At 42.3% G+C, this 144,179-nt stretch overlaps 1 protein-coding gene and 1 pseudogene across 2 annotated transcripts; both read left to right on the top strand.

Moving 5' to 3' along the window:
• The first annotated feature begins 1,381 nt into the window (after positions 1-1,381).
• On the top strand, positions 1,382-119,244 carry Uggt1 (UDP-glucose glycoprotein glucosyltransferase 1). Of its 2 annotated transcripts, XM_041655245.1 has the most exons (41): positions 1,382-1,599; positions 9,665-9,800; positions 12,984-13,066; positions 16,146-16,276; positions 25,501-25,613; positions 28,260-28,434; positions 31,669-31,765; positions 33,357-33,435; positions 34,617-34,717; positions 36,659-36,758; positions 38,201-38,261; positions 40,008-40,099; positions 42,835-42,985; positions 46,695-46,814; positions 50,575-50,660; positions 58,700-58,835; positions 60,049-60,180; positions 62,811-62,975; positions 65,283-65,403; positions 72,032-72,130; positions 72,879-72,902; positions 73,386-73,480; positions 75,669-75,875; positions 76,767-76,898; positions 77,465-77,595; positions 80,520-80,615; positions 83,277-83,379; positions 84,691-84,770; positions 85,555-85,744; positions 87,133-87,291; positions 87,914-87,999; positions 93,145-93,229; positions 95,003-95,091; positions 95,589-95,690; positions 96,977-97,061; positions 98,024-98,206; positions 104,168-104,328; positions 105,962-106,076; positions 112,260-112,376; positions 112,737-112,890; positions 115,055-119,244. In XM_041655245.1, the coding sequence occupies exons 1-41, from the start codon at positions 1,527-1,529 to the stop codon at positions 115,078-115,080; spliced, it is 4,671 nt and encodes a 1,556-aa protein (XP_041511179.1). In that variant the 5' UTR covers positions 1,382-1,526; the 3' UTR covers positions 115,081-119,244. The 2 variants fall into 2 exon arrangements, with proteins under 2 accessions (XP_041511179.1, XP_041511180.1); XM_041655246.1 differs by lacking the exon at positions 72,879-72,902.
• On the top strand, positions 65,762-67,795 carry LOC121450626 (annotated as a pseudogene).
• Positions 119,245-144,179: the final 24,935 nt, after the last annotated feature.

Below are 144,179 nucleotides of genomic sequence, written 5' to 3' on the forward strand. Positions count from 1 at the left end.
CACCTTAAGTGTGGTGAGTCTTAGACTTCCAGTTTCTGTTCTACCTACAAGAGGCTCAAATGTCTCCCCTGTCCTCACAGCAAGAAACAGACAAATAAATAAAATGAAATAAAAACCTATGAGAACTGATTTCAGGACAGAGCACTGCTCCCAAAACCAGAGCGGAAAGCGCAGTGCTGTGTGCATGCTCTCTCTCTCTCTCTCTCTCTCTCTTTCTTTCTCTCTCTCTGTATTGGTGTGCACATGTGTGCACCTGGGTGTGGAAGCCAGAGGTCAACCTCAGGTATCAGTTCTCAGGACACTATTCATTTTAGTTTACTGAGAGTGTCTCACAGTCTGGAACTCACCCGTTCAGCAGCCAGCCTGGCTGGCCAGCAAGCCCCAGGGATCTGCTTGTCTCTAAGTCCATAGCATATCTGGCTTATTTTGTGAGTGTGTGTGTGTGTGTGTGTGTGTGTGTGTGAGTGTGAGTATGTGCGTGTACACGCACACATTCATGTGCATGCTCAATAGACACTTAGTAACTGATTATTCTCCCCAGCCACTCCCTATTTATTGAGACTGAATTCTTGAGAATTTGGAGCTGAATAATTCTGGCTAGTTTAGATAGCCACCTTGCCAGGGCAATTGGAACTCCAGTCTTTTTTTTTTTCTTTTCTTTTCTCTCCCCCTCCGTCCTCCTGCTTCCCCCACCTTCCCTGAACTCCTCTTCAGACTTGGCAGCAGCCACTTTATCCACTGAGCCTGGGTTTTTTGTGCATTCTGGGCACTGAGCTCGGGTCTTCCACCTTGGCAGCAAGAGCACGGACTTGTTTTTTCTGCTCTCTTCCCCGGGTGGTCTTTGGGTCTTGGGAGGAGGTGATACAGATTCTTTATTCAGGGCTGAGAGGTCAACAATCACTTATTCTCAGCACTTTGACTAATTATGTGTTTTTGCATTAACTAATATCACACACTACGAAACAAATTTATAACCTTTTTTTCCCCTGTGAGACAGGGTCTCTATAAGCAGTCCTGGCTGGCCTTGAACTCACAAAGATGCACTTGCCTTTGCGGCCTGAGTTTAACTGCACATTGATTTAACTTGAAGGTAATAAATGATAAAAATCTGAAAAACAAAGATTGAAATACCTATCTGCCTGCACCTTTGGGCGAAACCTTGGAGATCAGCCACATAGACTAGCCTCTTCCCGGGACTTGAGAAGGTAGAGGCTATCCGGACTGCTCGCCCGCTCGACCCCGAGAGAGGAGGGGCCGGAAAAGAGGGGCGAGGTTTCGACTGGCAATATGGCGGATGCGGGACGCTCTGGCAAACTCCAGCCCGCACTCTATAGCGGAAGTTGTCCTGCTTTCGCCTCAAGGAAGCGGAAGTGCAGGGGTGGCTGGCAACTGGGTTGCTGCTTTGAGAAACCGGCTTGTGAGCAGCGGCGGGAAAGGCGCGTGTCGGCTTCTCACTGGCGCAGCCTCCACCGAGGTCGCCGCTGTCCCGCCCTACCCGGGCGTCGTTGCTGACACCGGAGTGGACGATGTGCGGTCCGGGCATGGGCAGCGGGGGGGATGCGAACGCCTCGGCTGCCTCGGCTGCTCGGCGGGTGACAGGTACCTCGGGTGGCGTGGGGAGGCCTCGGAAACAGGAGAGGGGCCAGAGCGGGAGGCGACCGTGAGTTCGAGTCACCTTGGTCTACCCCGACTCGGTTTCTCCTCCAGTGTTCTCTCTGCGAAAGCCTCAAGTTGTCCCCAGCGGTCTTAGGTTCAGTGCGTGAGTCGGCGGGCTCTCTCCAGCCGTACTAACTCGGTTTGAGGTGTTAGGAGGAGGAAGTGCCCCCAGGAATTTAGACCAAGCCTGACCCTAAGTAGGTTGAGAACCAGCACTTTGGCATGTCTCTGGAGAACGAGTTGGTGTTTTTATAGGTTTCTGTTTTCCCTAAATGAAAACGGGTTAACCTCTTGGTTATCGTTTTCTGTAAGTGATAAGATCTCTTGGAATAAAATTGGACGATCCGCTTCACTAATAACTGTGACCTGCAGAAGATACGCTTGCATCTCCAATACGTTAAGGACGTGAGCTCTTCTCATTGCTTGTCGGAACTCTCTCGTTCTGCATTTGTTGCCAGGTTCGAGAAGGAGAATGTTTTGCTTGTTCTGAGACCTGGGATCTGATCCTTAACCGTGCCTTGGAAACATCCGTGCACGTGCAAGCCTATTTTAGTATAAAGTGCTTTCTTTCCTAGAAATATCTTGTACACAGGCAAACGCATGAAGACATATTTTTATTTGTTGCTCCCCTCTCCCCCTTTGGAGATAGAATCTCAGGTAACCCAGAGTAGCTTTGGGACTTGAGGCTAGGCGGCCATCACCGGGCTTGCTTGAAGACATTTTAAAGAGCTAGTTAAAACTACTGTACCAGATTGGAGCAGATTGGAGCCTTTTCACGTGGCTTGCTTCGCTTTTGGTAAACTTAGCTGAAACTTTTCTTTTTTAAATTAAAAATTTTATTTTATTTATGTAGTTTTTTGTCCCTGTGTGTGCAGGACAACTTTGTGGAGTTTGTTCTCACCACCCACCTCTGTTGTGGGTTTCAGGGATCAAACTCAGGTCACCAGGCTCGCTTGACAAGAGCCTTTACCCACTGAGCCATCTTGGTAGAACTTCCTTAGAGAGAGAGAGAGAGAGAGAGACAGAGAGAGAGAGACAGACAGAGAGAGAGACAGAGACAGAGAGACAGACAGAGTAAGAGAGTTTGTCATGGTGAGCGTGTGGACACTGAGTCTGGGGATTGAGCTCAGGTCATCAGGCTTGTGTAGCAAGTGCCTTTACCCATTGAGCCACCTCCCTGGCCTAAAACTTTATTAAAGGAAGTAAACAGCACTCTGTATTGTAGCAGGAAGGAGTCTTAGTGCACCTTTAACTAGGTGGGACTCAGTGGAGCTGTGGAGATTTTTCAGTTAGAGTGTCTTTGCAGGTATCTCCTCATTCTCATTCAGATGAATAGTAACTTTGGAGCTGAAACCAAGCTTATGCGAGCCGCAGCGGATGGTTATTAGGTGTAAATTTGTCAAGTTAATTTCTTTGCACTTGGATTGGATGCTTTCTTATTTTTCTTTGCTGCTATTGAACATGTTGAAATTCAGTTGGTAGACTTGCAGTTTGAAGATTTTTTTTTGCCTTTTTTTTTCTTTTTTTAAAGAGTTTGCTAACTCTTCTTCAGTTTAAAAATGCTGAAGCAAGTAGCTAGGTCTGTGGTGGTGCTTTCCCGTAATCCCAGCACTTGAGAGAGGCAGTAGGATTTGGAATTCAAGGTCATCCCCAGCTACATAGCAAGTTCTGTCTTGAAAGAGAAAGAAGGAATTTGGTAACATCTTAAGAATGAATCACCATCCTGCTCTGTACACCTGTTATACAGTTTTTTGCTTTGGTGCCGGTCCCGGAACTAGCTCTTGTAGACCAGGCTGGCCTCGAACTCACAGAGATCCGCCTGCCTCTGCCTCCCGAGTGCTGGGATTAAAGGCATGCGCCACCACTGCCCGGCTATCCAGTTTTTATATTGTACTGTGGATCATTAAGCAAACGTCGGTTTAAATGCTCCAGGAGCTCCCAGATGGTTGATAGTAGACTAGGGCCTATAACTTGTTAGACTGTTGCCTGTTTGTCCATCATGCTACCAGCATTGCTCCCTCTGTTGCCGTCTTCGGAATACTCATCATTGTAAGCAACATATAAGGACCATTAAGGTCAGAATGCTAGTGGAGCTTATAAAATGAAAGTATCTTCAAACAAATGAGTACTTACCTGTTTGTTTCTCCGGACACATCTCCCTCTGGTATCACTTGTGAGGTCAAGCGTGGGGTTAGGTTGGCAAAGCTACTCTTTAATGTATATCTTTCATCTTGTTATAAACAGTGGTGCCATACTTCATAAGGATGTATCATTTCTCTGTAAAAGAAGGGAGGGCAGGAGCGGTGATGGCAGCAATTAAGATCATTTACTTTTCTGGCAGGGGACCTGAGTTCTGCCCCCTGCACCCACAACAGACAGCTTACAACTCCCTGTAATGTAGTTCCGGGAGATCCGATGCTCTCTGGTACTTGGGCACCTGTGCACACATGGTGTATATAAATGAGCTCAGTCTCACATATATACGTGTAAGTAAAAATAAGAAATACATCTTTAAAATATTTAAAATAGTGCAAGAGTACCTTTGTGTATGTAGCCTCTCACTTTTATCCTTTATTTTATTTTTTTAAACAAAGAAAACTATCTTTTTTCATTTTACTTACCAATCCCAGTTCCCACTCCCTCCCCTCTTCCCATTCCCTCCAGCTTCCCTCCTCTTATCCTCCTTACAATCTTGTCAATTTCCCATTTTGCTTTTCTTGTGTGTTTGGGATGTGCATTCACCAGGGTGTGGAGCCCTGAGGTCACTTTTGAGATTCTTCCTCAGGGGACAGGAGAGATGGCTCAGTGGTTAAGAACACTGACTGCTCTTCCAGGAGACCCGTCTCTGATTTCCAGCACCCACATGGTGGCTCACAATCATCTATAACTTCAGTTCTGGGGGCTCTGACACCCTCTTTTGGCCTCCTCAGGCACCAGGCACAAATGGTAAACATACATGCAGGCAGGCAGGCAGGCAAAGTACCAATACACATAAAAAATTAAATCTTTAAAATAAAAAAAATATCTTGGAAATAAAAATGAACAGATATATAAAAGAATCTTCCTTAGTTGTGCTCTACTTTATTGAATTACCTTGTTTGTGTGTTTTTCGAAACAGGGTTTCACTATGTAACCCTGGCTGTCCTGAAACTCATTCTGGTGACCCGTGTGGCCTTGAACTCAGAGATCCTCCTGCCTCTGCTTCTGAGTACTGGGATTAAAGGTGATGCGTTCCAGCATCACCTGACTTTAATTACTTTTTTTTTTTTTTTTGATTTTTCGAGACAGGGTTTCTCCGTAGCTTTAGGTTCCTGTCCTGGTACTAGCTCTTGTAGACCAGGCTGGCCTTGAACTCACAGAGATCCGCCTGCCTCTGCTTTAATCCCAGCCTCTGAGTGCTGGGATTAAAGGCGTGCGCCACCATCGCCCGGCTTTAATTACTTTTAAAAAAATGTTTTTAAGGAGGATCCTAAGAGGGATGCAAGGATCCCCCTAGGAAGGGGAAATAGATAGGATCTCCTGGGTAACTGGGGGCAGGGAAGGGGTAGAAGGGAGGGAATGGGGATGATTGAGTTGGGGGAGGGACGGAGAGGAGGAGCAATGAAAGAGATACTTTGATTGAGGGAGCCATCATTAGGGAGAAACCTGGTGCTAGGGAAATTCCCAGGAACCCACAAGGATGGCCCCAGCAAAGATTCCTAGCAATAGTGGAGAGGGTACCTGAACTGGCCTTCTCTTGTAATCAGATTGGTGACTAGCCTAATTGTCATCATAAAACCTCCATCCAGTAACTGAGGGAAGCAGATGCAGAGATCCTTAGCCAAGCCCTGGACAGAGCTCTGGGACTCCAGTTGAAGAGAAGGAAGAGGGATTATATAAGCAAGGATGGGTCAAGATCATGCCGGGGAAACCCACAGAGACTGCTGACCTGTGGGAGCTCATGGACTCTGGACTGTGAGAGCTAGGGAGCCTGCAAGGGACGGACCTAGGCCCTCTGCATGCGGATGACAATTGTGTGGTTTGTTCTGCTTCTGGCAGTGGGACCAGGATCTATCCCTGGTGCATGAACTACCTTTTTGGAGCCCATTCCCTGTGGTGGGATGCCCTGCTCAGCCTTGATGCAGGAATGGAGGCTTGGTCCTGCCTCAATGTGATATACCAGACATTGTTGACTCCCCATGAGAGGTCTTACCCTTTCTGAAGAGTGAATGGAGGATGGGGTGAGGGGAAGTGGGATGAGGAGAGGGAGGGGGAACTGTGGTTGGTATGTAAAATTAATAAAAAATTTAAAAAAAGAAAATGGTAAAAAAATGTTTTTGAGATAGGGTCTTACTATGTATCTCGCTGGCCTCTAACTCACCATGTAGATCAGGCTATCTTTATATACTTACAGAGATCTGTCTGTTTCTGCCTCCTGAGTGTGTAACCAGGGTGACAGCTGATGTCAAAGGAAAAGTAGCCACTTTATTCTTTTGGGATGGGAGAGGCCTGAAGACTGGAAGCCTGCTCTGTTGATGCTGGCTTGGGTATTTTGTAGGTCCCCTGGGTCCTCTTCTTTCTCCTCTTGGTCCTCCTTAGATACCTGCTTCCATGCTTTACAACTGTTTCCCCTTGAAATGCCTTCCAGAAACAAGAAGCCACCATTTTAGGAGCTTCCCTTCGCTTTCCCTGTATATGTATATTACTATAACTCCCCTTCAAGTGCTGCTGTGAACTAGCCATTTGGCCCTGACCTCTGTAAATCATATTGAATCTTGGTGTCACACCCCTTTCTCTGTTGTTTCCTCTTTTCTTTTTCTTTTTCTTTTCCTCCCACGATAGGGTTTCTCTATAACTTTGGAGCCAGTCCTGGAACTCGCTCTGTAGATCAGGCTTGGCCTCGAACTCAACCTGTTACGTGTATGCCAGCACCAGCTTCTCTTTCTCAGTGTTGCTCCATAGTATACTTTGAGATTGGGCATTCTTTCCTTTTTTTGAAAAATATATTTGTTTTCTTTCTTTTTTTTTTTTTTTCTGAGACAGGGTTTCTCTTTAATAACCCTGGCTGTCCTAGAAAACTCTATGTAGACCAGGCTGGTCACTGCCTCCTGACTGTGGCAACACCACTTGGCTCTGTTTCTCTTTAAAAAACAAACAAGCGAAGCCCCTCCCCCCAAACAAGAAACTTTTACCCCAACATGCAAAACATTCAGAAAATAGAAACCAAAATGAACAAGCAAAAGACCCATAAGACAAAAAAATACTCAAATAAAGCAACTTGAGACAAAAATATTGAGGGTTTTTGTGTGTGTGTATGTGTGTATGTGTGTGTGTGTGTGTGTGTGTATGTGTGTGTGTGTGTGTGTGTGTGTGTTGACTTTACTGCTGGGCATGGGGCCTACCCTGAGGTTGTTAATGTACTCAGGCAGACTTAAGGCTCCATTTTTACTTTGCAAGTGGGTGTCTGTTGCAGGTAGCTTCTTGCTTGGGCATGGGAGCCCATGTCTACTTCCTCCTTTCAGTGCTGGAACACAGTCTGGCTGGAACCCATGCAGGCCGTGTGTGTGCTGCCGTTGTCTCTGAGTTCATATGTGCAGCAGTCCAGTTGAACCCATGCAGGCTGTGTGTGTGCTGTTGTCTCTGAGTTCATATGTGCAGCAGTCCAGTTGTGTCTGGAGGATACTGTTTTCCTGAAGTTAGTCACTACCTCTCACTCTTAGAATCTTTCTGCCTAACTCCCTGAGTTTTCTTAAGACGTGGATTCTGGAACAACACACATCCACCTGCCTCATTCTACTGGCCAACACAAGTTGCCTGGGCAAACTAAAGTGAAGGGCAGACAAGGATGCTCCCCACCCTGTGAGTGGGAGGGCAAGTTCTCAAGATGGAGGAAGGGGATAAGATGAGGTTGGAGCTAGTAAAGCCCCTGCTTCAGTTTTTCGTCCCTGGAGACTTGCTTGGTGGAGCCTACTTCCTCTGCTTTCCCCTGTGGATGGGGGAGACACAGAATCCTTCATTCTGAGCCCTGAAGAGACGATCTGATGAAGACATCCCATTTAGGACTTAGTCTTTTATTTACACATGGAATGTTCAAGTTTTTGTTGTTTTGTTTGTGTATTTGTAGAGAAGTTGGCAGTGCTTCTAAAAGATACTTTTCTATTTCTATATTTTGTTTCAATTATTTTTCAGTCTTTATGCATTGTGTAAAGTAGGCTCTTAGCATAAATGGTATCAGTAAAAATGTAGATCCTGATCGGCTCACTCAATATCTTTTGTGTCCATCTCATTAATAGATTTTATAACCAGTATCAAGGAATGGGTGTGACCAGGGTGAGCCTGCCAGAGCCTGACGTTTAGAAGCACAGAATATATAGTACTTCCCATCTTCTCATTCTCATGTGTCCCATCCAAAGTTAGATGCTGATTTTTGTTTTCTTCAATTTAGAAGAGATCTCATCTTGCCCATCTCACGTTGCTCAGGCTAACCTTAATTCTAATCCTAATTTCACCCCAGCTTCCTGTGTAGCTAAGGGTATATATAGACTTGAGTCACTTGGCCTGGCTTTTCCTTTTCTTCTGTGGCCCTGTGGTTTAATGGGCATCATGCTGTGCCAGGCAAGTTCTAGCCTGAAGGTGCTGACCTGTCTATAGCTCGGTGGAGAATGTGTGTCTGATTAAGGAAGTTCTGTTGGTAAGTTTTTAGCATGAGAACTGAGGTCAATCAAGACCTGAAGGGGATTTCTGCAGGGGTTGGGATGCTGTCTCTGAGAATGTCAGTTTGCTTGGAGAGGCTGCTGATGGGAGTAAGGCAGTTCTGTACTGCTTCCTGGGAACTTGGATTCCCTACTTTATAGATGGGAGCAGTTGGCGTGAAACGTTACTGATGTCTTTGCCCATTGTAGATCCAGTCTTTGAGTTCATTACTTTTGAAACTCACTACATTATATCCTAGAGCTAACAAGATGAAGAGCCGTAAACTGGGTGGCTTCCGGCCGTAGATTTCATTGTCTTCTAGTTTTTAGGCTACAAGTCCTCAGTTGAAGTGTGGCTGCAACAGATTTCCTCCAAATCTACAAGGAGGAGGGACTTTTGCTTGCCTGATCAGTCTCTAGTAGCATCAGACCCGCAGATACTGCTTGGTATAGTTGCAGTGTTTACTTCTCTCTTCACAGGTCCTTTTTCTGGGTCTGTTTATCTCTCTCCCTTCCTTAACTCTGGTCTCACTGGATTACTGTACTAATGACCAGAATTTTATCACCTTGTCTCCAAGTCAGTTCCCATTCTGAGGCAGAGGGATTACTATTGCAACATACCCCACCTCTTTTTTTGTAGATTAGGATTCAGTCTATAGCACCACTCATTCGTATTTCTTCTATCTTAGCTTTGTTTATCCTCATACTTTATGAATGGAACTGGCATCCTGTAGGAAAGATTGTCGCCAGCTTTCACTCCCTAGCTCTCCTTGTTCCAGGTACTCAGCATTGCCTTTTGGACCATCAAGGTGTTAAATGCTGTCTGTTTCAGAAGCATTTGATTTCTATACCTGTAGTGGCATTTCAATTGTATTTTAATAAATAAAGACTGCCTGAAGATCTAAGAGTAAAACAGTCCCACTAGCCAACTTTACAGGCCAGGTTATGGTAACATGAACCTTTAATCTCAGTAGCCACAATGACACACACCCTTAATCCCAGTAGCCACACTAGTTGCCATAGAAATCAGGTGGTGCACGCCTTTAATCCCAGCCCTAGAGAGGAATATAAGATGGGGGAAGACAGCTCTCAGACATAGTTCATTCTGAGATTCTGGGAGGCAGAATCGCCATTTCAGACTGAGGTCAAGGTAAGAGCCAGTGGCTGACTGTTTCGCTTTTCGGATTTTCAGGTTGAACCCCAATTTCTGACTCTTGAGTTTTTATTAATCATGCTTCATGTACCTTCATTCTTACTTTGTGTCCCTAAGTATTAGTGTTGTTTTGTGCTTCCTTTTGAAATTTTAACATTACTTTCTCTTCTTTTTCCCTTTGTAGAGCTTTGTTACAACATGGGACTTATAATTACACTGGCTTCCCTGTGCCTGTTTTCCTTAGCAGAGGCCAGTTCCAAAGCCATTACAACCTCTCTGACCACAAAGTGGTTTTCTCCTCCACTGCTATTGGAAGCCAGGTAAGGAGATATTCTCTTCTGTATACTGGAATATTATAAACTTGGGGTCTGGTAGTAAATGGATTATCAGTAGTGAGCTTGTACTTCTCATTTGCACATGTTAAGCTCTGTACCATGTAAGGGCTCTGAGGACACAGACTCTGTCTGCAGCTGCACAGGACTGAGCCATAGGCAGGTTTAGGAACACTGCTCATAAGAACAAGACTCTAGGGTAAGAGAATGGGGGGTGGAGGAGGAGAAAGGAGCTGCAGAAGCCACGGGTTTACTTGTTTTTTTTTTCTTTTTTCTTTTCTTTGAGACAGGGTTTCTCTGTAGCTTTGGAGCCTGTCCTGGAACTAGCTCTTGTAGACTAGGCTGGTTCAAACTACAGAGATCCTCCTGCCTCTGCTTCCCGAGTGCTGGGATTAAAGGTGTGCACCACCATCACCCAGCTTAAGATGGTCCTGTTCTACATTGGAGTCTCCCAAATCTGGGTACTTCCTTAAATTTGGAGGTTCTTCTTATTTTTACTTATTTTTGTAGTAAGTTAGATCTTACTAATTTGTACTAACATCTATACACATTAATTTTTTTTTTTTTTTGTACCACCTAGTATTCCCTTGTGTCACTGTATTGGTCCTTGGCACTACATAAACTGTTAGGGTGAGGAGCACATGTCTGTAATCTCAGCATTTGAGAGGCAGGAGGATCAGGAGTTCGGGTCATGCTTTGGTGTATAGAGAACTCAAAATCAGTCTTGGATACATGAGACAGTGATATAAAAGAGTTATCTTAGATCTAGGAATGGTGAGGTATCTGTAATACCAGCTGCCTGGGCAGAAGGATGGAAAGTTATCCAGATACTATCTGAAAACATCACTATTATCCAGCAACAAGAACAATAAAAGATGGGGAGTATAACTCAGTGTTAGAACGATCGCTCCCCAGGCGTGAACCTAGGTTCAGTCCTCAGTGCCGCCCCTGCCTCCTCCTCCAGAAATCATCATAGCCTAGCATGATAGTATTTACATGTAAATCCAGCACATGGAGGGGTTAAGGTAGGAGAACTGTGTATTTGAGGTCATACTGGGCTACATAATGATTCAGTATCATAAACAATCAGGCCATACTTGAATTATATAAAATAATTAAGTCTTAAAGTGATAAAATACACAATACATTATTTTTTTTAATAATCGTTTTTGTTGTTTTGTTTTAAAGACAGGGTCTTATGTATCCTGGACTTGCCTCACACTTACTATGTAGCTAAGGGTGACCTTGAACTTCTGGTCTTGCTTCTGTGTACTCAGTGTTGGATTATAGCCATGTGCTATTGTGTCTAGTTTGTATGATATTGGGGATAATGAACCCAGGATTTCATGCATGGTAGGCAAGCACTCTTAATACTGGAGTTGCATCTCCAATCCCTAGAAGATTTTTGTGGTACATATCCATGGAATTGAGAAAGTGTGTCTAATACTTCAGCTCTAATTCCTCAAATCTTTGTTCCCTTTCTTTGATCACAGTTGAGTGTATAGGCTATGATGTTTGCATCATTAACTTCCTCATCACAAACATCTTCCCGTTTCATGGTGTCTCTGACAATTTGCCACTTTGAGTTGTTAACTTTTAGTCTCTTCTCCAGTAGGTATTTGCAAACAGGTAGTCAAGGCAATAGGCCTTGTAGGCAACTCCAAAAGAAGCCTATTTATTTGTATTTGTATCACTCTGCAATTACCTCTAGGGCAGTGGTTCTCAACCTCATTCTCTTCAGGGGAGGGGATTGAATGACCCTTCCAGAGACCATTGGAAAACAGCTATTTATTACAATTCATAACAGTAACAAAACTAGCCGGGCGATGGTGGCGCACGCCTTTAATCCCAGCACTCGGGAGGCAGAGGCAGGCGGATCTCTGTGAGTTCGAGACCAGCCTGGTCTACAGAGCTAGTTCCAGGACAGGCTCCAAAGCCACAGAGAAACCCTGTCTCAAAAAACCAAAAAAGAAAATTGTTTATGCTTATGTGAAAAGTATATTTAGCCCTAGTGAGTCCTTGTTTTTTTCTCCCACTGGTGAGTATGTCATCTTCCCTTGAGTTCATGGATTTGTTCATTTGCATAGCATGCCATCCTAGCCCCTGTTTCTGTAGAGTGTAAGCTACTCTAAGGTGAGTCTGGTTAGTGTTTATATTAGTTGCTAGACAGCCTAGAAAAATAAGACTCATGAAGGCACTAAATCTACTACATTAATAATAGTGGATAATTTTTGAAACCTATTTTTAGAGAAGCTGCATTACCCGAAATTGTTTCTTATTTTCCCATATCTCTGTGTTTAGCTGTGGAGTAGAGTGAGAATTGTACACCCCAGTGTTGGCAAGTAATGGGCAAGTCTTCCTTTGGCTAGGTAAGCTGAGATCTAGCTCTGTAGTTTGCTTTAAGACAGTGAGAGATAACTACCACATTAGCACTTAGCTTCAAGTGATGATCACCAGTGTACATGAATCATTTATTCGGTCATTAAATGCATTTTGTTTCAGGAGCTTTAGACTTGAGTGAAGGAAATTCAGAAAGACCATTGTTTTAGGATAATAGTGTAAAGCTAAAAGGGATGTTAGTTCTTAGATTTGACTTGTTAGATGTGTACTAATTTTAAGCTAAGAAAATTGGTGATCTTGAAAATTTGTTTTTTTAGATGCCAAAAGATATACCTTTATTCAAGAAAATTTTTAGGATTCATGTTTACTGTGGGAGAACCTTAAGCTAAACATGTTTGCGCTTTGTAAGATCTTTCAGAAAGGATGTGGGCAGAACTATCACTAGAATGGCCATTTCCTAATTCTGCTTTCACTGCTGATGAGTTTTGCTAATGGGTTTCATAAGTCATTTATATATTAGGGCTTCCCTATTATTATAACATTTTTATTGTTCTAGGTTTTTAAAGAAATAACCAAGTGAACAAGTTATTAAGCTGTTATTAATAGCTAGTATGAAATAATAAAACTTACTTTTCATTAAGAAAATATACATTATACATAAAGATATATAATATATACATATGTTTATGTATATATGTATACATATAAATAAAATAAAAACCAAACTACAGGCATTTGGGAATGTAAATCCCCTTTTATTCTCCCTAGTAATATAGCTTGTAATGGAAGATTTTATTGTCTAATTGCTGATATCTCCCACTTTTCTCCCAGTGAGTTCTTAGCAGAAGACAGTCAAGAAAAATTTTGGAGTTTTGTAGAAGCCAGTCAAAATATTGGATCATCTGATCATCACGGTAAAATTGAAGCAAATATTTGTTTGACTTTGTGGTCTGGGAAAATGTTAGAAAAAAATGGTCTCCTTTGTATAGTATATGTAACATGGCAGTTAATGGAAAATATTATTTTCTTACTGACTAGAGTTGTCATGGTAGGAAGATTGAACCCAGTGCATGGGAAACTTACACTATGCCACTGAGCTAGTCCCAAACCCCTACTGACTTAGACCAATACATTTTTATTTCCCTTTGCAAGAAATGATGTCTGACAAAGGCTGATTTAGAATAGTCCTACTGGTTCAGCCTCTTGAATAATTGGGGCTGTTGGCAGACATCACTGTGTGTAACCACAAATCATTATTTTTGTGTGTATGCAGTTTGTAACTTTGACTGCAGATAATGCCTTTCTTCCCATTGCTTTTGCTCTGTTGTGCTCTTTTGTTAATGTGTTTTGGCACTACTTAGCAAAAGTGCATTTTATCTTAGATCATTTAGTATTAACTTGATCTGTCTGATTCATTCTCTCTTTTGTTATAGTTACACAAGTGATCTCTTTGTGTTACGTGTGTTATCATTAACTTAGTGCCACCTAGTATGTTTTCCATTGTGCCTGCTGACTGTGCCTGCTAACCACTGACTACTTGACTGTCAAGATGTCAAATTAAGATATATATATAAAGATATATCTTATCTATCTTTTTTTTAAAGATGTATCTTGTATCGCTCAGTTTTAGTTTATGGATGGTGTGCTTTCTTGAACATTTTCTAACATAAAAGATGTAATCTAGGTTGCAGGCATTGCTAGTCAAAGATGCTAATAGGGAAGTATAGTGATGTTCTGGTCAGGGATGAACTACATCCATGAGAGTGGTGTCATAGGATGTCACCCAGTGACCTTAGTTGTCTTATTTGTGTAAGTGTATTTTATTGATTTACATAGGGACAAAGTCACCCAATAGTGTATTGCTCTGAACATATTCTCCTTCAATGACATAAGACAGTCATTAAAATGTTGACCATTAAGCTTAGACAAGTGTCAGTTATTACTGGCATAGAAATGGTTGGAAATTGACTATTGTTAAGTTAAATGTATTCAGTTACTTTTAAACTTTTGTTAAAATAGCATTTTAATAGTCATCTGAATCTTGTGATGGAAATGCATGCAGATTTTGAACAAGCATCTATAAGTTTTAGTCATGTGAGTTAGAGTGAAGTAGAATTGTTTATAACAAATTATCTCACAGAGTTGGAGACATGGCTCAGTGGTTAAGAGTGTGGATGATTTTCAGATGACCCGAGTTTGATTCCCAGCTCCCATATCCAGCAGTTCACAACTGCCTGTAGCTCCAGCTCCAAGGGGACCTGATGCCTCTGGCTCTGAGGGCAGTCATGTGTATGTACCAACACACAGGCAAACAAATAATTAAAAATAATAAAATAAATCTTAAAGAATTTTATGATTTCATGTAATGAATTTATTAATAAGGATTTTAGCTAAAACTTCAAGTCTTAACATTTAAAATGAAATTTCAATAAAAATGATGCATATTCTTGGTTAATGTTACAGGGATGTGAATTCTTAGAAGTGATTATAAAAACATGCTAAATAATATTCATAGGTCTGCCATCTAAAGATTGACATTATTAATTTCTGGGACCATTTGAGGTATTTCTTTCTGTTTTTTTCCATGTAAGATAATGCTAATGTGATATGGAACCTTTTATATTCTGCTTTTAAAAATGTAAATATTGGGACTAGGGAAATAACTCAGTGGATAAAGCACTTAATGTGCAAGCAGGAGGATCAGCGTCAGATCCCAGAACCATACACAAGCTAAGCAGATGTGCTAGTCACCTGTCCTCTTAGCACTCAGGAGGCAGAGAAAGGGTGTACCTGAACCAAGCTGGCTGGTAGGTTAGCTGCAGTCGGCAAGCTCTGGGCTCAGTGAAAAAGATCAAGGAAGACGTTTGGTATAAATTTTGAGACTGCATATATATGTAGGCATGTTCATGTCCATTTGACACAAGTGTCTTCATACACATATATCTGTATACACCACACTCACACATGCCAAAGTTAATACTTTTTCTATTGAAGATTTTATTTTTTGAATAACTCCTGTAACTCATACTGTAGTCAAAGTTAAATAAAAATAAAAAGTTGGATACTCATTCTTTTCTCTGTTTCTTGTATTTTCTGCTTGCTTTTTTTTTTTTTTTTGGTTTTGATTTTTGGTTTTTCGAGACAGGGTTTCTCTGTGGTTTTGGAGCCTGTCCTGGAACTAGCTCTTGTAGACCAGGCTGGTCTCGAACTCACAGAGATCCGCCTGCCTCTGCCTCCCAAGTGCTGGGATTAAAGGTTCTGCTTGCTTTTAAAAGCCACTTAACATTTATTCTGGAGTGATTGTTTTGTTTTGTTTTTTGACAGTACACACACATATCACAGTCTGGCAAAAATGACTGCTTGCTATGTAACAAGTTTTGTACATTTGCTCTTCCTTTACTAGAGGGTTTATGATGGTAGCACACAGATGTCTTTTCCTTCTAAATAATTTTGCCTAGCTAGCTTTTTTGTTTAAATACTTATCATCAAATTTTATGATACTATCAATGTCCTTTAATATTTTGTTGCATTCCTTAGTGCTTTACTTAGTTATTTTAGTTGAGAGCACATCTAGTATCAGAGTACAATGACAGAAGCCATTGCCTCTGTCTGTGGGTGCCCAGAGTCAGTGAATAAGTACTTTAGTAAATGATGTGGTAGACAGATATTCTTGGACCTCAGCAGCGATGTAACTGGTCTCTAGAAGCGTAGTGTAAAGATGAAGTCTACTTTACTGAGTGAATGATTTCATAGCTGAATTCCTCAAGGAGCAAGCCATCCAAAGAGTAGGAAAGTAGCTGTCTAGGCAAGCAGAGTGGTTTAGAGGAAGGAGAGAAGTGTCCATTTGTATTGTGGACCTCTGGTGATTTTAGTCACTCGACAGAGTTCAGGTGGGAACAGCTTATCATCTGTGTTTGTCTTGTGCTTTGTGAACTGTCTTGTTTGGTTATTTACAGTCGTGCAATTGTTCTGGTTAATGTGCTTTTTTGACAGACACTGATCATTCCTATTACAATGCGATACTGGAAGCCGCGTTTCAATTTCTGTCACCTTTGCAGCAGAATTTGTTGAAATTTTGTCTCTCTCTTCGTTCCTACTCAGCCTCAATTCAAGCCGTCCAGCAGGTAACAAGACATCATTGTATCTAGAAAACAGCATTTTATAGGGGGCGTGATATGGTGATTCAGTTGATTGTAGTTCTCTTGGGATTGATAGATAGTTATCACTTTCTTTGCCTGATATTTTCTGGGATTTCTGGTTTACTTTTAAATAATGAACAAAGCTGATGTTTTTAAATCATTAGTCTTTAAATCACAGATATTTGCCTCTGTCCCTGGTTTGGGGATAGAACACAGGGCCTTGGGCATGCTGGGCAAATAAATAAATTCTACTACTGAGCCACATCTCTTTACTAATCACAGTGTATTCATTTTTATTTTTCTTGCATTGGGGGGTTGGACTTGGATATGAAAATTTTAAGAAATGATTTACACTGGTTTTCATGTTAGAAATGAAAAGAATATTGTCATAGGTAAGTGACAGCCAGATGCTCTTATCCTTCGCAGTGTGGAAGAGGTAAGTTTGCTAAACCAGTGAACCTGAATCTGATCACAACCTTCGGATCTAAAAACAGGAGACAAGAGGCAGGGAACATTGAGGGATTATAGTCTAAAACATCTAGGATTAGAGAAATATTTTAGTAAAGTGATCTGGGATCTTCTGTGGATAAAATAAAAACTAAAAGAGAATGAAGAACATAGCTTCAGAATGTCACTGCAGGAATCATATCTGCATTTTGAAAGGGGAGCATAAGAGAAAATCAGATGTGTTTATAGCAACTAGATATTTGTATGAAAGAAATGTTAATTGGAAAACCATCCTGTATTATAAAACAAAACAGATACAGAAAAGCACTTACAACAGACAAATCATACAACGGGTTACTGGCAAGTGAGCACCTTAGTGACTTTCACCCACGCTAAGAAGTGATTTTCACTTGCTACCTTGAAGTCTTCCATGTGCTGTCTCAGTCATAGCCACCTTTTGTCCCCCAAAAGAAGCCATGCTGCCACTTTTGTCAGAATCAGCTCCCGAAGTTTTGTTTTTCACTTGTTTTATTCCCTAAGAATGCATCTGTACCCAATAGAGTTTAATTTTGTCCTGTGTTAGAAAATTTTAAAACTTTGGGAGAGGTTCTCTTGATTGTTTTTGTTGTTGTTTGGTTTGTATTTTGAAACTGTTATTCTTTGTAGCATGGGCTACCTTTGAATTCTCCATCTTCTCAAGTGTCGGGATTGTAGGTGTGTATTGCTGTGCCTAGCTCTTCTTTTTCCTTTTCTGTTGTATCCCGTGGGCTGCATCGTACTTTTCCTGCACTCAGTTTTGTTGACCACATATTTATGGTGCAGTTTAGCTTACTCCTCTGTCTGCTGTTCTCTATAATCAGGAACTGCGTCTAGAGAGGCTCAATCAAAATTCCATTTCCTTCTTTAGTCAAGTCTATAGCAATGCTGTAGTCACTCGTTAGGGGACTCAAGTGTCTGTTTGCTTTCCTTTTCCTCTTTTCCTCCTTTCCTTAGACCTTCCTTCCCTTCTTCTTTTCTTCCTTCCCCTCTGTTTCTTTCCAATTCTTAAAATTTTATGTACTTTTTTCATATAATTCATCATATTCTTTCCACTTTCCCTGCTCCTCCCAGATCCCCCAAGTTCCCTGCCCACCCAGCTTCATCTTCTCTCTTTCAAAAGCAAACAACAAATGAAAACAACTGGAAAAACTCTAACCTGCCCACTGTACAAAAACTAGAAAATCAAAACAAACTATAAAAAAAGAAATCAGTTATGACAAAGTATCAAAACAAAGCAAAAAGCCAACCAAAAACCCATGGAGTTTGTTTTGTGTTGGCCAACTACTCCTGGGCATGAGGGCTACTCTGAGTATGGAAGTATACCCAGTTATACTGCACTGGAGAAATATGATTTTCCTTTCCTAGCAGGTATCAGTTGCAAATAGATTCTTGGTTAGGCTGGAACTTTGTGTTCACTTCCCCTTCTCAGTACTGGGATTTTGTGTAGTTGGAACCTGTGCAGGTCTTGTGTGTGTTGTTCAGTCTCTGAGTTCAGATGCTTATCAGTCTGGAAGACCCTGTTTCCTTGGTGTTATCCACCACCTCTGCCTCTTCTGCATGGATCCTTGAGCCTTGAGGGGAGGGGTTTGATAAAGACACCCCGTTTAGAGTTGAGTGCTCGGAAGCCTCTCATTCTGCACGTTATCCACTTGTGGATCTCGTTGTTACCTACTGCAAGAAGCAGCTTCTGGTGAGGACTGAGTGGGCGATGCTCTGCTCTAGGGTTATAGCATTTGTCATGAGAAGTAATTTTATCGCTATGTTCCTTTAGTAGAATAATAGTAATTAAAAAAACCTTAAGGCATGAGTATATTGAAACTCTTTGCAAAATCCTTGTGACCTCTACCATAAAGAGGTTTAGAGGACGGTGGTCTTGGTTGTACAGACCGTGCAGAGTACCAAACTAAAGTACATGTGACATCTCCCATAAGGGTGGGCTCTATTGACTGAGAAACTGAAAGACCCCCAGTGAGGGGAGACTCTCACTCAAGTCTCAGGATAACACGACCCCCCCAGTAACTCATTGGGGGACAGTCCTTGCTGCAATCACATGAGATTTATTGACAGGTACCAGTGCACTATGGCTGCACTATGGCCGAGACTCATAACCCATGCAGGGGAGGAGTTTGACCCCCGAGGAACTGGGATAAGGGTTTTTTTTTGTTGTTGTTTTTTTATGCATACAATAATAACCAGACCTCATTACAGATGGTTGTGAGCCACCATGTGGTTGAACTCAGGACCTTTGGAAGAGCAGGCAATGCACTTAACCACTGAGCCATCTCTCCAGCCCCATGGATAAGGGGTTTTTAAGGGAAGAAACCACAGCCCAGTAATCCAAAGGGTAGAGAGGGCATCATAGAAAATTCCAAAAATACCAATGATAATCACAAGGGGGCAACTCCATGTTTCTCAAGATTATTGTCAAGATTACAATCTAACTTTATCTTCAGCTAGTTCCTGAAACTGAACAGATTCGATTCTTCCCTCCCTGCTTAGATTTTTGGCTCTATTTTTTCCTGCTTGGGGGGGGGGCGGTCTGGATTTATCCAGGTCTTTCACCACCATGCCTTTACTCTGCTGTATGGGTTCCAACCCTCTGAAACCATAAGCCTAATTAAACACTTTTTTAAATAAATTACCTTGGTTGTGGTGTTTTGTTATAGAAATGCAAAACTAACTAATACACTGGCCTTGAACTTGGTTGGCTGTGGAGCTGCAACTGAGCTTGACCTCTCTCTGCCTGCCTCCTCTTCTCTAGTGGATTTACCTGTGTGCTCCGTCATGCTTGCACTTCAGAGCTTTTTTGTATGGTGAAGCTGGAACTCTATACAGAACTCTACAGAATGTTAATTCTCTTTATTTCCCCCTTTCCCTTACTACTCTTAGCAACCAGAATTCTGCTTTTTACCTCTGTGACTATACCCATTGTAGGTACCTCTCATTTGAGTGCAGTCTTACAATGTTTGCCCTTTCCTGTTTGTTTTATGAAGGACAATTATTAATATTGATCCAGGTGTAGCATGTACTAGGTTCTCACTTTTATGTTTTGCTAATATTCCATTGTATGTGTATATCACGTTCTGGTATTCATTCTTTCCTTAGCTGACATTTGGGTTGCTTCTACCTTTTGGCTTGTATCAGTAGCCCAGCTGTAGAGAACTGGCATCTGTATGTCTGGTTGAGTTTCTGTTTCAGTTCTTTTGCCTTTGTATGTAAGTGTGATTCATGAATCATATGATAATTCTGTGTTTAACCTTTTATTGTTGGGGATTGAACCCAGAACTTTGCACATGCTAAGCAGATTCTCTGGTTGAACTACATTTCTAGGCCCTGTATTCAATATCTTAGTGACGCATTGAGCTGTTTTATATAGTGACTGCCCCATTTTTACTTCTCACTCATAATGTACAAGAGTCCTAATTTCTCTATATCTTCAACAGTTTCTTATTTTTATATTGCACACTGATGGGTGATTTGTGTCATCACATTTTGATTCTTCTATTTCTTTCCCTTTTTTCTTTGTTTTCTTTTTTCTTTTGAAACATAGGTTCAGTTATGTAGCCAAACCATCTTGGAACTCTAGATGCCCTGCCTCAGCCACTCAAGTTATGGTATGACAGGCGTCCACCACCATATCTGGTTTCTAGTCTTTGTTGTTGTGGTTGTCTGTGTTTTCTGTTGTCAAACACAAGAAATCATTGCAAAATATGATGGATTTGCATTTTTTCCTTTAGTATATTAATTATAACCCATTTTCTTTCTCTTTTTCTTTTTTTGGTAAGGGAAATGGAACTGAAGTTGTGGTTCATTCTAGGAAGATGCTATAGCACTGAGATGTATCCCCAGCTTTTTAAATTTTTATTTCGAGACAGGGTTTTACTGAGTTGCTTAGGCTAGTCTTATACTCAGTATGTTGCCCAGGTTGGCCTTGAACTTGTTATCCTCTGCCCACAACCACTCAAAAAAAAAAAAAAAACCAACAAACTGGGATTATAGGTCTGGCTAATGGGTTGCATTAAGAAAAAAGAAATTTTAAAGATGCGTGTTGTAATGTGCATGTGTGTGCAAGTGGCTGTGGAATCTAGCAAAAGGTATCATATGTCCTTGAATTGGAGTTAAGTGGCTGTGGAATCTAGCAAAAGGTATCATATGTCCTTGAATTGGAGTTAGCGGCAGTTGTGAGCCACTTGGTATGGATGCTGGGATCCAAACCTGGGTCTTCTGCAAGAGCAGTAAGTTCTCTTAGCCAGTGAACCATCTTTCCAACTCATAGATTGCTTTTTTTGTTTGTTTGCTTGAGTCAGGTGTTTTTTTTTTGTTTGTTTGTTTGTTTGTTTTATGTGTAGACCAGGCTGGCCTTGAACTCAAGAGATCCATTTACCTCTGCCTCCTAAGTGCTGAGATTAAAGACATGCACCACCACCGCCAGGCTATAGATTGCATTTTTTATCTTTACCCTGGCTGTATATTTATGACGTGTTTTATTGAGTGGAGCAATACACTTTGCTGTTTATCTCTTGAAGAGGTGAGGCTATTTTGATATAAATAGAGTTAAAGACAAACTTTACTTCTTCAGTTTCACTAGTCACACTAGTTCAGAAGCCACATGTGGCATGTGACTGCAAATTTGGGCTGATGCAAATGTTATCTGTGCCTAAAATAATGTCTCCTTTATATGGAGCTGGCATATACAGATGCTGTTTCTGGTCCTTTGTATTTCTTTTAATAATTACTTAGCTTAGTATGGTCTTTGAAATAGAGACGTTTTGCTCCTGTATGTGTGAGTGGGTATGTTTCTGAGGTAGATGTCGGGAGTCTTCCTTAAATCACACTTCCTGAACTTGGAGCTGGCCATTTTGGTTCATCGGACTGGCTACTTGTTCTGGGGCTCTCCTGTCTCCCCGCTCCCACACGGGGCTCACTGTGTCCACATGCTGTTTAGGTGGGTTCTGGGCGTCTGAGCCCTAGCCCTCAGGCTTCACTCACTGAGCCAGCACTCAGCCCTGTAGAGATTTATATCCATTTTGATGTGTGATGAATTAGCTCCCTCTTCTCGGAGGAAGTACACTAGTATGTTACTGAGATTTTCTTCTTGTTCTTTTGTATCTAAAAACAAAATTACTTTTATTTTAAAATAATGTGTATGTGCCTGTCTGTGTATAAGTGTGCTGGGAGCCATCCTCAGAGCCTCTGCAAGAGTGCTTTTAGCCCAGAGCCATCTCTCTAGCTCCCTCTTCCTGCACTTTTTTAAAAAAATATAATTTATTTTTATTTTATTCGTATTGGTACTTTGTCTGCATGTATGTCTGTGTAAGGTCAGATCTTGGAGTTACAAACAGTTAGTTGTGAGCTGCCATGTGGGTGCTGGGAATCGAACCTGGGCCCTCTGTAAGAGAAAGTGCTCTTAACCTCTGAGACATCTCTCCAACCACAGTTTCATACATTTATAGTGAATTTTGTAGCGTGAATTCTAATTGGTCTTAATAATAAAACCTGGAGTCAGATGTTGGGGTGAAAGCTGAAAGATCAGAGACCACAGCAGACAGCCACCAGTTCTCAGCCTGAATGCAGTATCCTGACTCTGTGAGTCCTTAGACTGAATACTTTGAGCTTTGAGCTCCTATCTCTTTCCGCCTTACATTCCTCTCCACCCAGCCATATCCCTTTCTGCCTCTACCTCCCCAGTGTTAGGATTAAAGGCACGGCACTTTCAAATTCTGGGATTAAAAGGTGTGAGTCACCACTGCCTGGCTCTGTCTCTCTTTTAGACTGGATCAATCTTATGCAGCCTAGGCTACCCTGAACTCACAGAGATCCATCTGCTTCTGATGTGTGCCACAACTGCCTGGCCACTATGACTAACTAGTGGGTTAGCCCTACACTCTGATCCTCAGACAAGCAGTATTTGTTAGATCACAAACAAAACATCACCACAGAATCTATTTATTTATTTATTTTAAACCTCCATTCCCCCCCTTTTTTTATCTTCCTTCTCTATGTGTAACACTCCTCAACACATTTCCCTGCTAATTCCATATATTCTTTTTGCGTGTGGCCCGCTGAGTTTAGAGTTTCTTCCCAGAGCATAGGCAGGAGGTTCTTTACTGGAGCAGAGCAACTTCATGGTAGTTACATCATTAAAGAAAATGTCACCCCCTCTGCCAGCAACCTTTAACTGCCAATAGTCCTGGGAGTAGGGGGTTGGGGAGGCTCTTCCTCTGTCCATGATGCAGTGTGAAGGACCTGATCTTGTATAGACTATGCAGGTAACCACAGCCGCTGTATGTTCAGAAGATGTCTTTTCCCTGCATATCTCCCCGTGCTATGTAGTATTCTTTGGTCTTTGGAGGAAATGATAGTTGCTGTTCCATTTGGGGCTGATCCTCTGACATCACTTGTTCTTGGCACTTTGGCCAGATATGATTTCTTTCTTTTTCTTTTTTTTTTTAATTATTTATTTAATTATTTATTCATTTATTATATATACAGTGTTCTGTCTGCATGTGCACCTGCAGGCCAGACGAGGGCACCAGATCTCATTACAGATGGTTGTGAGCCACCATGTGGTTGCTGGGAATTGAACTCATGACCTCTGGAAGAGCAGCCGGTGCTCTTAACCACTGAGCCATCTCTCCAGCCCTTCAGATATGATTTCATAACTGTGAAAACTGCTGTTTCACTGGAGTTAGAAGCATCTCCAGAGAAGGCCACACCACTACTCTGTGGGTATAAACATGAACAAGTATTCAGAAAGCCGTCTGATGACACAATCAAAGGTAGTAGTAGTGGGTTGTTTCCTAGGATTTCCTCCTACCCCCCTCCCATATGCTCTTGATCAGGTTTACCTTAGCCTATGGAGCAGGTCTCAGAGCCAGGCAATCAAAAAGTGGTTGGCTACTCATGATATCCATGCTGTCAGCAGGCACATCTTGCCTTGCAGGTCATTATTGTAGCCCCAAAATTTTACATCTAAGTAAGACTGTTGATAACATTTTCTTGTTGACAGTCTGAATAGTATATTCCAGCAGTATGAAGGCTAACCTGTAGGGAGAAAGCTTCTAGCTTAGCTCCAGTTTGATTGTGTATGTCTGGTGATCAAACTATGTAGTACCTCTAGAAATAGGATTTTTTTTTAAAGATAATTTTAAATTATGTACCTGGTACACATGAATGTAGGTTTCCATGGTGGCCAGAGTTGTCAAATTGCCCTGGAGCTGGAGTTACAGGTGATTGTGAGCTGTTTGGTGTAGATGCTAGAAATTAAATTTTGTTCCTCTGCAAGAACAGTATGAATTCTTAGCTACTGAGCCATCTCTCCAGCCCCAGCAATAATAGAATGGTGCTATCAAGATTGGGTGGGGCTGGGGCTGGAGAGATGGCTCAGTGGTTAAGAACATTGCCTGTTCTTCCAAAGGTCCTGAGTTCAATTCCCGGCCACCACATGGTGGCTCACAACCATCTGTAATGAGGTCTGGTGCCCTCTTCTGGCCTGCAGACATATACACAGACAGAATATTGTATACATAATAAATAAATAAATAAATAAATAAATATTTAAAAAAAAGATTGGGTGGGGCCAAGAACAATGGTAATAGTCCATATTGTTTGGAGGGAAGGGCTCTTCTCTGGTCAGTAACTCATAGGGAGATAGCCCACACCTAGCACTGGAATTTTTGTTTAATAACTCAAGACTTCCAGTAGAAGCACTATCCATCCATGAAGGGCTACTCCATTCTGACTCTTTTAAAAAATTATAGTTTATAAATAAGCTTGTATGTTCGTAGGTTTCAGTATGGCTTATATATTTCCTTAGTTTTGATTACCCCTTTCTTCTTTCACCCTATTTTCCCTATTTTCTTACCCACTCACCAGCATAGACCTTTCTATTCCCAGTATTTCAACACCTCCCCTTCATCTCTGGTTTGTTATACTGTCTCACCTCCCTTCTCTTGGCCCCTTTCTATCTTCCTGGCATTTCTCAGCACTCAGTGTCAAGCACAACTCTCTTTTAACAATTGACATCTAAAATTTTTATTGCATTTTTGTTTATTTAGTGTGTATATGCATATGCCATGGTATACTGTGGTGTCAGAGGACAGCAGTAATCGTCTTCTTCCACTGTGTAGTTGTCCACCATGGAGATCCTTGAGCTGAAGAGATGACTTAGCAAAATGCCTTTACATCTGGGCATGGCAGTATACACTTGTAACCCCAAGGTTTGCAGTGGAGGAACAAATAGGGAGATCCCTGAAGTTCACCATCTGTTTATCCTAGCTGCATTGGTGAGCTTCAGGTTCAATTAAAGAACTTGTCTCAAGAAATAACCTTGAAGAGTAATCTAGAAAAGACTCTCCATGTTAACATCTGACCCCAACATGCGTGTGTACATGTATGTCTTTGCACTCACAAAGCCTCCTGCCATTTTGAGCTAAGGGTTTTTGAAGGTACACCCTAAATTCCTAGATATCTTTTGATAATCATCTGATGTAATTTATTTTGTGGATTTATAATACTTATACTGACCTGGACTGATAGGAGGAATTGAATATTATAACTAGCCAGAGTTCTGGCTTGGGTTGTTCGTGGCCCACAGTGGATGTTAGCAGATGGTAGTTTTTGCTTTTATTGATGGTGGATTATCATTTAGTGACATGTTCATTAAAACATAGATTTCTACCTGATCTTTTGAGTAGAAATATATATTTTGTCTTCCTTGACAGATAGCAGGTGATGAGCCTCCCCCGGAAGGATGTAAGTCATTCTTTTCAGTGCATGGGAAGCAGACCTGTGATTTTGATGCTCTGGATACCCTTCTACTAACTGCACCCGACAGGTAGATTTTATTTCTTCATTTCAATGTGGTTCATGTTCCAAGCCTTTTCTTTTATGTGTACCCTCTGAGTTGAGTTGAGTTTTGCTAGTTTTCTTCCTTGTTTGTTTTAGATAGAGCCTCAGTATATAGTACTACCTGACCTAGAACTTGAAATATAGACCAGGCTGGCCTCAAAACTCACAAAGATTGGCCTTCCTTTCCTCTGGGGTGCTGGGATTAAAGGCCTATGTCCTCACTCCTGGCTGATTTTTGTCTGTCTGTCTGTCTGTTTGTTTGTTTGTTGAGAAAAGGTATTGATTTATAGCCCAGTCTGGTTTTGAACTCACAAACTTCCTACCTTGGCCTCCCAAGTGTTAGGGTTATAAACATGACATATACCTGGTTCCTCTGATTTTCTTACCTAATCTATATATATATATATATATATATATATATTAGGATATGGCTACTAGCTAGAGACTGAGCATGAACATCAGCTCCATTACTTAAAATAGTTCTGTAAAGTGAGGCACATTACTTTGTATTCTCTTGTTTCAAAATTAGAAGTATTTGACACTCCTGTTTCTTGGGTGAAACATAATTGGTGACTTTGTAGTTTCTTCAAAACTTTGGTTTGTTTTAGCAATAATGCAGACCTGTGTAAAGAGTGGTGCCTCTTCTTCTGAGAGGTTGGAACTGTTTTTAGTAGTATTCTGGTAGACTTTTTTTTTATGGTTTTAAATTTGTACAAGTATGTAGGCTTATTTGTGTTGCGGCATCTTTCTTTTTTTTTTTTATATTTATTTATTTATTTATTTTAGAGATTTATTTATTTAGTATACAATATTCTGTCTGTGTGTATGCCTGCAGGCCAGAAGAGGGCCCCAGACCTCATTACAGATGGTTGTGAGCCACCATGTGGTTGCTGGGAATTGAACTCAGGACCTTTGGAAGAGCAGGCAATGCTCTTAACCGCTGAGCCATCTCTCCAGCCCTTGCGGCATCTTTCTATATGCACATCTAGTGCATGTGGGTACACTTCAGTATTTTTAGCATCTTCATATTGTCCTATGAAAAATATCTTACTGCTGGTTTTAAAAGTTATTTCCAATTTTTGGAACTTTTCTACTATAAAGAACATATTTTTTTTTATATGTGTTTGCCTTCAGTTGAATAATTATACTAGGGATTGGTAGGTGTGTTGGTTACTTTTTGTTGTAATACATACCACGATGAAAGGCAACTTAATGAAGCATTTATTTTAGCATAGGATTTCTGTCTTACTTTACTTTTTATTGCTGTGATAAAACACTGTGACCAAAAGCATTTTTGGGAAGGAAAGGTTTATTTAGCTTAAAATTTTATCATCAGGGGAAAGCAAGGCAGGGGGATCAGGAACTGGGACATAAACCATGCAAGAACGTTGTATACTAGATTGCTCAGCCTGCTTTCTTTTATAACTCAGACCGTCTACCCAAGGGTGGCACTGCTCATAGGAGGCTGGGCCCTCCTCCATCAATCATTAATGGAAAAAATGCTCTATAGACTTGCCTACAGACCAGTCTGATGGGGCATTTCTCAGTCGAGGTTCCCCTTTTTCAAATAACTCTAGCTTATGTCAAGTTGACAACAACAACAACAACAACAACAACAACTAAGCAGCACAATCTCAGGAGGCTAAGATGTTCATCATGATAGGATGACAAGCACGGTGGCAGGAACAGGAGCCGAGGGATTACATCTCATTCACACACAGGGAGCAGAGAAAAGAACTGGAGTGTGTCAAGACTGTAACTTTAAAGCCTATCCTCAGTGGTGGTGTCCTTTGTGTTCCAAACTCTCATAACTTCCCTTCAAACAGTACCAGCTGGGCCAAGTATTCAAATACATGAGCCTGTAAGAAACATTTTCCACTCAAACTGCCACAGTAGAGCAAAACTTTTAATGTCCTGATGTGGTGGGTTTGGCTTTTTTGTTTGTATTTTGCAAAGCTTAAAAAATTAAGAGGAGCCGGGCAGTGGTGGTGCACGCCTTTAATCCCAGCACTCGGGAGGCAGAGGCAGGCGGATCTCTGTGAGTTCGAGGCCAGTCTGGTCTACAAGAGCTAGTTCCAGGACAGGAACCAAAAGCTACTGAGAAACCTTGTCTCGAAAATCAAAAAAAAAAAAAAAAAAAGAGGAAAACTGAAAAGTTGAACTCATTAGTAGGAAGTTCACACTAGCAAAGATGGCAGAGAAGGGAGACTTGCTGTAGCTTACAAGTTACACTCAAAGTCATTTCTGCTGCTCATCTTATTTGCCCTTATGATTTCAGGTAAAATTACAGTCAGTACTCCATGGGAGGAAAGTGTCCTGTAGCTTTAGTTCTGTGAGATTTGATATGCATCCTGGCTCACCTTCCCTTCTTAGGAATCAATAATAACATTCAACCCAAGTCAGTATTTCATAGTTAGTATTCTTTTGATATACTTTTATTTTTCATGGTACTGAATGAATAAAATTCATACTTGACAGTATTTAAAGTGCAGATTGATCAAGACTGTGATACCCTTTATATTAAGATATTTCAAATCTTTGCTAAGTTTTTAAAGTTGTGGTCAAAAGTGTCCTGGTTTTTGTTTAAAAATTTTTTAATTGAAAATTTGAAGCTTTCAATGTTTATTTCCAGACCTAAACCTTTGTTGTTCAAAGGAGATCACAGATTCCCCTCATCGAATTCTGAAAGTCCTGTGGTGATTTTCTACTCTGAGATTGGCCATGAAGAATTTTATAATATTCACCACCAACTTATATCAAAAAGCAACGAAGGCAAAATTAATTATGTATTCAGACATTATATATCTGTAAGTATTGACTTATTTTACAAATTTTTTGAATATTAATTTCTTTAAAATGACCATAGAACATGAGTTGATATTTTTCCCCCTTTAAAAAAATAATTCCGTTTGAACTACTTTTTTATTAGCTCTCTCTCTCTCTCTCTGCACTCTCGCCCATCTTTCTCTCTCCCCTTCTGTGCCTCAGTCCTTCTCCCCTTCCTTCCCTTCCTCTCTAGTTTTTTGTTTGTTTGTTTGTTTGAAATAGGGTCTCACTCTGTGGCTCTGACTAGTCTAGAAACTCACTATTTAGACCAGGCTGGCCTCAAACTCACAGAGATCCACCTGTCTCTGCCTCCCAAGTGCTGAGATAAAGGTGTGTGCTACCACATGACACTTTTTAAATTAATTTTTTTTTACTTTCTCTTTTTAGGAATATGTTTATACAGTGTGTATACTTGTGTATGTGTATATGTGTGTTCACTAGTGTGTTTGAGAGCATCATGTGCATGTGGAGGTCTGAAGTTGATGTCGAATAACCGAATAACTGTTTGCTTTGTTGAACTCAGTTTCCTCCATTCACTGAGTCTATCATTTGAACTGATTGGATTAGCCAGTCAGCTTTGCTCCCGGGGTTTCCTTGGTTTTGCTTTCTGTAGATTAGAATTGCAGACAGGCTGTCACACCAGTCTGGGTGCTAGGGATCTGAACTTTGGTCTCATGCTTGGGTGGTGAGGGTTTTACCTGCTAAGTCATTTCCCTCATTAGAGCTTGTATTTGCATATAGACAGTGTGTTGCCTGTCTTTCTGAAAAAAATGTCAAACAGTTAAAAAGTGGTATACTGGTTTGCATTTTATTTTAAAATGGACTGCATAGAACTAGGTATGAAGGCTCATGTCTGTATTCTCAGCACCTGGAAGGCTAAAGCAGTATTGCTGTGAATCAAGGTCATCCTGAGCCTATCATTAAACATTTTAAATATGAAAGTCTTTAAAGCTCGTCTATCATAGTTCAGTAAATGAAAATTTGACCGAGTAGAGTCAGATGTATTTATCAACCCAGTGTTTTTTGTCCTTTGATGTTTTTGAGATCAGTGTAATATAGTCTAGGCTGATGTAGAACAATTCCTGATTCCTCTGTTAGAATTAAAGGTGTGTGCTACCGCACCCGGTCAAAGTCCAGTTTTGACTACTCCCCATTCCTGTTTCCTGGCCCTGTTGTGGGTATTAAGGATTAAAATAGCTAAAGGGCCAGGGTCAGTCAGCCTGGTAATGAGTGGAAGAAATGTTTTTTCTCTATCGAAGATAGTTAGCCTGCCAAGACCCCACATTCCCCAAGCGTCCTCCTTCCCCTTTTACTTTATGTTGTGAAGAAGAGGCTCCTACAAGGAGAAGAGACTCAGCTGTGTTAGGGATCACAGACAAGGCCATCTTGGCCCTTCATGGTCTTTAGCCATGGTTTGGGTTCTGGCACATCCTTTTTTACAAAAAAAGTAAAAAATAAAAAAGACCTTTGCTTTATTCCTGTGTATCTTTATGTGATACTGATATTGTTATTTTCCCACAGTGAGGATGTGGCATTTGGTAAGCTCAACCTCCTCACCTAAAGCATTTATTTTATTTACTTTTTGTTTTATGTGTATGAGTGTTTTGTCTAGCTGTATGTCTGCGCACCACTTTCATATCTGCTGCCTGTGGAGGCCAGAACATGGTATCAGAGCCCCTGGAATTACACATAATTGTAGATGCTATGTGGGTGCTGAGAATTGAACACAGGTCCCCTGGAAGACCATCAGCCCCTGATCATGACACAGATTTATTATTAATTATCAAAGCCTGGCCTATAACTTAGACTTGTCCCACTAGCTCTTATAATTTCAATTAACCCATTTAAATTAACCTATGTTGTGCCTCGTGCTTTTTACCTCTCTTCCATCTTGTACCTCCTATTTCTTCTCTGTGTTTTCTGGCATCTTCCTTGCACCTAGATTCATCTCCCCTCTCTGGCCTGACGTCCTGCCTAATCTCTTCCTGCCTAGCTATTGGTATTCAGCTCTTTATTAAATAAATCAGAAGGTGCCTTGGCAAAGACACACCTTCACAGTGTACAAAAGGATTATTCCACAACAGCCAGTGCTTTTTAACTGCTGAGCCATCTCTCCAGCCCCCACCAGGAACATTCAGATACAGTAAAGAAACACACACACATAATGTCTCAACATGGTTCTCGTTGTTGTATAGCTTTTGGAATGGATTTTTTTTTTAACTCTCTGAGAACTTCATTTATGTAAACAATGTATTTTGATCATAACCTCCATCTACTTCTCCAGCTCCCACCAAACACCTCCCTCCTATCCTTATGTCTTCCTCCTCCTTTTTGTTTTGTTTTTGTTTAAATAACCCACTAAGTCCAGTTAGTGTTCGCCACAGCCTGGGTTCAGGACCTGAGATGGGGAAGGGCTGTTGGCCTGAAGGAGTCTGACCATCAGATGAGTTTAACACAAGTGACTGGCTCTGAATATTTATACATCGAAAACAAGCATGTTTTTTCCATACAAGCAAACAAGTTTTCCCTATCCTCCAGTGTTAACCTCTGGCAAAAACAAATATGTCAAATATGTTTTTTCCCCTAACTTTTACATTAAAATATTTTTACACCAAAAACAACACTTATCATTTTCTTAGTTTAGCCAAATATCAAGCCAGGTACATTCTGTCTTTACAAAACTAATAGGCGATTGACATAGGCAAACATTTTCAAGAACAATAATCTTGTTCAAATTCTAGATTGATTTTATTCATAAATAGAATGAATGTTTTCATGATAGGCAAGTACTTCTATTACTGTTGATTTTTTACTGAACTCTCTGAATACATAGTTAATAACTATATATTGATTTATAATTTTTTTTAGTTTTTTTATTATAATACAGTTACATCATTCCCTCTCTTTTTTTCCCCAATCCCTTCATATGTACCCCACCTTGGTTTCATTCAAATCTACAAATGTATATAAGCACTCATATGCACATCTACAACCTGCTCAGTTCACGTAATGTCATTTGTACATGTATATTTCAAGGCTGGCCCTTTGGTATTAGATAACCAATTGGTGGGCTCTTCCATGAAGTCTCACCAGTGTGGCTACTTAAACATGACCTAAGCAGGTCATGCCACCAATAGGCATGCTAGCAAGGAAGGGGGCTGCTGTGTCTCATAATGAGCCAGGTGGTGATGGTGGAATTCTTGCTCTGTTTGCAGAATCCCAAGAAGGAGCCTGTTTACCTTTCCGGCTATGGTGTGGAATTGGCAATTAAGAGCACGGAGTACAAGGCCAAGGATGATACTCAGGTGAAAGGTGAATTTGTAAAATAAGACCAATGTGTTCTCTTGTCTTTAAATATGAATTAATGGGGAATTGCCTCCCCTTTTGAAAAAGAATAGGTTTAGGAGTGTGACGAGCCCATGTTTGCATCTTGATTCTGTTACATCTGAGTGGATGACCTTCAGCAGATTTTCTAGGTCCTAATTTTTGTGCTCTGTAATATATAGGCAATATAGCTTGTTTTTCAAGTATTCTGGAGAAGTAAGAAATATAATTCATTAATTTGGGCTGGAATTGTGCCTGCTTACAATCTTAGCGCCAAAGCAGGGGGATTATAGTTCAAGCCCTGCCTTGCCTGTGTAGCAAGTCCCTGACCCCAAACAATAAAAACAAGGATAAACAAAAAATAAAAAGCTCAAAAGTTTAGTGGAGTTTTTCTTTTGTATAAAATGATTTAGTAAACAGTATCAATGCTGTTGATGTTATATGCATCACAAATAGACGTTAATGTGTGATTCCAATATGGAAATTTGAATATTGTGGGCTTAATGGATAATTTTATGTTTTTATTATACCTTTTTCTTGGAACAGTTTACTCTGAGTTCTTCCTATATAATATTTTGTAGTTTTGAATTAAGTTTTTCTTTTCTTATTTACCCCACCCCCCTAGACAAGGTTTCTCTGTAGCTTTGGAGCCCATCCTGGACCTTGCTTTGTAAACCAGGCTGGCCTCCATCTCACAGAGATCCTGCCTATGCTTCCCAAGCGCTGTGACTAAAGGTGTGCACCATCACACCCAACCCTGAATTAAGTTTTTCAACCATGTTTTACCTGCTGATTTTTTTCTTTGAACTTCACCTTGATTATATCCTTTGCAGCATGTGGTATGAACTAGAGTCTTGTGTATATTACACAGGGACTCTACCACTGAGCTCCAGCCACAGTTCTTTTTAATGTTTTGTTCGCTTCTTATTGAGGCAGGTTTTCACTAAGTTATCCAAGCACAATAAATTAATTATTCAGGCAAGTCTTGAACGTGGTCCTCCAACTTCAGCCTTCCGAATTATGGTGTGTGCCAATTATATTTGCTAAGCTCATTTTAAACATTAAAAATGATTGATTTTAATAGTAGAACAAATGGAAAATGACTATATTTAGGATTTTCTAACTTTAAATTCTTCATAATTTAACTGTGAAAAATCTTTTGTAATATTTAAATCTATTTTGAAATTTTTATTGTAAAATTTTCTAAAGCGAGAAAACACATCCTTATTTTGTACAGGAACAGAAGAAATATTAAAACACTGTTGGCTTAAAAGCCTACAGCGAATTGTTAATTGAAGCATTTGACATTTCTTTTTAACATTCAGACTTTGTGAAGCTAACATTTTATTTCTTTTTTTTTTTTTTTTGGTTTTTTGGTTTTTCGAGACAGGGTTTCTCTGTGGTTTTGGAGCCTGTCCTGGAACTAGCTCTTGTAGACCAGGCTGGTCTCGAACTCACAGAGATCCGCCTGCCTCTGCCTCCCGAGTGCTGGGATTAAAGGCGTGCGCCACCACCGCCCGGCTCTAACATTTTATTTCTATGCCAAGCCACTAGACATGTCTTTACTGTGTCCTTATAGGAACTGAGGTGAATACCACAGTCATTGGTGAGAACGATCCTATTGATGAAGTTCAGGGGTTTCTTTTTGGAAAATTAAGGTATGTTAATTCTTGTTGGCAGATGCCTCCTTGCATTCCTGCTGTCTTTCTCATTACTATCTGAATTGTGGCTCTTTATATATGTGGTTTACAGTAGAGAAAACCCATTTCATTTATAGTAAAGTTGGTTATTTGAATTAGAGTGACCAGGGTTATTTTCTAATGCTAAGAGAAACCTTAGACTTTAAAAACACACAGCAGAAATAGATTCTGTCAGCGAACAGGAAATGCTCTGCAGTTACTGATTTTTTTTTGTGGAGGGTCTCACTGTGTAGCCCTGGTTGGCCTGGAGTTCTATATGTAGACTATGCTACTCTCAATCACACAGAGATCCGCCTGCCTCTGCCTACTGGGGGCAGATCAAAGGCATGTGCAGTCATGCCTTGCAGAAGATGACTTTAATATTGAAATTTGTTTCATAGTTTCACAGTTTTGTGAAAACATAATTTACAGCAGAAAATTATTCTTAACTGTGGTGACTTGATAAATTTTTCAGAACCTTGAATTCTGTTGTGTTTGGGGATTTCAGCTAGGACATCTGTGGTGGGCTGCCTTTAAAAGCAAGATAAAAACAGATGACATTATGTAACATATGCTTCAGCTATGACATTTGGTTGAATGAAATAGTCTAACCAGGTTCCAGTTTAGGCAGTAGTGGCTTCATTTCCAGTTAATTGCTTTGCTGGGTTGGTTCGTTGCCTGTGTACACTTGTCTGTTGTCACTTTGGATTATGGTCGTAGTCAGGTACCACTTTTATTTGATCAAGATTTCCAGAATCTTTCCATGCACTTTTAGACATTTTAATTGCATTGATTTATTTTGTGTATTATGGGGACAGTGCATGGGTCCCATGTGTGCTATAGACCTGGTTCTCTGATTCCACCCTCTGAGTCCTGGGTTGATGGCAGCCTTTGCAGGCTGAGCCATCTCACTGCTCCTTCTTTGTCGATCTTTGGGTGATGCTGTGATTTTATGTATTCACAGCACAGAAAGGTTCCTGTAGAATACACAGTGTTAACTTACCCTTAGAGGGCAGCTGTTGTGCCTTAAAAACTTTTGTCCAAATTGAAGAAATTTTCTTAGGTTTGGGAGGGGAAAATCATGAAGATTAAAATTGGAGTCCTTTGTTCAGTGTACTCTGAGAGAAAACAATGGAAATAACTGATTGTGCTTCTGCCAGAGAACTACACCCCTCTTTGGAAGAACAATTGAAAGAATTCCGAAAGTATCTTGTGGAGAGCACCAATGAGATGGCGCCCTTGAAAGTTTGGCAGCTGCAAGGTAATGGAAACTCAGAGCTCACTGTCAGTATATTTTGTGTTATTAAAAATTGCAGAACTTGCTCCAGGGATATAGCTCCGATGGTCAAGTGTTTGTCTAGCATGCACAGAACCCTGGGTTGATGCCTGGCACCACGCTAACCAGAATTTGTACTGTACCTGTAAACCCAGTTCCTATGTCTGAGGCAAGATGATTGTCATGAGTTCCAGGCCAACTTGTGCTATAGAATGAAACCTTGTCTGGGAGGGGAGACTTGCGGAGTTTGAATGAAATTTACAAGATTCTGAGAGTACCACAGATTGTATTTTTTTAATAATTTATTTTTATTTTATGTGCATTGGTGTTTTGCCTACATATATGTTTGTGTGAAGGTATCAGATCCCCTGGACCCAGAGATATAAACAGTTGTGAGCTGCCATGTGGTTGCTGGGAAGTGAACCTGGGTCCTCTGGAAGAGCAGCCTGTGCTCTTAACCTCTGAGTCATCTCTTCAGCCCCCAAATTGTAATTTTTTATATATACATACATACATACATACATACACACACAACAAATATATAACTGCATTGTTTGTTTCTTTCTTTTGGGGGGGGGGTTGGTTTTGCCTTGGAACTAGCTCTTGTAGACCAGTCTGGCCTCTAACTCACATAGATCTGCCCTTTTCTGGATCCTGAGTGCTGGGATTAAAGGCATATGCTACCACCGCCCAGCTATTTTCTTTATGCATACATTTTAAAAACCTAAGTGTCAGTTTTTAATTTTAGGTTTGTACTTTTTTTTTTTTTAAGTAATGCTGATGGTTTGATCTTGGGCCTTATTGGACATGCACTCCACCACTGAGCTATAACCTTAGTCTTCCAATGCATTTTAAAATTCATTTATTAACATTGTGTATATGTAGACTAGTGTGCCGTAGTGCCCATGTGGTGGTTAGAGGACAACTCTGTGGAATTTGGTTTCCTCACCTTTATTTGGGTTCTGAGAAATTGAATTCAACTAATCCTGCTTGCATTGTAGGCAGCAAGCACCTTTACTCACTGAGCCATCTAGTTGGTCTCCTATATTTATTTGTATGCATTTCTTAAACTGTATCTCTAGGCACATAAGAGTGGAATATATGTGCACTTTTCTGTTCTAAAGAATGTTCCAAACTATTCTTAAGATATTTTTCCCAAGGTAATTTGCTAAATAAATATCCTGTATTTTGTGACATATTGTAAATCTAGAAGGCACCAGGATTTGGGCTAAAGTTTGCTTCTGCTAAATGCGTTAGCATGCGCCCAAGGATTTTATGGATGTAGATTATGAATAGCTTAGTAAAAACTCCAGGGGTCCATGAAGTGAGTGAGATCTGAACTAAATCATAGGCACTCTCTGGAATGGTTGCATTCTAAGGCATTCTTCACTGTCAGGGAATTGTGGGTAGTATTGGGGTTTTGTTCTACTGTCTTTACTTTAGAGTCATGTTGAAATAAGAGCGGCGGGGCTGCGTTCCCAACACCCCGGCCGCCTGCTTGGCTAGCTTATGCCCGCAATAACAACACACAAACTGTATTCATTTAATCACTGCTTGGGCCATTTCTATCTAGCCTCTTCTAGGCTAATTCTCACATATTAATTTAGCCCATTTCTAATCATCTGTGTAGCGCCCCTAGGTGCGCTTACCGGGAAGATTCTAGCCTATGTCCATCCTGGGTCGGAGCTTCATCGTGTGCGTCTGCCTGGGAGCTGGGAGCATGGCGTCTCTCTGAGGCGTCTGCTCCCGAGAGGAGAGCTGTAGAGTCTGAGCTCACTTCCTCTTCCTCCCAGCGTTCTGTTCTGTTTACTCCTCCCACCTATCTTCTAACCAATGAGGGCCAAGCAGTTTCTTTTTATTTAACCACTGACCTTCCTCTATCAGAGTCATATGTTCTAACCTGATATCTGCCTGGCATTGTTGCAGATCTCAGTTTCCAGACTGCTGCCCGCATCCTGGCTGCTCCTGTGGAGTTAGCTTTGGTGGTGATGAAGGATATTAGTCAGAATTTTCCTACAAAAGCCAGGTAACATCTACTAAGGTTTTGGAACATCCCTCTCCTTAACATTCCCAATGACTTAGACTTAGATGTTTACATAGAATATGATGTAACTAAAAGGTACAAATGCTTTGAAACATTTTAATTTTTTACCCATTTATAACTCCTGTTGTGACTAGTGTCTTCTTTCTAAGAAGGTAACAAGACCATTGGTTGTGTGCTTGAAGAGAGAGAGATCTGGATGTTGTTGACATTGCCCCACTTATGCCAGATCAGCTAATCCAGAGTCTGGCCCAAACTGCCAGTTTTGAATCCTGATGAAGAAGGGCTTTGCCTGGGGTTCCGTGCTAGAACTCTTGTCTCACATGTATAAGGCCCCGGGTTTTATTCTCAGTACTGCCAAAAAAGAAGAAGAAGAGGGGGATGTGGATGATCAGGTTCCTTCTGTGGAAACTGAGGCTCAGAGAGACTGACCCTTCATAGTAACAATATTCTGAATTTTCTTACATACTGTTTATTCTGTATAAATGCAAGGCAAAATTATTTAAGAGACAAATTCTTAGGAACTTTTAACAAAAGCCATTCCTAATCTTTGTCTCCAATTACTAAAAACACTGGTTTAGTTCTGGGCTGAGAGTTTTATAAGTAAGTTCACTTTTCACTGTGTAGTGTGCCTGTATAAGATTTCTTTTCTTTTTTTTTTTTTTTTTGATTTTTCGAGATAGGGTTTCTCCGTAGCTTTTTGGTTCCTGTCCTGGCACTAGCTCTTCTAGACCAGGCTGGCCTCAAACTCACAGAGATCCGCCTGCCTCTGCCTCCCGAGTGCTGGGATTAAAGGCATGCGCCACCACCGCCCGGCTGTATAAGTTTTCTTAATCTAGGGGGCTGGAGAGATGGCTCAGCAGTTAAGACCATTGCCTGCTCTTCCAAAGGTCCTGAGTTCAATTCCCAGCAATCATATGATGGTTCACAACCATCTGTAATGAGGTCTAGTGCCCTCTTCTGGCCTGCAGGCATACACGCACACAGAATACTGTATACCTAATAAATAAATAAATATTAAAAAAAAAGATTTCTTAATCTATTATGCTTCTGAAAGATTCATGTGCAGTGTCCAACCTCCACCAGAAGGATTTAATAGGACCGACAGTGTGCTTCAGTGCAGTGAATTTAATGTCCACAGTTTATGTCACAAAAGAAGTAGGGCCACACAGTCAAGGGAGACCTTGGAAGCAACTGGACTTGCTGTCACGTACTGCCACTATGCAGCTTTCCTTTGTTGTTCTTTCTTACAGCAATGGAGATTTGTACGTCTGTGAAATTCACTTGCTAAGCTGTAGAGCTGTCACGTTTATTTAGTTCTTACCTTTTAGCTTATTGAACCACATGTTTCATATTTAAGAACAGGGAAATTAAAAGCCTTTGTATGGAATGCTGAGCTAAACACTGATTATATTTTTGTTTCTTAGAGCAATAACAAAAACAGCTGTGAGCTCACAACTTAGAACGGAAGTGGAAGAGAACCAGAAGGTATTAGTAACTGATTGAAAACGTTCTATCCTGTGTTGTATCTTTAAAAACAATAAAGAAACTTGAATTATGGGCAGGAGGGGTGGCTCAGGGGTTGAGAGCACTGACTGTTCTTCCAGAGGTCCTGAGTTCAATTCCCAGCAACCACATGGTGGCTCACAACCATCTGCAATGAGATCTGGTGCCCTCTACTGGCCTATAGGATATATGTAGGCAGAATACTACATACATAATAAATAAATCTTCAAAAAAAAAAAGAAACTTGAATTAAATTAGTGGCATTTAACAGTATTACTTTTAGTAATTTACTTATAAATACAGTAATTAGTATATATATATATATATATTTATTTTAGTCAAAGTTGGTGGCATTTTCTTTAAGGAGAACAGTCTCCTAACCAGGGTGGGGGTGAGTCTGGTCCTGTTTTAAGTATTCTTTCCTTAAACCTGTTTCATTCCTGCCTGTGATGCACTCCACAGGGTAGCTGGGTTCTTGTCCTTCATTCCCATCAGCCCCACATGCAGCTTCTGAAGCTGCCAAGACACTCACTACGGTGTCTTCTTCGTCACTATGGTCTCTTGGCCACTTGGTCACTATGGGGATGGTGTTCAGAAACCCTTCTTTCAGTCCTTTGTTTCATCAAGGGGGCCTTGTGTTGGTTGCCAGCCCAGACTTGATTGGCATCACAATCAGGGAAGGCAACAGAAGCATGAAAAAAGCAAAGCTTTGCACTTTAATCTGGCGCTTGCAAACAGAGGTAAGGAAAATTCCAGAACCTAGATGGGAGAATCCTCTTGTGACCCCAATTTTAGATAGCTTACTTTTTTCTGCCTTCAGTATTAAGGAGATAACTCAGTTTAGTTATAAAGGGCTTTGTTACTAAAGCAGTGAACAAATGTGTATATTCCTTTGATGTCCTACATAAGGCAGCACAATAAGCTTTAGTTCTTTGTAGTCAGTTCAGAGAATTATTAGAAAATGAACCAAAAAATTAAATATCTTACTGTATTGTGGGCCAGGAAGAAACATTTTATTTTAAAAATTATGTAGATACAATATTTGTTCAATTAGTCCTACTTACAGTCTATTGTGTGTGATGTGTGTATGTTCGTATATGTTTGCATGTGTGTGGAAGACATTTTTGTGTGTACACATGCATTTCAGTGTATATTTATGGAAGCCCGAGGGTGTTGTTGGGTGCCTTCCTGAATTGCTCTTCACTTTATTTACTGAGGCAGGGTGTTGACTGAACCTGGGACTCACACATTCAGCTAGTCTAGCTAGTTAGCCCATTCTTGGGAATCCCACCTCTTCCAAAGTGCTGTGGTTGCAGGTAGATCACCATGCCTGCCTGCTTGGCATTTTTGTGGGTGGGTTCTGGGCGTCTGTTCTCTAGTCCTCTCTCTTGCATGGCAAGCACTTTCTTTATCCCCTGAGCTGCCTTCTTGGCTATTCTGTTTTCATTTTTGATAAGTGACTCTTAGCACTTGGCATTCTTACATGCCCAACATTATAGAAATGGTTGTGTCATCATCAGAATGAAGGAAGGAGGAAGGGAAAAAGGTGGAGGCCCAGTAAGGCAGCATCTTAATTCTCTATAGGGGATGCACAGAGGAGTCCAAAGAAGAGTATGGAAGGGAATTCTGACCTGGCCCCAGAATGTCAGGATCTGTGTGGGTAATGTAGCTCGGGAACAACAAGCTTCGCTGAACGTACTCTCACTGCTTCTTTGTGTGTGTTTTCAGTATTTCAAGGGAACAATAGGACTGCAGCCTGGAGATTCAGCTCTCTTCATCAATGGACTTCATATTGATTTAGATACCCAGGATATATTCAGGTATGGCTAATATACACTTTTCCCCCTCTTTCTGTATGGTTTTATAACTGACACGTTCAGTTTTGTGTTTCTTCTTGGTATGGCATGAGGTAAAGCTCAAGCTTATGAGACTTACTGGAGGTGGGTCCATGCTGTGACTGGGGTAGGCAGAACGGTGTGTGGGCAAGTCTTGAGTGTTTAAAAGATATATATTTGAGGTTGTAGTTTTCCTGTTCATTGCAGAAGCATAGAAAAGAGCGCAGTTCTCTTGCTTCTGAGAATTGTGAAGTAGGTGTAAGCATAGTGCTGTCTCTCCTGTCTCGCAAGGCATTACTTTTAAAATTATTTTGAATATTCACTGTTTAAAAATTTTTGTTTTGCTTTTGAGACAGGGTTTTATTAGCTCAGGCTGGCCTCCCAGATTTGTGAGGATGGCCTTAAGTGAACCTTCTGCTTCTACCTGCCAACTGCTGGAATTATAGATGTGTACCATAACAAGTCACTTTGCATACTGTTTTGTGCTACTCTTCTTAAAATGTAATTGAAGGCTAATAGAGTCTAAATTGTTATCATACATTTTGGGGGCAGTGAACAAGTAGAATTCAGATTTTATCTATAGAATTATTAGCAGTACAGTTGTCACTGTGGCTTTAAAAAAAATTTTTTTTTTATATTTTTATTTTGTGTGCACTAGTGTTTTGCCTGTGTGTATGTCTTCATGAGGGTGTTGGAACCACTGGAACTGAAGTTACAGGCAGCCTTGAGCTGCTATGTGGATACTGGGAATTGAACCTGGGTCCTCTGGAAGAGAAGCGAGTGCTCTTAACTCCTAAGCCATCTCTTCCCATCATTATGGCTGTATAATAGTGAAAATAAAAGCAGTTGTTAATGCTTTAGGAGTAGTTTCACAATATTATTTTGTGAATTAATTGAATTAATCTTTATACCTGTTTGTTGTATTACAGACCTTGTGATAAGTTAATAAAGTGAATATGAATATTTTAGAATATTGCTCATGTGACTTCATTGAGTGATTTATTAAAAATAGTCTATCCTTCAGATTATTGCAAACAAAGAGACTCATCATTACAATTTTAAATAATATAGAGTATAGAAACTAAATAAAGTTCCTGCCCTCTCGTTAGTTTCTTTAGCTCTTAGTTCCCAGAAGACTTTTCCATTGCCATCAACGTGTGCGTATGTGTAAGTGTATGAGAACCAGTTTTAACTGACCCTGATATTAAAACACATTAAAGATTTAATGTGCTTTTTAATATGTGCTTTTAAGATAACTAAGATTCATTTGATGATACAAAAAAAAAATATAATACCGATTAACTCTTCTTTTAAAGCAAGGTGACTTAGTTGGTATGGTAAGTGCTTCAAATATGAGAACCTGAGTTCAGATCCGCAGCACCTACAAGCCAGACATGGTGCACACGTGTGTAGCTCTAGCACTGGTTTGGTGGAGGCAGCTGCTCTCTGAAGCTGTAAGTTGAATAAAGAGGCTCTATCACAAAGAAACCAGTCACCCAATGTGGACCTCTGGCCTCTACCACACTTGGGAACATTTGTAAGGATGTAAGCTACATATAGTGCTCACAATGAAAAAACGAAATGAATAAATTAAGGCCTGTGAGATACCTTAGAAGGCAGTCACTTGCCATCTGGCAATGCAAGCCTGACAGACTGAGTTCGATCCCTGGAACCTACATAAAGGTGGAAGGAGAGAACTGACACCACCAAGTTTTCTTCTGATCTCCACACGCATGCACACATACCTTACACACTGTATGCCCAATAATAGTAGATAAGTAAATTTATTTAAAAAATAAATAAACAAATAAAACATGTGGTATATGGCTGGGAGATGACTTAGTCTTGAAATGCTTGGACCCGAGTCTAGGTCTTACATAAAGTGCTAGGTTTTATGGCACACACCTGTAATCCTACTGCTGGGGAAATGGAGATGAGTATTCATGGAACATTCTGGTCAGTAGCCATGATGGGTCAGGAAGCTCTAGGATCAGTGCCTCAAAAAAGTAAGGTGGAGAGAGTGGAAGATGATCCTGACATTGAGCACTGTCTCCATGCTCACACACATGTAGACATATGAACACGTGAATACATACTCTCCCACTTACATGCACTATGAAGTGTAATTGAGGACTATTTAATTATGTATACAGAGATAATCTAAGTTTGTACTGAGAGATAATGTACATATCCACCAAGAATGTAAATAAACAGGATGACGAAAGCATATCCTGCCACTGTCCTGTGTCCTCTGACCAGATGAAACAAAACAAAAAGCTCCATTTTTGAATCTTCAGTCAGTTTCTTTTTTTTTTAAATCTTATTTATTTATTTATTTATTTATTTATTTATTTATTATGTATACAATATTCTGTCTGTATGCCTGAAGGCCAGAAGAGGGTGCCAGACCTCTTTACAGATGGTTGTGAGCCACCATGTGGTTGCTGGGAATTGAACTCAGGACCTTTGGAAGAGCAGGCAATGCTCTTAACCACTGAGCCATCTTTCCAGCCCCCTTCAGTCAGTTTCTTTTAGCACTGAATTTTGAACTGATAGAAAATTTTCAAGGCTTTCATAAGTTTTTTTCCCTACCAAATACCATCAGGCTGTGTGCATGTGTTGTATATTGTGAATTGAATCCAGGGTCTCATATGCTAGGCAAGTATTCTGCTCTGGCATAATAGCCAACCCTTAACTAGACACCTTGTTTTTTTCTGCAGTTTGTTTGATACGCTGAGGAATGAAGCCCGGGTAATGGAGGGCCTGCACAGACTAGGAATAGAAGGCCTTTCTCTACATAATATTTTGAAGCTCAACATCCAGCCTTCTGAGGCTGACTATGCAGTAGACATCAGGAGTCCTGCTATTTCAGTGAGTATTTATTTGAATGGTCCTGAGGCCTCCCACTGGTCAGGTCCCTTACCACTACCTAATTTGTGCCTTATCAAAGATTTATAGGTGCTTGTGTGAGACTGTGTTAAGGTAGGCTCTGTCTGTCTGTCTGGGATTAAAAGCATGTGCTACCACACTGGGCATAAGATAGGTTTTTACATGCTTTAAATTTTCTGACTCTCATGAGTAAGAAGCATTGTTTTTAGGACTGGAGAGATGGCTCAGCTTTAAGAGCATATACTGCCCTAGCAGAGAACCCAAGTTCAGTTCCCTACATTCACATCTGGTGTTTTACAATCACCTGTAACTTCATCTGTAGAGGAATCAGATATTTCTAAACTCTGTGGGTATCCCACAAATCAAATAATTAAAAAATTAAAAAAAAAAAACAAGCATTCTCTCCATTGTGTTGTATTCAGATGAACATCTTGGGAAAGAGGGTTTGTATTTTCCCAGTTGGGTCTAGGTTCTGTGGGTTTGTGACAGCATGCGTAATTTAAAACTATTATTAGAACATATTTCTAATAAGTAGCCTTATTTTCTGGGACCTTACTGTTGGCAGTGTGATCCGTGTCTCTGTCATCTATAAAAAGAATTTTGGGAATAGTGGTGCATTATCTTTTCCCCCCTTGGTTTCTGTCCTGCGTTTATTTCAGATGCATTTTATTGGAAGATAGATACTTACTCTGAACCAGGCATGCATATCCTGCAGCCTGTTGGCCACATGTATCCCAGGATAGCCACTAATGCAGCCCAGTGTACTTATGGATGCTAAAACTTGGACCTGCCTGTTTGTAGATTCTCATTACTTACATTCTCACTTGGTGGTGTAAACATTGCATATTTTGATACATACAGTTTGATTTCTGACAGCATGATTTTGTTTATAAAGAATAAAGAAAATAACATAATAGATTGATAATTATATGGCCCATTACCATTCTTTCTAAATAATCAATTTGTATAATAATTCCTCTTTTCTTGGAGTTAAAAATGTTTCAATTGAGGCTGTTTTTGTGTTCTTTCCTAGTTACACCTCTTTTCTCCTCACAGACAATTCTTTCCTGAAGTTGGCATGCATTCCTCTGTCTCTAATTGTATACCTTTATTTCCTTTTAAAGGTTTTCAATATTTTCACAATCTGGTGTGTCTCTTGGTCTCATATCTATTTCCTTTTTTTTTTTTTATTTTCGAGACAGGGTTTCTCCATGGCTTTTTGGTTCCTATCCTGGAACTAGCTCTAGACCAGGCTGGCCTAGAACTCACAGAGATCCGCCTGCCTCTGCCTCCCTAGTGCTGAGATTAAAGGCGTGCGCCACCACCGCCCAGCCTATCTATTTCCTTTTCATTCCATTGCCTCGATTTTATTTTGTGACCACCTTTTAGGCTTCCATTCTCCACATTCTTTTTAAAGATGACAAGGGCCCAAAGAACTCATACAGCAAATAATAAAGTCCTTTTAAATCATGTAATTAAGAACATATTAATAGTGGTTTTAAATTACTTGTATTGCTGGATATGATGGCACACGCCTTTAACCCTAGTACTAAGGAGGCAGTGACAGGAGGATCTCTGTGAGTTTGAGGCCAGCCTGGTCTATATAGTGAGTTCCAGGACAGCCAGGGCTACATAGTAAGACCTTATCTCAAAAAACAAACAAACAAATTCACACTGTTAGAAAATCCTTTTTCTTAACACGTTTCTCTTAAGACTTTTAGAGAGGATGGAACAGTTCATCGGAACTGGAGTACTTGGTGGTATTGGAAGGTCTTTAGCTTTAGTAGGTCCATTAGAGTAGAGTGAGATTTCTAGACAACAACATTGTATGAGAGTTCCTGTTGTTCCTTTTTTAAAAACATATTACTTACTTTTTAAAAAAGCCATACTTTTATAAATGAAAATTTCATATACTTAGGTGCTTTAGTTAGGGTTTCTATTGCTGCAATGAAATAGTGTGACCAAAAATCAAGGTGAGGAGGAAAATATTTATTTGGCTTACACTTCCACATCACTGTTCACCATCAAAGGAAGTAAGGACAGGAACTCAAACAGGGCAAGAACCTGAAAGTTCCTCTGATGCAAACACCATGGAGGGTTGTTGCTTATTGGCTTACTCCTCATGGTTTGCTCATCCCAGTTTCTTACAGAACCCAGGACCGGCAACCTAGGGATGGCACCACCTTACAGTGGGCAAGAGCCCTCCCCCATCAGTTACTGCTTAAGAAAATGCCTTTCAGCCAGATCTTATGGGGACATTTCCTCAATTGAGGTTCCCTCTTCTCAGATAGCTAGCTTGTGTCAAGTTGACACAATACTAGCCAGAGGCAGACGGATCTCTGTGAGTTCAAGGCCAGCCTGGTCTACAAAGCAAATTCCAGGATAGCCAGAGCTAGACAGTAAAGCCCTGTCTCAAAAGAGAAGAAAGAGCCGGGCGATGGTGGCGCACGCCTTTAATCCCAGCACTCGGGAGGCAGAGGCAGGCGGATCTCTGTGAGTTCGAGACCAGCCTGGTCTACAGAGCTAGTTCCAGGACAGGCTCCAAAGCCACAGAGAAACCCTGTCTCGAAAAACAAAAAAAAAAAAAAAAAAAAAAAAAGAGAGAAGAAAGAAAGAAAAAACTTTCCTCCTGGGTTTCTAGTATGAGCAGTTGCTTGTGTGCTCGTCCAGAGCATTCTACTCACACAAGCAGGAAAATATCTGTATATTTTAGCTGTGCTTCGTTATCCGGGCAGTAGGTGCTTACTGTTCATGTGCTGTTCTTCTGCCTCCCTCCTGTTGCAGATGCTGCCATGTTGGGTCTCTGTGTCCTTTTCTCCCACATACCTGTGAGAATTCAATTGGAATGGTTGCCTGCATACACTTAGTGGTTCTAGTCAGGTCCTCAGTGTGTTTTTATCTGTTTCTTTAAATGAGTATTGCAGACATCACTATTACCTGAGGGTTCCTATGTGCTCTGTGCTTTTGCCTAGTCTTAGGTCCTGACAAACTGTTAATGTTTTCCAACTTAATGAATGCGAAGTTTTCTTGTGAATTCATTTATGTTTCACAGATTGTGAATAAAGTTGTATCTACTGATCACTTATGATCCCTGTGTAGTTTTTTTAAATTTATATATATTTTTTGTTTTGTTTTTTCTAGACAGGGTTTCTCTGTTTAATAGCCCTGCCTATTCTGGAACTCACTTTGTAGACCAGGCTGGCCTCAAACTCATGGAGATCTTCCTGTCCCTGGGATTAAAGTTGTGTGCCACCACATCTAGCTTAGTTTTATTTTATTCTTATCTCATTTCCTGTGGGTTGCTTGATTTTTTTTTTTTAAATAATATTTGTTGCTGTTGGTCTTTAGTTGGTTGTGTTGATTGTAAATAATTTCACCTGTTTTATTGCTTTGTTGTAGTTATTCGTTTTTCTATTCAATCTTTGTATATTTGAGAATAGTCTATCTCTTATGCCTATGTGTTTGCTGGAGACAAGGTCTTGTATATCCCAGGCTGGCGCCAAACTCTATGTAGCTACGGACAATTTTAATACCTGATTCTCCTGTCTCTACCTCCTGAGTGCTGGGATTATAGGCATGTGCCACCATGCCTATCTCTACTATGTGATTCTTAAAGTCTCATTAACTATCTGTTTGTCCCCCATCAGTGACTAATGTGTATGTACCATGTTGTGTTTTTTGTTTTATTCAGTGGGTCAACAACCTAGAGATTGATAGCCGATATAATTCATGGCCTTCTAGTTTACAAGAGTTACTTCGACCTACCTTTCCTGGCGTTATACGGCAGATCAGGAAAAACTTGCATAACATGGTAAGTAAAACTTTCGCCTCCTCATATCTGTTTCTCCTTGCTGTGTCTCTTCTTTTCCGTCATTTGTAGAATGTTCAGTTTTCCCTGTATGTGTGCACAGTGTTCAAGTGGAAAGGACTATGTTTATGTTACAGCAGTGTGACACATGTACCTCATCCATACTGAAGGTTTACAATGGACCACACTATATTTTAAGTTGATATTTTAAAACTTTATATCCCTAGAGCAATTTTAAGTTTATAGAAATGTTGTATAAGTTTTAAGAGAGTGCTTGATGTGTATGTGTAGCTCAAAAGACACATGACTACTGCTTTTCTGTCATGTCTTTTGTGTATATGTCAGTAGGCTTCTTTTTATTTCAAGTTACAACTTAGTCATTGGCTCACTTGATTTTTTTTTTTTTTATCTTACTAAGTAAAAGAAAGTAGGGCAACATAAAAAAACTAGTGGGATACTTGACATTGCACTTGGGAAATGAACGCATCAATCTCTGTCCAGTGGAAGTAGTTGTGATTCTCAGTGAGTCTTAGGGTCATGAGATATTTGGTCCTGATGTTTGTACTCTTGGTGTGATACATTACTGCCCCCTCACCTGCTCTTTCTCATGAGCCACTGAGTTTAATTAGAGAGTCCTAGTTTGCTTCCTATTACTGTGATAAAGTACATGACCAAAAGCAAATGGGAAGGAGTTTATTTCACAGCTTATAGTTCACTGAGAATGGAACTCAAGGCAGGAACTGGAGCAGTGGTCACAGAAGAAAGCTGCTTACTTCCTTGCTCTCCATGACTTGCTCTGCCTGCCTTCTTATACAACCTGGGGCCACCTGCGCAGGGGCGACACCACCCACAGTGGGCTAGGCCCTTCCATATCAATCATAAATTAAGAAAATACCCTTAATAGATTTGCCTACAGGTCAGTCTGATGGAGGCATTTATTTCCATTGAGGGTTCCTCTTCCCAAATTACTCTAGCTTTTGTCAAGTTGACAAAATAGTAAACACAATTGGCCTGTCATTACCTTGACACACAAACAGATCACTATTAAACTGTAGCCTTTTCTTTCTTGTCTCTTCTCAAGATGTTATATTGATACTAATATCACAATATTGACACTATAATATTAAATATACCACAGTCTTTAAAAAAATGCAAACACTTTAAAAGTTCAAGTTCTCTTTAAAATATCCGCCATTTCTTTAAATGTCCGAAGTCTCTCCAACAGTAAGCTCCTGTAACAGTCACATCAAAGCTAACCCAAAGTTCAGCAGTGTAAACGTATAGTTCCTGGTGTCAGGGCTATTCATGATCCTCTGGGCTCCGAGAGGCCGGGGCAGCTCCTCTTCCCCAGCTGAGCATCTGTAGCACAAGCACCTTCTTTCTCCACAGCGACTACTTCTTGGTGGCTGTCTCCAGGGTACTGGTGCTCTCTCCAAAGCACCTGGGCTGCACCTTTACCAATAACTTCACCTGAGCTCTCTCCAGGGACTCTGACTTTGGCACGTGGTGACAAGCCTCGCCTTCTCTCTATGAACCCCTTGAGTACAGGGGTTACCACTGCAGCTGAGGCTGTAGCTTCACCAGTGGCTTCTCTTGGCCTCTCATATGGTGCCAGTCTGTGCCGCTCTTCATGACCTCTGTATCCCTTCAAAACCAGTACCTCAAACACTCACAAGTTTGGCTGCCAGCATGAAATTCAGCCTTACCCCCTCTGGACTATATACTTTTTGTGCGTTGGCCTGAGGAGAATTTCCACACTCCCGTCATGGCCCATTTAAGTTTGAGCACTAATGACTTTTCCAGCCCAAAGTTCCAAACGCTTCCACAGTTTTTCCTAAAACAACACGGTCAGATCTGTCACAGCAGTAGCCCAGTTTCTGTCCGAGTTAGCTTTCTGTAACTTTAATGAAGACTAACCAAAACCAGCGTAGGGGGAAAGGGTTTATTTCATCTTACAGCTTACAGTCCACCCTGGAAGGGACACAGGGCAGGCTCCTGGAGAAACAGAAACTGAAGCAGGGGCTCTGAGCAGCTGCCTACCAGCTTGCTCCCCATGGCTTGCCCAGTCCGCTTTGTTTCACAACCCGGCACTGCTTTCCCAGGGGGCACCAGCCACAGCATGCTGGGCCCACCTTTATCAGTCATTAATTAAGAAAACCCGCCAGAGGCTTGCCCACAGACCAGTCTGATGGAGGCCTTTCCCAGTTAAGGGTCCTTCTTCCCAGCGACTGTAGCTTGTGTCAAGTTGACAAAACTAGGGTTCCTTAGAGGCTATTTTAAAAAATGTCTCTCCCTTCCCTACCAGCCTTTAACTGTAACTAGCCCTCTGGAGGAGGGAGGGCCTCCTGAGCTCTAATATCTTAATCCCTCAAATTTAGTAATTCAGCTAACTTCTTAGCTTTCCACTGCCCTTCTCACCCCATCCCTCATTTCCCTGCTTTAGAGAGACAGAGAAGGAAGGTTCTTACCAGATCTCTCCCCTCATTTCTCTCTCTTCCTCTTCACAGCTGTTTCACAGAACAGAAGCAGGAGAGCATTGAGATGTATATGGGAAACAACCCTCTGAACTTCTTTTAATCTTAGCTTTTTATTTCATGTATTTAATTCTCAGAGTGTGCATGTGTGTAGGCCCGCACATGCCACAGTGTGTGCATCTAAGTCAGCACAACCTTTAGGAGTTGGTTCTCTCCCAATATGTGGGAACCAGAAATCCAATTTGTTTTCAGAATTGGCAACACATGACCCGCCAAGCCAGTGGTTCTCAACCTTCCTAATGCTGTGACCCTTTAACATGGTTCCTCTTGTTGTGGTGACCCCCAACTGTAAAATTATTTTATTGTTACTTCATAAACTGTAATTTTGCTGCTGTTATTGTACTGTAAGTATCTCTGTTTTCTGATGGTCTTGGGTGACCCTTGTGATAGGGTTGTTCGAACCCCACCCCATACACAAAGGGGGCGCTACCTGCAGGTTGAGAACCACTTCACTAAGTTCATCTTGCTAATCCTGTATTTTTCTCAGTCGTTCAAATTACCCTTTTCCTTTCACAATTCAGGTCTTTCCCTTTCTTACCATGAGCGAACTTTAATTTTTTACTTTTAAAAAGTTTTATTTTATGTACCTCAGGCTGACCTTTAACCTCATTATATAGTTGAGGGTGACTTTGGACTTAAGATCCCCTACTTCCACCTCCCATGTGCTAGGATTGCAGGTATGCATCACCAGGCCTGGTTTTCGGCTGGAGTTTGAATCCAGAGCCTTTTGCATGTTTGGTGAACACTCTACCAAATGAATCACAACCTCAGTCCGAGTAACTTCATCGTGTAGAGAATGTGTACAAGCTGGTTAGCACATGAGGACTTCGTACATCAGTGCTATTGTTATGGTTTAAAAGTTGAGTTCAAAATTAATTGTTAATTCAGGGAGCCTTAGAAACAAATATAACAAAAAGGCAGCTCTGTTTTCCAAAGTGTGAGAACTGATAAAACTGAGGTTTATCTGATATGGTAGAATAGGCAGGCATCAGCAGTCTGGATCACTGGTGGATGTCACCAGTGAAATCCATGGAAAAAAAAAATCTCTCTTCCCACTACCACATTCTGAATGTTGAGGGTGGCAGCTGCTGTTTTTATTCATAACTCTCTTTGTATGTGGTTCAGTAATATTTTGGGAAGGATTGACTTCATGTATGACAATTTGTGTCATTTCTCTTAGCCCATGCGTGATTGCCGTTTCATGGGTTCTTGTCTTTTTCCTCTGACAGGTGTTTATTGTTGATCCTGTGCATGAGACCACAGCCGAGTTGATTAGCATAGCTGAGCTGTTCCTCAGCAATCACGTACCATTAAGGTAACACTGGGGTCATTCAGCTGAGGCTTGGTTTGTTATTTGAATCACATGTCTGGTTTCATTGAATTGTAGTATAATTAATAGCCGGATTCACTAATGACAGTTTTATCTTCTGCTTGGTAAGACATCTGTGTCTTTAGGGACTAAGAGTTTAATTCTGAGCACACAGGCGCTTACCACCATTGAATTATTAACAAGTAGCTGTGTGAAAGTAGTTTGTGGTCTTCACTTGCTTTCTATTGGAAAGGACTTTCCTGGATGCATGTCCACATAGAAAAGCCCATTTCTAATTTCAGCAGAGAGCTTTGCTAGTGGCTTTTTTGACTTTTAAGGACTAAATGCTTTATAATGTTAAAATGTTAAGTAGCCTTCTGTAGATACAGACAGACACATCTATGTTAGTTGTGTTGCCAGGCCTACCAACTGAACACCAGGTAGCTGGGTTTCCCCTCTTCTTTTCATAGACAATTATATAAATATATATTTACATATATGTGTTACATATACATGTGTTACGATATTTTCCCTTACACTCTGTAATAATTCTGGTAATTTTACATGCTGATAAAATTTGAGCTCCTTTTCTTTTCTCTCCAAGAAAGGGTCTCACTGTGCATCTCTGATTGTCTGGAACTCTCTCTGTAGACCAGGCTGGTGTTGAACTCACAGAGATCCACCTGCTTCTGCCTCCCAAGTGCTGGCCTTAAAGGCATGCACCTCTATGTCTCCTGAAATCTGAGTTCTTAAAAATGAAGAAACTAAAGGACAAAAGAATTTCTAGTAAATAAACATTATGACATGTTTATTACCCCGTACTGAGTTGTGGTAAGCTTGTATGAATGATATCTGTCCTGTTTGCCTTTTGAATACCTTAGCTCTCTATAAGAATGTATTTGATTGGCTTGTCTGAATGATATCTCTACTTTGGCACTCTATAAGAATGTATTTGATCAAGTGCTTAGGATATATGGAGCTCTGCGGGGAGGACCCGGGTTTCCCAGGGGCTTTGAAGAAAAGGAGGACTATTAGGACCAGAAAAGCAGAGATCGTTGAGTGCAATAAAAATTTTCATTTAAATTTGAACACCACCTGGCAGATGGAGAAAATAAATTGCTAAATTACAGCCATGTTTATTTAAAGGCGGATCTGAGCACATGTAAATTGGTTCATGGTACACAGTGGGCCCTAACCAAACATTTGTACAGTTGTACTGAGGCACAGGAAGATTACAGATGTAGGGAACAAAGGCACTTGAGCCCTGGGCACAGGAAGGGTGTCTTGTGAGCATCAGAGGGGAGCTGGCAGATAGGTTGACTTTTTGCTCTTGGTGTAGGAATAATGTGGTCCTACCCTGTGGCATTGATACAAGCTGTGGACTCCCCGGGGCTATTCAGTAAGGGAGGTACCCAGGAGACACAAAAGCCTGAAGTTTTTGTCTTACCTGAAGAAAAACTGATACCCAATTAGAAACTAGAGATGGGAAGTGGACTTACTTATAAAGAGATAAGAAGATTCTGGAGATATAATTAGGTGTCAATTTGCCAACATAAGGATGTTTAGGACATTTTTTTCTAATTACAGGGTTTATATCATGAGTAAAAATTTAAAAATAAAGAGTTAACCTGAAAACAATCTGTTTGCCTACACACACACACACACACGCACACACACACACACACCTGATACTTTTTTTTTTTTGAGATAGGGTCTCATTATGTAGACCAGACTGACATAGAACTCAGTGAGATCCTCCTGCTTCTGCCCCTCAAGTTCTGAGATTACAGGTGTGTTCCACCACATCAGGTCCACTGTTAACAGTTCTTATTTGATAAATATGTTCATAGTTTTTACATTTCCAGGCTTAATATGTCACTACCCTTTAGGCTCATCTTCATCCCCATCACTCTGCTGTGTCCCTTGTCTCTTTCCCTGCGTCTGCTCGTACTTTTTTTGTGTATGTGTGTCTTCTTGTTTGTGTCACTGTTGCTGTGACCCAAAGTTACTTGTGGAAGAAAGGCTTTATTTCACTTTTACAGTCCATCATCACGGGAAGCTAAGGCAGGAACCCATAGCAGAAACTAAAGCAGAGACCATGTACAAGAATGCTTCTTGCTCAGCTGGCTGTTTTATATCATCAGCTAGCCCACTTGCCTAGTGAGTTATCACCCACAGTGGATGGACCCTCCCGTATCAATCAGCAATCAAGGAAAGTCATACAGACGTGACTACGGTGCTGTTCCTCAGTTGAGGTTCCCTCTTCCCAGTTGTGTCAAGTTGACAACTAAGATTATCCCTATCTTGCATATATGTTTCTTAAATGTGTCCGGGTTCTGTCTGTGCGTGTGTGCACCTATGTGCATATGCATGCATGTTTTTTTTTTTCTGAGTCTGGCTTACTTTGTTTAACATTATCTCCAGCTCCACCCATTTTGTACAAATTTTCTTTTTGTCTAAATAAAATTGTATTATAGTAGACTGCCTTTTAGAAGCACCGTTATCAAATTCAGCATTGTGGGACACATCATTAATCCCAGCACTTGGGAGGCAGAGGCAGGCAGGTTTCTGTGAGTCCAAGGACAGCCAGAACTACATAGTTGAGACCCTGTCTCAAAATCAACAACCACAAAAAAAGAAGGAAGCCCGGTTAGGAGGGTCTGCTGACACAGGCCTGTACTCCCAGGGCTTGGGAGACAGAACAGGGGAATCCTAATTTTGAGACTAGCCTAGGCTTTATATTGTGGTCAATATAGGTTACACATATTCTGTCTTAAAGAAACCTAAAAATAAATAAAAACTAAATCATGTTGATTAAATAGCTGGAGGATATATCTCAGTGTTAGAGTACTTGGCTAACATGGGTGAGACTCTAGGTTTAACTTCCAGAACCAAACAAACCTGTCTTGATTGATACATTATCATTAAATAAACTCTATCATATATATTATGGTTCATTGTTTGATATTGCTAATGTTATGGATTTTGACAGAGGTCGAGTATTAACTGTTTACATTATACATACTTACTAAAGTCACTGTTCTAAAAATTCCCATGCTATATGTTTGCCCTTCCCTCCAATAACTGGAATCTTTGGACAGCACTGACTTTTTAACTATCCTCATAGTTTTTTTTAAAATCTTTTTTAGAATATCATATACCTGCAGCTATATATAGTATGTAGCTCTTTAGTCTGACTTGTTTCATTTAGCAATGTGCAATTCAGGTTATTTAGTAATTGTGAGAGTTCATACAAAATTTCCATCCATCCACCCATCCATCCATCCATCCATCCATCCATCCATGTAATCCAGGCTGGCCCAGAACTCTTGATTTTTTTGAATCAGGACTTTCCATAGCATGTGCCCACAACCTCCTAATTTCTTTTAACCATGGAGTAATGTTTCATTTTGTGGTTTTGCTACATTTTGTTTATCCTTTCACCTTTGATGGGCATCATTTTAGTCTGCTTTCTGTTGGTGTGATAAACACTGTTCCAGAAGCAACTTGGGCTTATTTCATCTTACAGTTTACAGAGCATCATGAAAAGGGAGTTAGGGTGGAAACTCCACTCAGGTACCTGGAGGCAAGGGATGAACGAAAAGCCATGGAGGAATGATGCTTACTGGTTTGTTCCTGGAGCCTTGCTCAGTTTGCTTTCTTATACAACCCAGGGTGACTTACCAAGAGGGCACTGGCTGTAGTGGACTAGACCCTCCCACATCAATCATGAATCAGGGAAATGCCCCATAGACATGCTCAAGGATTATCTGACGGAAGTAATTCCTCAACTGATATTCCTTCTTCCCAGGTCTATCTAGGTTTCTTTCAAACTGAACAAAATTTACTAACACAACTGACAGTCAGCTTAATACACAATTACATCACTATTATTAAGTCATTTCTTTTCTTTTTTATCCTCAAAATCTCATGTTAATATTAATATCACATTATACAGCACAGTTCAACTTTTAAAAATCCTTAATTAAGTCTTTGAAAATTTCATTACTTAGCAGTTCAGTGTCAGGATCTAGAGAAATGTCTTAGCAGTTAATACCATATACTGCTCTTCCAAAGAATCCAAGTTAAATTGCCAGCACTCAACAGGGAGCTCACACCCACTTGTAACTCCAGCTCCAGCAAATCTAACATCTCTAGCCTCTGCAGGCACCTGCACTCTTGTCCACGTACCAACACACAGACACATACAGACACATAATTACAAATAAATGTTTTTAAAAACTCATTCACTTTAGGATACCTAGCTTCTTTTAAAACTCTCTCAACTGTAATCTTCTGTAAAGTAAAAAATAAGGTACATATTTCTTATTCCAAGAGGAAAGAACCAGGTTAAAGCAGAATCCGAAACCAACAGTGTAAATAGCTCAGTGTCTGACATCTAGAACTCACAGTTTTCAGGGCTCCAGAGGGTTTGGGTAGCCCCGCCTCTTCAGGTACACCATCCACAGTACACAACCTGTCTTACAGACTCTGGTGAACTTCATTTCACGCTGCTGTCCTTGGTGATCCTCCCATGGACCTGACATCTCCACTATGCTGGCGTCTCTGCTGCAGCTGAGGGTGCACCTTTCTCAGTGCCCTCTCCTAGGGACTCTGACCTCAGCTTCTCTATCCCTTTAGTTCTGAGGTCTTCATTGCAACTCAGGCTGCATCTTTGCCAGTGACCTCTTAGCTTCTCACAATGTCAAGCCTCAGCCTCTTCATGACCTCACTGCAACCGAGGCTGCCCCTTCACCAGTGGCCTTTCCTGGCCTCTCCCAGCATCAGGCCTCAGCTGTTCTCTAGAACCCATTCATACCTTCAAAATCACTTCCATGTATGAGACTCTTACACATCATTGTGTTTGGCTGCCAGTTTGAGATGCAGCCCTGGTCCCCTATAAACCATAGCTTCTATATGCTGACTTTTCAGAAACTTTAAAGATTTTACCCCGGTGATACTGGTCTCTTATTAATCACAACTGATCTTTCAGCCTCAGGTAATCAATATTAATTGTCCTTGGAAAGCCAAGGCTTCACTTCAGTGGTGCTGGTCTCTGCTAATCACAACTGATTCTCTAGTTGACCAGAAACTATGTATTCCTAATTCAGAATATTTGCATGCTATCCCTGACAGCATGCTTCTCTCTGAAACGTCACTAGTCAAGCATTTCTTCCAAGCTTTCACAGAATAGCCGACTAAACTTTGGGCACTCAATGGGTTTTCCAGCCAGAGGTCCACACACTTGTACATGCCTTCCAAACCCAACATGACCAGGTCTGTCACAGCAATGCCCAATGATCCTGGTACCAGTTTCTGTTTTAGTTTGCTTTCTGCTGCTGTGATAATCACCATGCCAAAAGCAATTCAGGGAGGAAAGGGCTGATTTCATCTTACAACTTACAGCCCAGCATGAAGAGCAGTCAAGGTAGAAGTTCCAGGCAGGAACTGGAGCAAAGAACATGGAGGAACAGCTGCTTATGGTCTTGTTCTTCATGGCCCAGGACCACTTGCATAGGGGTCACCACCCACAGTAGGCCAGGTCCTCCCACATAAATGACTCATGAAGATAAGACATACCCACGGGGGAGTATGATGGAGGCAGTTCCTCAGTGGGAATTTTCTTTTCCGAGATAGGGTTAGATTTGTATCAAGTGATGAAAACTAACCAGGGCCTGCATATTGCTTTCTTCCAAATTTGAGCAGGTACTACTAAAGTTTCTAAATAGCCATGTAGAGATTTTTATGTGGACAAAGTTCTGTTGGCAAGGTTGCTGGACTGTGTGATGAGTATATGCTTAGTTTTTTAAGAACCAGTCAAAGTGGCTTCCAAAGCATCTACACAATTTTACTTTTTCACTGGCAATGAATTGAGAATCCTGTTGCTTCTCACTAACATGTAGTTTTTGGGCATTTCAGAGGATATATAGCAATAGGTTGCTGTTCAATTATTACTCTGTAATGGCTTAGGATCTTAGTGTTTTATTTTGTGAGTATCTAGTCAGAAAACTTAATTTGTTTATTTCTGTGGACTTTTTGAGACAGGACTTTGCTGTGTAGTCTAGGCTGACCTGAAACTTGATTTGTAGTCTGGGTTAGCCTCAAACACACCGTCCTTCTGCCCCAGCATTCCACGTGCTAGGGTTACAACTGTGCTGCCATGCCCAGATTCTTTAGCCTGTGTAAAATTGTTTGTTTGATGCTGAGTGTCGAGTCATTTTACATTTGGGACTTCAGTCCTTTTCAGATGGCTGTTTTTCAAGGATTTTCTGCTAGTCTGTGGTTTTTCCTCTACTTTCCTTGGTAGGGTTTCCCCCCTCCCCCCCCCCCCCCCCGTTTCTCAAAGCAGGAACTTTTTGTTTTGGGGGGTTTGATTTTTTTTTTAAGACAGCGTCTCTCTATGTAGCTCTGCTTGTAGACCAGGTTGCCCTTGAATTTACAGAGATCCACCTGCCTCTGCCTCCCCAAGCACTAAGATTAAAGGCATGTGCTACTATTTGAGGTTTACAAAACAGAAGTTTTAAACTTCAATGACGTCTGCCTTCTCAGTCATTTTATGATTTTGTGTGTGTGTGTGAGTGTGCACGTGTGTGCACCAGAGTTGATGTTGGTGTTTCCCTAAGTTATTACCACTACAGTAACTGAACCTGGATCTCACAGACTGGCTAGGCTGCTAGCCAGAGAGCTCCGCCCACTGCCAAAATTCTTCTGTTTTCACCTCCATACTGAGGTTACAGACATATATACCCCCGTGCCCAGTTTATTGTACATGGTGTTAGGGATCTGAGTTGGGTTCTCATGCTTGTGTAGCAAGCACTTGCCTGTGAAGCCATCTCCCTAACTGGATCATGCTTTTTGATCTAACCTATCATTAGCCAAACCTGACACCACCAACCAATTCTTTCCAGGGCTATTTTCCAGGACTTTGTAGGTTTGGTTTTCCACTTACATCTGTTGTATGTTTTGTGTTAATTTTTGTGAAGGGTAAATTTATATCTAAATTTATTACTTTGCTTGTGCAGTTGTTTCAGTACCATTTGTTGGCATAACTGCAATGCTCTTAGTCTAGATGCCCAGACTGCCCATGAGTCTTCATACTTATCCGTCTCTGTATGATATACGACAGTTGATTCTCTTCCTTCCTTCGTTCCTTCCTTGTTTTGTTTTGTTTTTGTGATAGGGTTTCTCTGTGTAACAATTCTGGCTGCCCTGGAACTTGTTTTGTAGACCAGGCTAGCCTTGAACTCATAAGAGATCCTCCTGTTTCTGCCTTCTGAGTGCTGGGATTAAAGCTGTGATCCTGGCTTCCTTTTATATTGTTTTAGTTACATTTACATTTTCTTCAGCTCCAATTTCCGGATTTTTGAAATTAATGTATTTATTCTTTATGTGTATGTTCCTGCTTGTCTGTATGTGCACCACATATGCACAGTTCCCACAGAGGCTAGAATTGGGCATCAGATGCTCTGAAATTGGAGCTAGAGGCCCTTGTGAGCCATCTGATTTGGATGCTGGGAACAGAACCCAGGTACTCTCTCTGCAAGAGCGCCCAGTGCTCTTTTTTTGTTTGTTTGTTTATTTTATTTTTTTTAGTTGTTGCAAAAAAAAATTTCCGCCTCCTCCCCGTTTCCCATTTCCCTTCCCCTCCTCGCACACATCGTCCCCTTTCCCCACTCCCTACCCTCTCTCCCTCCCCCCCACTCCATTCCCCCTCCCTCTCGAGAATGAAGAGCAGTGCTCTTACTAGTTGAGCTGTTTCTCCAGTCCTCCCAACTGAAAAACAGAACGAATTTCTACCTATCACTGTAGCAAGCTCTTCATGACAGTAAAGAAATCTAGTCAAGACTCTTTAAGAGCCTTCACTGTGGAAAAGCCTAACCTGTTTTGTGACCCTACTCTTGTGTTTTTAAAATGATGTGTATGTAGCTTTGCCAGCCTTGTTTAGAGTGGGATGTTGACTGTGCTTCTCAGTTAGAAGTGAGCAGCGGGACCCCACTGCCTCTAGCTGATTGCCTTCTTTAAAATGCCCCTTTTCTTCTCTGCAGGATTGGTTTTATCTTTGTGGTCAATGACTCGGAAGATGTTGATGGGATGCAAGATGCTGGAGTTGCTGTTCTGAGAGCGTATAATTATGTTGTCCAAGAAGTGGATGGTTACCACGCCTTCCAAATTCTCACACATGTATGTTTTTGTTCAAAATGGCAAATACTTTTTAAGAAATTTAACTCACTCTAAAACAGTTTGTGTTAGGGGTATTTTGTACTTATGTAAAGAGAAAAGGGAAAGTATATTCTTATATAAACTCTAGTGTTTTATATTTCAGGGTTCCTTATACATTATTAATTCACTGATGTGAAAATAATAGATTGCTGGGGGAGGGGCACGTGTGTACTACTGTACATGTATGCAGGTCCAGAGGATGACCTTCTGAGTGGGTTCTCTCCTTCTCCCATGGGATATGGGGATCAGACTTGGTTGTCAGGCATATTAAGCCATAGTGCTGGTCATCAGTTGCGATTCCTGAAGAGAGAGAATAGCATACATGTTGCAGTCCTCTGCACTTTGATTCTGTGAAATCATCAGTTAATGCCTTTGGGCAATGTGGTGGTCTCTACTTTTTTTTAAATCAGTTTTTTTTCTTTTGAGACTTTCTTATGGTATCTTTTCATCTTTTCCTTTTCTTTCTTCTTGTCTCCCTCTTTCCTTCCTTTTTTCTTTTTCTTCTCCTTTTTGTTAAGACAGTCTCATATAGCTAGGGCTAGCCTTGGAAAAACTGTGTAGTTGAATATGACCTTGAGTTCTTGATTCTCCTGTCTCCTACAGTGCTGCGGTGTTAGCTGTGCAGCACCGTGCCTGGTTCTTTTTTTTTTTTTTGTCTTCTGAGATAAGGTCTTTCTGTATAGCCCAGGCTAGCCAAAAACTCTGGGTCTGCTTTCCTCATCTTCCCAGGGCTTGGCTATCTCAGGTATGATCCACCACACCTGGCTTCTGATACTTCCTAAAGCATTTTTTCTGCACCCCTCCTCCCCACGTTTGGGTTATAATGTATTTATGTACTGAGAAGATCATTTCAAGAAATCTTTAGTTCCATCACTCAGCTGCTGGGGCTTCTCTGAATTCAAGGCCGGTCTGATCTACATAGCAAGTTCCAAGCTAGCCAGGCCTTCATGATGATACTGTGATGATACTGTGTCTTAACAAAAGAAAGAAAGAAAAATCTTCGGTTCTTAATCAAAGATATCTTATAAGGAATATTGAAATGATAGTGTTGCTAAGAAGTTCCAGTTTGCTTCTTAATAAAAGTAGTCCTATTTTTCTAATGTGTTTAGAGACTTCCTCACATTTGAAATTTGAATTTAAAAGTGTAATTGGTTACTTATTTTTCTCTTTTTAGATCTATAACAAGGTGAGGACTGGAGAAAAAGTGAAAGTTGAACATGTGATCAGTGTCTTGGAGAAGAAATACCCGTATGTCGAAGTGAATAGCATTCTGGGGATTGATTCTGCTTATGATCAGAACCGGAAGGTAACACTTTCTTTAGAACTTAGTTCCTTGGTATTTTGACATGACTGCTGCCTTAGACTGGGTTGAATGGTGTCTGTAGTGGGGTGTTGATAAAAGTGCTCAGTACCTAGCATTTCAAAATGTAGACAGACCGCTTTTTAGTCCCCACCTTCCTCCCCTCTTCCTCTCCCCGCCAGGAGACAGGATCTGAATGTGCGGCCCTTGGCTAGCCTTGAGCTCACAGAGATCAGCTGTCTCTACCCTCTGAGTGCTGGGATTAAGGCATATTGCAACCACATCTAGCCTCACTTGTCAGTCTTTGAAAAGTGATTCTAGGTCAGAAAATAGTACTTATTTTTTTTAAAATATCTATTTATTATGTATACAATATTCTGTCTGTGTCTATGCCTGCAGGCCAGAAGAGGGCACCAGACCCCATTACAGATGGTTGTAAGCCACCATGTGGTTGCTGGGAATTGAACTCAGGACCTTTGGTAGAGCAGGCAATGCTCTTAACCTCTGAGCCATCTCTCCAGCCCAATAGTACTTATTTTTTAACTTGCATGTTAACTTTTAAATTGGAAAACAATTACTTTTTCAATATAGTAGTTGTACTTCTATGAAGTATGTTTTGGATAAAACCTATTGGAAGTATAGAACCAGAAGGTGGTGTATGGCACAATATGTACTGTTTGACTTTACATCATTGTTCAGGCACCCAGACGTGTCTGTTAACTAGCCAACTATGGAGGTGCACAGCTTTAATCCCAGAGCTCTGGGGGCAGAGGCAGGTAGATCTCTGAGTTTGAGACCTGCCTGATCTACAGAGCAAATTTCAGGAGAGCCAGAGTTGTTACACAGAGAAACCCTGTCTCAAAAAACAATAAAATAAAACAAAAAAGGAAAGAAATGTAATAACCAGAGTCAGTGAGATTGCTTACTGGTACAGGTGCTTACTATGTAAGCCTGGCAACCTGAATTTAAGCCTCCAAACTCATGTGAAGGTGAAAGAAGAGAAAACTTCAGCTTTTTGGGGGGTGACATAAAACCAAGTACTTTGTACATATTTACATACCTACAACCAAAACAATGTTGATTCTTACACTGTGAGAATATTAGAAAACACTTGCTGTACTTTGGTTTTTAGAAAGTGCTATAAAAGTTAATAGCCAAAACTTAGTAAGGCAAGGTAAGAATGCGAGAACCAGTTCCCTTTTACAGCCCAACCTCGTCTGGAAAGGTGTGGAAAGAATCCCTCTGTCTGCTGATTGGTGTGGAGTCCTTGAGGCAGGTTGGAGTGGGCTCCCAGCCTGGGACAGAAGCTGCAGTCACAGGGAGCCAACAGATCTGTCTCTGGCAATTCTTGAAAGCAGTTTTGCTTCTCTAGTGAGCAGCCTGGCTAGGAGCTGGTTGCTGAGCTCTTTAGTTTCTTCCACTGAAGAAGGCAGAAGCAGCTGGAGCTGGGCTCAGAAATCTGCCTTCCCTTCCTCAATTGTTGCCCAAATTTAAAGAAATGTGTGGCTGAATATCAGTGTGCATTAGGTGGAAAAAGTAGGACTAATCAGGGAAGAGCTGTAAATGTGGGTGAGTCGGGGGACAGAGCCCTGAGCCTGAGAAGTTGCTCAGAGTTCTCAGTCAGGCCCTGCAAGTCCCTTGTCTCTGCAGAAGTGAGGAAACTTGAAGCAAGTTTCTGTGTATTCCCAATTGCTACAGTGACCTTTGCAGCAACTTGCTGTTCTCTGCTTTATTCAGGCAGCCCATTTTGCTCAGCTCTTGTTTCTTTTGCAGCTACCACTGTGTTACCAGTTTCCAGGGGCTCTTTTATCCTCTGGACTTGAGCCTGCTGGCTGCCAGTAAGCACTGTATTGGGGTGGTGAAGAGTCTACTCCCAACAATTGCAGAAAGTTTGTTGTACAATGAGCATTGTACACATGATGCAGTTTTAGAAGCCTGGAGGACTGTTCACACACATAAACAGACATATACACATTCCCTAGTCTGTAAAGTTTTTGTTTCTTAAAGTTCAATAATTTAATTTCACATTTACTAAGTAAGATTTTTAACTATGATACCACGTTCTTTAAAATTAACTTAGGTAGTATCTGTTTTTCATACTGCTTAAAAAAGAAAAAAATATCTTTAGTCATTTCTTTGCTCTAGTCTGTTATTTTTTAAAAAAGATTTATTTATTTGTGTGTGTGTATTTGTGAATATATGTGCTCCATTTGTGTGCCAGAGACCACTGAGGCCAGTGGAGGGCGTCTGACTCATAGGAACTGCAGTTATAGGCAGTGAGCCACCATGTGGGTTCTGCGAACAGAGCCCAGGTGCTCTGCAAGGGGAGCAAGTGCTCTTAATGACCGAGTCATCTCTTTAGCCCTTCTTTTGTTCTTTTCAAAAAATTATTTTTATTTATTATTATTGTGTATACACATATGGAGGGACAACAACTTTGTAGAGTCTGTTACATGGGTTCTAGAGATCAAACTCAGGTCTTACAAAGCAAGTGTCTTTACCTACTAAGTCATCTTGTCTGCCCTGTTAACTTTTTTATTTTTTTTTTTAATTTAAGCAGGCATGTAAGAAACTGTTTTGTTCTGTGTGTATCATGAGGGGGAACATGTGCTTTCTTTTTGTCCTTTGTTTTCTAGGAAGCGAGAGGCTACTATGAGCAGATTGGTGTTGGTCCCCTGCCCGTTGTCTTGTTCAATGGCATGCCCTTTGAAAAGGAACATTTGGATCCTGATGAGTTGGAAACCATTACAATGCACAAGATCTTGGAGACCACGTCCTTCTTCCAAAGGGTGGTATATTTGGTGAGTGGTATTTTCAGGACAACTTTGAAAGCAAGTGGTTTATATTTTGTATATTCTTCTTTTTTAAAGATTTGTTTGTTATGTATACAGTGTTTTGCCTGCATGTATGCCTGCACACCAGAAGAGGGCACCAGATCTCATTACAGATGGTTGTAAGCACCATGTGATTTCTGGGAATTGAACTCAGGACCCTGGAAGAGCAGCCAATGCTCTTATGAGCCATCTCTCCAGGCCCACTTTGTAGCTTCTTTAGTCAGTAGTAAAATTCTGTGTTATGCCTTGCGTGGTGACACATGGCTTTAGTCTTAGTTCTCAGGAGGAGGCAGGTGGATCTGTGAGTTCTAAGCCAAAAAGAAAAAAAAAAATTCCAAGATAAAATTGGACCTAGAGAAGCTATTAGCTTTTATATCCTCTTTTATAACGTGAATCCATTACCTCTGTGGTGGTTTGAATGAGAATAACCCTAATAGGTGTGTACATTGAAAACTTGGTCATTAGTTGGTGAAACTATTGGGGAAGGATTAGGATATGTGGAACGGGTATTGGAAGAGGAGTGTCACTGGGAGGGTGGACTTTGAGAGTTCAGAAGCCCACTCCATTTTCCCAGTTATTTCTCCTTGCCTCCTGCTGCTCCAGTGGGCTTTTTGCCTGTTGCCATGCTCCAGCCCTGAAAATCATGAACTCTAATCCTCTGGAACCGTGAACCCTAAATTAAACATTTTCTTTTATAAGTTTGCCTTGGTAATGGTGTTTTGTCATAGAAATAAAAAAGTAGCTAAACACCTGACTTATAGTGAAAGATACAGAGCATGAAATCTTGCCACTTTCAGTGTTCAGTGAACTGGCATTTTCTTTAGTCACAGTTTTATGCAACCCTTGCCACTATCCTGTAGATCTTTTCCAACCGACTTTTACATTTTTTTACTTATTATCATTTTGTGTGTGCATTCATGTGTGTGTGTGTAAGTGTGTATGTGTGTGTTCACTTTTATCACTCACCTCTCAGCGGCTGTTTAGAGGGTTTCTGTCTATCCCTTGCTCTCTTGCCTAATCCTGCAGTGAATCCTGCAGTGCTGGGGACTGAAGCCAGAGCTTTGTGCATGCCAGCAAGCACTCTGCCATCGGACCTACGCCTCCAATCCTCTACGCTCTTGTTAATGCCTTTTGATGCGTGAAAGTTCCCATTCTGATGGACTTTATTCTTCCATTTTGTTTTTGTGCTCTTCATTGTTTTAGCCAAGAAAGCACTGCTAAGTCATTGTCCAGCTATTATTAAATTTTTCTTTAGTGTTTTCTTCTAAGACTTTTATGATTGCAAATCTTTAGGGTAAATCTTTGACCTATTTTGAGTTAATTTACAATTGTTCCAATTATTATTATTATTTGGATAAGTACATGCCACAACACATGTGTGGAAGTCAAAGGACAACTGTGGAGTTTAGATCTTTCCACCTTCACATGGGATATCAAACTCAGGCTGCCAGGTTGGCCCAGCAAGCTCCTGGTTCACTGAGCCATCTCACCAGCCCTGATAATTATTTTCGAGACAGAGTCTCACTGGCTGGCCTAGAACTTGCTAGATATCCCAGCTCGACCTTGAACTCACAGAGATCCGCCTTCCCCTGAGTGTCGGGGTTAACCGTGTATACCCAGTCTCTGAAGACTTTTGTGTGACTATATTGATATTTAGAACAAATCTATTTATTTTAAAATTTTATTTCTGGCTGAGCAGTGGTGGTGCACACCTTTAGTTCAAGTACTTATGAGGCCAGAGGCAGGCAGTAAGTTCTAGGCCAGCCTGGACTATAGAGCAAGTTTCAGAATAGCCAGGCCTACACAGAGAAATTCTGTTTTGAAAAGCCAAAAATAAATATTTTCTGACCTTTTAAACAAACTCTGTATCGACTTAACTGCAGAGCAAAAGTTGACCCTTACTTTATACTTCATATAAAAATGAATTCAAGGGCTGGCAAAATGGCTCAATGAGTCAGGAGCTTGCTGGGCCAGTCTAGCAATCTGGGTTTGATTCCCTAGGACCTTTGGAAAGGTAGAAAGAGAGAAGTGACTCCACGGAGTGGTTGTGGACCTCCTACCATGGGAAAGCTGACTTAACTTTCTTGTTCCTAAGCCCTGTCTTTCTATGAATGTCCCCATCACCCCTGTGTGGTGATGAAGTTCGAGATACTGTGTGTACGCAACCACACTATAGCAAACTGTTTCAAAGCTATGAATGCTTTATTTCTAGTGAATTATTATTGCTGATACTCCTATGACATTCCTGCCCCTGCTGTTTCTTTTTTCTTACAGGGTGAACTGCCACATGATCAAGATGTGGTAGAATATATCATGAATCAACCAAATGTTGTTCCACGAATCAATTCTCGGATTTTGACCGCTAAACGAGAGTATCTGGATCTAACAGCCAGCAGTAAGGATCATTTCAGTAACGACTCTTAGCTTTCGATTTGTGCTTCACCTGCTTCTGTTTGTTAGATTATAATGCTGAGATGGTAGACCACAATTATGATATATGCTTCCGAACTCATAGGAAATTCCTTATAAAAAAAGATAAATTCTGGGGCTGGGGAGAAGGCTCAGTGATTAAAAATGCTTGCTGCTTTTGCAGAAGACTGGGGTGTGAGATCCAGCTCCCTCTGCTGACCTCCAAAGGCACAGACACATACGTACATGCAGCCAAAACACTCTTACACATAAAATAAAAATAAATAAACCTTTATAAAGAGCTAGAGAGACAGAAAGAGAGGGGGTCTAGCCAGGAGCGGTATATGACATTACATCTGCAGCAGAAAGGCTGCAGTTGTGGAGGTGACTGTAGGAACTGGAGCCTGGGTGACACCTCCAGAAGTTTAAGGTGTGATGTGGGTCTTCGGGAAGAGCAGTACTTTATGGGCTGAGGTGGCAGGGGCAGGACAGTGATCTGGGCACTGGAGACTTGGCAGGGCCACAGAAATTGAATTCCTATTTGACCTTCAGTTCACTTTCAAGCACTCCAAGGTTGTTTCTGTCTTTTTAGCTTGTCAGAATTCCCAAAAACAGTCCCTCAGTGAAGTTCCTATCTCTTTGTGAAATGTGGGATAATAGCCCTAAGGGAAACTTTGATGGAACACTCTCCAGCCCTGAAGCTACCTAGCTCAACTGCTTCACATTTGTGCAGGATAAATTGCATGTGCAGGAAATGAGTCCTATGCAATTACATGGGAAAGAATGACGCAGGCAGGGGAGGAATCCCATTATCAAAGCATAAACATTACAAACTCTGTGGACTATATGTAGAAAAAGAGTGCAAATTTGAAAGTTCCTCAAGCCATCTCAGATGGGGTGGCTAAGAGAAAAATGTCAACGCTCATGAATCCTGCAAATATAGTTCAAAAGACACATACTTGGTGGCAGCAGTGTTTCTTCTCAGTGTGGTTTAGAGACCGGATCATTCACTTACGAGAGCTAAAGGCTTATGAGAAAAACTGCTTGATCAACTGCAGAAAGAAAGTGTCAATCAAAAAGCCAACTCCTTGGGACAGTTCTGCAGCAGGTGGCTACTCTGCATCCTAAGGACCTCTCTTGTGCTTAAAGGGTTATGTTTAAGAGCTTCCCTCAGACTGGCCAGGGTGTTGCTAGACAGACAGACAGTCATTAGAGTTAATGCTGTCTTGAAAACTAAACCCATCTCAGCGCCCTGGCACAAGCCGTTCAGAATGCCCTGTGTGTTCCAGCAGAGATGCAGCATCTTCTCCTCAGAAACAGTCTTTTGGCTCAGATTTCATTGATCCTTTAAAGAAGAAAAAACACTTGAATATCTCACCTGACCAGCTAGAGCCCGCCGGTGTTAAGTGGCTGTTCGAAGCCCACCAGTGAAAAATCTTTGCAGGCCTTTTGCTGCCTTCTGCAGCTGCTGCTGTTCCCATGTCCCTAACCCACCTGCCTTCCCCAAATATTCCTCAGATGATAAATTCCAATTCCTGTTCTCCAGGTGCTCCAGAAGGCTAGTGGACTCAAGACACAGTTTAGTCAAAGTGGTAGTGTCTTTGAGAACCAGCAAGACTTAGGACTTCTCTGAAAACTCTTCTAGATCTGCTAAAGTATCCACCAAAGCCTATGGAAGAAAACCATCTAGTTTCTTACAAAATGTCAAAAACAAAGTCTTAAGGTCTAAAACCCATAACGAAAAGGACCAAATAAAAAAGTGTGACACTGGAAAAAAACTATTGAAGAGAAGACACTGTCAAGCTGAGTAACTCCTCGTAATCCCAGTGAAGGAGGTGAAGAAGATTGCACTGCTTCCATGGAGCCTCTTCAACAGTTGAACTCCCTGGTTACTCAGTAACTGTATTGCAACACTGGAATTACAGGGATGATTCCAGTACTGACTATGCTGAATACAGGGCTGTGCATGTCAGGATGGAGACTGTCGCTAGATTTATCAAACTGCATGCACAATGAAAATGCCTTTCTCTGAGCTCAAAAGAGTACCAGAATGTTCTTGAAAAGGTCTCACAGGAGTTTAGGAAGATCAAGCAGTCCCAGTTACCATGAAGAATTATACAGATATGAGTATCTTCAGAATAAACTGGCTCACACCAAAAGATACTCAGGGAATTTAGCTAAAAGTAAGCATAGTCCTGGCACTAGAACTCTGCTTGAACCAAAATATGTGAAGTAACTTAAGCTTATTTATTTAAGATTGTAAAAGATGAAACTTAACTTGATGAAAGTTTCAGTATAGTGAACTTGAGTGATGGTTTCCCACTCCATTTTACTTTGCTTCCTTGCATTTTGAAGCTGATCCTTCCCCCCAACTTATTTGTTAATAGAAGCGGGTTTTTTGGTTTTTTTTTTCTTCCTGTTTGTCTGTCTGTTTTAGATATTGGGAAATTCAGTGTCTACTTCAAATCAACTTTTCATTGAAAACTTGTGTTTGTCATTAGAGATGAGGTTTAGCTTTCAGGTATGCAGTGTTCACACTTAAAAGAGTTGTGTGTGTTTGAAACAAAACAGTAATGTGCAAAGAAAAATGCTTTTGGATAAACAAAAGCCTATTTTCTGGCCTTTTTAAATGCAAACTCTTTGCCTTAAGTTGTAAGATATTTAGACATTTACACAGAATACAAAAAATCAAAACACTATTGTGGAGGGTTGAAAAGCAGAAGTGTGTGAGGGTATAGACTGCTCTGCACACTCATGCATATGGACTGACTTGCTGCAGTGCTACTGTGGAGTGAGCTGCGTGAGAGCTGCCGCTCTCAGTCTCAGGTTAAATAGCTGATGATGTTCCTCCAGGTTGTTGGTGTATTGTTTGTCTTTTTCTGTCCTATTGCTGCTTCTGTTATAGAAGACAAATGCATATATCAACAGTGTGTCAGCTTTATTAATGTTGAACAAAAATGGACATACTATAAAATAAAATATAGTTTGGGGCAAAATTATAAAATTAAATATGTAGATAACCTATTTATATACTACTGTATCTTTGCCTACTACTGTAAAGTATTTTTGAAGACATTTGCAGAGAAACTATTACCTATATGAGATGTATTTTTCATTCTGAATATCAGGAATATAAAAAAGTATACATATATTTAACCATAACATCCTATGATTCATAAAACAGCACAAACTTTTATTTCATGGAATTTATCTCTTGATGCTGATTTAAACTATCAGTTGTTTGATTATGTAGGAACATAAATTATGAGATCAAAAATAAAAGGATTTTGAGCTACTGTTGATTCAGGTTGTGTAGTCTTATGATAATTGTCATAAAATGCTTCTGGTTAAAAAGAGAAGCATTGTGTTTACAAATCTGTTGAAGTGTTTGCCAAAATATGGTACTATCTTTAATAAAGATGTTTGTCTCTAGAATCCCAACAGATAGATGAGTAAATAGGGATAATTTTTTTCTAGGTAAAACCTATGAACCATGAAAAAACCCACAAAACTTGTGCCATTTAAATGCCAAATATGTGATGCCATTGGATGATAAGAATGGACCTGTATTGGCCACCTTATAGCCATAGAGCACTAGATAGTTCTTTAGTCCTTGTCCTCATCTAGAGTCAATACTGAGTAAGAACCCAACAAGTACTTCAACTAGACTTACTCTGCAGCCCTAGGGGTACTTTTTAAAAAGTAGTAGTTTCTGCTGGGCAGGGTAAAACATGACTTCAGTGCTAGTCCTTGGGAAGCTGAGGAGGGGGATTACAAGTTTGGGTATATACTGGAACTCGCCATGTTAAAAGGGGTGGGGTGGGGCGGGAATTGTTGAGCTATAATGCATATGCCATGAAACCCAACCTGTGTTTTAGTCTTACTTCTTTTTTGTTGTACAAACGAGTTCCACACTAGTTCAGAATGGAGTATAACAAAGGTCTATTTATTAGGGGGTAAACCCACAGGAAGAGTAGTGATCCGCAGCCCTCTGTGTGCTCTGGTAATTGGAACCGAATCCAGCAGCCAAAGGGCCCTCACATACTTTACATCTGCATTTATAGTAATTGAGACCATGTCAAAATGGCCAGTATCTTAAGTGCTTTTGGCTGAAGTTCCCACAGCACTTTTTAATCATTCTAGAGTCTTATACATGCTAGAAAGTATAGTGCTTTACCACTTGGCTACAACTCCAGCCCTAATTTTATGTGTATGTGTATTTGCCTTCATGCATGTATGTGTACCATCTACATGTGGGTGCCTACAGAGGCCAGAAGATCCCCTGGAACTGGAGTTAGAAGTGATTGTGAACTACCATGTGGGTGGTGGGAATCAAACCCAGATCCTTTGGAAGAGCAGCCAGTGTTCTTAACCAACAATATCTCTCTAGCCCCATCAAATTCAGCTTTTTAAAATACATAATTTGTCCAGGCATGGTGGTGCACTCCTTTAGTCCCAGCACTTGGGAGGCAGAGGCAGGTGGATCTCTTGTGAGTTCAAAGCCAACCTGGTCTTCATAGTAAGTTCCAGGACAGGCAAAGATACACAGAGAAACCCTGTCTCGAAAAACAAAACAAAAATACATGGTTTGATGTCTTTTAGTTTATTCTCAAAAGTTTTGCTGTTCTAACCATTGTCTAATACTAAGATTATCATCACTCATGTATAAGCCCTTTTCTCCATGTCGTTGCTCCATTTCCCCCTCCCTCATTCCTTTCTATTTATCTATCTGCTTTCTGATTCTGTGGATTTGCCTATTCAGGATATTCCATGTGACTGGGAAGCCTTTGTGCATGACTTCTCTTTTATGTTTTAGCATGTTCCTAAGTTCATCCATCTTGTAGCGTGTCAGTATGTCATTTCTCTTAGATACTAAATATTCTGTTCTTTACTCTCAGTCGATGGGTAGTTGGGTGTTCTCCACAACTCTAGCCTTTAAGAGCTATGGTGAACCCGTGAGCAGTCTGTTCCAGACTCTCAGTGGCATTTCACCACATTTGGGAATGAGGTGGACTTCTCATCACTTGCCTGCTGTGAGTCTTTCATAGGGAAGAAAAGACATATGAAGCCTTTGTTGTTATAGATCAATATAATGAAAATATACAAGCTTGTAATCATAGCTGCTTGGGAAGCTGAGGCAGAAAGATTACAAGTTTGAGACCTGCTTGGGCTACTTAATGAGTTCAAGGCTAGCTTAGGCAATTTAGTTAGACTGTGATTCATAAAAAAAAAAAAAGTTGTGGAATAGCTTGTCTAGCATATGCTTGTCTAGCATATGCAAAGCCCAGAGTTCAGTTCCTAGTACTGGGCTGGGGAGAGAGGGAAGAAAAGATAAACAGAAGTAAGATGTAGATCTAAAAGGTTCCGGTGTAGCTGAGTTGATAAGAGTGCTAGCTTAGCACGCATAGAGCACTAAGTTCAGTTCCCTGATACCACAGAAATATGGGTGTGAAGAACCTGTTCAGAAAGTGAATGGAGCCGGGCGTGGTGGCGCACGCCTTTAATCCCAGCACTCGGGAGGCAGAGGCAGGCGGATCTCTGTGAGTTCGAGACCAGCCTGGTCTACAAGAGCTAGTTCCAGGACAGGCTCCAAAGCCACAGAGAAACTCTGTCTCGAAAAACCAAAAAAAAAAAAAAAAAAAAAACAGAAAGTGAATGGAGTAGTTCCTCCACAGGCTAGATGCTACCTTCAGAAGTCAGTGTAGAGTGAGCCAAGTAGTCTCACAATGTGTTGTCCCGAGTCTTTGTTCTCAGTCTCTGTGTGTGTGTGTGTGTGTGTGTGTGTGTGTGATTGCTTAAGACAAGGTCACATTATATAGCCCTGACTAGAATGGGACTTGCCACCTATAGACCAAGTTGGCCTTGAACTCACAGAGTTGTCCCTGCCTCTGCCTTCCTAGTGCTAGTATTAAAGGCGTGCACTACCACATAAGACTTCATTACTTTCAGTTAAGCTGGAATGGTAGGCTGGTTGGGTATGGCAGTACATTCTGTAATTCCAGCACTTAGGTAACAGAGACAAGAAGATTGAGAGTTAAGAAAAGGAAAAGAAAATCCAAAATAAATAAACTTAAAGTGTGAAAGGTTGTCTTTGGAGTAGCAGTGCTTAAAGAGCATGGCAGCAGTGCCATGGGTAAGGTATATTTCGTTCTGTGCTACAGTGGCAGGTCTCCTGTCTGTCACTCTGCCCGGACAGGGGTAGTGAAGAGCACTATTATCCTGACTATCCTTCTCTGGCCCTTGATGGCCTGGGACCTTTTTAAGAAGCCACTGTCCGATTTATACTGCTGTGACAAACTACCTGAGAGTATCGACTTTAAGAGAGGAATGTTTTCTTTGTCCCTGGCATTCAGAGATATGCTTCCATGACCACTTGGCTCTGTTGTTTCAGAGCCAGGAGCGTGCAGTGTGACAGCTCTGCTTTCCTGTGGTGGCTGGGAAGCACCCTTCCAAGAGCAACTTCCTCCTAGTGAGCAGCACCTAATGTCCTCTACTCATACATTTTCTGCATCTTCTATTATGCTCAAAGCCGATTATCAATTGAATACTAATGGTAAATTGCACTGAGGTTTATTAATTATACATCTGTTTAAATTTTTTCTTTTTTCCCCCAGATAACTTTTTTGTGGATGATTTTGCCAGATTTTCTGCCCTGGACTCTAGGGGCAAGACTGCTGCCATAGCCAACAGTATGAACTATCTGACAAAGAAAGGTAAGACATCTGGGCTTGTTTTGGATCCAACATATTTATTTATTTTTTATTTATATTTTACTTAGTTCTTGAAAATATAAATCCATCCTACTGGCCTGAGAAAAAAGATTTCATAGTTCCTTTTATTAATTTTCTGTTATAATGCAAGTATAGAAAATATATATTCAAGATATAATTTTGTGTATGTGTTTAAAAGTGCAAATTTTTTTGTTTTATGTTTATCATTAAAATTGATAGGAAAAGCCTTTTTATAGTTCAAAATGGAAAACATTATATGAAAAGATTTTGCCTGATTCTTCAATAACTTCATAGAGTTAATTTTATTGTTGGCACTTACAGGTATAATTCTCTGAAGTGATTTCCTGCAGTTACTGCAGCTACACTTGTCCAAAGTGACTGTTTTCAGTGCAGACAGGTCCCTTCCCTCTGGTGGAGCTGACATGGTTACCCTTCCAGAGTGGCTCTAGTAATAGGTGCTACTCTGAAAAGCACTGGTTGTCATTAGGACAGCTCCGTTTACCCTGCTGCGATGCTCTCTCTGATTCCCATGTCTGTATCCATTCACACAATTAGTCCACTAGGTTTCTCTGAGACTTTGTAGTGAGGGTTCCTAGAACAGAGCGTGGGCACGGTGGGAACTAGAGCAGAAAGCACAGCCTCGGGAGCTGTGTGTGATTTTTCTGATGGGCATCCAATTATACAAATGACATTCTCTTTTCTCTACTCTTTTTTCTTTGCCTTTGTCCAGGAATGTCCTCCAAGGAAATCTATGGTAACTCAAAACTCCAGAATGATCCCTTCATTTTCATAACTAACTTATATAGTTTCAGAACTATTGTTATTCAGAATTTATTGACATTTCATTGTGATGTTTCTGAAACCTGTGGGTAACAGTAGAGTGTAGATAAACTGCATAAATGCTTGCAGAGCTCTCAGAAAGTTGTCAGTTACCATGATTAAATACTACATTGCATTGCCTGCATGTTTCGTTGTGTATGCTAACAGATCCCCAGACCACAGGACAATTAATCAATGCATGGTCCTACTTTCTAATTGAGCTGCTTGGAAGATGGCGCTCCTTCACATTAGTAGAGAAGTTCCACTACCTTCTTGCTTTATATCTCTATCAAACCGGCCGTTTTCTTATTTTTCTTTTTGCATGTTTTTCAGAAATTATTTGGCCTAATTTTAATGTTGAAACAAAGATTATCTTTTTCCCGTTTCTAGTCAGTTTGTTGTTTTTGTTTTTCTGCAGACGATTCCTTTATTAGGCCAGTGACTTTTTGGATTGTTGGGGATTTTGATAGCCCTTCTGGACGGCAGTTATTATATGATGCCATTAAACATCAGGCAAGTTTCTCAGATTTAATTCTGGGAGGGGGATTATGGAGTATTTTGTTTGTTTGTTTGTTTCTGAGGCTCCAGTTGGCCTTGTGATCACCTCTGTGCTAATGTGGGTGTTCTAGTGATTCTGATGCTTCTGGGTGTGCTGAGGGAAATGAGCATAGTGTCTTCCAAGGTTGTCAGCTCCTTGCTACAGGGCCTAGCTTCACTCAAGGGATTCTTTAAGAGAAAACATAATGAGATTCTCAGTGTAGGATTTTCTCGCATTGACTGTACATGTCCTTGTTGCAGTGATCTTGCCATGTACTGCAACATCAGCAGGTTGGCGTGTGTTCCACATAAGTAGATGCAGGCTCCCAGAGGAGTGTTCACATAGTTACTCTAAATCAGCTTGTATATATACATTTGGAGTTGACGCATTGCAGTGCGGAGTGATTGAGAAGAAGTGGCTTCTTTTGGACAGTACTATTGTCAGGATCAGACGTCAGGGTCCTTCTTGCTGTTTCACTTTGCAGCTCATCTAGAAGTTGCATTTCTCTTTGTGTCCCTTTCTAACCTGAGCCTCAAGAAGTCTGACTGAAATAAGAAAATATCCAGGGATTTTAATTTTACTATGGTGCCAAGAGCTTTCATTGTTTGAGACACTGGGTGGGATACTATGGTCAGTTGAAGGTCGAGCCCAGGCAGTTCCTAGTGACGGCTGACAGATGTACACACAGGGCTCTCTACTGTGAGTGGAGAAATTCCTCACATGGTTGCCGACTGGGAACACCAGGAAGGAGAGTCTAGCTCTTAAATATTGATTTTCATTGAGGTGAAGTACATGTTCATATACTTAGTGTCATAAACAAGTATGCCCCTGCGTCCACCACCCAGATCAATAAATAATGATATCACTGATGGCCCCCAGCCTCTGTTCCCTCCCTCTTCTTGAATCATAAGATCTTAAAATGTACATTTGTATTTAGTTCTTTTACTCAACATTTTGTGAGCTGACTTTTTAAATTTAAGTAATTTTTTTAAAATTATTTTTTATGTATTAAATATATATGCCTATATGTGTACATACACACACACTACAAGCATGTCTAATGCCTAAGAAGGCCAAAGAGGGCATCAGAGCCCCCAGAACTGGAGTTATGGATAGTTGTGAGCTGTCATCGGGTTGCTGGGAATCAAATGGGGGCTCTCTAAAAGAGCTGCAAGTGCTCTTAATAGCTGGGTCCTCTCTCCAGTGCCTGATCCCTTTTTTGTTTGTTTGTTTGTGGGTTGATTTTTTTTTGCTACGTTTTAATTTATTTATTTATGGAAAGAGGCACATACATGGCATGGTGCATAAGTGGAGGTCAGAAGACAACTTATGGGAAAGTACTTTCTTTCCACCCTGAGTCATAGGGATTTATTGGTGGCAAGCACCTTTACTGGCTAAGCCATCTCACTGGCCAGCTTACATTCTTGATAAAAGCCCTCTTTGGTTTTATGGTCCTCCATCTTTTTCTGTGTAGATTGATGTTTTGATTTGATTAGATGGTTCCTTGCTGCTGGCATCTGAAAAGGCCATATGGATGAAGATGGCTGAGCAGGAACCTGAGGAAAGGTTTGAGTTTAGAAAAGATGGAGTGCAGTTAGAGTTCACAATGTTCTGGAAAAGCAGCACTCTTGATGTCTGCTGTGCTTATGGAAATGAAGTTGGGCCAGGCAGTGGTGGCACACGCCTTTAATCATAGCTCTTGGGATGCAGAGGCAGGAGGATCTCTGTGAGTTCGAGGCCAGTCTGGTCTACAAGCACTAGTTCCAGGATAACTATGACTGTTACACAGAAAAACCCTGTCTCGAAAACACAGCAACAACAACAAAAAGGAAGAAATGAAGTTGGAAAGAAAGTCTGTGGCCAGTTCATACAGGATTTAGCAGACCTGACCGTAAATATTGTCAGAATTTTGACTGCAGATAACTACGGAAGATGTGTGGAAGAGATATTGCTATTGTGGAGCATGACTACTGTTAGTGTTGTGTGCCCTGCACACCACCCCTGGAGACAGGGTCTCTCCATGCTGGCTTTCAGATGTCTGCTTGCCCCTGCCTTCGAGTGCTAAGATTAAAGGCACCCATGGACTACCATGCCTGGTCAGTGTTACTTTTTTAAAGCTAATAACATGTACTGAATAATTCTTATCTCCCTTTTTGTAAATAGAAAACCAGTAACAATGTTAGGATAAGTATGATCAATAATCCCAGCCAAGAGATCAGTTACTCGAGCACTCCAATCTCCAGAGCGATCTGGGCAGCTCTCCAAACACAGACCTCCAACTCTGCTAAGAACTTCATCACCAAAATGGCCAAAGAGGAGACAGCAGAGGCCCTGGCTGCAGGAGTGGACATGGGAGAATTCTCTGTTGGGGTAAGGCTCGCAGGTTCTGGGGCTAACCTAGCCATTCATGTTTCTTCCCGGGCTGATGTATACTATAAATAATTGAGTTTGTGATGATTGCTTCTGAGTCTCAGAATATTTTTTGTTGTTGTTGAGTTAGAATCTTAACAAGAAATAATTCTGTCATGTTACATTGTACTTTTAAACTTGCTTTAGTTTCAAGATGCACAGGATACAAGTTTGTGCCACTTTGTTTATATCATCTTTAAAAGACAATATTTGATTTTTTTTGTAAGTAAAAAACAGATTTAAGACGTTTATGAGTTAGAGATTCAGCTGTTTTTTATTTCTGATGAAAGGATTTTTTGTTGTTGTTGTTGTTTTTTTTTTTCTTTTTTTGACAGGGTTTCTCTGTAGCTTTGGAACCTGTCCTGGAACTAGCTCTTGTAGACCAGGTTGGCCTCGAACTCACAGAGATCCTCCTGCCTCTGTCTCCCAAGTGTTGGGATTAAAGGTGTACACAACCACCGCTTGGCAAAAGCCCATGTTTATTCTTTTGTCTAGTGTTACTTATTTTTGGCAGTGTTTTTATATTTTTAAAATTTCTTATAGAATTGTGAATATATTGAGTTTTGGTTAGAGGAACCGACTGTCACCTGAAGTAATCAATATTTAAAGATGCAAAGTAAAGTTACCGAGAATCGACTGCCAGGTAAACACATCAGTAGAAAACAAGAAAACGGAATGAGCCATTTATGAGGAGGGAAGAAAGAAGAGAAAATGGAGAATTAAGATGTTATAATTTTAATTAAGAAATTTGGTTATTTTCATAAAGGTACTTTATAGTTTACTCATTGTTATTATTCATTTATATGGCTTGCTTAATAATAGTGGCTTTTCTTAAAAATGATTACTTCCTAGGGCATGGATGTCAGTCTTTTTAAAGAGGCCTTTGAGTCTTCCAAAATGGATTTCATTTTGTCTCATGCCCTGTACTGCAGAGATGTTCTGAAGCTGAAGAAGGGGCAGAGAATGGTGATCAGCAACGGAAGGGTGAGGACTGTCTGGGCTGTGAAGCTTGCTTTTGATAGGTCTTTAGCTGTCTCTGTCCTTTGAAATGTCTATGGTCTGCACTAGAGCCGCCCTCCTGTTAACTGACAGGCTTCACTCGTACTGGTGCAGAGAGGTCTGTCCTGTCTTTCCAAGAAAGTGTGCGTCTGATGCAGCCCCCCACCCCCCATGGGCCCCTGATCTTTATTTGTGTCTTGACAGTGAGGAAAGCAGAGAGTGGGAGGCTCTCAGAACAGAAGTTAGTGCAGCTACCTGTAAAGTAGGCCTCGCTGCTGTTTGCTGAGAACCAGTGCAGATGACACTGCTGTTTCTTGTCAGTTTGCTCAGAAAATTAACGTGAACCACGCATTCCTACTGCCTGCGGATAAATAGTAAACGTTAACTGAGTTTTTTCAGGCTTTAGTTTTTATTTTTCATTCATTCAAAGACATGTTTCAGGCTTGGGATTGTAAAACGCTTGGGAATGTCATCTATCCCAGGGCTAGCAGAGGCTTCACAGTAGCTTGTGACCACCACTCTGCAGCTTGACCCTGCTCTCTACTTCACAGATCATCGGGCCGCTGGAGGAGAGTGAGCTCTTTAATCAAGATGATTTCCACCTCCTAGAAAATATCATCTTAAAAACATCAGGACAGAAAATAAAATCTCACATCCAACAGCTTCGCGTAGAAGAAGACGTGTAAGTTTTTATAATTAGTAACTAGTTAGATAATAATGATAAAACTGGTTTTCTAATTAAAGATAGAACATGTCATAGAGTTTTATTAATTTCTCCTCATTGGTCAAAGTGAGGACTATATATTGTCAAATATATTACCAAGACTGGATTTATTTCCAGTTTTACTGTAATAATGCTCAAGTTCTGACTTATGTTTCTGAATTATTTCTCTCCATTTTGAATCTGGAAAAGTTCAAACACATGAGGGCCGAGTCTACTTTCTATGGGGTGTGTGTGTAGAGACTTTCTGCTGGCTCTATGGTCTCCTTCAGCTTCATTGTGTTGGGGAGGAAATGCAAACCGAATGCTTCTTTTCCTCTGCATACCTGTGTGGGATCCAAAGCTGTTTTTCTTGCAGAGGAATGATAAATTAGATGTTGCTGGCTTGTGATTTAATTATTTTATTATTTTTATTAACTAATGTCTTGAAAGTCTGTTAACTTCCAAGATTTAAATTGTTTGAAGGGACCATATATTTGCCATGTAACAAAAGCCCATGGTTATTGTAGTCGTTTCTGCATTAGATGTCACAGCGATGTGCAGTTGGGGATTATTTGTTTCATGTTATAAGCACCTGTTACTCTGTTTTCCGCAGTAGTTGACCATTTTACATTCCTATCCACAGTGCTCCTGGTATCGGTTTCTCTGTATTCTCACCAACACTTTCTTTTGCCTTTCATTTGTTTGTTTTTAGGCAGTAGCCATCCTCCGGGTCTGGAGTGCTGTCCCCTTACAGTTTGACCGTGTCTCATGCACACCAGCCAGTGCAAATCTTCAGGGAACTATCTATTCTAGTCTTTTCATCACTTTAAATAGGGTTCTTTGGTTTTATTGTTTAATTGTGGACATTCCTTAAATTCTGGATGTCATTTCCCTATCAAATCTGTGATTTGAAAATATTTTCCCCATTCCCTTGGCTACCCTTTTACCCTTTGAATAATGCCATTTGATTCCTATTAGGAGGATATGAAGAAATTGAAGGTCTCTTTTTTTCCTTCATCTCTTTTATGTACAGTTACACTGCATCTTTTAGTGATACGTTGTCTTTGATAGCTACCAAAGTAGTCCCTTTGTCATGTAATATAGATTTTTGGTGTGTATGTGTGGGGCTGTGGATGGTGGAACCTAGACCCTCATATATACTAGGAACGTTTTATACCACTGGGCTACTTCCCCAGACTGAGAAAAAGTCCTGTTACAGCCATAGCTTTCTGAAGCTTGGCTGTGTACTCTTTGATCTTAGTGCTTGTCATATGTAGGAAGTTGCTTGTTATGTGTGCCAGAAGTGTTCACAATTGATAGTGGGCAGTTAAACAAGTGGCTTACGATGTGATTGTTTGGTTCACAGAGAAAATGCACAAAATTGGTCATAATTGAAGTCTATCCCAGCTGTTCTTTTGATGGTTTGACTGGGGTGTTGTGTTCGAGTCGAGCTCAAATCTTTGGTTATAAATCAGCTTTGAAGGGGTTAGCAGACCAGTGAGATGGCTCAGTGCTGACAACCTCAGCTTGATTTCTGGCACCCATATGGTGGGAAGAGGTAGCCACTAACCGACTCCTTGAGTTATTCTCTGACATCCACAGTGTGTGAGAGCACACACATATGTGCACAAATACATAAATGTAATTTAAACATTTTTTCAATAGAGGGGGAAGGTAAAACAGGGAGTATTTTGTTTTGTTTTATGTCTGTTTATACATTAAAGAACCTCAGAGGCACCAAAATGGATTGATGTGGCACTAAGGGATGAAAACAAAACACTTCTTGGATTAATTTGACCAAGGGTGAGCCCAACTTGAATCCTCCACTTCTTTTTCTGTCTCTTTCCCATCTCTCTGTAGTTTGTGGTTACTGGCCCATCTCTATTGTGATATGTGTGTGTGTGTGTGTGTGTGTGTGTGTGGTCTTTATCTGTCCATTTCGTTACCTCATGGGAAAGAATGAGAAATTCTTTATAGAAATTTAACAAGATTTTTACACGGGAAGAGGTAATTTGACCACGCTAGAAGAGAAAACTGTTTTCAACCTATATTTACATGTTACTTCCAACATTTATGTCAGATATTTATTTATAAGATTACTTTCAACCTGTTAGCTGTTCCAGCAAATGATTACCATAATACACACACACACACACACACACACACACACACACCCACCCACCCACCCATGGGTTAGGAGCATGGAAGAATAAATCTATATATTAGCTAACATTGTAAAAGCTGATTGCATGGGAAATCCATGACTAGTAAGGTTTCATTGTTCTCTCAAGGGCAGGTTAAACTTAAGGGCTGAGTGCGCAGTAAGACAGCAGGTTAAACACTTTAGAGGATCTCAAGGGGTATTTATAACTTTGCTGTGAGATTTGTCAAAAGTTCTGTCTTGGGGGGTCCTGAGATGTTTTCATAAAAACTTAGTACTACAGTTTTATTTTTTTTTTCCCACACTAGGAACAAACCCAGAAGTATTCGGCAACTCATAGATCTTTTTTTAATTGCATATTGTAATGCTGATTCTAATATTGAAGTCAGAAAACCAGCATAAATGTTGAATAACTGGTTAGGTTAATAGATTTTGGCGCAATAATCCTTAGAAGTAATAGCATTATTTAAACCAGGCCCTCAGCTAGGCCCTAAGATATGTAGCCAGCACAGTATCTACAACAACCTTGCAAAGCAGGTAGTACCTGTCCTTCATACGTGGAGAAAAGTTCCATTCCAGAGATGATGAAGCTGTTCACAGAATCATGCCTTTTGGTGCTAAGTCCATGCCTCTTTTAAACACCTTGTTGGCATTGATTCTGTATTTGGACTGATGGTGTTCAGCAGTAATTAGAAAATCTGCAGATAAAGTGATGCTAAGATTTCATAACTCCGTCTTTTAGGGCAAGTGACCTGGTAATGAAGGTGGATGCTCTCCTGTCAGCGCAACCCAAAGGCGAGGCAAGGATCGACTACCAGTTCTTTGAAGACAAACACAGGTATAGAAGTAATGTTGAATTTATGCACATTCCTGAATATTAAACTCTTAGGCTTTCCTTTGCCTCACATCCTTTGTTTTTCCATATAAGGTTTTAGAAACCTTGTATGTTATTGAGAAATGAGAGGTTTAATGTGCAGTTTTCTGTGTAACTCAGATTTACTAGTTATTGGCCATATTTAGTATTATCATTTTGTGTAGTGTGCATATGTGTATTACATATATTTGCCTATACTCACATCTTTTTTCCTAGCATTTGAAAATGCATTGCCCACATTATATAACATGTATTTGGTATGTGGAGACTTGATCCACAGTTCTGTGAACATACCTGAGAAATGTGATCTTCATCCCACAATGCTAATACAGAGTCTCTGTTGAGATTTCTCTGATGCTCCAGACCACACATTGAAGTTATTCATATCTCTTGTATACATATGAATATGTGCATATATGTGCAGGTGCTTATGGTGGTCTCAGGCTGTTGGATTCCCCCTGGGGCTCGAATTATAGGTGGTTGTAAAATGCACCATGTAGGGGCTGGGACCCAGACTCGGGTCCTTTTTTTCAAGAACAGTATGCACTCCTAACTGCTGAGCTCTCTCTCCAAGCCCGTGTCCCCTCATTTATTGATTGCTTGCTATCTCTATTTTTCCCCCTCCTACCCCTACCCTGCTGTCTGATCTAGGGCCTGTGCGAGCTAGCTAAACAGTCACTATCTGTCACTAAACTACGTCCTCAGCCTTTTTCTAATTTCTTAGGTCTCTAATAGGCTACGGCTCTGTGGCCCAGGATAACTCTCTGGTAGTTGCCACTGGCAGCGTTCTGTGCACCTGCTGCCCCTCTTCTCAACACTGCATCTGTAAGAAACAGCTAGGTAGCAGCACAAGCAAGAGCGACTGCTCTGCTGTCCCATCTGCCTTCCATAGCCAAGATAGTAGCTTCCTTAGTGAAGCCTGAGCCCTCTCTACAACATTCTTTCTCTATGAGCTCTGTGAGTTTTACATAATTAAAATTGCCCTATTTACAAATTCTTTTATGATACAACAGAAATCTTACTGTTGTTGTGTTAGCCAATATTTGATACATGTAAATCAAAATTAGTCATTCCTATTTTATCAAGAGGCTTTATCCATTCAGCTCATGGATGTCTTTGTTTCTAATTTTTCAATATGCTGAAACCTGTATTCAAATAAATGCCATTTAATTATTACATAAAAAATGGTTATTATTTCTCCTGCAAATAAAAATGAGTATGCAGCTGGATGGTGGAGATGCACGCCTTTAATCCCAGTACGCAGGAGGCAGAGGCAGGTATATCTCCGACTTTGAGGCCAGCCTGCTCTACAGAATGAGTTCCAGGATAGCCAGGGCTAAACAGTGAGAAAGAAACAGAAAAAGGAAGGAAAGAAAGAAGGAAAAAAATGCCTGTGTCATCAATTCTGTGTGCCCTTACTGTGAGCCTCAGACGATCAGCAACAGGGTGTTGTCTGGGAGCCTGCTGAATGAAGGATCTTTGGCCGTACAGCAGACCTAGAGTGTCAGTACCTGCCTCTTTGCAAGATTCCCCAGTGATTCCTGTGAACATAATTTGGGAGACACAATTTTCTTGAATATTTGCTCTATTCTCTGATGGGCATGTATGGTCTTCTGTCATTTTTATTCTAGAGTTTTCTTTCACTAGTACATCATGTGCATGGTGGTATTGGTTTATATTATATTATATTATAATCATTGTAACTGTTACTTTACTGAGGTGTATTTTGGGGGGCGTGGTTTGAGACAGGGTTTCTCTGTGTAACAGTCCTGGCTGTCCTGGAGCCCATTCTATAGAGCAGGTTGGCCTCAAACTCACTGAGATCCACCTACCCCTGTCTCCCAAATGCTGGGATTAATGGCGTGCACCACCACCACCCAGCCTCCCTTGAGTCTTCCTGTCCTCTTTCCTTGTTATAGAATTTTTTAAAAAATTATTTTTTTGTATATGGGCATTTTACCCATGTGTATACGTGTGCACCCGTGTGCATGCAGTATCCACGGAGAGTAGAAAAGGGCATTGCATCCCCTAGAGCTGGAGTTAGAAATGGCTGTGAGCACCCATGGGGTGATTTTTTTGAAAATAGCAGCAGAACTATCATGTACTGTAGTAGTGGCTGTTTCCAGAACATCTAACATTTGAAATAACCACCAACAGCAGCTAAACCATTGCTACGTGGTTTGCGGTTTGTATTCTGCTTTGTGTTGTACTGTTAGCACAGGGGCAAATGTTCTTGCACTGTCAAACTGTATCAGATCAAATAAGGCAATAAATGGTTTAGGACGACTAGGTGAAGTTTTAATCCTTTGAGAGTCACTGCTTCCCTTCTCTTTGCTCTTCATTTGTAAGAGCTTTTTCTGGTGCATACCTGCTACAACACCAGTGATAGTGAGCAGGAGAGAGCTCTTCAGACCAAAAGGCAGCAGAGTACACTTCTGTCTCCAGAGCGGGGATTTGGCATGTTTTTGCTCCATAGCGTCTGGTTTGACCAATCACAAGCCTCACTTAGGTATAGCTCCTTCTATAGCTTTATTCACAGGTGATTACCATTTTAACTTGTTTATTCTGATCTGCATATGTTTTCTCTATGCTAATGTTTTGCTCTTTTGATTTTTTTTTTTTTAGTGCAATTAAACTGAAGCCCAATGAAGGGGACACATACTATGATGTGGTAGCTGTCGTTGACCCTGTCACAAGAGAAGCACAGAGGCTTGCCCCCTTGCTCTTGGTAGGACTGCTATGGAGGTGGTTCTTATGTTTAATGAAGTAGTCAGAGAATGTATGGTTTTTCTGGGTACTTCCTTTGTCCCTGAGACATCTTCTAAAGGAGTTGGATAATATCATTTTCATAAGGACTAATAAAGGCTCATTTTCCTTATGGATTATATAATGTCTGTTAGATATGTATAAGATATACTTTGATGTATGATTAAAAATACTAACCAACACAACATCCTACCATTTCGTTTAAGTGTGTGTGCGTGTGTGCACATGCGTATTCTAGACCCTGAACATGGATGGAGCCTTACATATGCTATGTGGCCATTCTGCCAAATGAAGTATATCTCTAACCCTAGCAGGGATTGTTTTTGGATAGTGTGATCACCTACTCTTCTCTATGGGTGTTAATACATATGTCTTTTTCATGCTTTTTATTGTGAACTGAAGCAAAGAGCTGTTGTGTTTTCCTTTGTAGTTAAATATTCATCATTGCTGTTTCCTCACAACTGAGTTCTAAACTTTGAGAGAGGAACAGTGACCTGCAATAGCCTTTTTTAAATTAATTAATTAAGTTTTTGGTTTTTCGAGACAGGGTTTCTCTTTGGCTTTGGAGCCTGTCCTGGAATTAGCTCTGTAGACCAGGCTGGTCTCAAACTCACAGAGATCCGCCTGCCTCTGCCTCCCGAGTGCTGGGATTAAAGGTGTGCGCCACCACCGCCCGGCTCGCAATAGCCTTTTAAAAACTCATTCATTCATTCATTCTGTGTGTGTGTCTGTGTGCATGCATGTCATGGTACATGGGTAGAGATCAGAGGGCATCTTGCAAGCATCAGTTCTTGCCAGGCATGCTAATGCATTCCTTTAATCCTGCCACTCAGGAGGTGGAGGCAGGTAGATCTCTGAGTTTGAGGCCAGCCTGATCTACAAAGAGTTCCAGGAGAGCCAAGGCTGTTACACAGAGAAACCCTGTCTCAAAAAACAAACAAACAAACAAACAAACAGTCAGTTTTTGCCTTCTACCATTTGGGTTTCAGGGGTCAAACCTGGGCTGTGAGGCTTAGCAGCCAGCACCTTTACTTGTTGATCCATTTCCTTACCCTTCCCGGCCCCTTTGTGGAACTGTGCCTTACCTATGTGTGGTAGAATCCACAGTGCAGCTCTGCTTTTCAAAACCTCTCCAGTGAAGATGTGGTGACAGGTGTCATTTTCATAGCCCTTCTTGATAAACTAAAAATGTTTATTTCCTAACTAATTGTGAAATAATGTTTCTGAAGAGAAAACCTAAATATTTTGTCATCTGGTTTGATTCTTTTTTTAGGTTTTGACTCAGCTGGTAAACATGAATCTAAGAGTATTTATGAATTGCCAATCTAAACTTTCCGACATGCCTTTGAAAAGGTAAAATGCCACTTAAGGAACTTTTCTGTAAGTGGTACCAAATCTAAAAGTTAGCACTAAATGCTGACGAATCAGGTGGGCTGGTAGGTGGGCATTGTGTTTGAAAGGACGTCTGCTGACTGTTGACTTCTGTCACATGTTTGCTCTAGATAGACATCCTGAGAACATAATGTGGGCTGTAAGCATTCAGATGGCGCTAATCCAAGCTACTTGCACATTGCATCTCACTTAAAGGACTGTAGCCATTGGTTGCCATATGTAGGAAATTTACTATACTCATTCTCTTACATCCTAGGAAAATGGAGAGACTTGCTTGTGGGATGGCCATTTGTGGAAGATGTGTCCCAATGATAGTGGTAGCTTAGCAAACGCTCTGGCTGTGGGAAATGTCTTCCTTGATGAAGGAAAGAGTTCTGTAGTTAGATTCTAAATAGAGCCCAACAATTTTACAAAGGATGAAGAGCCGTAGCTTCCACTATTAGCTTTATATTAAGAAATGTTTAGTTATTACATATAATGTTTTCAGTGCTGGCATGAGAGCACAAGCACCATGTAGGGCTCAGATTTTAAGAGAAAATGGGTTCTTCCCAAAGAGGAGAACTGCATTGAAGGGGTGGTCTCCTGCATTCTTATATATGTAGCAGCCCTGGGAGGCATCGCTAGACCAAAAGATGATTTTGCCTATTCATGCCCTGATCTGGAAGATTCTAGTTTTTTGTTAACATGTATGGACCTCGTGAATGTGATAATGTTAAGAAAGCCTAACACCCTATCTCCATTTCAGCTTTTACCGTTATGTCTTAGAACCAGAGATTTCTTTCACCGCAGACAACAGCTTTGCTAAGGGACCGATAGCGAAGTTTCTGGATATGCCACAGTCTCCACTGTTCACTTTGAATCTGAACACACCTGAGAGTTGGATGGTGGAATCTGTCAGGACGCCATATGATCTTGATAACATTTATCTAGAAGAGGTAAGAGCGTCACTGTTTCTGAATACTGAGTCATGTGTACAATCTGTTTATAATTCAATCAGTGGTGACCCTGAACTGAGTATTGGGCTCACTGCTCACATCTAACGTGCTCTGTACAGCAGCAGCTTTTTTCAGATACCCGTCATGTTCGGTAAATTTGTCCTTTTGAAGTGTCGCATTAGGAGTTTTGGCGTGTGCAGATGTTGCCATCCTTGCTCTCTCAGTTTAGCTGGCATTTGTTGCCCTCAGAATCAGTTCCATGTCTGTATTATTTACTTTTCTTGTTGTTGCATCCAGACATGTGACAGAAAGCCATGTAAGAGAGGAGTGATTTATTTTGGCTCATAAGAACGGAGTCCCTTGTGGTAGGGAGATGTGGCAGTGGACAAGAAAGGAGAATTCCTTCAGATGGCTTTCTCCCTTTTTCTTTCTTATTAATTTCGGTATCCTAGCCCATGGAATGCTGCTGCGCATTCAGTGTGGGTCTTTCCTCCTGAATTGAGCCTCTCTGGAAAGGCCCTCACGCATGCCCAGAAGTATGCTTCCGCATCTAGTCAAGATGAAGACTTACCATCACAGTACTCATTAATACTCACCCCGTACTCCCCCGGCAGTCACGGACATTCTGTTTTTGTGAGCTTTCCAAATCTGTCTTTAGTGACTTGACTTTTTTCATTTGAAATTGTTTTCCAAGGTTCTTGCTTGTGATAGCACCTGTCAGTACTTTATTTTGATTGCCAGATAGAATTCCATTATTTGGATATAGCGTACTTTGTGTTCTTGTGCACAGATGAACACTGGATTGTTTCTATTGTTGGCTCTTATGGGGATGCTGCTGTGTACATGCTGTACCCATCCATTACCATAAGATGTAAATTCTCTTTATTTAGGGCTTTTCACAACAACATGGAGAATCTTATCCTCATCTATATTTTTGGAACAACTTTATTATCTTCTTTCTCTCTCCTCCAATCAAGTTTTTATAATTATAGTCATTAGCTACTATCTCAATTAAGATCCAGAACATTTTATCCCAAGAATCCCTTTGCTATCCCTTTGTAGATTACCTCCTACCCCCACCAAAATTAGCGGATGATCTATGTTCTGAAATTGTGTTTCTTTTTCTTGAATTTCTTAAAGTCACAAAAGGTGTATTTTTTAGCATTAATTTAATTAATTTTTGGTGGAACTGCGGCACGCCATGCTGTGCACATGGAGGTCAGGGCCAACGTGGGCATTCTTTATACCATGTGGAATCTGGGGATCGTGCTCGAGTCATCAGCCTCATTGACAAGCACTTTTATGCACTCCACTCTCCCCTGGCCCCTGCGGATTGCGTTTTGAGTATGCATGTATAATGTCCATGTGGTTTAATTTCGGCCTTTCAGGTGGACAGTATAGTGGCTGCTGAGTATGAGCTGGAGTACCTGTTATTAGAGGGCCATTGCTATGATGTCACCACGGGCCAGCCCCCTCGAGGACTGCAGTTTACGTTAGGGACTTCAGCCAGCCCAACAACTGTGGACACGATTGTGATGGCCAATCTGGTGAGTAATCAGTTGATCTGTCATGGTATTTAGATGCTATAATTTATGACAGAAGAGCTAACATTCTGAACTATGGAATGAAATAAAAATTAACAATGGAATAAATGTAGTCATTGAAAAGTCACTGGTTTGGTTAAGCTTGGAGATTCCATCTATATGCCAGTTAAACAACAAAACATACTGTAGAGCTCTGCTCGCTCTCTTTTCATTGAAAGTTCCAGCTTATATCCCTGTCACACCTTCTCCTTAGTGGAGCACGACTCCTCGGCTTCACTGGCTCTGTTCTGCTAGTGTGCTTCGGTTTTTAGCTTGTTTGATAGTTTTTTTGATTTGTTTTGGCTTACTTTTCCCTGATTTGCTAACTATCTTTTAAATTTTTTTTTAAAATTATCATAGCAGCAAGACTCTGAGCTCAATTCCTAGTACAATCCCCCAGACCCCCCCCCCCCAAAAAAAAAGAAAGAAAGATAGGTAGGTAGATAGGCATGCACACACTCATGATCTGATACTTCCAAAAAAAAAAAAAAAAAAAGAAATATCTGTCAGGAAAAAAAGTAAATTTCTATGAGAAACATTTTGAGGTTTTAAAGAGAACTGAAATTTGACTTTCATTGTGTCCTAGGGATATTTTCAGCTCAAAGCCAACCCAGGAGCCTGGATTCTCAGACTAAGGAAGGGGCGCTCTGATGATATTTATAGAATCTACAGGTAGGACTGAGTGGTGCAGCTGCATTTTTTTTTTTTTTTTAAAATTTATTTATTTATTAAGGATTTCTGCCTCGTCCCCACAACCGCTTCCCATTTCCCTCCCCCTCCCCCGATCAATTCCCCCTCCCTCATCTGCTCGAGACTGCTTTAATTGGGTGTTGTCTGGGCCTTCTTCTAGGCATCACGCATTAATGTATAGTCATGTAACAACCAAGCTTTCTTTCCAGTGCAGTAAATGGAGGTGGATTTTTACAAGTGAGCTGAGTGACAGGAGGTATAACTAATGGTTAGAGTGAGGTTTGTTCCTCTGGTTTCCCTTTCTCAACTATATCAGAATGAAATTACTCTTTCCCTGGGATGCAGACAGCAGGCAGCAGCTCTGTGGACCTGCTGATACCTGAGTTTTGGAAATGCAATGGGGTTGGATATGTTTGGTCCATTGATGGGCAGGTATATATCTTGACCTTGAGTGGTTTGCACGTGCACAGAACACACAAGCCTTGACCATGAAGTCTGACTCTCATCTTGGTCCTTGGACTGGAGTTGAGTAGATGTACTCCTATAGAGCATATTGTCAGCGACAGGAATTGGCTTAAACTTCACTGCATCCTCTAGTTACAGACACATTTAAAAAGTTGTGGTCTCTGTTCTGTGTCACACAGTTTAAGTTAGTCCTAAGTTCTGTGTCAGTTTAGTAGGGAATGGTTTGCATCTGTTTATGTGAACATGGAGAAATGGTATAGATTGGTGTCTTTGGTTTTGGTGCAGGTATTTGCTCTCTTGCCCAGTCTTGAACTGGGTTCAGGTAACCCTTCCTCTGCCTTAGTTTCCTGCACAGCTGAGACTGTTGTGCCGCCATCCCAGCTTAGTGCAGGTTCCTTACTCAGTACCCAGAGAGTTCTGTACTGTCGTCGTGCCCTTATTGAAATAGTGGGCTTTTCTCTGATTAAGTGATTTTCTAGGTAAGGTTACACAATTTTGTTTTGTTTTGTTTTTGTTTTTCGAGACAGGGTTTCTCTGCATAACCCTAGCTGTCCTGAAACTATTTTGTAGATCAGGCTGGCCTCGAACTCACAGAGATCTGCCTGCCTCTGCCTTCCGAGTGCTGAGATTACCACTGCCTTACTGGTTACACAAAATTGTAATATTTCTGAATTCTCTTTCTTCTGTGTGCCCTTGTTTATCTTCCTTCTTGCTGAGGGCTGTGGTGCCATCTTCTCTTCCTGCTGTCTGGGGTTCCTGTGCCTAAGTGGACAGTCCCTGTCTCTGGAATCTTCTGTACTTCAGCTTTCTCCTTTCCTTTTGCCTGAGAACCCTGCTGTCTGCTGAATAACAGCAGATGCAGCGACTTCCTGATACTTGGTGACTGGAGAATATGATTGTAGGAAAAGAGTGCTTAAACTCTTCTTCCTCTTCTCCTGTGCCTATAAATAGAGCTGGTGGTCCTGTGGACTTTCCACCAGAGACACAGAGTTGAGTCTGTGTGGTAATAGGGGCGGCAGGGCTGCGTTCTCAGCACCCCCGGCCGCCTGCCCGGCTAGCTTATGCCCAAAATAATTACACGGACACTGTATTCTTTTAATCACTGCTTGGCCCTTTAGCCCTAGCCCTTACTGGCTAATTCTCACATCCCGATCAACCCATCTCTAATAATCTGTGAGAACCGGTCTTACCGGGAAGATTCTAGCCTAGTCCATCCTGGGTCGGAGCTTCATCCCGGGAGCGGGGCATGGCGTCTCTCTCTGAGGCATCTGCTCCCGAGAGAGCAGAGCTGTGGAGTCTCTGAGCTCACTTCCTCTTCCTACCAGCATTTTGTTCTGTTTACTCCTCCCACCTATCCTCTAACCAATAAAATGGGCCAGGGCAGTGCCTTTATTAGCCAATGACCTTCCTCCATCATTTCCCCTTTTTCGGTTTAAACAAAAAAAAGGCTTTAACATAGCAAAATTACATATAACAAAACAGTTATCAAGTAAAAGTTACAATAATCTTTATCATAACTAAGGAAAACTATAACTATAACTAACTATTCTTAACTCCATCAAAGACTCCAGAAAGATATATTACCTAAGTAAACAAGAACTAAGAAACTTCAAACTCTAGAAATGACAGAGACATCTCGCTGCCTGGATAGTCACCCAAAGTTCCTCTGTACCGTTGGGGCATCCATCTTCAGCCTTCAGGCCCATGGTATCCAGCAGACATTTCCATAAAGCAGGAAAATTCAAAGTCAGTTCAGTCACTATCTGTTGTGTCCTGCAGAATGTCTCGCAGACTCTTTCATGAATCAGGAACCCCGAAAGATCATCTCACCTTAGGAAAGTTCAGTAGTCCTCTCTCTGCGGGTTCTCTGTGTCCAGTTTATGCAATAGTCCAGGCAAGAGGAGTTTCTTGCCCAAATGGCTATCAAACTCCATAAGGTGCCTCTTCGATGCCCATCTTCCTCTTGAAGTACATTGGTGCTGCCAGGAGCAGAGTGTCTCATTGTCATGAAAAGTCCTCAGTTATTAAAACATTAAATGTCCTATTCTGTAATCTTTGAAAGACATGAAGAATGTCTATCTAACTGAAATACATCTCTATATATCTAGAAAATCTAACTAACATAACTACAAGCTTTACTATTATCGATGATTATCCATTAACAACCTATATTTCTTAATTATACAGTACATATTTAAATGAACTACACAATCACAATACCTTAATCAAAATCAGAAACACTTATACATATAACAAAATTGACCTTAAATCTCTATCAATAAAGCAAAATCTATACTAATGCAAATTATTCATATCTATATCATATCCCCCTTTAAATGTAAAAGAACATTTATAAACATTTTTTGGGAATTTGGGCGCAGTTATTTCTCTCCAAACTGCTTCCTGCTGAATGGGGGCGTCGTTAATTAGGTCTTTCATGGTATAACCTGTGTGCTAGTTTCATCTCAGTTGGCAGTTGAGCGAAGCAATTTTTTGAAGGCCTTCACACCAACCCTTCAGGAGGGCGTGGTCCATCATACCAAATCGGAATAGAAGAAATGAACAGCGTCTCATCCTCTGTGAAAACAAAATAAGAAACTCCTTTCCAAAGTATCATGTCTTTAGATCCAAATTTCAAATTTAAGGCATTTTCAAAGTATCTATGTTGGATTAGTTCAGCAGCATTTATAAACAAATATCTTTTAGCAGTTGTTTGTCCTTCCTCAACATTCAAACAATTCAAAGAGAGCATAATAGCATACAGTATCAAAATTCTCTGTGTATTTTCCATCTTTGTGCAGCTTTGTTTTAACCTCTATTTTGTTTATTTTTACTTTTAACTCTTTGCTTTTTGAGACAGGTTCTCTGTATCTTTGACCTGAAGTAACTCTGTAGACCAGGCTGTCTTTGAACTCTCAGAGATCCGCCTGTCTCTGCCTCCCAGGCATTCGGGATTGAAGGTGTACACTACTACACCTTGAACTCACAGAGATCTGTTTGTCTCTGCCTTCTAGGCACTGGGATTAAAGGCGTGTGCTACCACACACAACAACTCTCTTCCTTTTTTTATGTTTTTTACTTTAAGAACTTCAACTTTTAGTCTGCATAAATTTTTAACACACAGTAAACCATTTAGAAATTTTCTTTGTCTTTGAATCTCTCTTTACTGTATATCTCTCTTTTTCTGACCACACGAGTCTTTAATTTACCAAGCAATATCAGTAGGAATAAAGGCGTGGCTTTGCCGGCTGGATCCAGCCCATTCCTTAGCTTTCCAGCCTCATGGCTGAGGTACTGGCTGTAGCCAGCAAGCGAGCTTCAGCAGCGTTTGCTTGCAAACCGCACAAACTGCCTGCGTAAAAGTCAGAGTTTGTCCTGGTAGGACAGCCCAGAAAGCCGGCATTTTTAAATGGCGCAGCTTTTTTCCTATTATGGCTGAAAACCGAAAAGCATGTGTTCAGCTTTTCGTCAACACCGTTTAAGTGTTTCGTGGCAGGACCTCTTAATGAGCTGCAGGCTTTGCAGCTAAAGCTGAGTCAGGAAGCCTCTCTTAGATGAGGCGCTTGCTTGCCTCTAGCAAGCAGAGTAGAACCGAGAAATTGCTGCTACCAAGAAACCAGGCACAATGCTTTCATTTTGTTCTAGAATTACTTCCCAAGCTGTCTCAGGCTTTATGTGGAAGCAGTTGTCCACGTGGGTGCCATATGTGGTAATAGGGGCGGCAGGGCTGCGTTCTCAGCACCCCCGGCCGCCTGCCCGGCTAGCTTATGCCCAAAATAATTACACGGACACTGTATTCTTTTAATCACTGCTTGGCCCTTTAGCCCTAGCCCTTACTGGCTAATTCTCACATCCCGATCAACCCATCTCTAATAATCTGTGAGAACCGGTCTTACCGGGAAGATTCTAGCCTAGTCCATCCTGGGTCGGAGCTTCATCCCGGGAGCGGGGCATGGCGTCTCTCTCTGAGGCATCTGCTCCCGAGAGAGCAGAGCTGTGGAGTCTCTGAGCTCACTTCCTCTTCCTACCAGCATTTTGTTCTGTTTACTCCTCCCACCTATCCTCTAACCAATAAAATGGGCCAGGGCAGTGCCTTTATTAGCCAATGACCTTCCTCCATCAAGTCTGTGCTCTAAACTTGTCTGGTTCTGTTGCCTCCCGACAGAGCAAGAATAGATGGACTTTCCTTGTTTCTTCATACTCTCACTGTGGCCTAGGCTGGATTTGAGTTCAGATTGATCTCCCTGCTGCTTCCTTTGTGGTTCTAGGTGTGAGTCACCACATTCAGTCCAGAGTAGATTTCTTTACATAACTGATCCAGTTAAAAGGTAGAAGTGTTTCCAGTGATGGGCCTGAGTGCTCAGAGCTATGAAAATACACACTTTTTCATGATCTTCTATGTGCGTACCCTGCCTGAGAACCTGTTGCTGTTTGCCTACTAATCTGAAGGAAGGTTCAAGAAGGAAGTCAGTTCACTTTAGTGAAGAGATGGAGATTTCTACGAACACTTCTTTGTCCTATAAAGGTGCTTCTTTTAGGAACTGTTGGTTTTAGAAAGCTTTTATATGATAAAGATGATGGGCAAAATAGCAGTCATTGTCTGTGCACTTACTCTATTTGGGGGATTGTGATTTGTATTCTCTGCCTTACTTTTGTCTCCAGCCATGATGGTACAGATTCTCCTCCTGATGCAAATGATGTTGTTGTCCTCCTCAATAACTTCAAAAGCAAGATCATCAAAGTGAAGGTAAGTTTGCTTTGCTTTGGCAGTGACTTATTTATAGTTGGTAAATAGTCCCATTCAGTCTCTGTCATAGCAGACCTTGCTGTGGCCAGGCGTTAGTGATCTTGGTCAGCCACTGTCTGAAAATACTGACTCCTGTGTGACTCTTTCAAGAAGAGCATATTCACATTAGTTTATTAAAATAATTAATGCTCCATTAACAATAACTTTTAGTTATTGTTGTGGATCTTATGTGGCCTAATTTACAGATTAAGCTTTCTCATAAATAGTGCGAGCAAAGCTATGGAATATGTTCTGGGTTCTCTACTATCTCAGATTTTATGTATCCACCAGGGGCTTGGAATGTTTCCCAGCAGATAAAGGGGGGCACCTGCATTTTGAAGTCAGTCTGCTATTCCATTGGGGGGGTGGTTGTTGTTACTAGGGATGCTGCTTAAGGAAAATGTCTTTGTGAAGACGAACTTCTAGTTTTCTTCAGCCAAAAGATTGTAATGTCAGAGAACAATGTTAGTCCCATTTCATACAAATGTCCTCAGAGGCTTTGTCCCTGCCACCCTATTCTTTTTAAGACAGGATCTCACTGTGTAGTCATGATCGGCCTGGGACTTGCTATGTATTCCAGGCTGGCCTTGAACTCAGAGATATGTCTGAACAGACTGGTTCCCAAATGCTAGGGTTAAAGACATCTACCACCTTGCCTGGACCAGCTTGGCCATTTTTAAAAACTTTTATTTGTTTGTGTATATGTACATGTGTTTGTGTGACTGTATGCCACACATGTGCAGGTACCTGTGGTCAGAAGAGAGAACATTGATATCCTTTGGAGCTGGAGGTACAGGTAGTTGTAAGCTACCCAGTATGGGTGCTGAAAACTGAACTCGGGTCCTCTGGAAGAGCAGTGTGTGCTCTGAACCACTGAGCCATCTCTCCAGCCCTGGCGTTGACATTTTTATACACACAATTCATAGTGTTACTAGTTATTTTATTCTGAGAAGACTGGGAAATCCCATTTACAACCCAACAGTAAGATTACAGTGTTTATAGGCATGGTTGATGTACACCTATAATCCTAGTACTTAAGGAGTTAGAGGCAGGAGCATCAGGAGTTCAGTGTCAGCCTGCACTGCATAGTGAATCTGAGGCCAGTTTGGGTGACATGAGACCCTGCCTCCAAAAACAAACACAAAATACAAACAGTAAGTGATTTTATTTACTGCCCTTTGTTGTTCTCTCTCCTCAGCGTTCTAAAGTTTTTTGACTTCAAGTAAAGTGACTAGAGGAAAAGTACCTGTTATACATGGTAAAACCTAGAGTCAGCCATCCTGTGGCTGAACAGAAAGGAGACTGCTGCAGAGAATCCTTTGCAGTAATAAGTCCTGAAAACAGGCAGTGGCCCAACATGCCTCTCCCAACAGCTCCTGAAGGCTGAATTCTTCCCCAGAAGTTGTCAGCTAGAAGAAATAATGCTATGAATTTTGTATATAAACAATGTGTATGTGTTTACTTGCTCTATGTTTCTGTGCAGCTAAGTTTGGTCTTTGGCTCATTGTACAAACTAAGCTTGGTTATCATTCAATTCAAAGAGATAGCTAGATCCTCCCTGAAGGCTTTGACGTGGGCATTCTGATAAACATACTTTTTTTCCTGGGTACTCAATCTGGATGGGGTTTTCCTATAGGAGACTTGGTTGATTGTTTCCTGTTGACAGTACTCCATGTGTATCCAGTGCCTATCAGGCCTACTGGGAGAAATAAGATCTGTCATATATGATTGCAGGTTCAGAAGAAAGCAGACATGGTTAATGAAGACTTGCTGAGTGATGGAACGAGTGAGAATGAATCTGGATTTTGGGACTCATTTAAATGGTAAATTGGCATCATAAAAATGGTTAACATTTTGGAGGGAAATCTGAGAGATGCATGCTATGCATCCTTTTGAGTATGATAAATTTTTTTGACTTCTGGCCTTCTGCTTCATGCAACTAGATTGTTTCCTTTCCATTGGAGTTGGGAAATGTTTCCCATTGATTAAGAAAGGGGAAATGTTCTTCCATGTACCTTGAGTGGGGTCCACTCCTGGGGGAGGTGATAGTCATTGTTCTGTTGACCTCCCCCTAGACAGATTGTATTCTCTGGAGCAGGTTATGTTCCATCTATTCCTAAATGATGTGGTGCCTTTTGATGAGCATCCTTATTGCCTTGCAAGATGGCTTTGTTCCTGTGCCCTTCCCGCATCTGTATGTGGCTTCCACAAGTCTTACCTCTCAAGCAGGAAGACACGGGTACTGTCTCTCTCTCCTCTCCTGAAAGGTTGTGTCTACCCAGCATCGTAAGTGGTTCTGTTTTAAATTCTGTTGTTACAGGGGCTTTTCAGGACAGAAGACTGAGGAAGTGAAACCTGAAAAAGATGACATAATCAATATTTTCTCTGTTGCATCTGGTCATCTCTATGAAAGATTTCTTCGGTTAGTCTTCATTATTTGTATGTAAATGAATTTGTTACAGTATGCTTTTTTTTTTTTTTTTTTTTTTTGATTTTTCGAGACAGGGTTTCTCCGTAGCTTTTGGTTCCTGTCCTGGAACTAGCTCTTGTAGACCAGGCTGGCCTCGAACTCACAGAGATCCGCCTGCCTCTGCCTCCCGAGTGCTGGGATTAAAGGCGTGCGCCACCACTGCCCGGCACAGTATGCTTATTTTGAGAAAAGTTTTGCTCACTGTACTATGTGTATCTATATGAAGTACTCAGAGCTATGGATAGCTTGCCACATACAGTTCTATTTGTTTTGATCTGGTTCACTCCATGAAGTAGAGCTACATGGTACCTCAGTGTGGCTATTACAAGGCCATAGACCATTAGTATCCTATGTGTATACCTTATAGAAATTGTTGTTCCTTGACCATAAATATTGCTTAAAGCAGAAACTAAGGAATTACAAACAATAGGCCATAACCATGTAACTCTTGGCCACCTTCTGCAGACCCACACAGCTTTAGAGCCAGATCTTAGTTCTAAGTGAGAACACCCTTGCTTGAACAACCGAGACTAAAATGGAAGGGGTTTGCCTAGGTCATACAGCTGAAAGCAGAACGGGCCATTGCTTGAAACTGTTGCTGTGGTTACCAGAGGGGAAGGGTCTCAGGGTCAGTTTGTCACTCTGTCTGGGAGCTCAGTGTTGAAGGAACACATTGCTTGAAGGTCATTGTCCCAATTTCAGAGCTGTTTTTCCTTTTAGTTTTCATTTTAATTCTGGTATAGGAGACAATAAAAAAAAGTCATTTGGGTAATTTTTAGTTCTTTTTCCACTAATAACTAAATAAAATAACAATAGTGATTAAAAACTTTATTGCATTTTTGGCCTGAGCCTGTTCCCTCTGGTTTCCCTTCCCCTTCCCTGCTCTCCTTTCTCTCAAGGCTCTCTTTCCAGACTGACAGGAGCCGTGCATGTACCATATGTTGCTGGGTCTGGAGAATGATGGCTATGACCTCCGGTTTGTGAGGTGGCTCATTTAAGTATACAGCATACTTAGCATTTGCCCCTATCTGTTTGGAATATGCTTTCAGGGAAATCCTTCTCTCATTCAGTGACACCTTTTAGTACAGTATGTAGACTTTCCCACTGCTGACGGTCTCTGCCTAACTGAACCACAGGTTAGCTCTGCTGTCAGTCTTGTGGTTTTTCTCTGCTTAATGTTGTTGAGGTTAAAAAGCAATGGAAAATCATTATTTGTTTTGTTTTTTTTTTTTTGGCAGCATAATGATGCTATCAGTGCTGAAGAATACCAAAACTCCTGTGAAATTCTGGTTCTTGAAGAATTATTTGTCCCCCACATTTAAGGTTTGTTCACGGGGAAAGGGAAAACCTTGTTAAGGGAATATTTACACTGTAACATATTCTTTTCTACTTTTGTTTTATCTGTACACTTATTTTTTATCCCTTTTATTAGGATATCCTAATTTCATTGTCTTTTCTATATTGGTATTTTTTTTCTTTTAGGCTACTCTATTTGGAGTAATAGTTATTAAGAAACAAACCCAGAACTGTAGCCTGTTTGAAGCTGAATAATGTAGGAGAGTCTCTTGTCTTTTCTAAGAGACAATGTTTTAACAAAATAATAACCTTTTCCCTGGAGGCTTGCATGTCTTTGCCTTGGTTTAAGAAGCACAGTGATAGTGTGTTTTGAGAATGATTAATTTTCTTATGAATAAGGTATGGAAGGATTGCTTCCTCTGTGCCAAAGGAAACCAAACTTCAGCAGTCTGCTGCTTGACTCGTGTTGGCCTGGACTGATTTTCTTGCATCTTACTTTTTTTTTCTGTAGTATTTAAAGCAGTTTTCTATTCAGTGATGACTCATCTCAGATGAGCAGTTACTTCTGCTCTCCTGAAGGCATTAGTGTCCTGGGTCCAGAGGACTTACTGTTAAGTGAGGGAATTGAAGAGTTGTGGCTCTGCTGTGGTTTAGACACAGCCTTGAGAAGATTTTACTACAAGCTCAAAGTGTTTTACTAAAATCAGATTTAGATAAGTGAACCTGGAGCTTATGTGCCGTAAACACCCACACACAGAGCTTTAAATCTCAAAGCGTTCACCTGCAGGTTTCTGTCAGATCATATGGTGACTACATGTCATCAAGAATGGGAATTGGACCAGAGTTTATATGTGCTCTTATATGAGCCAAGTGAATTAAGACCAAGTTTCTTTGTAGTGTGTACTATAATACTTAGTTGTACTGTAATAATGGTGGTTAACTTGCATTAAGGAATCAATTCCTTATTATTGTTCCCTGTCTAAAAATAGGAGTTTATACCTTACATGGCCAGCAAATACAACTTTCAGTATGAACTTGTTCAGTACAAATGGCCGCGGTGGCTTCATCAGCAGACAGAGAAGCAGCGGATCATCTGGGGCTACAAGATCCTCTTCCTGGATGTACTTTTCCCACTGGTTGTTGACAAGTTCCTGTTTGTAGATGCTGATCAGGTAAACTTTGAACACAAGCTGTTGGTAGTCAGTGCTAAATAGGTCCGGTTTCCTTTTCCTTTTTTTTTTGGTTTTTCGAGACAGGGTTTCGCTGTAGCTTTGGAGGCTGTCCTGGAACTAGCTCTTGTAGACCAGGCTGGCCTCGAACTCACAGAGATCCGCCTGCCTCTGCCTCCCGAGTGCTGGGATTAAAGGCGTGCGCCACCACGGAGCCTATCCTGGAACTAGCTCTTGTAGACCAGGCTGTCCTCGAACTCACAAGATCTGCCTGCCTCTGCCTCCCGAGTGCTGAGATTAAAGGTGTGCACCACCACTGCCCGGCTCCTTTTCCTTTTTAAAGATGATTTTCAGATACAGAAAAGTACCTGTTTTTTTGTTTGTTTGTTTTTTGCATTAGTATTTCAGAAATATGAAAAGATATCATTCAGATAGTATCACTTTTTAAATTTAAGTTCCATCAGCTCATCTCCCTTTAAATTTTTTCCTTGAACATTTTATGCATGTATACAATAAAATGTGTTCATGTAATCTATCATATATACCCTCTGTGAGTATGTCCTGTTAGTGCATAGGTGCATGGGAATAGAGCCATCTACTAGAGCCTGGGAATCCTGTCAGTAGCCTTTATCCTAAGAAAAGAATGATTCTCCCTTTCCAGTAGCTACCCAGTGCCAGTAAGGGGTGGAGCCTACATGTCATCTATCCCATCTGTCTACATTTTGGCTGGCTTGATCTTGTACAGGTCTTGTGCATGCAGCCACAGATACTGTGAGTTTATGAGTCTGATAACCATGTTATGCCAGAGGACAGCATTTTACAGCACTCTGCCTCATCCACAGGCTCCAAATCCTTTCCATCTCATCTTCCTCAGTGTCCACTAAGCCTTGGGAAATGGGGACCTTGATACAGATATTCTGTTTAGCACTGAGCAGTCAGTGTCTTACTCTCCTCACTCTGACCAGTTCTGTGTCCCTCTGCTGCCCACCACATAAGGAAGCTTCTCTGACAGGGCAAGTGCATCACCAATCTCTGGGTTTTAACATGAGTATTTAGAGATAACTTGTGAGCCTCACTGCTTAGGAAAATGACAATAGCAGGTTATACTCTAGGGCCTATGACTTCTTCAACTTCCACAGTTTGGGCTGTGGTTACAATACCAGGTATGAAATTCCCTCCTGTGGAGCAAGCCTCAAGTCCAGTCAGAAAGCCATTAGCTATCCTATAACAGTTGTACCACTATTGCACAAGTGGCAAAAACATTTCCTCCCACTCTGTGGGTGTTCATACACTCACTTCACAGTGCTTTTTTGTACAGAAGCTTTTCATTTCACGAGAGCCCATTTGTTAATTGAATACTCTCTCTTCCTTGTGCCTGTAGGATAAAGTGTGTTCCCTTCTTTTTTTCTCTAGCAACTTTAGAGTATCAGGTCTTATGTTAAAGTTCTTGACCAATTGGGGTTCAGTTTGTGCAGAGTGAGAGATAAGGATCTAGTTTCATATTGAATTCCAGTGTTCCCAATACCATTTGTTGAAGATGTTGTCTTTTCTCTTATGTATATTTTTGATACTTCTGTCAAAAATCAAAACTCATTGTATGGTCTTATATCTGGGTCCTCAGTTCTATTCCATCCATCCGTGTGTCTGCTTTTGTGCCAGTACCATGCTAATTTATTACTAGTATAATTTGAAATCAGACATAGTGACACTTCCTGCACTGTTCTGTTTGATTAGTATTGCTTTGACTATCCTTGGTCTTTTGTGCCTCTGTATAAATTATCTTGATGTTTTTTTTCAATCTACAAGGAATGGACTTGGGATTCTTTTTTTTTTTTTTTTAAAGATTTATTTATTTTGTTTACAGTATTCTGTCTGCATGTGTGCCTGCAGGCCAGAAGAGGGCACCAGATTTCATTACAGATGGTTGTAAGCCACCATGAGGTTGCTGGGAATTGAACTCAGGACCTCTGGAAGAACAATCAGTGCTCTTAACCTCTGAGCCATCTCTCCAGCCCTGGACTTGGAATTCTTACTGGGATTGCTCTTGAATGTGTTGACTGCTTTTGGCTGGATGGTCATTTTTACAATAATGATTTCTCTAATCCCTAAGCATGGGATATCTTTTTATCTTCTATCTTCCTCCATTTCTTTCTTCATTGTCTAAGAATTTTCACTGTAAAGGTCTCTTGTTACTTGGTTAGGTTTATTCCCAGATGGTTTTTGTTATTATGTTTGTTTGCTTATGGCTGTGATCTCTCTGGTTTCTTTTTCAGTTTGCTATTGTAATGTAGAAAGGCTACTGATTTTTTTTATGTTGATTTTGTGTTCTGTCACTTTGATGAAAGTATTTATCAACTCTAAGACTTCCTTGGAGTCTTTAACATCTGTCAAAAAACAATACTGCGACTTATTTTGCTATTTGTATTCCTTTTGTTTCCTTCTCTCGTCATATTGTTCAAGCTAAGACTTCAAGTACTGTATTAAGTAGAAGCTGTTTCTTGTCTTGTTCCTTAGGAAGAGTGTTTTGAGCTTTTCCCCATTTGGTATGATGTTGACTTCAGGTTGGTTCTATATATAGTTTTTATTAAGGCATGAGCCAACTATCCCTAAACTTGCCTTGATTTTTATCATAACTTTTTCTGTGTTGATGGAAAGAAACATAATTTCGGTCCTCTAGTCCATTCATGTGCAGAATTATATTTATTGATTTACACGTACCACCACTGCATTCACTGAAATAAAGCCATAATGAATGATGTTTTTAATGTAATGTTAAATTCTGTCAGGATTTTATTACCAAGTTTTCATTTATGTTTATCAAGGAGATTGGCCTGAAGTTTTCTTTTATTGATGTGTGTTGTCTTTATTTGTTTTTGGTGCCAGGGTAATACTGGCTTCATAGAAAGAGCTCAAAAGACTTCTTTTCTGTCTTATGGAACAATGTGAATAGTATTGGTATCAGTGCTTTACAACTTCAAGTTGTAAGTTCTGGTACAACTCTACAGAGAATCCATTGGAACCTGAATTACAGACAGTTGTGAGCTGCCCCGTGGGAGCTGGGACTCAAACCTGGAGCCTCTGGTTGAATAGCCACTGCTCTTAACCACTAAGCTCTTTTTCTATCCCACTATCTTTTGATTTTTTTTTGCAGATAGTTTTTCTGGGTATAGTAGTCTTGATTGGCAGTTGTGTTCTTCTAGAGCTTGGACTACATCTTTCCTTTTGGCTTTAAGTGTTTCTCTTGAATAACCAAGCCCTATTCTGATAGTCCTGCCTTTATAGATGACATGACCTTTCTTTCTTGAAGCTTTATTTTGTGTTTTTAGTATTTTAGCTATAATATATTGGTCCTGTCTAATTTGGAATTCTGTAGCTTCTCATACCTTGTTGGGCATCTTTTTCTCTAGATTTGGGGAAAAACATCTTCTGTGATTTTATTAAAAATGTTGTCTGTGCTTTCGGTGTAGTATCCTGCTTCTTCTGTGCCTATAATTAGAAGATTCGCTCTTTTGGTCTTTCTGCAGTGTATTAGATCTATACCCCCTCCCTTCCCCGAATCATTTATCATTGACCTTAATTACATGATTTGATTCCTCTGTCTTTTCTTTTGGCCCTGATACTCCATTTTCCACACAGTCCTTTTCTGTTCGTGAGGCTTTCCACTGAGCCTTTAATTTGGCTAACTGAATTTTTCATTTCCAGCATCGTCTCAGTTTGGTTTTTCTTCAGCATTTCTGTCTTCCTCTCCCGATTCAATTTCTATGTCTTGGGTTGACGTCCTTATTGCATTCAGCTCTTTTGTTTTGTTCTCAGAATATATTCATGTCTTTACGTTGCTTGGGCATAGTTATATTTATTCTTTTAAATGCTTCGGCTGAAGTTCTTCAATCTATTTCCATTAGGAGCCCTAGCAATGGGATTGATTAGTAATCTTTGAAGGGGATTTGTTATCTTGGTTTTGTTTTTGTTTCTGCTCTGGGACTTGGACATCTGGAGTTAGTTTATCTGCTGAGTCTTTTTCTGTTTTTAATTTTTTTTAAATATTTATTTATTTATTATGTATACAATATTCTGTCTGTGTGTATGCCTGCAGGCCAGAAGAGGGTACCAGACCCCACCACAGATGGTTGTGAGCCACCATGTGGTTGCTGGGAATTGAACTCAGGACCTTTGGAAGAGCAGGCAATGCCCTTAACCTCTGAGCCATCTCTCCAGCCCTCTGTTTTTAATTTTTAAAATTCAAATCACCTTTTATTTTCTTTCAGTGGTAGTGTTTGCAATGCTCAGGAGGTGAAATCGTTGTAGGGTTGAGGTGCTGTTTTCTTCTGTGGGACTAGTGTCTATGGACAAGGTCCCTACCTTAAGTCTTGCTCTGAGGGTCAGGTATTGTTCTATTTAAATGTGGGGATTCTGCTTGGGTCTGCAGCTTTCTCTTGAGAGTTGTGAGACTTCCCAGAGTAAAATCTGGTTCCTGTTGTGGGTTCACAGCTTCTCTTGAAGCCACTGCAAGATACTTCTGTTCTAATTTGGAGTCAGTTCAGTTCCCACCCTGGGCCTGCAGCTTCTTGTTAAGCTGTTTGGAGATGTGATGCCCCTACACACCAGTAGGCCTCACCTAAGTTCAGGGTTGGCCCTGTCTTTAGCTTCCCAGCACATCTCATTTTCATCTTGTCTTAAATATGGCTGTTCTGTTGTGTGTTCAGTCCTATATATTACTTAATTCATTTATCATAAATACCAAGAATTGAAAAAAATAAATGTTTACTATTACTTTGTTACTATGTCCAGTTATCTTCCCAAATGTTAAGTACTTTATTTGAACATTCACTGTTTTTAAAACAGAGCCTTTCTCTGTTGTCCAGATTGTTCTTCTGTCCCTGCCTCTTGAATACTAGAACTCCAGGCCTGTACTACCACATCTAGCTATAGGTGTTACTGGTGTGGGTGATAAATGAAGTTCAGGGGAAATGCTTAGATCTTATGACAAGGAATGCTGCGAATACTTCTCTGGCACACCTTCTCCACAGTGATGCTGATCCTTTTAACCACTGCAGCTGCTTTCTCCTCACTGCTAAACTATCCTTTTGTTATCCTTATGTTGATCCTGCTTATCTGACCCAAAGCAAGGTGCTTACTAACCATGCCACAGCCTGAAAATAAGACAGTCTTCAAATCCCCCATGTTAAATCAATAGGTTCATTACTTTTGAATTCAACCTAACTCAGTTTTTCAGAAGATAAGATCCTCGCTCTCATCTGAGCCCTCATCAGCACAGTCTTTACTGTCAGCTGTCCCTGACCTTCTGGTCCTAGGCACACCCACCAGAGAGGTCCTCCAGGCTCTGCTTACAGCACTGTAAGGCTTCTCTAGCCTGCATCCGCAAGCTCTCCCACATGCTTCCACAAGCCACCTTGAAAAGGCCTGCGAGCCACTGGGCAGGCTCTGTCACTTCAGCGTGTGCCTCAGTATCAGTTTTCTGACCAAACACCTAACAGAAGCAGCTCAAGGGAGGAACGGTTTGTCTTGGCTCCTAGTCTCAGAGGGTGTGTCTGTCGTGATAGAGAAAGGGAAATGGGTAATGGACCAGGGGGATCGGAATGTCTGATGAGACTGCTTGTCCCCATGACGGCAGACCAAGGGTAGAAAATAGAAGCTTGAACAAGGCCAGGCTACAGAATTCAAAGGCCTGCCCCTAGAGACTTCTACCAGCCAGCCTCCAAAAGACTCCACAGTCTTCAAAATAGCACCACCCACTAGCTTGGGACCAACTGCTCAAAACAGGAGTCTGTGAGGATCATTTCAGATTAAAGCTTGACAATGGAGGAATCCAGGCTTGTATTCTAGAGCCTGTGTGTTACCTGTTGAGTTGCCCTGTCTGCTGCCTGTGTAATATAGTCTACTTTAAGGAATGCCTTAAGTTTTCTGTATGTTGGTTAACAAGTATTTTGACTTTCTTTACTGCAGATTGTACGGACAGATCTGAAAGAGTTAAGGGATTTCAATTTGGATGGCGCCCCTTACGGTTACACTCCTTTCTGTGATAGCAGGAGAGAGATGGATGGCTACCGGTTTTGGAAGTCAGGGTACTGGGCCAGTCATTTGGCTGGGCGGAAGTATCATATCAGGTACTGAAAGAGCACTCCCTACACTGTTGTCTGGGTTTTCTTTTCTTAACTTTGTGAATTGAATCAGTGAATAGATAATATTATTATATTAGTATGGCTTAAAGAGAAAAATTCTTCAATCTGTCTTTTTTATCCAGCCCCCCCCCCCGAACAGATAAGCCCTCTTATTTATATCCTGTCTTTCCTTCCAGAGTTTAATTCTTACATAAACAACTATGAATATATATCCTTTTTATTACAAAATATACTCTCCTTTTTACACTGTCTAAATTACTGTGTTGTAATTTGAGCTTTTTAAAAGAATGTCATGTTATAGCTCTTATACCTACATATACTTTATTCCTTTGCTTAGCTGCATATTCTGCAGTGCATTGTTCATAGTTTTCCTCTTACAATGTGTCCTGATGCATAATCTATGAAATACTTTTTTTTTTTTTTTTTTTTTTTTTTTTTTTTTGCCTATTTCAAGCATATTAGTAACCTCTTGGGTCAGTATTTGGGCTAAGCATGGTGGCACATGCTTTTAATCCCAGCACTTGGGAGGCAAAGGCAGGTAGATCTCGCTCTCTCTCTCTGGGTTTGAGGCCAGCCTGGTCTACATAGTGGGTTCCAGGACAGCCAGAGCTACAAAGTGAGACCTTGTCTCAAAACAAAACAAAAACCCACCACCAACAACAACTAGTATATGCATGTATTCATTTCTAATGGACACTTCATGTCTTCTGGAAGAAGTATAATTTGGAAGATTTGAAGGCAAGGATACGTACAAGAAAAATACAGGGCTGGAGAGATAGCACAGAGATTAGGAGCGCCGACTGCACTTCCACTGGGATAAGGGTCAATTCCCAGCACCCACGTGCGGCACACTGCTTCTATAACCAGTTTCAAGGCATCCGATGCCTTTTGACCTGTGTAGGCATTGCATTCATGTGATACACAGACATAGATACAGGGAAGCACCTCTACATGCATAAAATGAATTTGAAAAAGAAAAGATATGCTTATTTTATGTGTATGAATCTTTTGCCTGCATGAAGGCCAGAAGATACCAGGTCCCCTGAAACTGGAGTTAGAAGTGGCTGTGAGCCACTGTGTGAGTGCTGGGAACCAAAACCTAGTTTTCTGGAAGAGCAGCAAATGCTTTTCACTCTGAGTCAAGTCTCCAACTCCCTAAATAAACCCTTTTAAAAAAAAGCACATATAGAGCTGGATGATGAAGTACAGTGATTTCAGTTTTATACTTAGTTCCTGGCCTGAAAGAACTGTAGCACTGCCTTCCTCCCCCACACCCAATTAAGAGATCATCAGGATAGCTTTTGCAAGGGTTGTTATTTATCAGTTTCAATGATTTTCATTACTAAATCTTCTGAGTTAGCTAGAAATCTTGCCTCAAGAATTAATTTTTATGTAAGACAACAAATAAAAAGCTGACCGCGGTGAGCTGTTACAGCAGAGCGTGGCCTGCAGGAGGCAATCCTCTCTGAAGTACGCAGTCCCTCTGCAGCCATCATCCCTTCACCCTCTCAGTGACACTTGGCAGCGCCTGGCTCATGACCTCTTCCATTATTTAGTTTGCTTTGTTGTTGACATAAATCCGTGGTTTGCCTGTAACAAGTGTCTCTTCTCTGCTCAGTGCACTATATGTCGTGGATCTGAAGAAGTTTAGGAAAATAGCTGCTGGTGACAGACTCAGGGGACAGTACCAAGGTCTGAGTCAAGATCCCAACAGTCTTTCAAATCTTGATCAAGTAAGTGACTATTGACGGTCATGCCAATATATTCATACAGTCATGCCTCTGTGTTTCAGAAAATAAAAGTAGTGTTTGTGTCTCAGTACTTTCTCGGAACTGAACAGTTTCTTCATGGAAAGTGTGTGTGAGTGTGTGTGTGGGGGGAGAGATTGATCAAACTTATATCTGTTTTCCAAAGGACTGAGACTGTCAGATATTTCAGAATTTATATAATATAGCATTAAACTTTTCCTAGCCCTGACACCCTGCATGTCAGAAACTCTCAGGAAGGTTTGCTGAATAGCATTTTCAAAAGTAAAATTAGAGGTTTGTTTTGTTTGGGTTTGGTTTTTTTCTTGTTGTTTTTTGTTTTGTTTTGTTTATGCTTTTGGGTGTTTTATCTGCATGTGTTTGTGCATTTATGTGTGCAATGCGCCCAGAGTCCAGAAGAGGGAGTCTGTTCCCAGGGAACTGGGGTAATAGATGCCATGCTAGGTCCTGTGGAAGAGCAGCCAGTGTTCTTACCCCCTGAAGCTTCTCTTCAGCCCCCAAATTGTACTTTTAGGTATTTTTAGATATCTATTATCAGTCTTTTTACCGCCCCCCCTCCTTCCTACCTTCCTTTTGTTGTTGTTGTTGAGTTACACTAGGTATCTCTTGAGTTGTAGACAAGACTCGTCATGATTTCCACCTGTCTTTCTTAAAAATTTCTAGTCATGCCAGGCAGTGGTGGCGCACGCCTTTAATCCCAGCACTTGGGAGACAGAGGCAGGCGGATCTCTGTGAGTTCGAGACCAGCCTGGTCTACAAGACCTAGATCCAGGACAGGCTCCAAAACCACAGAGAAACCCTGTCTTGAAAAACCAAAAAAAAAAAAAAAGAAGAAGAAAAATAAAAATTTCTAGTCGTTTATTGTGATATATAGCATCCATTAAAATATACATTGTAAAGTATATCAGGGAGTCACTACAGAGCAAAGCCCATAACCAGACCTCACTCAGGAGTACATCATTATGCCACCACACTGCTCCCTCACCCACTCGCTTCTCTAGAGACTCAGTTCTGTGCCCTTGGTCCTGCCTAGGCTGTGTGTTTGTTTTGCCTCTTGTCCTCTACTCTGTTTTGGAGATGTGTCCCTACTACTCATGGGTTTGGTTGTTTGTTTGTTTTTGTTTTTTTTGTCTGTTTGGGTTTTTTTGGTTTTGGGTTTTTTTTGGTTTTTTGTGTGTGTGTTTTTTTTTTCCTGAGACAGAGTTTCCGTAGCTTTTTTTTTTGGTTCTTGTCCTGGAACTAGCTCTTGTAGACCAGGCTGGCCTCAAACTCACAGAGATCCGCCTGCCTCTGCCTCCTGAGTGCTGGGATTAAAGGCATGCGTCACCACTGCCCGGCTGGTTGGTTGGTGTTTTGGGGTTTGTTTGTTTGTTTTTTTGTTTGTTTGCAGTTTTGTTATGCACTGCAGGCTTGCGTTTCCCTAGCCTGGCATATTTTCGGTTTTTCACTACATCAATAATGCCACTGTGAACACTTGTGCATGCATTATTTATTACTATAGGTGGGAGTATTAGCTATCAGTTCTTTGTGCCTTTACTACCATTACTAGATAATTTCAAAAAGCTTTTAAAATATATGGGGGATGTGGATATTTGCACACGAGTATAGTCCTCGGGTTTTGTGGTGAGCCATCTCACTGGCTGCCTACTCTCTACTTTCTGTCACTGAATTTGTTTCCTGTAACTCATAAAGGAGTCCTAGTATTTGTCCCTTTGCTTGTTTTGTTTCACTTATAGCATCCTGATGTTTTGACTGTTGTATAAAAGCTTGTCTACTTAGGTCAGAATTCCCCCTTTGTTAAGACTGCACAGTGCTGTAATGCTCACATACAGCATTTGTTTACTAGCGTTACTAGGGTGTATGCAATTGCTATTTACATTGGTATATGGTATGTGAGTTCTTGCTTTCAGTTCTATGAGATATATACCAAGAAATAGAATTGGTGAATCATAGCAGAACTCGGTATTTACTTTCTGAGGAACCACCAAGCTGTTTTCCACAATGGTGACACTGTTTTACATTTCAGTTAGTTATGCACAGGACTCCCTTTGCTCCAGATTCTTGGGTGCACACTTGTGTCATAACACAGTGTGGAAGTCAGATGACAACTTGTAGGAACTTGTTTTCTCTTCCAGTATGTAGGTTTCAGAGATCACGTTCAGGCTGTCAGGCTTGGCAGCAGGTGCCTTCACTTGCTGAGCCATCTCTCAAGCCCTATCTACATTTCTAATTTATTTTTTACAAGTTGACCTGGCTAGGTGTGGTGGCGCACTCTGACTCCAGAACTCCAGAAGCAGAGACAAGAGGGTCACTGCAGCCAGAACTAGATGCACAGCTCTCTCTCAAAAAAGGAAAACAGGGTCGACAAAATGGCAACGCGGGTGCTTGTCCGCACATCTGATAACCCGAGTTTGAGCCCTGGTGAAGAGATTTGTCCTCTGACCTCCACATATGGTGTGTACACATACGCACACATGCTAAATTTAAACAATAGTTGACCTAATGGATTTGAAGGAGAGTCTTACTGTGGGGGGGGGGAGGGGGGATCTGTGATCTGGGCTAGCCTCTAACTCTGTGGTCTTCCTGTCCAGTCTTCCTTGTCTTTTGATTACAGGCTTGGACTTCCGTGCTTGATTCTCACAGTGGTTTTGGTTTTGATTTTTCTGAAGTGACAAGTGTTGTTGCTGTCTTTTTGTGCAGTCATTCATATGTTATATGTGGAGAAATATCTGTTAAAGCCAATTGCCCATTTTAGAGTTATTTGTTATTGAGTTTCAGGAGTTCTTTGTATGTTATGAATATTAATCCATTACTAGATAAGAGGTTGACATTTTCTTCCATTCTCCCTTTCTTTTGTTACCTATGCTTTTTGCTGTTATATCCTGAAGTTCATACTCAAATCCATATCATAGGGATTTCCCCAGTGCTTTCTTCTAAGAGTTTTACAGTTTAAGGTCTTTGCTACAGTTTGGTTTATTTGCAAATAGTGTAAAATAAGGGTCCATCTTCATTCTTTTGTATTTATGTTCATTTCTTCATATTGCTAGGCAGCCTTCACCACTGCACTGTACCCCAATTTCCTACACTTGAGTAGATATTCACTGAATTTGACCTTGCAACTTGACAGTTATTTCTTTTAGAAGTTTTCATGCAGTTTCTAGTTCATGGTCTTTTGGTTTCTGATTTCCAACTGAGCTGTTACCTGCTGCCCTGATGATTTTATTTTAAAATTAGTTGCTATGTTTAAGATTTGTATTGCAATGAGGTGGCCAGGTGTCTGGTTGTGGGTTGTTTTTGTTTGTTTGTTTGTTTTTGTTTTTGAGACAGAGTCTCTCTCTCACACATTGTAACCGAGGCTGGCCTGCATATCATGATGATGAACCTCCTGCTTCTGCTTTCCGTGTGCTCAGGTTACAGATTACAGGTATGTGTCGCTGTAGCCACTTCATAGCGAGCCTTGATAGATCCTCTACTGGGTACTTATGGCTTCATTTTGGTCTTGCTTGGTTTTAGTGGGGTTTGTGGGTCACTTTATTCTATTGGGATTTGTCTCTGACTGTCTTTAAGCAGTACTGCGGAGTTCTTCCCGCAGCCACACGCCTTTCCTCAGTGCTCTCTTTCATTTAATCCTTCATTTTAGGGTTTTGTACTTTGTTCTTAGGATTTCCTGTCTAATTTGTTTAGCCTTCTGTTTGTTCTTGATTTTAATAAAGATGTTTTGATTTAGCTGGTCAGTGGTGGCGCACACCTTTAATCCCAGCACTGGGGGAGGCAGGCAGATCTCTGTGAGTTTGAGGCCAGCCTGGTCTACAAAGCGAGTTCCAGGACAGCCAGAGATACACAGAGAAACCCTGTCTCGAGAAACCAAATAAAAAACAAAAAAAGTTTTGTTTTTTTCCCGTTTTAATATTTTTTGTTTTCAGTTCTTTGTTGAAATTCCCTATCCTTTATTTTTTAGAGTAGAGTTGACTATCTTGACTTTAACATCTCTGCCACCTGCCAGCTCTCATCTATCTATACAGCTGCTCTGGGTCTGATGCTTTTGTCATTTTTTGTTCATGTTTTCGCTCAGCTGTTTTTTTTCTTTATTGAAAATGGATTATTTTTTCCTTATGTAATAAATCCTGATTACAGTTTCAAATCCCTCTACTCCTTCCAGTTCCTCTTCACTTCCCCTCACATCCGGATCCGCTGACTTCCTGTCTCTCATTAGAAAATAAACAGGCTTCTAAGGGATAATAATAAACTTAAAATATAAAAGATAAAAAAGACACATCGAAATTGGACAAAGCAAAGAAACAGAAGGAAAAGAGCCCAAGAAAAGGCACAAGAATTAGAGACTCGTTTACACATTCAGGAATCTCATGAAAACACTAAATTAGAAGCCATAACATATATGCAAAGGGTTAAAATGTATGTACTTTTCCTTTGTTTTTGGTGGTGGTAATAGTGATTGAGCTCGGCCTCATTTGTGCAGAACGCACACTTCACTGAACCACACTCTAGCCTCAAGTGTTTGTCTCTCATGACATCATTCAGCTTCTCAGTTGTCTTCAGGATTCAAGTTAGTCTCATTTACCTTGTCTGCCCGTACTAGAGGCAGAATTTGTTCTCCCGCAGAATATAAAGTTAAATGGACACTCTGTTCTTTATATTGCAGTAGTGCTGGGTCAACAATGTCTAAAACTAAACTCAGATACATCAAGATTGATATTTGATAATTAAGTTTATTGGGTTTTGTTGTTGACAGATTTGATAATGGGGAATTGTCTCAGTTACTTTTCTTTCTCTGTGACAAAGAACCATGACCAAGGCAATTGATAAGTGTGTAATTAGAGGGTTAGCATCCATGAGGGCAGGGCAAGAACCATGGTAGCAGGAGCAGCTGAGAGCTCACATCTGACTGCAAGTGGAGAAAGAGAGAAACTGGGAATGGTGTCTTGTGAATCCTCAAAGCCTGCCCTGGGAACAACTCTCCAGCAAGGCCACACTTCCTAACCCTTCTCAGTATAGATGATTGTGAGCTGCCGTGTGGTTGGTGGGAACAGTTCCACCAACTGGGGATGAAGTGTTCAAACCTACTACCTGTTCTTGTTCCGACCACCATAGGAACCATTTATCTCATTAAACGTTGGAGTACAAGTGATTGTTTCCTGGAACACACAACATAGCCAGGGTGCATGGAACTCAGTGACTTGATCTCGTGCCTTTGCCTCCAGAGTGCTAGGATGCAGTTGTGCCGTCGTGCTCAGCTGACCGCACTACATCTTTCTTTACAAGCCTCACAGTCAGTTTGAGCTTTTTATTTCATTGATATATTAGATTTTTTTCAGTGGGTTAGGATAATGGAGCATTTTATTGTGGGGGACATATGGGCTCCTGCATTGGGGAACAGGGTTCAGATGGGAGAGTCAGAACTTCTCTTCTGGAAAATTATAAACTAGTTGAACTGCAGAAGTGAATAGAGGCCAGGCATATTGGTTTACAGCTGTGATTCCAGTATGAGAGGCCAGGCAGGAGGACTTCACAAGTCCCAAGCCAGCCTGGGCAAGAATGAGACACTGTCTCAACAAAAACAAAAGAATGGGATTTTCTTTATACAGGAAAATGTAGTTGAATTTTGTCTGTGTTTTGTTTTTTATATGTGTAAGTGTTGGCCTGCCTGTGTGTATATGCCACATGTGTGCCTAGTACTGAAGGAGGCCAAAGAGGGCATCAGATCTGGAGGTGCAGATGGTTGTGAGCTGCCAGACCGTCCGTGGGAAACAATCTGGGTCCTCTGTAAGAGCTGCTAATGCTTTATTTGTAGTCCCATCCATGGGCCCCTAGGTGAGGTGATATTGTTGTTTGCTTTTGTCAGGTTTTTGTTTTTTACTTTTAATTATGTGGGTGTGTGTCTCTGTGTGGGTGTGTGCACATGTGTGTAGGTGGCTGCAGAAGCTAGAAAAGGGCATCAGATCCCTTGGAGCTGGAGTTACAGGTGATTGGGTGCTGGGAACTGAACTCCGATCCTCTGAAAGAACAGTATACTCTTAAATGCTGAGCAGTCTCTCCAGCCCTCTAGTTGAATTTTAAGCTAACACTTTTTTTGGTTGCTTATTTAAATTTCTGAGTTTTAGATCTTTGTGTTTTACTTTCTTTACCAAACAGGATTTGCCTAATAACATGATCCATCAGGTGCCAATCAAATCCCTCCCTCAAGAATGGCTTTGGTGTGAGACGTGGTGTGATGACGTATCTAAGAAGAGGGCTAAGACCATCGACCTGGTGAGCTGCCTTCCCTGCATGGACCCAGACTGTGCCTGGGCTGCTGATGCTTCTTGGAGCTGGCTCTCTGAGTTGTGCTTGGAGCTGCAAAGCAGGTCTTGGTTGTTTCAGCCGGCCTCTTTGTTTTCCTCAGGGAGCCAGATCCCCAGGCAGAGGGCAGACCATTTACTGCTGAGTCACTGCTTGCCCTTCATTGCACCTCTGTGCCTGTGACCTTTGCTCCATTTTGGCCTTGAGAGTTTCTTACTGTGTAATCTGGGCTGACCCTGAAGTCCTGATCTTCTTTCCTCAGTCTCCTTTGCATTCTGTACAGCGTGCCTTTCCTTGAGCTCCTCTGAGGTGCGTTCCTTGTGTTTTCAGTGTAATAATCCCATGACTAAAGAACCCAAATTGGAGGCTGCTGTGCGAATCGTCCCCGAGTGGCAGGACTATGATCAGGAGATCAAGCAGCTGCAGAGCCTCTTCCAAAAGGAGAAGAAGATGGGGACCCTGCGTGTAGAAAAGACACAGGAAGGTGAGTGTGAGCCTGGCCTTGGGTAAGTGCTTCTTTGTTTCTGATTTGCTGGGAAGACAACAAAATAATGACGACATAAGGGGAGAGAGCCACCTTTCCCTTAGTCTCAACCTCAGCTAAGTTCTGCTTTTCATTTTGTTTCTTCGGCCAGCCCTCTAAATAGTGCTTTCAGTGAAGTTTTGCAGTCCTCTATCCAACACGAGCGCGCGCGCACACACACAAACACACACATACACACAATTACACACATACACTTTCTTGTTTTGGTGAAGAAAGAAGAGATGCTTTCTAAAACTTTTTTTTTAAAAAAAATGTGTATGTTGTTTTCATTAAATTTGCCAAGATACTAGAGAGTGAATAAATTTAGATCAGGACAAAATATATATTCGTTTGAAAGAAAATAGTGTAAATCAAGCATATTGGAGTGAGAACAGAGTGTTTGTATTTAAGCTGAAAATTTAAAAAAAAAAGATGTCTTCTTTACATCAATTTTCAACTTTATTCCATATCATTTTATTACAGCTTCATAATAAGTTTACTTATTTAGAGGGGGACACATATCACCGGGCATGGCAGCACACACCTTTAATCTCAGCACTCTGGAAACAGACAGGTGGATCTCTGAGTTTGAGGTCAGCTTGATTATATAGTGAGTCCAGGCCAGTCAAGGAAATAAAGTGAGATCCTGTCTCAAAACAACAGAGACAAAGTTAGAAAACCAAACACACATACAGTGTATTTTATAGCAGCAAGCTGAAAGAGCATAATCGGTGGTTAAGACGTGTCTTTCTGAAGGCTGGATGTGTGACTCAGTGTTAGAACACTTTCCTAGTGTGTGTAAGACCCTGGGTTCCATCCCTAGCACTTCCAAGGACAGACATGGATCTCTGCAAAATAATTTCGTATTTTTATCAGTCAAATTAGGTGTTTTGTTTTTGAAGCCACAAAAATTTACAATAAATGCTTAATACCTTTGCCCATCCATACAAGTCTTAATAATTAATCCAAAGCTAAGAAGTGAGAGGATCAAGAGTAAAACTCACTTTTCAGCTACACAGTAAGTTTGAGACCAGCATACAAAAACAATGAATAAATTGGGCTCTGGGTTTTAATATTTCTCCCCCTTTAAAGTTATCCCAAGAGCAAATGCAGAGCTTGGGTCTTGAGTGACTCGGCAGTCCATTCTGGAGACTGTTGGGGTAGTAAGAATCCTAGCTAGAAGGCTATACAGTCACACAGTCACCATAAAAACAACTCAGATTTGGGGTGGGAGATGGTTAAAAGCACTGACAGTAATTTCAGTTCTGGGGGTGTCTGATGCCCTCTTCTGGCCTTTGTGGGCTCAGCATGCATATGATATACAGCTATATATGTAGAAAAATGGGCAAAGAATATGAGCAAACTACTCAAAAGAAAAGCCACATAGAAATAAGGAGGCAGAAATCAAGTTAGAGTCACCATTAGTAACTGCTATATCAAAAAAATATTGATGTATTGATAATGCCGCACATAGAGGAGACAGTGGTAAGACTGGGGAATGAGCCTTGCAGAAGCTGTGGGTCTGGAAAGCCCTTGCTCAAAAACAGCAGTATCTCTGTTAATGGGAGCCTCTGAGATCCTGCACCGCTGGGCTCAGTGGACAAGGTGCCTGCTACCCAACCTAGTGATGACCTGAGTCTGATCCCAGAACCCATGTAAGAGTGGAAGAGACGACCAACTCCACACAGTTCTCCTCTGACCCACCCGTGTGCACACATGAAAGAAAATGCTTCCCCTTCAGCAGCTCCTCTGTGAGAGTGCTCTTAAATAACTCAATGCAAGGCAAAAACAATTCATAGGAAGACGCTTGCGTTACTGTTCCATATCAATTAGTAACATTAAAACAGTTTAAGAATCAAAGAAAACAGCTACCCTGGCACACAGAACAAATGTTGGCTGAGAGCCAGGACTGCCCCTGTGAAAGCAATGTAGCCACAGTGCGAGTCAGCAACTCTTAAAACTGAAAATATGTCCTTTCTCTTATGTTTGCTTTCAAACTTTAATACAAAAATACCAAACCCCAAGCTTCTCTAACTCCGTCTGAGAGCTTCGTGGGGTGTGCTGTGGACAGTGCTCATGCTGTGATTATGACGTGAGTCTTATGTTCTGTTGTTCTTTTCCATAGAACCTGAGAAACATGAAGAATTATGATCTCTGGAGGAAGATGGGAAATCCCACCATCTGACAGTTTTTATACTAAATGGTTTTTTCTGATCTGTCGATACAACTGCTGAAGAACTGACTGGGCAGGTGTCCACACCTATTGATTTAGACTACTGCACCCCAGTGGGTGCTGGATCTTTGGGGCTAAGGCTCTGTTGGATTTGTACCTCAGAGGAAGACAAGTGGCTGATCTTCTGGGACTCTCTTCACACCAGAGGGAGAAATGGTGGCAGCAGCTGAAGAAGCTGAGTCCTTTGGTGCCCACGTCCAAGAGCACACATTGCTGCACTGGCTCAGAAGCTGGCCAGAAAAGCCACCATGCTCTTCCTTACCTCAGTTTACCTGCAGCCCTTGCTGCACTGCAGATGCCCACCCTGCACCAGGTCAGGCCGGCAGATGTTTCATCCAAGGTCCCTGCCTCAAGGTCTATGCCAACATGCTTCTCCCATCTCGTGCCCCACATTCTCTTCCCAAGCATTAGGCTCATTGTTATTGAGCCCAGCCAATAATCATGTGTCTTCAGGGTTGGCTCAGTTGCTAAGAAACCAGTCTTGAGGAGAACTGGGGCTGTTTGGATGAGGGTTGTGGAGATGACAGGCAGGGGGGAGTTTTGTGGTGTTCGAAGGAAGAAGACAAAAAATTGGCCATTCTCTTTCAGTCTGCTGCGGCTGACTTTAAAGGAAGCTTTATTCTATTCCCAGTGAACTTTCTACATAATTGTTTTGTAAACGATTTTTATATTTATGAAAATGTTTGCTTTTTCTTCCTACTTTGTAAAAAACTGTCGGTTATCAGTTTCCTGGCTGGGCACAGGCACACTGAGTCCCTCAGTGACCCATCTCAGTGTGCTCAGCCTCCATCTGGATGGCCACCGTAGTTTTCTCTCAGACCCAGGAGACTGGCCTTGGACTTTCCTTTCGCTCTGCTCTCAGACCTATGATGAGGAATGACTGTCTCTGGAACTCAGTTTCCTATACTCTGTCTGTTTCTCTTTCATTTTGGCTCTGTGATTGCCTTTAGCTTTGGAGACTCGTCCAAGGCCCGGTACAGTTCTAAGGTAACTGCTGCTGTATGAAGCAGCCCCCGTCATTGCTTTGTGTGTGTCCACAGTCACAGCCCAACCTCACCTGGGCGGGAGCAGCCTGGGCTGTGGAGCCGGGGACACGCTGTTACCCTGGCTGTACAGGTGTCTGGTGTCATCTCTGTCCAGGAGTCAGGGATCTGCAGCAGAGAGGGTTTCTGGGTACTGACCTGCCTTCCAGCTCACAGGGGCTGTTCTTCCTCTTTAACCTGCCTTTTAAAAACAAGAAGGGAGCTGGGGTGTGGCTCAATGGCAGACAAAGTGCTTGTCTAGCAAGCTCAAGGCCCTGGGTTCCATCCCAGCATTCCACCCCCACCCCCTCAGAAAGAGTGACTATGAAGAGTGAGTACACAGGAGAAGTCTTTGCCCATCTAAGTTAGGTAATACGTGTGTTTCCAAGGAGGAATGATCTACAGTAGCCATAGTTGGGATTTGAATGGGCCGTTATTAAGTAATACATAGAGAGAGACGGCAAAGCGTCATGTATCAGGAGCTCACACAACCAGCAGAAACTCCTGGAGTTCCCCAATGAGTGCCCTGGGCAAAGCAGAGTGTACCCTCAGGTAAGGACACAAGTGAAAGAACAAATAGCAAAACTAAAAACAGCATCATCAGATTCGGTGCTCACAACATCCTGCAGAAACCAGCTGAGCTTGCAGCCTCCCTTCCCACTGCAGGCGTGGGAAAGGTGTCTGGGAATGAATTACTTCCCAGCTGTGTTCAAGGATGTCATGTTTGACTCTTGGACTATTGAACTGTTTTGTCATGAAGTTAGAGGGGGCCTCACATCCCCAGACCAAGGGCCTTGGAGGACACTTTGAGGTAATCATGTTCCATAGCCAGCTTCTTAGCTAGTACATGACATCAGCACACTGTATATTGCGACATGAACTTTAAAATAAAGATTTCACCACACATATCAAGTAATTAATTTTCCCCTATTTTCAAATCCAAAGGTTAACTTAGAGCCAGCCTTTGTTCAGGCTTCGTGTCCACATTGTATTAAGTTTTCAGGGATGCCACTGCTGCTGTCCTCAACTGGAGGCAGGTACACAGTGCTCCCGTGTCCTGGGAGCCCGTGATAAGCAGGAAATAATCAGGTCACAGGGGTATGCTTTTTACTATTGGCCCAGTGGCCAGTTTCCTTCTTTTTACCAAGTCGTTGATGCGTCCTCTGTGGTTCCTCGTGTGTCACCACCCTGACGTAAGTCATAAGTCATAGTTGATGCTGTATAGGCCAGACCCAACTTGCTTCTAAGGTTGTCTGGGCCCCTCCTTTGCCAGCTTCTTCCTTGCTTCCAGCTTCATCTCAACAAATTTAGCAAATACCCCAGAAATGATGCTGCCATTAAGTGCCCCAGGGAAAGTGTCCATGTTGGTTTCATCTGATAGCTCCATGGGAAAGCAGGCTGTGACTGGAAAGAGCAGGAGATAACGGATCCCATGGGTTGTCCAAGCTTCTGGAAAGTTCACTGTTGTTCTTGGCATGCGCATATATAGATTTTTTGACCTCTTGTCATATAGAGGTAGAAAGTTTGCTTTCTGAGTCAGTAGGGTAGGGTGAACTGTGACTCGTCAGAATTACATGAGCCAGTTGCGAGTCAGTCTCTGTGTTCTGCAGAAAGCGGCACTTGATTGGCATCCCGGACTGTGAGGGCACAGCCCTCCAGCATCCTGGGTTTAGTTGAGAGTGGTGGTGTATTGGTTTCATAAGATGTTGACATTGTTAGTCTGGCGGAAGCTGCCTTTCTGATGAGCATGCTTGTCTTCAGGTGCACATGCATTGTGCTGGGCCAGTCTGGCCAGAAGCAGGCTCCATATTTCCTGATGCTACTTGAAACTGTGTTCTGAACCTTGTTGAGGCTCTGCTTGATGTGTGTCATCTGGTTTCAGGCTGAGTCCCCAGATGATACCCCAAGAGCCCAGAGATAAAGAAGGAAGAGAAAAACAGGAAGTCAACTTGACTGGCGTGATTTAGAACTGTCAGATAGCTCTCACATGGTCAGGAGTACGAAGTCGCTCCTCTTGTCCCTATCTCCTCCATGACTAAATCTTTTTCTAAAGTTGTTCTTCTTAGACCTGCATGATTAAAAGAAATCATTTGCCTGAGGAGTTGGGAGGGTGCTCTGGTCCACTTTGCTGGGTAGATTTCACGGAAGGCTGTTGAGTGGGAAGTGGCTTGGTGATGTGGAGTATGGTCTATGCACGATTCCTAAATGTGACTTCAGGCTCTGTCTTCTTCGTGAGTTACTGGGTATTTAACTTTCTGGGGATGTTGTGTGACGACCAGAGTCGATCAGATGGCTCGTCGTGTTTCTTGTTTAGGAAGCTAGCACTTTTTGTTGTTGGAAGTCTTGAGCTCCTGTTTTCTCTGCCTTAAGGTAACGAGGAAAGTCTTACTGAGGACTTTCACACGCCGGATCAAGTCCAAGCACATTAAACACTGTCACTCAGGAAGTTACTGAAATTTCCCATTTCTCCTCCATCGCTGGTGTCTGTCTGTCCGTGTAGTAACAGAAAGAGCCCTTCTGTGTTACATAGCAATGGTGAGCCAGTGAATTGGGCAGAGACTCTCCTTCCCATGGTGCCCGTGAGTGCTGACAGTTCATAGCAGCAGGGACAGAGTCAGCGCCAAGCACCAACATGCTCCGGGGAAGGAAAGCAGGAGACCTCTCCTGAGTGTCCTGGGTCCCTCGCAATGTGGAGGGTCTGTGACTCATGAGTAGGGCTTGGAGCCATGGTCTCTTCCCGCCCGTGCTTTCTGCACTGCCTTACGTCCCCATTGAGCTCGGTAGAGAAATGGGCACCATTCCTTTAACCAGATGCAAACCACACTAACCTAAGGTTGGCAGTTTGGAACAAAAGACTCCCAAGCACTCTGTTTTCCAATCCAAAAAGGAAAAATGGAGACAAAACTTAGGGTGTTTAAAGAAACCATGTCCAACTTTCCACTCAAACCAACACCTCACTTGGTATGAGGTTAATGTCTGTGAATGTCTTAGTCCAAAGGATGCTGGTTTATCATGAGAGTAAGCTCTGCTCAACACAATAAACTCCTCCTCTCTTCTTTACAGCTGTCTGGTTGGTCATTAAGGTGTGCGCATGTGCGTGCGTGCGTGTGCGTGTGTGTGTGCGTGTGCGTGTGCGTGTGTGTGTGTGTGTGTGTGAAGAGTAGATCGATAGAGGACAGTCTAACCCTTCCCTGTCACAAACCTCGAAGGTGTGGCCGTAGCTAGTCCTTCAGATTTTGGGCCAGCAGCCAGGCCCCCAGCTCTGGGTCACTGGATGGCAAACAGCCCTGGCAGTGCCAGCCATGAGAGGCAGTGGGGTGAGGCCTCTGGCAGGCCTCCTCATTGAGTTCCTCAGGAGGCATGTGGGTTCTGCCCCCTGCCCGTTCTCTGAGCCGCTCTGGGGCAGGGGAGAAGCTGAACACGTCCTGCCCCTCCGAAATCGGTGCACACTTCAGACTGGTGTGTGAAGTGTCCTTACTGAGGTGGCGGTCAAGAGGAGGAGGGATTTGGTGGCCAGGGAAACAGTGCTTAAATAGAAGGCTGGCACAGAAGTGGGAGCTTTCCTGTGTTGGTGAAGGACTTTGAGAGAGTCCGTGTGCATCTCGCTGAGCTGTCCAGGACTGGGACTGATCTGGGACCAGGACAGTTCCAGACCTTGAAACTGGACTCTGACTTGACATGGTTTTTTTGAGGGGGGGGGTGTAAGGACACCCTCAACTTCTGTTCCTCGGGAGTCATCTACTTTTCTGTTTCTGGAACTCACCAGGTGAGCTAGTTAGCAATCCCTAGGTTAGGAATCGGCCTCTTAGACTTTCCTTGTTGATTCCTTATTACTCTTAATGTCTCCTACATTTATATTTTTAGCCTAAAGTTTTAATTTCTAAATATATGTGTACTCAAGGTTCACAGTGTGAAGATTTGAAATACAACTATATTGATGATTGTCAGCACGGTATGTGATAGCTGTCGGTTCTTCTAGCTGCAGGTCCATTAACCTAACTCACCTCGGGCTCAGAGATTTCCAAATGGTTTTCATTCTAGACTCCTTTTGCCTGAGCAATATTCATGTGGCCCTAATATTCAAAATAGGTACATACACCAGACATTTATTGATAATAAATTCTATAATTATTTTAAAGCATTGTTTGGTATACATACAGTTTTATCATTTTATTAGTTTCTTCTATTGCTGCGCTAGAACACCATGATAGAGGCCACTTACAAAAGGAAGGGCTTGTTTGGGCTTAAGGTTCAGGAGGGATGGGAGTCCTTCATGGCAAGCAGCAGGCTGGAGCGGAAGCTCAGGGCTCATGTCTTTGACTGCAAACAAGAAACAAAGAGCAAGAACTATAAATGGTCAGGTGCCTTCAGGGACCATTCCTCTCACAAGCCCACACTTGTGAGACGCCCCAGACGGCATCAGCAACTAGAGGCCGCCACATGCTGTAGTTCAAAAGTCCCCATTGACTTTCAGCACTGCTTGCAGGTCTCTGAGACTCAAGGCAACGTGTAACCCTCTATTAGATCTAAAGGCAAGTTACAAACTTCCAACATACAGTGGTACAGAATATACTGTTCTAAAAGGGAGGAATCGGCACAGTGAGAAAATACTGAACCAAAAAAGCAATGCTGGAACCCATAAGGGAAACTCAGTTCTCTACTTCCATATCCTAGGTCAAAAGGCCTTGGTGTCTGCTCCCCTCCAGCCTTGCTGCCTGCAGCATACCTCCATCTCGTGGGCTGGCTCCACTCCCTGCGTGCCGCCCATTTTGGCAGCTGTTTCACAGCTCTGGCATCTCCCACTGTCTTGTCCAGACCACCACACCATTTCTTTAAGACAAAACACTAGTACTAGTGAAGTGGACGCACTAGTTTATCTGGTTAGGTCTTACCTACATGTTTGCTGCTGTGGGACGCAGGTAATCTTCAACGTTCAGTTTGCATAAACACATAGTACAAATGTCAGAGCTATTTCAGAAACTGCTGGTAGTTCTGTTCTAATGATTGTAGTGTGTGTGTGTGTGTGTGTGTGTGTGTGTGTGTGTGAGAGAGAGAGAGAGAGAGAGAGAGAGATGCCTCCGTGCACACATGGAGGTCTGATTGGCTCCCCACTTGCCACTGCATATGCCTGGCTGAAGATTTCTTTTGCAGCAAGCACTTTAGTTACCGAGCCATCTCCCAAACCCTGTTGTCTAATGATTTTGTTTGTTTGTTTGTTTGTTTCTTTTTTTTTTTCCGAGGCAGGGTTTCTCTGTGTAGCTCTGTAGCCCTGGTTGTCCTGGAACTCGCTTTGAAGACCAGGCTGGCCTTGAACTTGTGAGATCCGCCTGCCTCTGCCTCCCAAATGCTGGGATTAAAGGGGTGCATCACCATCATCTAGCGTCTGATGATTTTTAAAAAAAATATTTATTTATATATTTATTATGTATACAATATTCTGTCTGTATGTCTGCAGGCCAGAAGAGGGCACCAGACCCCATTACAGATGGTTGTGAGCCACTGTTTGGTTGCTGGGAATTGAACTCAGGACCTCTGGAAGGGGCAGTCAGTGCTCTTAACCGCTGAGCCATCTCTCCAGCCCCCAGCACCATCTTCTTAGAAACATAGAGGGTCACACATAGTCATTAAACTGTTCTCATTGTTGCAACAAAACGACAAAAAGCAACTTAAGAATTGCCCCCCCCCACACACACACTCACACACTGTTAAGTAAATTTCCCCAGGGGCTGGAAAGATAGCTCAGCAGTTAGAGAGGGCAGTGCTCTCGCAGAGGACCTGAATTTGATTGCAGTCACCCACATCAGACAGTACATAAGCACATATATAAACCTGGCTTCAGGAGATCAGCGCCCTCTTCTGGACCCAAGGGGACTTGCACACACATGCACATCATTTGAAATAAAAATAATAAATTCCAGACAAAAATAATAGGCAGGAGAAAAGAGCAAAAGAACAAAAGGGAAAGAATAGAAAACAAATAGCTAAATAATAACCATTAAAATGAAAAATTAAAATTCCATTACATTTTACCAGCCTTAAACAATATTTTCAGACTGGATTCTTAGACTCGATTTAAGGATGCATATTAAGCCAGTGGGTAAAGAAGATTGCCATCAAACCTGATTTGGTTCTGGGATCCCACATTGTAGACAGGCCTAACAGCCAGCAAGCCCAAAGGTTGTCTTCTGACTTCCACAGGAGCCCACATGCACACACACAGACACATGCACACACACAGACACATGCACACACACAGACACATGCACACATACACAGACACGCGCACACAGATACGCGCACATACACAGACACGCACACACAGACACACACACAGACACATGCACACACACAGACACGCACACACACAGACACACGCACACATACACAGACACGCGCACAGACACGCGTACATACACAGACACGCACACACAGACACACGCACACACACAGACACATGCACACACATGAAAAATAGGTTGAAATAAGAGAAATACGCCAAACAATAGCCAGGCATAGTGGCACACAGGGGCACACAGCCAGAATCCCATTACTTAGGTGTCTGAAGCAAACGGGATGTGTGGGTCATGTGTTTGAGGCCAGCCCGGGTTAGAGGGAAGATGCCATCCACTAATAATAAGGAAGCTGATGCCGGGCGGTGGTGGCGCACGCCTTTAATCCCAGCACTTGGGAGGCAGGAAGCTGATGCGTGGCTCTGTTAATAGAGTGAACTCTGTTTCAAGACTGATAATACCAGAGCAGGTCCAGTTTATCTTGATAAAAGAAATCATTAGGAATTGGATGCTGCTTAAGAATTAGGATATGTTCTGAAAACTTACCCCTTAGATGCCTGGGCTCATAGCTCAGTTGGTAGGGTGCTTACCTTGTATACATGAGGTCCTGGACTTGACGAGGTGATGCCCGTCTGCAATCCCGCACTCTGGCTGTGGAGAAGGTTAGGGTCAACCTCGGCTATATAGTGAGTTCAAGGTCAGATCCTGTCCCCCCAAAAAACAGTTTTTAGGTGGTTTTCTAATTGTGCAAAAATCAGAGTGTACTTTAGCACCCCAAGACCACAGATAGTATGATGTCACTGGGTCGTTACATGGCACTTGTGACGTGACTTAAAAATATGTGGACGAGAAGGCTGAAGAGATGACCCGGTGGTTAGCAGCACTGGCTGCTCTTCCGGAGGACCTCAGTTGGATGCCCAGCACCCACATAGTGACTCACAGACATACATGCAGGCAAAACACTCATACACATACAACTGAAAAAAAATACGTGGAGTAGTGATAATCAGGTCTGCAATATACGAATGTAAAAATCCCGGGGTGACCTTGTGCTGAGTCGCCTGCTGACCTGGCAAAAGCAAGTGCAGCCCTGGAGCGGCTTGTGCACTGGCAACCACTAGGGGGCGCTTCACGAAGGGATAGATGGCAATACTTGTGTATTTTCTTTTTCCTCTGTTTTTGAGCACACATGAATATGTGTGTGTGTGTGTGTGTGTATTATGTGTGTGTCGTGCACGCATGTGTGGTCTTTTGTATGTGTACATTCATGTGGAGGTCAGAGGATGAGCTTGAGGGTTGTTCTTCATCTTCTGTTTGCTGTTTGAGACACTGCTGTTTGCTGCTGCTTGCTGGACTGTGAACTTCTTGGGATTTCTCCTCTCTGTCTCTGTCTCTCTCTCTGTCTCTCTCTCTCTCTCTCTCTCTCTCTCTCTCTCACACACACACACACACACACACATACACACATCCCCATAGGAGCACTGAGTTCCAGATTCCAACTGCTGAGTTTGGCTTTATATGTGTGATGGGGATTTGAACTCATGTCATCATGCCAAATAACAAATATTTTACCCACTGAGCCATCACCCCACACAAAAACACTCCTGACATTTTCTGAGAGAGGTGGGCAAGGATCTACCGCAGTCTTAAATGCCTTGTGGGTGCAGAGACAGTGGTCTGCATCCTGGTGCTGGCGTGGACACTGACGATCTGCGCAGATGTAGCTTGGTGTGTTTTAGCAGGCTTTGGTGGGACCCTGAGAAAGCAAAGACACCCTTGTTCAACAGTGGCAACAATGATGACAGTGCCATACTCTGGTGCCATCTGTCAGAAGGCTTAGAGAGACGAGCCAAGCTTGGTGGTACAGGCCCAGCACTAGGAGGATGCAGGCCCAGCACTAGGAGGATGCAGGCCCAGCACTAGGAGGATGCAGGCCCAGCACTAGGAGGATGCAGGCCCAGCACTAGGAGGATGCAGGCCCAGCACTAGGAGGATGCAGGCCCAGCACTAGGAGGATGCAGGCCCAGCACTAGGAGGATGCAGGCCCAGCACTAGGAGGATGCAGGCCCAGCACTAGGAGGATGCAGGCCCAGCACTAGGAGGATGCAGGCCCAGCACTAGGAGGATGCAGGCCCAGCACTAGGAGGATGCAGGCCCAGCACTAGGAGGATGCAGGCCCAGCACTAGGAGGATGCAGGCCCAGCACTAGGAGGATGCAGGCCCAGCACTAGGAGGATGCAGGCCCAGCACTAGGAGGATGCAGCAAGATACTTTCACGTTTGAGCAAGTGAGGTCTTGTTTCAAAAAGGAGGAGAGAAATAAGATAATAAAATTATACAGTGAAGAAGTTGGGTCTGGGGGCACACTCCTGTGTGAGAGGTGGAGGCATGGCGAATAACGAGTTCAAAGCCATCCTCAGCTCCATAGTGAGTTCAAGGCAGCCAGAGCTAAATAGGGCTCTGTCTTAAGAAACAAAAACAACCCAAAAAGAATTTACGGTAAAGGAAATAAAGGAGTTAAATGGTATGCTTAAAAAATTCAATCGCCTGGAGGGTGTGGCTCAGCAGTCGAATGCTCGCTTCAGGTGTGTGAGGTCATAGATTCTCCCCTAGCAGAAGTGCACCAAAATATACAGAGTGAAAATGAACAGAACCAAAGGGAGAATGAGTTGTAGAATGATGACTGAGTAGCTTCAGTATCCTGTTTTCAACACTGAATAGAATATTCAGGCAGAGGATCAGTAAGGGTCTAGAAGGACCGAGTGATTGTAAAAGCTAGTTAGTGATAGTAAAAGCTAGTTAGTGATAGTAAAAGCTAGTGATAGTAAAAGCTAGTTAGTGATAGTAAAAGCTAGTTAGTGATAGTAAAAGCTAGTTAGTGATAGTAAAAGCTAGTTAGTGATAGTAAAAGCTAGTTAGTGATAGTAAAAGCTACTTAGACACAGCAAACAGGGAGCCCTCTGCTTCTCAGAACGTGTGTGTGTGTGTGTGTGTGTGTGTGTGTGTGTGTGTGTGTAAGACTTAGTTTAGTTCATGCATGAGTGGTTTACCTGCAGTTATGTATGTGCAGTTCCACATGTATGTGCAGTACATGTCTTGGGTAGGATTTCTGTTGCTGTGATAAACACCATGATCAAAGCAACTTGGGAAGGAAAGGGTTTATTCAACTTATGCTTCCACATCACAGTTCATCACTGAAAGCAGTGAGGGCAAGAACTCAAAACAGGGGAGGAACCTAGAGCCAGGAGCTGATGATGCCGGGGCCATGGAGGAGTGCTGCTTACTGGCTTGCTCTTCATAGCTTGCTCAGCCTGCTTTCTTATAGAACATAGAACCACCAGCTCAGGGATGGCACCACCTACAATGGGCTGGGCCTTACTCCATCCATCACTAAAGAAAATACACTTGTACCGGATCCCTCCTCTCAGGTGACTTTAGCTGTGTTGACATAAAACTATTCAGCACAGTACCCGAAGAGGCCAGAGAGGGCATCAGATCCTCTGGAACTGGAGTTACAGACAGTTGTGAGCTGCCAGGTGGATGCAGCGAACGAACAGAACCTGGGTTCTCTGCGAGAGCAGCCCATGCTCTCCACTCCTGCGCCATCTCTTCAAACGCTAAAGGTTCTATGCATTGCGAAAAGTTGAATTGACTGGTCTGTGGTACGGTGGCATTATGCTTGCTGAACATGCATAGAGTTCTGGCTCTGTCCCCATTACCACATCAGCCAGGTGTGGTTGTGCACACCTATAATCTCAGTGCTTGGGGAGGTAGAGGCAAGAGGATCCGGCATTTTCAAGGGCAGCTTTGGCTACTGAGCAAGTGGATGGCTCTCCTGAAATACATCATGTCTTGTCTCAATAAAACAAAACAAGAATCGAAACCGTGTGACATATATTTCAGTCAAAGTGGAATGAAATTAGAAATCAGAAGTAGAAGGGGAAAACTGGAAATTTCAACCCAAAGTGAAAATTATCTTGGTCTGTTTGAAATGGTTCCCTTTCTACCTGACTGACTGACCTTAACATCCTGGACTGAAGCTGATGCCAGAGGTCAGAGCAAAAGTTTCTAAGTTCTTGGCCTCTTATCCAAAAGAATTGGAAACAAAGGCTCATAAAGATTTGTAGAAGAAGGAAAACAACTTGATTCGAGTTAAGCAATAGAGGAAGTTGCAGACTGGCTATCCAGACTGAAGGGCCGTGTGGGTAAGGACGCTCTAGGGCCCAGGCTACAGCCTAGGGCCTCTTCGTATGGGGTCTAGGAGGGGATAGTTACTAAAGGTGTGGTCTGGGTGACTCCTTAGTTTGATTGATAGATTAGGTCACATATCCATACTGCAGTGTTCCTTCTCATAATGCATATTATCTTAATCATATTCATGGCAACTACACAGAGGCCTAAGATGTTGAATAGGGGAGTCTACCTCAAAGTTCGTCTGAAGGACAGTGTGCCTCACTGTGTGTGAACACTGGGAACAAAGCTAACTAGAAACTGTCTCAATTTGATTGTCATTAGGGGTGGGAAATCTACACCATTTTTCAGAGAGTGCACATAGCCCTTTGAAAGTGTGGGCTCAGGGAGGCTCTGATGAAGCCAGGAAGCCAGGTTCAGTGTTTGGAGGAGACTCTGTGTGCACACAGTCAATGCAGAAGGAGGGAGGCTGCCAAGTGCCTTGTTAGAGGAGGGGGCTTGGGTACAACTCAATCCAGGCGAAGCTCCAGGTGTCTTAATTCGTCTCTGTGTTGTCTTTGGAGTGGTCCTCCTGCCTCAGTTTCCTTCGCAGCTAGGACCTCAGGATTCATCCTGAGCACCCGACAACAACATATTCTTTTCCAACAAATCAAAGAAAAAATCAAAAGGGAAATTTGGAAATGCATTGGTGTATATAAAGTGAAGACAGGACATGTAAGACTCTCGGGATGCAACTCTAAGACGGAAAGTGAAGAACCAGCCTACCTCCATCTTAGGCTCAAAAGCCATCTTATAGCAAAGGCAAACTAGGTTCATTCTTGTTTATAATTAAGCCTCTGTTTCTCAAGGATTGGGCTATGCCCTTCCTGTAACCTTAACTACAAATGATTCTGTTCAGCCTGTTCTGGGAATGGTAATCATGTCTTGGTTTCAAAAAGTTGTCTATAACCATATTGCAGCCCTGCCTTTGTTTCAAAAGGTTTTAGGACCACCTTGTTTTGTTACCTTCCAACCACGTCTTTGTTTCAGGATGCTTATATATTCTGCCCCTGTACCCGGGCCTATTTTGCCCCTCAAATGCCCCATTTGGAACCTCCCCACCCCTGAGCAATACAAATCTCGTCATTCTCACATTCAATGCTGACCTCTCAAACCCTGCCTTAGGGGGAGCAGCCCTTGTACAGGAATAAAAAAGCTTGCTTTAATTAATTTCCTGCTTTAATTGAGTTGGCCACAATGACTTGGTCTTTCTCTTCCCATCTTTGGGATTAACAAAACAGGTAGCAATAAATATAGCCTATGTTAAAAATGAAGGGCACTTGTCTGGTGGATATAAGTCTCTGGAGTCAGTTTGCTACCCAGATGACAGTCGTAATGAAATGATTATAAAATGCCAAGGGAGCCGGGCGGTGGTGGCGCACGCCTTTAATCCCAGCACTCGGGAGGCAGAGGCAGGCGGATCTCTGTGAGTTCGAGACCAGCCTGGTCTACAAGAGCTAGTTCCAGGACAGGCTCCAAAACCACAGAGAAACCCTGTCTTGAAAAAACCAAAAAAAAAAAAAATAAAAAATAAAATAAAATGCCAAGGGAGAAATAAACATCAATGAAGCCAAAATTACTTCTTAGAAAATATCAAAAAAAATTGCAAAAGCCCTTAGCAGAGCGGGGTGTGTGCTGGGGGGAGGAGGAGAGAGAGAAAAAGAGAGAGAGAATATTCGAATAATCAAAATTAGAAAAGGAAACAGTACCACCTATTTTTTAGAAGATGTATTTTTTATTTCTGTGTCTGTGTATGTATGTGGGACTGCATGTATGAGTGCAGTGCCCACGAAGGCCAGAAGAGGGCAGTAGCCCTCTGAAACTGGAGTAACAGGAAATTGTGAACCACCCACCACTGGGAACTGAGCTCCAGTGTCCTGGAAGAGCAGCAAATTCACCACTGAACCAGCTATTCAGTTCCTACCACCTACTTTTTAGAGAAGTATATACAGCAACAATTGCAGGAACAAATTCCTATAAACATGAAAACCATCAAAACTGACAAAAATGAAAAAGAGAGAGAGAGAGAGAGAGAGAGAGAGAAAGAAAGAGAAAGAGAGAGAAACCAGGCAGGACCCATAACTAAGAAGAGACTGAACCAGTGTATCTTACAATAATGCAAAAATCCTCAGCAAAATGTTTCCATGATGGTTAATTTTGGTGGGATGAAGAAGCATGCGGGAGGACCGAGTTGGCTCAGCTAGTGAAAGCACACTTGTGCAATCCTGACTCTTGAATTTGATCCCCAGAACCCATGGAAAGGTAGAAGGAGAGGAGCTGTTCCACAATGTTGTTCTCTGACCAGCAACCCCGCCCCCACGTATACCTACACCTGAGTTTCCAAGCACGCACGCGCGCACACACACACACACACACACACACACACACACACACACACACACACTTTACACACTTTAGAAGAAAGAAACACCTAGGAGGATATGGCTAGTTATAATAGTGTCTACTTGACACTAGAATCACTGGCAGGGATTATGTAGTTTACACTAGCCTGTGGGCCTGTGGTGCAGGAGAATTGTCTGTATTCTGTCAATCATGTTTTAAATAAACACTGATTGGCCAGGCAGGGAGTAGAGGCGGGGCAATGAGAACACGAGAATTCAAGGAGGAGGCCCTTCCCAGTCCTGCCCATATCACCGAAGAAGCAGGATGTGATCTGCCCCACTGAAAAAAGGTACTGAGCCACGTGGCTAACATAGATAAGAATAATGGGTTAATATAAGCTACAAGAGCTAATAAGAAGCCTGAGCTAATGAACCAATCAGTTTATAAGTTATGTAGACCTCTGTAATTTCTTTGGGGGTTACTGGCTGTGGGAACTGGGCAGGACAGAAACCCCAACAAGCTGGTCCTCATGTTACAGGCCTGCTTGTGTGGGATTTTCTGAGTGATTTGAGGTGGGAAGTCCTCCCTGAATGTGGGTGACACCACCTCAGGGGTGAGGCTGAGGTCCTCAACTGAATGAGAAAGAGTAAAGGACAAGCATGAACGCTTGAATCCCTTGTTTTCCCCTCTGCACCGTGGCTGTGATGGGACTGGTTAGCTTAAGTGCCTGCAGCCGTGATGGGCTCGAACTTGCAATTTTGAGCTAAGCAAGCCTTTTGTCTCTTACATTGCTTTTGTCAGGGTGTTTTATCTCAGCCATGGGAAGAAATAACCGGGACACCTGGGAGATTGGGGAGCACAGGTTTTTGACATTGTGAGCAGATTAACCCCTCCGTGGACTCCTAAAATGCCAGCGTAATTGTACAGCAGATGGCAGGGCCAGGTGAAGGAAGGTTGCTAGAGGTGTATCCTTGACTCTAGCTGCCCACAGCCCCTCCGGCCCTCCTCCCCTTTCTGTGAGGAAAAGAGAACCCCGAAATAAACTCTCACATCTCTACTTAGTTGAGACATTGTGTGTGGGTGTGCCACGGCCCGTGTGTGGCCAGGACAACTTGTGAGAGTGATTTCTGTCCTTTCACCAAACTCCAGCCATCAGGCTGTTGTGTGGCAGGCTTTTCCTGGGGAGACACAACATATGTGCCTCCACTCGCCCCAGACAGGGAGCCCACACACAAACAAAAGTAAATGAACCCAATAACATAAAAATGGGAAAGAAAATATACATCAGGGGGGCTGGAGAGATGGCTCAGTGGTTAAGAGCATTGCCTGCTCTTCCAGAGGTCCTGAGTTCGATTCCCAGCAACCACATGGTGGCTCACAACCATCTGTAAAGAGGTCTGGCGCCCTCTTCTGGCCTTCAGGCATACACACAGAATATTGTATACATAATAAATAAATAAATATTAAAAAAAAACAAAACCCCACATTTAAAAAAAAAAAAAGAAAAGAAAATATACATCAGAAGGGGACCAGCCTGAGAGTAACTGAATCAGAAAAAATAGTTATAAATCATGTACTTGATAAGGGATCTCTATCCAGGCTTATAACCCTTCTTTGAGGATTATTGTGTGTACATAGGGTGTGTGTGTGTGTGTGTGTGTGTGTGTGTGTGTGTGTGTGTGTACACGAACACAGGCACACAGTGCCCTCCGAGGTAAGTGTGTGGAGGACAGAGGACATTAGAGGTGGTCCTTCCCTTCCACCGTGAGACCAGGGATCAAAGTCAACTTTGCAGGCTTGCTCAGGAAGCTCTTGCACCTACGGAGCATCCAGCCGGCTCTCCTTTCCGGCATCCGTCATTGCGCCCCACTAAAACTTAATTTCTTTTAATGCAGACAATTTAAAAAAAATTAGAACTGGAGAGATAGTTCAGTGGTTTGAAAGTGCTGACTGCTTTTCCAGAGGACTGGGGTTCAAATCCCGGTAGGTACCTGCTTGGAGGTTCACTGCTGTCTGTAACTTCAGTTCTGGGGATCAGTAGCCCTCTTCTGGCATCCCTGGACACTTCCCACAAGAAATACACAGGCATGTATGTAAGCATATTCACACACATAAAATATAAATTAAACAGTTTAAAACTTACATTTCTGTGAGGGATAGTGTGCGTGTGCCACGCGTCACGGCTCGTATGTAGAGGTCAGAGATCAGCTTGCCACTCCTTCATGTGGATCCCAGGAACTGAACCCAGGGTTGTCAGGCTTGGTGGCAAGTATCTTTCCTGGCTAAGCCATGTCACAAACCCACATGGACAAACAAACAAGCAAGCTCCCTTTGTCTCGAGCTTTGTATTACGACATCTTTTCCTAATAGCTCCTTACCCCTCCTGTGCTCCATTTGCTGAGTCTTAAAGTGTCTCCCTGTGCCTCTCCTGGGGTTAGCTTTTCACAGGGATGGGTGAAGATATTGCCACCTTTTACATGTCCCCAGCCCCCTGCCTCAGTAAGCATCCTACAGACCACGGGGCAAGGGCGCAGCTGTGGTCAGGTGTGGTCGCACCCAGCACTTTGTCTCGTCACCTTGGCTTCTGCACCTCACTGCACACACAGTAGGTTCTGCCCTCTGGGTTTTAAAGCCGATTCCAGATCATTCTGGTAGCCGCTGGGGCCCGGAGGGCACCTCTTTCCTTTCCCGTAGCAGGTCCTCTGAGCTCTCCCCTGGCTGGCTGCTGCGGTTCTGGGTCCACTTGGCTCCGCTGTGCCTGGAGGTGTTCTGTTCTCGTTCAGAAATCCTTCAGGCCTCAGGCATCTTAGTTATCTTTCAGCTACGCCCAAGGCTTTCTTCTGCACCTATTCTGACAAAGTTATTAACTTATCAGTGTTCACTAAGTGCAGTGGCCCATACCTAACACATGAGTCTGGCCGCTTCCTGGGTCCTAAAACCTGACATTTTCTGAGATACTAGATATTAAAACTAAGTGAAAATGTGGCCCCTTGGCTGCCATTGCTAGTGGGCCCGCCCTGCTCCATATATAAAGCAATGTTTGTCCTCAGGATGGGGTGCATACCTGACTTATTAGGGAGGCTACCAGGGTCCAAGCTCTGACCCTAACTCACTCCTGCCCCAAACTGACAACCAAGGTTTGTTCATTATCAAGAACCGAATGAGTAAATTACCGCTGCCAGTGCAGTGGAATATTATGCAGCCGTGAAAAGACCAGGACGGGGTGGGATCTGAGGGGATCTGAGGGTTCCATAGAGCTTTCTACATAGATGAATGAGGAAATCAAGGAGCAGAAGACTGTGGTATAGGGGTCCTACTTTGTCAACATCACTAAAACCCTCTACATGTGCATACATACATGTATCAGTATGCACGCGTGTGCTTTGTTAGGCAAGTGTAGAGGAAATCGTAGACAACAGTACGCAGTCCACGAATTAATTTAATATTATGGGATATGTGAAAGCAAAGCGGTATAGATGCACATAGTATGCGGACCTGTAATCTGACTAGAGAGAGGCTGAGGCAGGAGGATGGGCAGTTCAAAGCTACGGAGTCGCCCTGAGCTATAGAGTTATGGAGAGCCAACAGGTAAACAGGAGAGGTAGTGTGGATCCAAGCCAAAAGGACAATGGCTGGGGTTAAGCTCAGGGGACAAGTATGGATTTTGCAGTGTAAGAACCTATATAACCCCTCATACACAAAGGCACACAAACGTGTGTAAATACACATTTTAGCAAACACACAAATACACACATGCTTCTATAGACATATGTACATATGCATGTGTAGATGCAGTTAGCCATGCAAACATGCAGGTACATATGTACACATATGCATGCATAGAAGCACATACATGCATATACACATGAACGGTAGCATAAAACAGCCTTGTGCTGTGGTCACACTGTGTCAGACTGTTGGGACAGGCTCAGTCGGGCAGGCTGCTGTTGGCCTTAGAGGGCAGCTGTGGTTACCATCATTGGAAGGCTGGCCTAGGCAGCAGGTTCTGCTCCAAGATGTACGTTCATGACTAGCAGCCTACAACTGCTTTTTCTTACCTCTGTAACTGCTTGTGTCTCTGTGGCAAGGGCTGAAGCGGTCCCGGATGTATCACCGTAGCAAGCAGGCAGCTGTGAGTCATGGTGAACGCGGAGGAAGTGTTCCAATGAGCTGTATGCGTGAGCTGCGGCTATAACTCCTCACAGGCCATAGTTGGGACTTTAGCTGACAGTCACAGGCTGAGCAGCATAGACAGCGCTGGAGGATCATGACTGAAAAAGTAACCAGGCACGGCTCTGTTGTAGCAGGTCCTCAGCTACTACACTCAGGACCATTGGAAGGATCTAGAAGGATGCTAGAAATTCAGGAGATAGGAAGAGCCGCTCCAGGGGTGGGTGACATCATTCTCAGGCTGGGGTCCTGCGCTGAATGTAAAGGAAAAAGTGCTGAGCCCCGGTATTCATCTCTCTCCCTCTGTGGATACAATGTGACCAGTTGCCTAGTTCCCTGGTGCCATGCAATCCTAATGATGGGAAACATCACTAGGGACTGTATCCTCCAACAGTGAGCCAAAATAAACCCATTGTGTTAAGGCAGTGAGAGCGGTAACTAGCATGGAGTCATGGTTCCGGGAGTAAGCGCTGAGATGATCACACTCCTGTACGACAGGGTGGCTGTGTCTGGAGCTGGGATGTTAGAACAGCTATAGCCGAAAGGGAAGTGAGTATCTCCAGGCAGAGGTACCAAGGCTGTGATTATACAGAGGGTCAGGGAGCATGGCGGTCTGTGGTTCCAGGAGCACAGTGTTGGAAGTGTCCCGATTAGACAAGCCACAGCTGGCCAGTTCCTGACCCCAGGGCAGAGTTCATTAACAGAAACATAAATGCATAAATAAAAAGGAAGCTAAGGAGTTTGTGGCTCAAGCTGGTGATTCATTTCTTGGAAGCACTGAACCTTGGGTCCAGTGCTATCCTGCTACTTAGCTAGGGTTTTGCCTTGCTCGCCAGTTCTCCATAAATCAGACTCGAAGGAAGCCAGGCAACCATCTCCAGCCCTTGTCCCGAGAAGGCTGACGGATAAAGGAGTCCAGGAACTGGCAGTAAGTGTCAGCTTCCACAGTTTTGCTCTCCCTTCCAACTTAGCACCCACGCGAGGTCAACTATGCTCACTTAACTAATCACACAGGAGGCCCTGCTTAGAAGTAGCCATGTCCAGAGTCCCTGCGTTAGTCAGTATGGACCAGGGCTGCCCTTTCCTGCCATCCACCTGCCCACGTTTCAGTCGCTGCTCAAACACCAGAGGTGGCTACGGGCTCCTTACCCACCGTCTTTGATTTTTATCGTTGAGTTGACTTTATTTTCACAACGTGATTCGAATTTCCTCAGCAGCGGCCCTTACCCCATAAATCTGCTCTTTAAAACTGTGTTCATTAGATTCTCATCGTTGTGACCAGCTTGACAGGAGGAAGGGCCTCCCGTGACTCACCCGCTCAGAGAGTTCAGTGTGGGGTCACTCGTTCCCCATGTACTTGGCTACAGAACCGTGGCAGCTGGAACACGTGGAAAGCAGGAAGGGGCCACTGGAAGGGCCCACTGCACTGAGAATGTGGTTCAGTTGGTAGAGTACTTGATTCAGGAAGCCCTTGGCTCTGTCTCCTGCACCATATAAATCAGGCATGGTAGCCCATTTCTATAATCCGAGCATTTAGGAGGTAAGATGATCCTCCCATACATAGGGGATTCTGGTCCAGCCTGGGCTAGAAACACTGGCAAACAATGACAGCCAGTCAACCAAAAACAAACAAACAAACAAACAAACCCACCCACAACAAAATAAAACCCAAACTCCCTGCTGTGGTTTAATGTTACATGCCCCCCACAGACACGTGTTCGTATCCTTGGTTCTCCAGTAGGTGGCGCTGTTTGGGAAGGTTGTGGAACCGTTCCAAGGCTGAAGGAAGTACATCACTGGGGCTGAGCTTTGAGGGTTTACACCAGGCTCAGGTACTATTTTCACTCCCTACTTCCAGACTGCCTGGATGACTTTAGTCTTGTCCCTGTGCCTTCCCGCCATGATAGACTGCATCCCCTCTGGAACTCTGAGCCAAGATAAACCCGCTGTCTGCCAAGTTGCTTTTTGTCTGGGTATCTGATCACAGCAATGGGAAAATAACGAACACAGTCCTGAAGACCCCCCCCCCCCCCCCCCCCCCCGCCGTGGCCTCCCTACTGGGGCTAAGCTCCTCTTCCTAGTTTCAGCCAAGCCTCACCTGCCTCATGGCCACCAGCGTGACTCATCAGTGGCTGCAGCTGAGCAGGTCAGAGCTCCTATGAAGAGTGTGCGCGTGCGTACGTGCATGTGTGCATGTGTGTACGTGCCTGCATGCATGCGTATGGATGTGCATGTGTATGTATGTGATGGCGTGACTGTGCGTGTGTCATGTGTCGTGGCTCTAGTTTGAAGGTCAGAGGTTGACTTGCTGGTGGAGCTGGTCATATCCTTCCGCCAGGTGCGTGTGTGGACCCAGGCGATGGAACTCAGGCCATCAGACTGGGTGACAGGAACCTATCCCTGCTGAGTCATCTCACTGGCTCTCTTCTGTCTTTCTGGAGACAGGGTCTCTCCCCAGTTTGCTAATTAGGCTGGCTGGTTGGCTTCTGAACCCAGGGGATCTGTCTGCCCTGCCCACTGCTGGGGTTACAAGCACACCCCACCCTACCTGGTTTTTACATGGATACAGGGGTTCCGCTCAGGTAATCAAGCTTGTGAATCCCTTCCCACCTCCTCCAATGAGGACAGTGGTCCCACCCTTCTGACTTAAATTAACCTTCACTGGCTCTTGCTAGTCATTTGTTCCTTGTTGCGGTGACACAAGGTTTATCCAGGTCACACTTCAGAGATGGAAAATCCAAAATCAGTGGTCCCACCTAGTAGACCTCTGATGAGGGAGGCCCTGGCTGCACGGCAGCAAGGTGGAGCAATGGCTTGGTGCAGAAGGGACAAACCTATGGGTGACCTCACTTTAGAACAACCAGCTCTCATGAGATCGGTTCCCTCTGGGAGACAAGCAATAATTCCCATACAAGAACGAGGTGCAGCCCTTATATCCTAACCACTAGCGTGTACAGAGTCCTGGATTCAGTCTCCAGCCCCACATAAACTGGGCTCTAGGTGTATGCCTGTAATCCCTGCACTTGGGGAACAAGCAGGGAAGTCAAACATTCAAGGTCATCCTCAGCTACCTTGCAAGTTCAAGGCCAAAACTTGTACTGAAATGAATGTTGGTGTATGAGAGACTTGTACCCAGAAGTGGTGCAGCCACTGGGGGCTGACTAGGTAAAGAAAGAGTGAGCTTCATGAGTAGATTAACCCATTGATGGGTTGTTAGGCAGTGGAGCCCTGCTAGAGGCAGTACTCGCTGGAGGAGAGGCTTGAATGATGTGTCTTGTATTCATCCTTCCCTTTTGACTGGATCTTTCGGTTTTCTGTTGTTTTACAAGACAGGGTTTCTCTGTGTAGTCTTGGCTGTCCTGAAACTTGCTTTGTAGACCAGGCTGGCCTCCAGCTCACCAAGATTTGCCTGCCTCTGCCTCCAGATTGCTGGGATTAAAAATGTGTGCCACTACACCTGGCTTGAATTTTTCTTTATAAAAGAATTTTTTTTTTTTTTTAAAGCTCTGGCTATGTTGTGAGGAACAAAGGCCCGAATAATAGAATTCCCTGCTCAGGGCCAGTTTCTCATCTTGATGTCTCAGGTTCCTCCAGTTGTGTGGGGTTTGTGCCTTCATATGGCCTGGTTGTTTTAATGGATGCTAGGGCCCCGAGCATCACGTGTACTTCCAGAAACAGGACAGAGGAAAGGGGCTGAAGAGGATGCCTTGTGCTCTTTAAGAAGCCTCCCCGCCGGTGTCATGCTGTCCTTGGGTTTCCACATCCTTGGGCAGAAATTTACTGACACAGTAACCAGAAAGTAAACAAAGGCTGAGAATTTAGACTTTATGGAAACTGGGAACTTTTCTTCAAGAGAGTGAAAGGTCAAACAAAAGTCTGGGAAAAGGGACTCCATGAAAGACCACAGAAAAGGGCTGGGGAGATGGCTCGGTGGGGAAAGCACCTGCCAGCGAGGGTGAGGGCACGAGTTTGAATCCCCAGAACCGGGCCTGGGGGCATGTGTGAGCAGTCACAGTGCTCAGACAAGAGGGTGAGGGTAGAGCAGGAGAATCCCCCAAGTGAGAAGCATTTTGTCTTCTTCTCCCTCAAAAGGCAAGCCGAGGGGCTGGAGAGAAGGGTCAACAGGTAGAAGGTGTTTTTCTAGAGGACTCAAACTCCCTTCCCAGCACCAACACGGCATCTCATCATTCTCTCAGTCCCAAGGATCGCATGGGGAGTCAGCAAAAGGTCTGCGAAAAAAAGATAACATTCATATAGAAGAAAGAAATATTCCCAGTGGGAAGGGAAGGATGGTAACCTTCCCACACAAGGAGTGGCCTTGACAAACAAGGGCAGGCATCAACCAGGGCCATCCATCAAATCAAGGCCATTCTTTGGACAATGACTCGTGTTTTTCTGACTATTTTAGTTCAACAATACTGTCTGTTTTAGAGGTTATTTTCAGTTCGTGCGGAGGAAACAATAAATAGGAAAGGAGACCAAAGGGGAAAAGGGTCTGGAGGCTTCGTAAAAGAACTAGCTCAGACACCACTTGGAAGTCATCTAGCTCTGAAATTCCATTCTTTCCAACAGGGCTATTTCTGCACTTTGCTTTCTCCCTTAATAAATCCCCATTTCCACCTTTTCTGATTCTTTTTTTTCTTTTTCTTTCTTTTTTTCTTTTCTTTTCTTTTTTCTTTTTTTTTTTTTTTGTCCCTGGGCGTTCAGTTTTTGTTTGTCTTTAGAAAGAACCTGGACACCTGTGCAGACAGTTCACCCCTCTGAAACCCTAACTTCAGCAACATTCTGACATCCTTCTCTGGCCTCCTGGGGTACCTGTGGCACACAGCTGTACCTGCGGACAAACACTGACTGTGGTGGTGTAAATGAGAATGGCCCCATAGGCTCCTCTGTTTGAATGCTCAGTCCCCAGCTGGTGGACTCTTTGGGAAGAAGGATCAGGAGGTGTGGCCTTGTTGGAGCAGGTGTGTCCCACACTAGTCCAGCTAGCTCTCTCTCTGCCTTGACCCTGTGGACCAGGACACAAGCTCTCATTAATGCTCCAGCATCATGTCTGCCTGCCTGATGCCATGCTCCCCTCCATGATGGTCATGGACTCTAACCCCTGGAATTGTGAGCCCTAATTTTCTTTCATAATTCAAAATATTTTCTTTCATAAGTTGTCTTGACCATAGTCTCTCTTCACAGCAATGAAATATAAGACATCATTCTATACAAAAAGTATAAATAAGTTGTTTTTTGTTTGCTTGTTTTTACTCTCTGTGGACCCACCACCCAGCTCCCAAATAAATACACAGATACTTATTTTTACTTACGAATGCCCAGCCTTAGCTTGGTTTGTTTCTAGATTTTCTTAACTTAAATTATCCCATTTCTCTTTTACTACATTTTGCCTCTGAGTCTTTTACCTTTATTCATTGTAGACACCCCCTTTTCCTTCTTACTCTGTAGTTGGTTGTGTGGCTGGGTGGCTTCCCCTAGCATCCTTTCTCCTTCTCCTTTTCTCCCCCTTCTCTTCTTTTTCTTATTTATTCTCTCTGCCTGCCAGCTCCAGCTATTTTTCTCTCCTGCCTAGCTATTGGTCGTTCAGCTCCTTATTAGACCAATCAGATGTTTTAGGCAGGCAAAGTATCACAGCTTCACAGAGTTAAACAAATGCAACATAAAAGAATGCAACACATTTTTGCATCATTAAACAAATATTCCACAGCATAAATGAATGTAACACATCTTCAACTATATTCACAACAATTACTAATTTTAAAAAACTTAAAATAAAAAAAGATTAGCTAAGCCAGGATGATTACATATGAGGAAGCCACTGTTTTGTAATCTGCCTCCACACACATATATCTCTAGTTTCTAGAATATAAGTTTGATTCTCCTGAGTCTTTCCTGGGCCCAGAAAGGCCAACGACTCCCCACACTGTGCTGCACCGCCTGAATCAACCAATGGTTTAATAATGCATGCAGAGTGAAGGCACAGAACCCTCATGTCAGGACTAAAACTCCAGCAGGATTGGCACTCAATGTGTGTGTGTGCTTGCCAGAACTCACGACTACTAACCCTTCAGCAGAGGTGAAGTCTTGTGGAGATACCTTAGTTTGGGTGACCCCTGCTTCCTTCTAATATCTGCAAGCCTGTAGACAGCTAGCCTGGCCTGCACAGTGAGACCCTACTCAGACAAGAGGGGAGGCGAGGGCTGGCGTGAGAGGCTATCCTCTGACAGCCACACCAGGGACATGTGCATGCGGGTAGAGAGAGAGAGAGAGAGAGAGAGAGAGAGAGCACAAGAAGGAAGACTAGAAAGCAAAAGCATGCAAAAAGAGCAATGACAGACAAATAGGAAATGACGACAATAGCATGAGCATTAGCCCAGCCACAGTACATTTTGAATGTCGGTGGCCAACGATGTAGCTCATCACATCAAAGGGCTAAGGACGACAAATCCAGCAACAGCACAGATCCCATTGACACAATGCTGTCCCATCCAACTTTCTCTGTCGCTGTCAGGACTTGGGAGCTGCTGCAATGTCCTGCAGCTGACGGATGGAGAAACAAACGTAGTGGTTCCAATAGCACTGAACACACAGGAAGAAAGAGGCAGTGGGTGAAGCCGCGGAGAGATGTGCAGGGGGCAGGGGAGATGGCTCAGTGAATTAGATTCCCAAGCCCTCAAAAATGCTGGGTGTGGTGCCCTGCTTGCTGTCCCAGCACCGCCACCCCAGTGCCGGGAAGGAAGGGGCAGGCGAAGGCTGGGACCATCAGCCAGTCTAGCCTAATTGGTGAGTTGCAGGTTCAGTGAAAGATGAAACAAGCAGATAAAAACCAAGGTGGCTAGTTCTTGAAGACCACCAGGGCTCACCTCTGGCCCCCACAGATGTACACTTGTGCACACACATAAGCATAGTCACAAGAACAGGTACACGGAAGAAACTTAAATGCAGTGAAGGAGAGAAGCTGGGCTGACAAGGCTGCAGGCAGGCAGGCAGGAGTGGATGGCATGCCGGGGGTGCAGGGGAATGGCGGGCAGGTGGGGCAGGGGGATAGCAGGCACGTATCAGCGGGTGTAGGGAGACACACTACCTTCTCTTCACTTTATTGTGAATTTAGAGCTGCCCCAAAGCATCCTGTCTTTATTTTATTTATTTGTTTGTTTCAATGAGCAGAATTAACCCGCTGCAGCTGTGGCCATCGACACTGACCTGTACAGAAACAGCATCCATGGGTAGGCACTTCATCATGGATGTGGAGGAGACCGCCAGGCCCCGCCCCTCTCTGAGGGACTGTTAGTTATTAGCAGTTAAAGGTTGCTGGCAGAGGGGGTGACATTTTCTTTAATGATGTAGCTACTGTGAAGTTGCCCTGCTCTAGTAAAGAACCTCCTGCCTATGTTCTGGGAAGAAACTCTTAAGTTCCGTAGGTCACACACAAAAAGAAATGGAGATTGTAGGGGATTTGTTAGGTAGAAAGCCTCCCGAGGGAGATGAGAGAGGGTTGGGAGGGGGGATGGATGAAAACCAACTAAGATGCATTATATACATAGAGGGAATGGCCAGAAGGAAGCATAACCAATATCTTTGAACCAAACCCCCAAGTACTGTCAATGGAGGCAGGAAATCACATACTCAAAAAGCAGGAGTAATAGGCTTTTCAGTATATGTCAATAATAAATCAAATGCTAATTCAAGCCAAAAAAAAAAAAAAAAGACCGAATCATGAAGAATGTATCTCGTGGCCCCTCAGTGTAGGAAAAGGGTCTCAATCAACGTCTTCCCTTACCTAAGGACTTGACCCTAAAGCCTATGGCTATTACTCGATGGATGGAGTGTTCAGCTAGACTTCGGGGAGCCCCGGGTTCCATTGCCAGCACTGGGTAGACAGGGAATTGTGTTGAGCGGCTGGAAAGCCTCTGCAGGGAGTTTGGAGGCAAGAGGAGGGTCAAGTCATTCCCTGCTACATAGCAAGCTAGAGGCTTGTCTCAGCAACAGAAACTAAACTCGGATGAGCTTCCTGCTCCCGCGAGCGGTGAAGTGGGTGCAGAATCAAGCAGGTCAGCCAGGATGGGAGCATGGACTGTCTCCCCCTTACCACCCCACCCCTGCTCCAGCGCCCAACACACAGACCTCTCTGCAGGGGCAACTGGTTCACCCTGAGTTTAGAGACAAGGTCTCTCACTGTGTAAACTGGGATGGGTCTTTGAGTTTGATGGAGGGAGTTTGGGTGCCTGATGCTCACAGTCGCACAAAACTCCTGCTGAGTCGACGGTCTTTGCGTGCTTGTTCCTCAGGTTCGAAGAAGGAAATTCACAAACTACAGAAGGGGAGTTTTAGGAAGACATCTATTTCAGAGTCATAGGTGGGAACTTTAGAGACTTGTATCTTCACGGCACGGAAGTTCCCAGATAATAGGATGCCGCCTGCTAATCTGGGGCCTTTCATAGGGCTGATGATAGAAACGGGTGAGATACGGGGTGGGGCAGTCCTGTTGGCCTACCCACGGTGTATTCAGGTGTCTCCTTTTGATTTCTGTCTCAGCCTTATACGGCTCCAGGGAGGGGCTTTCGTTTAGGAGAGAAGATAACAAGAACCCAGGAAGGTCTCCCTCCCGGCATTCCTGTCTCTTGCAAGGACACCGTGAGAGCTGTTCTGTTTCCCTCATTCTTAAAATGCTCTAACCAAAGGGCAACTTAGGGGGAAAAAAAGGGTTTATTCAGCTCCCTATTCCAGGTTACAACCCATCATGGAGGGGAAGTTGAGGCAGGAACTCAAAGTATCAAGTCACCTCACATCCAGAGAGAGAGACCAGCACATGCTTGCTTGCTTATCTGCTGGTTAGCACTTGGCCTATCCTTTGCATCTAATACAGTTCGTGAGGGTGCTGCCCATGGTAGGCCAGGTCAGTGAGCAACCAAGACTCCCTCTTCCCCCTACCCTTGACACAGACAAGCCTACATGCTGACTGATCTAGACATAATTCCTCATTGTGCTCCCTTCTAGAGTCATGCTAGGTTGTGTCAAGTCGAGAGGCAGGAACCAACGACTCTCTAATTGAACTTAAGACATGCTCAACGAGAGGGAACTCATGCCTGGTACTGGAAACCCAGCCAACTCCCTGTGGCTAGTGAAGCCATGAATTGTAGAGAACCTATTCTCGCCAGTTTATTTAACCAACATAATCCTTAACTACATTCTAAATATTTCTCTTTATACCCGCAGGTAGGAGTAGTTCTCACCTTTTTATCAAGGAGATCATTACAGAAAACCACAACTGATCAGAGCATAAAGTTGTGGAGTCCAGTCCCGACTCATATGTCTGCAACACAGTTCCTGCACCCGAGGCTCAGGAATCACTTCAGAAGAGGGGGCAGAAAGATTATAAAGGCCAGAAAAGAGTCAGACAGTGGTGGCACATGCCTTTAATCCCAGCACTCTGTGAGCTCGAGGCCAGCCTTTTCTACGTAGCTAGTTCTAGGACAGCTAAGGCTACACAGAAAAACCATGTCTTGAAAAACAAAAAGACCAGGTGGTGGTGGCACTCACCTTTAATCCCAGAACTTGGGAGGCAGAGGCAGGCAGATCGCTGAGTTTGAGGCCAGCCCACAAACTACAGTCTACAGTCTACAGAGCAAGTTCCAGGACAGCCAAAGCTACACAGAAAAACCCTGTCTCGAAAAACCAAAGGGAGAAAAAAAAAACAACCAAAAAGTAGCACAAACAGAAGGGGGAAAGCTCATGCAGTCTCAAGCCTACAAAGAGCTAACTACAGGCAACTGGTAAATATTGAGAGCAGGAGAAACACCAATTGAGTATCTGATACCAAGTCAGCCCTGAAAACATAGACACACAAGCAGCATTATACAGATGGAGCAGGTTGCACTTAGGTATTTAAGAATGCACACACACGCTGGGCGGTGGTGGCGCACGCCTTTAATCCCAGCACTCGGGAGGCAGAGGCAGGCGGATCTCTGTGAGTTCGAGACCAGCCTGGTCCACAGAGCTAGTTCCAGGACAGGCTCCAAAGCCAACACACACACACACACACACACACACCCCTAAGAACAATTAAATAAAAAGAGGACACAAATTTGAGTGAGAGCAAGGAATATGTGGGAATGGTTGGAGGAAGGAAAGGGAAGGGAGGGAATGATGTAATTACATTATAACCCGCCCCCCCCCAAAGGAAAAAAATTGTGCAAAAAAATACTAACCAGTATGGGATCTGTGGTAATTTGAATGAAAATGCCCCCCCCCCCCCGTAGGCTCATAGGGAGTGACTATTTGAAAAGATTAAGGTGGCCTTGTTGGAGAGTAGGTGTGGTCTTAGTGGAGGGAGTGTGTCATTGGGAGTGGGCTTTGAGGTTTCAGATGCTCAAGCCAGGCCCAGTGTCACTCTCTCTTCCTGCTGCCTGCCTGCTTATCCAGATGTAGAACTCTCTGCTCCTTCTCCAGCACCAGGTCTGCCTGCATGCTGCCATGCTTCCTGCTATGATGATGATAGACTAAACCTTTGAACCTGTAAGCCAGTCCCAACTAAATGTTTCCTTTATAAGAGTTGCTGTGGTTATGGCGTCTCTTCAGAGCAATAAAAAACCCTAACTAAGATAGGGTTCCTGCTGTACTTGACCAGTTCTACTTCCTATTTTCATCAAAACTTCCAGGGGCCTTTTGCATGCTCTGCCATGCTCAGCTTTTAATTATCCCCCTGTGGGAAACTGGAAACTTGTTATGAAGTTCAAATGTACAATGAGATGTCCCTCAAGTTCCAATGTGGTATTGTAAGAAACGTTAAGTATTCGTCTTTCCTATCCAACACTGTAAAACTTGTGTTTAGGGCAGGAATCCAAATCTTTTTAATGTTCTCGCCTTGTAAAACTTTCATGCAAATGTTTCCATCCCTTCCACCAGTTAAAAACCTTGGTTTTTCCCAAAGCCCCTGCTGCATCCTCAGGTCTTCAGCGGC

This window comes from Microtus oregoni, unplaced genomic scaffold, assembly GCF_018167655.1.
Source record: "Microtus oregoni isolate MIOR12 unplaced genomic scaffold, Mior012 000007F_ref0000211, whole genome shotgun sequence".
NCBI lineage: Eukaryota > Metazoa > Chordata > Mammalia > Rodentia > Cricetidae > Microtus > Microtus oregoni.

Bases quoted from the DNA above. Each gene is read 5' to 3' on its own strand.
- Uggt1 (XM_041655245.1), top strand. From the start codon at position 1,527: ATGTGCGGTCCGGGCATGGGCAGCGGGGGGGATGCGAACGCCTCGGCT. The intron at 65,404-72,031 runs GTAAGGATCATT...TTTTTCCCCCAG, and splicing joins TCTGGATCTAACAGCCAGCA to ATAACTTTTTTGTGGATGAT. The intron at 112,891-115,054 runs GTGAGTGTGAGC...TCTTTTCCATAG, and splicing joins TGTAGAAAAGACACAGGAAG to AACCTGAGAAACATGAAGAA.